Below are 138,657 nucleotides of genomic sequence, written 5' to 3' on the forward strand. Positions count from 1 at the left end.
CTTGTGAGTCACTGTCACAAAGATGGTGTCTGGATCTCCAAGGCTGGAATAGGTATCGAGGGTGAGAATGGGAAGGGATGAAGCAATGGCCAGGGCTAGGAGGAAGAGGGCTCAGCAAATGTTCGGGTGGCTCTCATGACCAATGACCCTGCCTCCCCTATCATAGCAGAGCTCTGATTTTCGAGGATGGTCCAGATGCAGTTCTGTGAGGGAGGTCTGCTGGGGTAGAAGGGATCCATGGCCATCCAAAAGGCCATGGGAGGAGACGAAAAGTGTGGGGCTGTGGCAGCCATTCTACCACCAGGAGGTGGGTGTGGGGTTGGCAGAGCCACTCACGGAGGTGGCAGCTCCATCACTGAGCCTCCAGACTAACAACCCCTGGGAATCCTATGTGGGAGCTCTTGTGACAGAAATTAAATCAGTAGGTTCTGTCACAGCGATGTCCACAGCACTTTCACTGACAGCAGAGCGAGTCTTGCAGAGGGGCTGGCGGCGGGAGGAGCGCAGGAATACGCATTGCCCTGTGGAGGCGGCCAGCTTCTAACCGTCTCACGCCTAGTCACTACAGTTTACAGACTGGGAGAGTCAAGCCCAGAGGCTGAAGGCACCTGTGGAAGTCACACGGCCAGAAAGTGACAACTCGGTATGAGCCAGGCCGTCTGTTTCTCTGTGCTGAGTCCCATACTGTATTTTCGGAGGTCAAGAGGAGAGGGTCTTAAGCTGAAGTGACGGTCCCGCTGTCCGAAGCCGCTTCACTGAGGGTGAAACAATGCAGCCAAGTGCCGGTCACCTGCGCTGTGGCAGAAGGGACCGAGGACGGTGTGGCCAAAGTAGGACTGTCCTGGGCGGAGAGCGAGGAGGGGGAGCCCACAGCTCCTGGGGGCAGTGACAGTGCGAGGAAGGGCGGGGTGCAGTGTTGGATGTTTCTGCGGGGATTCTGGGTCCAGTGGGAAAGCTGGAGGACGGACGGCTGTGGAGCACCGAGGAGGGGCCTTGAAAGGAGCAGGGAGGTCTCCTTGACGCAAGTGAGGAGACGGAGAACTGGGGGCACCCGGCAGCCCAGGTTTCCTGCCGCGCTCCCACGTCCTCTAGGGCCATGAGACCCTGGCTCCGAGGCGGCGGGCGGGTTTGGAACCCAGCGCGGCGGGACCGTGGGGTTGCCGGTGGTGTTGGGCCCCATGGAGGCTGCGGTCCCGGAGTTTCGGGTGGGCGGCTAGGCTGGGCTTCTGCAGGCGTGCTGAGCCGCCACGGTAGGGCCCCAGAGGGGACGAGGAACAAGGCCCGGCGGAACGAGGCGTGGGGGGGCCACCAGAGGCTAGGCCGGGAGGCACCGCCGCGCTCTGGGGGCCGCCAGGGTCGGGGCGCCCTCCGGGCGGCTGCCAGGCCCAGGGGTTGGCGGGGAGGCGGTCATCCGACCCTTCCCCGCAGGTCGCCCTGACCGCGCGAGCGGTGGGCCCCGGCGGGACAGGAGGACGCGGGCGTTGGGGGTGGGGAAGGCACAGGGCGCCCTCCCCGCAGCGCCGCCGGCCCCCGCGCGCCGAGGCAGAGCCGCAGCAGTCGAGGATTAGCGCGCTCTCGGCCGGCGCTGCGGGATTAACCCGCGTGGACTGGGCGCCCGGCCCGGGGATTACTGCGCGCTCCCCCCCTCGACGTATATATTTCAGCGGCGGCGGCGGCGGCGGCGGCGGCGGCCGGGCCGGGCAGGGCATGGCGGCAGCGGCGGGGGCCCCCGGGCGGCCCTGCCCCTTCTCCATCGAGCACATCCTCTCCAGCCTGCCCGAGCGGAGCCTCCCGGCCCGGGCCGCCTGCCCACCGCAGCCCGCCGGTGGCCAGAGCCCCACCGAACCAGAGGAGCCCGGGGCGCCAGAGGCTGCGCCCTGCGCCTGCTGTTGCTGCTGCAGCCCCCGCGCGGGGCCCTGCGGGTCCCCAGAGGCGGCAGCCGGGCTGAGTGAGTAGGCGCGGGGCGGGGCGCGGGGCGGGGCGCGGGGCCCGGCTGGGGAGCCCGGGACGCAGCGCGGTGGGTGCCGAGCTTGGCCCCAGCCCCGCGCCTCACCGCGCCCTCGCTCCACAGACGCTCGTCTGGCGTGGCCGCTGAGGCTGGGACCCGCGGTGCCCTTGTCCCTGGGTGCGCCAGCTGGAGGTTCCCGGGCGCTCCCGGGCCCGGTCGGCCCGGGTTCGCAGCGGCGCACGCGGCGCCACCGCACCATCTTCAGCGAGGAGCAGTTGCAGGCGCTCGAGGCGCTCTTCGTGCAGAACCAGTATCCTGACGTGAGCACGCGCGAGCGCCTGGCCGGCCGCATCCGCCTTCGCGAGGAGCGCGTGGAGGTGGGTGCCCCGCCCAGCCTCTCCCCAGAGCGCGCGGGCCGCGGCTACACTGCACTGGGTCCTGGCGGGCGGGCGCCCTTTGCAAAAATGGCCTCGGCCCAAGCCCTACCCTGGCGCGCCGGAGGTCCCTGGAAGGTGCTGGGCGTCCAAGGGGACGAGGAGCGGGTGAGGGCGGGCAGGTGTCGCGGGAAAGGGACGGGAGGGCTACTTTTGTTTTACACTTTATCCTGATGACGAAAGAGGCGCGCCTTCACGTCCCGAATTTGGGATATTCAGAAGGGCCCTGAACCCAAGAAGGGGCGTCCTGTTCGCCGCCAGCTGGAGGCTGGGGCGGGTACGAAGGGGGTTCCCAACTCGCGTTCAGACCCACCGAGTCTGTCCGCAGCGAATAAGAGCAGGTGGCGCGCAGCCGCTGCCGGTTGCCGGCTCTGCAGCGCCGTCCGCCCACGCCCCTGTCGCGAAGCTCCCTTGTCGGTCCCTGTGGGAGCCTCGGGAGCCGGTGGGACGCGGGAACTGGGCTGGGGCTGAACATTCTCCCCATTCCCAGGTCTGGTTCAAGAACCGCCGCGCCAAATGGCGACACCAGAAGCGCGCGTCGGCTTCCGCGAGGCTCCTGCCCGGCGTCAAGAAGTCCTCCAAGGGGAGCTGCTGATGACTCTAGGAGCTGCCCCTGGGCTCGGCCACCCTTTTTGGGGTCTTTGGAGTTGGCCCTGGGAGAAGACAGATCTACCCGAAAAGGAACTGGGAGAGTATACCCGTCTGCTCCGCCCGTCTCCACAGCCCTTGCTTCCTGCAGCTTGTACCCTAAAGACAGCTGTACCCTAAACACTCCTCGCTGGGAAGGAAGGACCCCAGCCCAGGGCCCCTGGTGCATGGTGTTCCACGGTAGTGGGAGTGGGGAGTCCCTTGGGGGGTGGGCTGGGGCATAGAGCAGCTTCCTCACCCCCTCATCACCCCAAGAGACACTAACTCCACCCCAGGAGGGGAACCACTCCGTATCAACACTGGACCCAGAATCCTCCGCAGCGGAGCCTCTCTCCGCACCCTGGGACATGCTGGCCTCCCTCTTCTCAATGTGAACATTGACCCAACTTGACCTGGCCTGCCCTCCCGCAGCGGGAAGCGGGGTGGGGTTCGTGTCTGTACAGTCCTGGGGTTGCAGGCTTCCCAGGCCCTGGGCTGACTCTTGGTATCTGGACCTGTAGGATAAGAAGGTCGCAGGAGCGATTCCAGGAGCCCCTCCCCAGTCCCTTCACCTTCACCTTCACCTTCGAGCCTTGCGCTGATACTGAGAAACAAGCAACTTCAGATACCACAGAAGCCGCCCAGAGTCTCAAGTCCACCTTGGCTCCACCCTCACAACCAACAAGGAGCTGTCCCTTCTTCCTTCCTTCGCAGCGAGGGGAGTTTAGGGTACAGCTGTCTTTGAGAGGAGCACAGCTTTGCGAGGCCTCAGTCTCTGCACCAGGGTGCTCCCCAGTAGAGGAGACTGCTCCATGGATGGTGGCCTTGGGCCCCTGAGGTCCAGCCCTGGTCTCTGGGCTACTGTGAACCTGCCCATGGGTGGGGGTCCCCTGCTTCCTCCTGGGGTTTTCATGCTGTGGGGTCGGCCTCCCTCACAGCAATCTCTGCCATCCTAGGGTAGGGCAAAAGGAGATTGGATTGGGGAGACCCCACCCCTGCTGCCTAGGAAGATGCCTGCCCTCCCCTTCTTTGTCCTGGCCCATGGCAAAAGGCACCCTGCGAAGAAGCCTTCGATTCTCCAAGTAGGCCCTACAGTGGGTCCAAAGCATCTCACATCCCCTTCAGCTGGCTTGAGCACCTCGCTCTGTCACCTTACAGGCCGTGCAGGAAATGGGGCAGTTCTCCCTGCAGGAAACGAAATCCATCTCTAAAAGCAGGACTGCAGAAGCCAGGGCTGCAGCTCCTCGGACACCCCAAGGCTGGCCAGCTTGGATAACACCAATCAAGCATGGTGTCCCCAGTCAGAACTGCCCTGACACTGCTGGGTGTCCCTAGCATTCCCGCCTCCACCCCTAGCATGCACACTGCTGGTTGTCACAAAACCCTTCTCCCTGAACCCTGGTCTTGCCCTCGGGGACTGAACAGACGACCTGTGGACATGCCCGTGTCCCGGTCAGCTCCCTTGCAGGTGGGGACACTCCCATCTGGCGGGTTCCAGGCCCCTCGCACTCCTTGGTTGAATGGCCATCTGTCATTGTGTCGGGAGCCCTGATCAGAGCTTGTGGAGCGCCACCTTCCAGGGCTCAGTGGCTGTGTTGCTCTCCTGAATTTGCTCCTTGAGCTCTAGCTGCTCCTTGGCAGGCTGACCCCCCTCCAGCAGGCTGTTAACATAGGCATCCTTCAGGCTCACACCCAGGCGCTCACTTCTCATCTTCACCCTCTCCCCGGTTTATCTTTTACCCTCGGACTCCAGTTCCCATCTTTCTGCCACATTTACATCTCAAGCTCAGGCCCTTCCCCTGAGCCAGGTATTTATCTCCAGCTGTCTGCTTGAAGCCCACAGACTCCTTAAGGTCACCTTGTCCACAGTGAGCTCTTCTGTGCAAACCAGGCACATGAGCCAAAGAGCCAGCAGTCACTGGACCCCTCCTTCTCCTGATCATCCACTATACCCAGGCTGACAGGAAGTCAATTTTACTGTTTATCAATAAATTCCAGAATCTCTTCAGCTCTAACTGTACCAGTCTGATGTAAGCCACCGTCACCTCTCACCTTGACCACTGCCAACTGTTTCCAGTCTTGTCCACCTGCACCCACACTGGCTCTGCTTTTTTGTTGGTTGGTTGGTTTGAGACAAGGTCTCGCTCCGTCACCCAAGCTGGAGTGCAGTGGTGCAATCACGGCTCACTACAGCCTCCAGCTCCTGGGCTCAAGTGATCCTCCCGCATCAGCCTTTTGAGTAGCTAGGACCACAGGTGGGCACCACCACACCTGGCTAACTTGAAAAATATTTTGTAGAGATGAGGTCTTGCCATGTTGACCAGGCGGGCCTCAAACTTCTGGCCTCAAATGATCCGCCAGCCTAGGTCTCCCAAAGTGCTAGGATTATAGGCATGAGCCACTGTTCCTGGCCTGTCCCTTCAATTCAGAATAAAGACAAACCACCTCACCATACCCCACGAGGCCCCGTGCAGCCTGGCCCTGCCTCTCTGGCATCATCTCACACCTCACTGCACTCTGCATTTCCAAAGGACTTCTTGGGAACTTGCCTTGCTCCCTCCCACCACTAGGCCTTTGCACATGCTCTTTCCACCTGACCACTGCCTGTTTGTTCATCTTTTGAATCTGCAATCACTTTCTGCCTGGGGAAACTTCTCTGACCTCCCAAACTAGGTCAAGATTCCCCGAGTACAAACTCTTTTCTTGCAAGGACACAGCTGCAATTTTACACCTGTTTGTGTGATGATCTAACAAGTGTCTCTGTCTCCCCCATTGCCCTGTCACTTGTACCAGCAGTGCAGCAGCACGCTGCACTTCAGTGAATGAAGGTATGCTTGTATGTTGCAAAAGCAAAATTGTATTAAATTGTTCCAGGGCAGAATTTATTTGTCTGACATAATTCACATCTTCCGTTTGGGGAGAAATTCCTTAAATTTTCTGGTCCACTTGAATGTTAATTTTTTTTTTTTTTTTTTTTTTTGGACAGAGTTTCACTGTCACCCAGGCTGGAGTGCAGTGGCACAATCTCTGCTCACTGCAGTTTCCGCTTCCTGGGTTCGAGTGATTCTCCTGCCTCAGCCTCCCAAGTAGCTGGGACTACAGGCACCCACCACCACGCCCAGCTAATGTGTGTGTGTGTGTGTGTGTGTGTGTATACATATTTTTTTTTAGTAGAGTTGGAGTTTCACCATGTTGGCCAGGCTGGTCTCAAACTCCTGACTTCAAGTGATCCACCTGCCTGTGCTTCCCAAAGTGCTGAGGTTACAGGCATGAGCCACTGTGCCTGGCCTTGAATGAGAATTATCCCTCTTCTGGGAAGCCCACTATGGCATTTGGGGGCCCAATAATCTCTTTTATTTTTATTTTTATTTTTTGACAGAGTTTCACTCTTGTTGCCCTGGCTGGAGTGCAGTGGCGTGAACTCAGCTCACTGCAACCTCCGCCTACTGGGTTCAAGTGATTCTCCAGCCTCAGCCTCCCGAGTAGCTGGGACTACAGGCACCCGCCTCCACCACCATGCCCAGCTAATTTTTTGTGTGTGTGCGTGTTATTTTTTTATTTTTTATTTTTTTTTGAGACGGCGTCTTGCTCTGTCCCCCGGGCTGGAGTGCAGTGGCACGATCTCGGCTCACTGCCATCTCTGCTCCCGGGTTCACGCCATTCTCCTGCCTCAGGATTCAAGTGCCTCCTGGGTTCAAGCAATTCTCCTGCCTCAGCCTTCCGAGTAGCTGGGACTAGGCGCCAGCCACCATGCCCGGCTTATTTTTTTTTGTATTTTTAGTAGAGACAGGTTAGCCAGGATGGTCTCCATCTCCTGACCTCGTGATCCACCCGCCTCGGCCTCCCAAAGCGCTGGGATTACAGGCGGTGAGCCACTGCGCCCGGCCTTTTGTGTGTTTTTAGTAGAGATCGGGTTTCATCTTGTTGGCCAGGCTGGTCTCGAACTCCTGACCTCAGGTGATCCGCCCCTCTTGGCCTCTCAAAGTGCTGGGATTCAGAATAATCTTTAGACATTTCTTAATTGATCCACTGTCTTGTTCTTTCTTTTATCTTTTGTTAGATAGCTATAAAAAAAGATTGTTTTGGCCGGGCGCGGTGGCTCACGCCTGTGATCCAGAGACCAGCCTGACCAACATGGAGAAAACCTGTCTCTACTAAAAATGCAAAATTAACTGGGCGTGGTGGCCCATGCCTGTAATCCCAGCTTCTCGGGAGGCTGAGGCAGGAGAATCCCTTGAACCCGGGAAATCCGGTGAGCCGAGATCGCACCATTGCACTCCAGCCTGGGCAACAAGAGCGAAACTCCATCTCAAAAAAAAAAAAAAAAAAAAAAAAAAAAAAATTGTTTTAAGGCCCTTTTTTTGCATAAAGCTTGAAACTCCTATATAAGCACATTTCCTCGTGTGTATTTTTGTTGAATAATCTCGAAGCATACATAGTTCTTGCTTGTGGGAAATTAGAATTCTAAGGCCTTTGGGCACCGTAAAGCTAGAATTTTTCGCGTGAAGAACACGCCCCATAGCACCCGCCCCCCGCCACCTCCACAGCACCACCTCGTGTTCACAGCATTGACAAGCATGAATAGCGCGGGGCAGGACAAAGACTACAACTCCCATAATATCTAGCATTTATAGTGACGTCAGTACGGGGCGCGGGCTGGCTTTCTAGAGCCACAGCTTTTCCATTGGCCAACTATTGGAGGCGCCTGCGCAAATGATGCAATCCCGCCCCCTCCACCCTGTGACGCGCCTGGGGTTCCCGAGGTTTTTCCTGGGATAGCGATGGAGACTCCGGGCGCATCAGCTTCGTCCTTGTTGCTCCCCGCCGCGTCCAGGCCCCCGAGGAAGCGCGAGGCGGGAGAGGCTGGGGCTGCGACGAGCAAGCAGCGGGTCCTGGACGAGGAAGAGTATATTGAGGTGCGACCTCGGTGCGGACGCCGGCGACTTCTGGGCCCCTCCCCTGCTTCACGCTCCCCTCGGGTTCCCTTTCTCGGGTCTTGACGCTCCGTCTCCTCTTGGAAGTGGAGGAGCCGGAGTCCCTGCCCTTGGGGTGTGGACGGTCCCACGAGTCAAGTAAACAGGGCAGAGGAAGACGTCTGTGGTGGAAGAGGCTGTAGCAGTGTTGTCAGGGAAAAGAGGGAGCGGTTCTCTTTCTGTGGGACGGGGGTCAGGGAAATAAGATTTTCTGTTAAAGTGTAAGAGTTTGACACACTGGAAGGATGGTGGCAAAGAGGGCTTTCTAAAGAGCGGTGGCATCAAGTATGAATGCTGGGGTTCCAGGAAAAAGCCTGCAGTTGTAACAGCATCTCGAGTGAGTGGACCTCCGTCGCCCCACCACAAGCTCACAGAAGGAGCTGAAACGGGGATTGGCGGAAGTCAGTTTGGTTTTAGACCTGTGTAATTCGGGACACCTTTTGGGATATGTAGATGAGTGGCTTTAACGGACGGTTGGGTGCCCAAATTCGCAGCTCGGGAGCAAGGTCTGGCTGGAGGTGCAGACTTGGGAATCTCAGCCGGTGCTAGTGACTGGCTGAAGTTACTCAGCAAAAAGGTTTGTTTTTATTTTATTTTTTGAGGCGGAGTCTCGCTCCTGCCTCAGCCTGCCGAGTAGCTGGGACTACAGGTGCCCGCCACCACGCCTGGCTAATTTTTGTATTTTTAGTAGCGGCAGGGTTTCACCATGTTGGCCAGGCTGATCTCGAACTGCTGACCTCAGATGATCCTCCCGCCTTAGCCTCTCAAAGTGCTTGGATTACAGGCGTGAGCCACCATGCCCCGCCAGGAAAAAGGTTTAGATTGGAAATAGAAAGTCATGTGTGGAATGAAAGTGATAATACCCACGTTGGTCTGGCTGGTGGGCAGCCAGCAATGGAGAATGAGAATGACCAGTTAGCAAGGGCGAGAGAGAAGAGTTTCACGGACATCAGAAGAGTGTTTAGTGATGTTAGAGGTTGCAGCATGGCAACCATATGGGATGCTCAACCTGGCTAGAAAGTGCCCTCAAGCTCCCTCAAGCCAGGCCCAATCACTGGGGAAGCAGAATTTGAAGGAGTGGACTCTAAGGCAGGAACGCCCAGACCGCAACTCAAACTTTCTTTTTTTTTTGAGACAGTCTTGCTCTGTCACCCAGGCTGGAGTGCAGAGGCATGATCTCGACTCACTGCAACCTCCACCTCTCGGGTTTAAGCGATTCTCCTGCCTCAGCCTCCCAAGTAGCTGGGACTACAGGTGGCTGCCACCATGCCTGGCTAATTTTTTGTATTTTTAGTAGAGATGGGGTTTCATCATGTTGGCCAGGCTGGTCTGGAACTCCTGACCTCGTGATCCACCTGCCTTGGCCTCCTGAAGTGTTGGAATTACAGGCATGAGCCACTGTGCCCAGCCTCTGACCTTCATTCTGATCTCTCCTTGCAGGGCCTCCAGACAGTCATCCAAAGGGATTTCTTTCCTGATGTGGAGAAGCTCCAGGCACAGAAGGAGTACCTGGAAGCCGAGGAGAATGGAGACTTGGAACGGATGCGCCAGATTGCCATCAAATTTGGCTCTGCCTTGGGCAAGATGTCCCGGGAGCCCCCGCCACCCTGTATGAGGACCCTGTGGGTGGTGGAGAGGGGAAAGCCTGCTGAACTGTTGCTTCAGGCTATTCTAATTCTCATCCCCCTCTCTTCCCTTAGACGTGACTCCAGCCACGTTTGAAACCCCTGAGGTGCACGCGGGCACTGGAGTGGTGGGCAATAAGCCCAGGCCCCGCGGCCGAGGCCCGGAGGATGGTGAGTGAGGATGCCCTCTTTCAGTCACCTGGTCAGGATTGCCTGGGAATCTTAGCCTGTGAGGCCCTGAGGGGGTGCTCCAGAGGGCTGCAGGTCACATCTTGTTCCTGAGGGGTCTTGCCTAAATAGCAGCCTGTGAAGTCAAAGGACGTTGGTCTAACTGTTAAACGTTTGGGTCCAGCTCCCACACGTGACTCGCCTCTGTGAAATGGGACTCTCACTAGCTCTCACTGGCTTTTCGGCTGTGTTCCAGCCCTGCCCTGTGGGCTTCATGGATGTTGGAAGGCCCCTTTTGTCACTATCCTGAAGACGCCTCAGGGCCTCTCCATTTGTTTCCTTCATATTGGTTGCTTCCCAGATAACTGCATGGCTCGCTGCTTTTCTTCCTATAGATCTCTGTATAGATGTTACCTGTTCAGAGAAACCTTTCTTGACCTGCCACTGTAAAGTCACAACACCACTGGTGCTCTGTGGCTTCCAGCCTGGCTTTGGTTTTTCATCACAAGACATTTCATTTTATTTTATTTTATTTTATTTTACTTTATTTTTTATTTTTTGACACAGAGTCTCACTCTGTCACCCAGGCTGGAGTGCAATGGTGTGATCCCAGCTCACCGCAACCTCCACCTCCTGGATTCAAGCAATTCTCCCTGCCTTAGCGTCCCAAATAGCCGGGATTACAGGCTCCTGCCACCACACCTGGCTAATTTTCGTATTTTCTAGTAGAGACGGGATTTTGCCATATTGGCCCTGCTGGTCTTGAACACCTGCCCTCAGGTGATCTGCCTGCCTTGGCCCCCCCGGAGTGCTGGGATTACAGGTTTATACCTTAACATACAAGGCTTACGCCACCGCGTCTGGCCGAGACATAACATTTTAAAGGGATTACTATTTATGGTCTCTTTCCCTAATTGGCATCGCTTGCATAAGAGCAGAAGCGTTATTTTGCTTTCATCTGTATGCTGTGTTGGGAACAGCACACGTGGTATTGTGGGCCTTGCACAGGTACACGTGGAACAGATGAAAGTTGTCATCTTCAGCATGTTTGCTGGGACACACAGGTCTATATGGTAACATCGTGATTTGATGGGGGAGTCCGTTTAGGAAAGGGCACTCCGAGTCCTGTTGAATGTAAGTGTTCTGCACGCCATGGGACTTCCGCATGGTCAGGCCCTCTTTTAATCAGTAGTAGAACGTCAGTGCACGTATGGACGAATGAGACGCTCTTTCCTATCAGTTTCTAGACTCCAGTGTGCTGGAACAGCACAGATGTGTTGTATGTTTGCACAAACATGATATTTTTTGCTTTACAATTCAGCTTTTTCGGCCATTAACACAGTCCTTGTTGTCCTTGAAACTTGATTATCTGTTGAAATGTAGCTTGTGCATCACAGGACAATTTGTAGATTTTTTTCTTCCTTTTTTTCCCTATAGAGATGAGGTTTCATTATGTTGCCCAGGCTGGTCTTGAACTCCTGAGCTCAAGTGATCCTCCCACCTCAGCCTCCCAAAGTGCTAGGATTACAAGTGTGAGCCATCATACGTAGCCAATTTGCAGATTTTCAATACCTATACACCTACATGCCAGTAAATACAGGAATCCTTTTCAGAACCTAAGTGGTAGGAGTCATCATCGCATTTACAGGTGAGGAAGCTGAGGCTCAGAAAGGGAGTCACTTCTGCAGGTCTCAGCGATGGTCAGGGTTTCACTTCTTATCTCTCTGAGATGAATGGGGTTTCACTTCTTATCTCTCTGACCCCTGTCCTCATCCCTTGGGTCTTGAACTTGTAGCCACTGTGCCTTGTGCATAGCCTCGCGTGTAGCAGGTGGTCAGGACTGTCACTAGACTTGAAGGCAAAGCTCTCCAGGTGGCCCCACTGAAGTTTGCACCACCACACGCAGCACCAGGGCACCACCTCAGTGGGGGTACCACTTTCCATGGTGGCAGGCTTGGTGTCGAGGTGTTTGGGGTTGTGGCTTAGCACCTGTGAGGCCCCATCCAGAGGACCGGGTCATATGGGGTCCCTGGAATTGGGGCTGGCTCTCAGGTCAGGATGATTAGGCGATGACCACCCACCTGTAGTACAGGTAGTGGGAAGAGAAGAGTGGTTAAATTAGTAAGGAAATCCTAGGAAGTGAGGGAGAGCCCCTGAGGATTTGGAGGTACATCCCACAGGGCTGGCACCACTTTGGTGGGGGAGGAGCCTGCCTGTGATCACGAGCTCTTACTCTAACACCTGTGTTGCTCCCTCCAGTCTGAATCAGACTATGTAATTCCCTTGGCATCCAGCACATGGGCGGAGCTAGCCCTGCATCTGTAGAGCACCACCTGAAGGCTCTCTGGGCAGTCAGAGTGGGTGGATTCTGCCCCCATGGGGAGTCGTTGGCAGTGTAGGCTCTCATGGGCAGAAGCCAGGACCAGGGGAGAGGATTCCAGCACTGCATGTTGGGGGCTGTGATTCCTGGGCCTGGGTGTCGTCCTCTTTCCTGACTGCAAAGGGTGCTGTGTTCCTCCTCCCGCAACCCCTAAGCAGGAGAGGCTGGAGAGGAGGAGGAGAAGGAGCCACTGCCCAGCCTAGATGTCTTCCTGAGCCGCTACACGAGTGAGGACAATGCCTCCTTCCAGGAGATCATGGAGGTGGCCAAGGAGAGGAGCCGGGCACGCCACGCTTGGCTCTACCAGGCTGAGGAGGAGTTTGAGAAGGTGTCTTTGGGGTCTTGGGTGTCACATAGGCGTAGGCACTCTCTGTGGTGGTTGGGGGAGCCCCAGGGCCGTGGGTACAATGCCCAGGGGCATCTCTGACCATCAGTTTTCCCCATGTGATTGCAGAGGCAGAAAGATAATCTTGAACTCCCGTCAGCAGAGCACCAGGCCATCGAGAGCAGCCAGGCCGGTGTGGAGACCTGGAAGTACAAGGCCAAGAATTCCCTCATGTACTATCCAGAGGGTAAGCAGCGGGCCTGGCAGCCAGATGGGGAGGTGTTGGGTAGAGCTGCGTGTGTCTGGCTCTATGTTTGGAGCAGGCTTCCAGGTGTGTATGTCCGTGCCCCCTTGCAGTTTGGGCCTCCGAGGGGTACTGGTCTGTCTCAGAGTGGACAGGTCTGTGTGAGGTCAGCAGTGAGTGAGGCCCTCTCCAGCAGCACCAGGGCCTGCGTTCTGCTCAGTGCTTCTGTTCATCTGGGAGTGACTTGGCCGAGAAGCGAGCTCCTCATGCTCCTTAGGCTGCTGCCTTTCTGACACCTGCTGCTACCTTTGCTTCGTCTGCCAGGTGTCCCTGATGAGGAGCAGCTGTTTAAGAAGCCCCGGCAGGTGGTGCATAAGAACACGCGCTTCCTTAGGGATCCCTTCAGCCAAGCCCTGAGCAGGTGCCAGCTCCAGCAGGCAGCCGCCCTCAATGCCCAGGTGAGTGGCGGGTCAGCAGGGTCACATGCGCCAGGCGGGGCAGGGCTGCCTGGGGGTAGGCACGATCTCTCCCATGTCCTTGAGCTTGGCGGAGCTCAGTGAGTGGAACCATCTGCGGCCCTGTGTGGCAGGGTCCTGAGTCTTTCCTCAGCCCCAGTGGGCTTCCATTGAACACTGCCTTGGTCACACACGTTCTGTAGGTCCAGATCTGTGCCAGCTCCCTTGATGGCAGGGGCATGAGAGAAAAGGGGCTGCTGGGAGCGAGTCCAGGCTGGCCGCTGCATGCGCACACGCCAGGCAGGGAAGCCAGCGAGTAGCAGAGGGAGCCCAGGCCCCGGGGGTGGCTGGGGTAAGACAGGGCCTGGGTTGGCAGAGAGCAGAGGCTGTCTGAGTCTGGGGGCAAGATGAGTGGACACTCTCTGACAGTGACTGTGGCAGTCACACGGTTGAAGTGGGGAAGGCAGGAAGAGACTAGAGTGTAAGTCCTGTCTGTCGTCAGCATTGCCCCCTGCAGGGGCCTGGCATCAGCATCCTCTGGAGTCGCTGGGATAGGCGCAGCTGGAGCTGAGCCCTGGCACCTCCCTGGATGGGAGGAGGGGCTTCCCTCGCTCAGGTGCCCACTTTGACAGGCCCTCAAAGTCTTTGGGGTGGTTGGGGCAGGGGCCCTCCCTCTCTTTCTCCAAGAAGGCCGCCAACCTCAGAGCCCCAGCCTTGCCTTGAGGAGAGGAAGTGTTTCCAGCATGTTCCTATGTGTTTGCCCACTAGCCCGCTGTCGAGCGTGGGCTGCAGTCCCCCTGATGCCAGCCTCTCTGCTTGTTCCAGCACAAACAGGGCAAGGTGGGCCCTGATGGCAAGGAGCTGATCCCCCAGGAGTCCCCTCGAGTGGGTGGATTTGGATTTGTTGCCACTCCTTCTCCTGCCCCTGGTGAGAAAAGTGCCCACTGGCAAGTGGCCTACTGCTGGGACTCCCTGGGAGAGGTGGGCTTCTCAGTCGGCCCTGGCCACTCTCGGCCTCCACCTGGCCTGCCCCACACGTTGTGTAACTCAGGGACCTGGTCTCCTGTCTGTACAAGGCCTTAGAGGCCAGGAGTCCAGGCTGCTTGGGCCCATGGGCGGGCTGGACTCTCAGGCAGACCTGACCCGAGACGTCCTGGGGTGATGTGTTCTGTCCTGGTCCTTGCTGTGATGTCAGCAGGTGGGGGCGTGTGCACAGTGCTTATGAGTCTAAGTCTACCTAGCACTGCAGGGAGGGAGGCTCGGCACCTCAGGGGGCAGGTGACACTCAGGTGGTCCCGTGGCATGCATGGGTGCCCCTCCTGCACTCTGGCCTCTGTGCTTTTGGGTGCTGGTGCTGTGTCACAGGCCAGGGCATGTGAAGGCACCACAGGTTTGTCCGGGGTTCTAGGAGGTTTGGGAGCCCTGGAAGGCCTGAGTGTCTCCTCCCGCATGGCTGGGGGAGACCTCCCAGAGGCTCGTAGGCTAAGCACATGGCTGTAGGGCCTTGAGCCTGCCTCGGGCCTGCTAGGAGCTTGGCATTTCCCTTTCGGAGGATGGAGGTGCCAGGGTTCCAGAGTCCTGGGGAAGGAGAAAGGGCTAGCTGCCTATATTCATGTTAGCTGGGATGCACATTGGGTGAACAGGCTGTGACTGGAGGGGAGGGTGGTGGGGAGTCCTCTGGCCTGAGACGGTTTTGGGCTCTTTATTTGCAGGTGTGAATGAGTCCCCAATGATGACCTGGGGGGAGGTTGAGAACACACCGTTGAGAGTTGAAGGGTCGGAAACCCCCTACGTGGACAGGACACCGGGCCCAGCTTTCAAGGTGGGTCGTGGTGATGGGGGAACCGTGTGTGACCGGGGTGGACACCTCTAGAGCCCTGAGTGCCTGTGGCTCAGGACTGAGCACTGGAATCGGCCCCCAGCTGCTGACAGGCAGAGTGCTGGCTTTTCTGAATGCCAGGGCACCGAAGGCAGGTGTGGGTGGGTGGACCTGTCACAGAGGGATTTGGGGGTGTGAGGGCTGAGACACCAAGGCAGGGAGTGGCTTGGGCCCTGTGGATCCTGGAGGCCGGGTGCTGTTCACGAGTGAGGGAGGATAGTCACAGACACGTCAGGAGCTCTGCAGGCCTGAGGACCACGGGACGCGGCTGTGTGCTTGCAGAGGAAGGCCCCTGGTTACAGAACATGACTGGGGCACGCTGGATGACACGGCTCAAGCCTGGTGTTGTAGGAGTGGTCGGGGTGGAGTGTGTGAGAGCCGGCACAAACCAGGGGAGGCTCTTCGTGGGCTGGGTCAGGTGCAACAGGCCTCCCCGTACCACTGCGGGGCTTTCCCCAGAGTACTTAGTAGAGGTAACCCATGTCCAGACAAAACATGGGGAGAGGTTTTGGTTACTTTGGTTCTGAATTGTCTGGGATGCAAGGATAACTAAGGCAGGCATGCGAGAGGGATAATGAAGAGGATGCTATGCTGTCAAATGTGAGAGCATAAGGCAAGGGCTGAGGTGCTTCCAAGGTGCGCCTGCCACTGCTTCCCGAGTCTCCAGGCCAACGGAAATTGTGAAATCATGAGTCAGAATTTAGGGCTCGATAAAGATGGCAACTCAAATTGCACTGAATAGCAGAGTATTTAGAAATGAAGGAAGCTGGGTCCTTAGGATGTGTAGCAGCATACATTCTGGAAAGGTGAAAAGGTTACATGTAAAAACAATAACCATAAAACAACTAGAAGAAAATAGTGGCGAGTATTTAGTTTGATTTTTTTTTTTTTTTTTTTTTTTTTTTTTTTGAGACGGAGTCTCGCTCTGCCGCCCAGGCTGGAGTGCAGTGGCCGGATCTCAGCTCACTGCAAGCTCCGCCTCCCGGGTTCACGCCATTCTCCTGCCTCAGCCTCCCGAGCAGCTGGGACTACAGGCGCCCGCCACCTCGCCCGGCTAGTTTTTTTGTATTTTTAAAGTAGAGACGGGGTTTCACCGTGTCAGCCAGGATGGTCTCGATCTCCTGACCTCGTGATCCGCCCGTCTTAGCCTCCCAAAGTGCTGGGATTACAGGCTTGAGCCACCGCGCCCGGCCTAGTTTGATTTTTTTTTTTTTTTTTTTTTTTTGAGATGGAGTCTCGCTCTGTTGCCCAGGCTGGAGTGTGGTGGCGCGATCTCGGCTCACTGCAACGTCCACCTCCTGGGTTCAAGTGATTCTCCTGCCTCAGCCTCCCGAGTAACTGGGACTACAGGCATGCGTCATCATGCCCGGCTTATTTTTGTATTTTTAGTAGAGATGGGGTTTCACTATGTTGGCCAGACTGGTCTCGAACTCTTGACCTTGTGATCCACCCACCTCAGCCTCCCAAAGTGCTGGGATTACAGGTGTGAGCCACCGTGCCTCGCCTTTATTTATTTATTTATTTATTTTAAACAGATAGGGTTTCACTGTGTTGTCCAGGCTGGAGAACAGTGGTGCAATCATAGCTCCTTGTAACATTGAGCTCCTGGGCTCAAGTGACCCTCCAGCCTCAGTCTCCTGAGTAGCTGGGACTAACAGCACACACCACCACACCCAGCTAATTTTGTGTATGTGTGTGTGTGTAGAAAAGAGGTCTCGTCATGTTGCTCAGACTGGTCTCCAACACCTGAGCTCAAGTGATCCTCCTGCCTTGGCCTCCCAAAGTGCTGGGGTTCCAGGTATGAGCCACCACTCCCAGCCTGCAGTCTAATCTTAAGTTAGGGAGGACTCTCTAAACAAAAGCAAAGGAGGAAATCACAAATGAAAATAACAAATACAGCAGAAAATGTTATAAGTGAAACAAGGGCAAATAACTGAAAACACATATGCACGGTGTAGCGCAGTTGACTTGACACAGGGTCTTGGCGAGGGTCTTCTGAGTGACAGCAGCAGAAAAGGAAAATGAGCCCCTTGAGAGTAAAATAGGCCACAGACACGTGGGGAAGCGCCCAAAATACAGAGTGCCGATAAGACAGAGATGTTCACGCCGATAATCAGGGAAACGTTAAAACAGACCTCTTGTTCTGAGAGGTTGTCAGAGGTCATGGCTTTGGGAGGAACAGGAAGACAGGTGAGGAGTGCTGGGCCCTGGGCAGGTCAGGCGGGGTTGGGGGCTTTCCAGGGGCTTTTAGTGGGAGGTGATGGTGGGTTGTGGGGGTTTTGTAGGCAACAAAGAGAGGCTGGCAGCCACCACAGTGGCTTTCTGTGTGAGGGGCTGCCTGGCATGTGGCAGGCCTGGCACAGCTACCTACACGCCTGCTACCTTGTAGATCCTGGAGCCGGGCCGCAGGGAGCGGCTGGGGCTGAAGATGGCCAACGAGGCTGCCGCCAAGAACCGGGCCAAGAAGCAGGAAGCCTTGCGGAGAGTGACGGAGAATCTGGCCAGGTGAGGGGCCGCCTGGCTGGTGGGGAAGTGTGAGGGTAGCTCTGGCCTGCTCCTGCTTGGCCCCTGCCCTGACGGTGTGGAGGCATGGCCCATGCGGCAGAGTCCAGGGCAGGTCTGTGGGGTTCTGCAGTGGGTACTGTGGCAGCTCCTCTATCCAGAGCACGGCCACACATGGACAGGATGAGAGGCCCCCTCCATCTTCTCTTTCCTCCACGTCCTCTTTGGCCCGTCCCTAAGAGGCATCTTTAGGCATGTGGTCCTGCTGGGAGCTTTCATCAGCCCTGTGGAGACGGCCATCGTTCCCCTTGGAGAGGGGTGGGGACTCCAACTCTCAGAGGCCTGGGGGTCCACCCCAGCCCCCACAGCCAAGGGCAGTGCTACTGTTTGACCTCAGATTTTTTTTTTTTTTTTTGAGACGGAGTCTCGCTCTGTCTCCCAGGCTGGAGTGCAGTGGCCGGATCTCGGCTCACTGCAAGCTCCGCCTCCCGGGTTTACGCCATTCTCCTGCCTCAGCCTCCCGAGTAGCTGGGACTACAGGCGCCCGCCACCTCGCCCGGCTAGTTTTTTTTTTGTATTTTTTTAGTAGAGACGGGGTTTCACCGCTTTAGCCAGGATGGTCTCGATCTCCTGACCTCGTGATCCGCCCGTCTCGGCCTCCCAAAGTGCTGGGATTACAGGCTTGAGCCACCGCGCCCGGCCTTGACCTCAGGTTTGACCTGAGTGCTGCTGTTTGACCTCAGGGATCCCCCGTATTTGCCGCCATGCCGGCAGTGCCGTCCTCCTCAGCTCAGAGTGACTGTGTCTCTGTCCAGGCTCTTCCTGGGAGCCGAGGGAGGCCCTGCTGCCGGCAGCTCTCAGCCCACCTAACCCTGCCTCTCTCGTCCATCCCTTCACCCCAGCCTCACTCCCAAAGGCCTGAACCCAGCCATGTCCCCAGCCCTACAGCGCCTCGTGAGCAGGACGGCCAGCAAGTACACAGACCGAGCCCTGCGGGCCAGCTACACACCATCCCCAGCACGCTCCACCCACCTCAAGACCCCGGCCAGTGGGCTACAGACCCCCACAAGCACACCAGCGCCTGGCTCTGCCACACGCACCCCTCTCACGCAGGACCCGGCCTCCATCACGGACAACCTGCTGCAGCTCCCTGCCCGGCGCAAAGCCTCGGACTTCTTTTAGAGCTAGGCCTGGGCTGGGCCCATAGACGCTTCATGGAGCCTGCAGGGCAGCTGTACACCCAGCAGAGGACTCCAGCCTTCTCGGGGCCCAGGCCTGGGCCAAAGCTGTTTACTACGCCAGGAGCCACTGGAGAAAGGGGCTGTGCTGGGGCCAGGCTGGCACAGGACGCACAGGCCCACGCCACATCCCAGGGCCTTGCCAAGCTGTTTGCTGTTTAATTGGCCCCTTGAAGTGTCATTAAAGAACACCTGGTACAGTCTGGGGGTTGCCTCTCCATCCTGCTCCCCACACAAGCCCTAGCCTTGCCCTGGGGCCTACATCGTGTCTCAGGACAGCAGGGCTTGAAGTGAGGGGCCCCCCAGGTGAGGAAGCTGCAGGTGGGGTGGCTGTGGGGGCACCGGATGACTCTGGCATCGCTTTCTGCAGCACCCGGAACCTGTGTTCTGAGCTGAGCTCACATCCTCCTGTGCTTTCTGCTCCTCTGGGGGGATGTGAAGGAGAAATGGAGCCCTTGGAAGTTGTACTCTCAGGTTCACCTGCAGTTCTGGGCCCAGGTCTGCAGCCTCCACTCTGGGCTTGCCTGCTGTGAGGTGCACTGGTTATAGGACTGTGTAGGGGCTGCATATCAGGTGATCTCAGCCGTCACCTTCTCCCAGCCCTGGCTTCCAGCTCATGGGGTGGGACTGTCCCGCTCACCTCTCTGCCGTAGGCACTGCCCATCTTATGCTGCTGGCCCTGGCCTCACCTTGTCTCTCCCACCAACAGGAGCTCCCAGATAACAGTAATGTGGGCCCCAGGCTCCATGCAGACCTGGCAGGTCCTCTGTGCACTGCGGGCACACTTGCCCATTGGCCAAGGATATGGGTGTCTGACCCTTAGGAGTCTGGTGGCCTGACGGTCCTGTGCCTGCTTTCTGCAGAGGTAGAGGGGCCCAGGTGGGCCCAAGACCAAGATCTGGCCCCCAGACCTCAAGTGGAGGGCACAGATTGTGCATTCAGGGTGGGGGTCTCACTGCTCAGGGACACACCTGGCCTCTGCTCACACTGGGATCCTTCTTGCTTTGAGTGTACATGTACCCAGCCTGTGCTAGGCGATCTTCTCTGGTCCTCTCACGCCTTTCCTAAGTGCTGAAGTTCTCTGGAGGCTGGTGCAGGGCCTGATCTCTGCCACCTACCTGGGGCCACTGCTAACCTGTGTTCCTCGATAGTGAGTTCCTGCAAGTTCCTGGGGTGGCTGAGCTCCAGATGTGCCCTGGGACCTGCAGGTGGATGTAGGGTTGCTGGACAGGTAGGATGGGACTCTTAATGGGTGGGGGATGTGGGGCCTTTGGTGCTTTATCCCATAGGAAAGGGTGCATGTTGTCCTAAGGGAGTCCCCAGGAAGTGGGGAGGGAGGGGGAGGAGCACTGTCTAGGTGCTGACCACCTCGAGCACTTGGCCAGCAAGTGGGCCGCATGCTTTGGGAGCAATGGGTGACACAGCAGGAAGCACAAAAGACAGGCCAGTGCACCATCACCAAGGGCTGCTGAGCAGCTTGCAGAGCCACTGGGTGGGGAGGGCACACTGGGAGGTCTCAGCTGGGGCTGCCCCTGGAGGACTGGGCAGGGAACTTGAGGGCTGAGGACAGAAATCTCAAATGACTCCGGGAAATAGAGGAAGAGGAGGATGCTGAGCGAGGGGCTCTGAGGGAGTGGGGGTAGGTTAGAGTGGGCTGAACTGCAGGAGGCCAGGGGGAGTCGTGGACCCCTGGAGCTGGCCAGCCCCAGGGCATTGAGGAGGAGGCCAGGTCAGAGGGAGACAGTGTGGGCCTGGCAGGTGGACCCTGGCAGAGGCCCTCTCGTCCCCCACAAGGCCAGGCCACACCACGAGTCTGCCTGTACCTGAGCACCTGTCCTGTGCTCCTAGGCCGGAGACCACTGTGTGTCAGGTGGGGCGGTTGGCTGAGTCCCAGAGAAAAACACTCCTCACTGGGCACTCTTGATGCTTGTACACACCCTGTGGTTTATTTGGTGGTCAGTAAAGAACGTCTTTGCTACTAAGTGGAAGAAAGCTAATGGAACGTAATCAAAATAGTGGTTTAATTGACGAATTTTACTTGCACCTGTGCCTTCTTCAGATCCTACCTGCCTACTTAGTTAATGTGAAGGCCGACTTCGCCATGCCCCCCCATCACGACCCCCACCACACACGACGGGGTCATCATCATGCTAGGTGCTTGCTTTCCCCACCTCAGCTCCGGAGACGTGATGGTCTTTGGCCCTGGAGGTCTCGGCCAGCCTGTCCTCCACCTTGTCCTCGTTCTCGGGCACCACCAGCAGCCGGTGCTGGGTTTTGGCTCCAAGCTTGTGGTCGGGTCGGTGGTCGGGCCGGTGGTCAGGCCTCAAGCCTGGCTTGGTGTCCAGTTTGCACTCGGCGCGGTACTTGCCCTCCCCCTCCCTCTTGAAGGAGGCAGAAGACATGGCTTTGGGCTTGGGGGGCTGCAGCCACGAGTGGCTGAGGATCTCATCAATGTGGAGCCGCTGGCTGACGTCAGGCTGCAGCATGCGGTAGATGAGGTCCTTGCACTCACAGGTCAGGTTCTTGGAGCGTGGGAAGTCCACACGGTGCTCCTTCTGGATACGCAGCATCTTCCTGATGTCGGAGTCGTCGTAGGGCATGGAGCCGCAGACCATGATGTAGAGGATCACACCCAGGCTCCAGATGTCGTACACCTTGGGCTGGTAGGGGATGCCCTGCAGCACCTCGGGGGCTGCATATGCCGCTGACCCGCAGAAGGTCTTGCTGAGGATGATGCGCCCATTGCTGTCCCGCAGGCAGCGCTTGGAGAAGCCGAAGTCAGACAGCTTGATGTTGAAGTCCTTGTCGAGGAGAAGGTTCTCGCACTTGAGGTCCCGGTGGACAACGTCCAGGTCGTGGCAGTACTTGACGGCCAAGGAGAGCTGTCGGAACATCTTGCGCGCCACGTCCTCGTGCAGGGCTCCCCGGCACTTGATGAACTCGAGGAGGTCGCCCTGGACGCCAAGCTCCATGATGATGTAGATGCGCCCGTCAGAGGTCTCAAAGATCTCGTAGGTCTTGATGATGGAGCCGTGGTTGACAGTTGCCAGGATGTCCATCTCCCGAGGAAGGAATCTCTCCACAAAGTCAGTGGGTGTTTTTTTGCGGTCGATGATCTTGACAGCCACATTGAACTTGAGGCGCTCAGAGTAGGCAGATTTGACTTTTGCGTAGGAACCCTTGCCAAGATTGATGCCTACGATGTAACCCTTCTTCCTTAGGACTGTGGCATCGTCCATGGTGCCAGGAGCGACTGGCGCCGCTGCCGTCTACATCCCCCCGTCACGTGGGCCAGCGGGCATTGTCCTCATTTACACTACCGGGAGGTGTCTGGCTGGGCTGGGCTGGGCTTCAACTCAGGGGTGGAACACTCAGCATTGTCTCTGGGTGACTTCAGCGAATGAACTCATAAAGCCAAGGAGTGGGGGCGGGGACTGGGCTGAGGGGGAACAGGGTTCCTGGAACCATGGAAGCCAGGCTGGTCTGGCAGGAGCGCCCGCTCCCCACCCGCTGGAAGGAAGCCTGTCCCCAGACAGGACTGTGGTAACCCTGCTGCTGCTGCTTGCATTGGTTTCCCTGTCTGTCACACAAGTCAGGCCGGAGGGGAGGCGGCCCACGTCCAGCCTGTTTCCATCACCTGGCTGTGGGGACCGACCCTGCGTTGGTCTTTGTCTCACTAGGGTGGGTTTCCTGCAGCTTCTTTGGGCTATGAAAAAAAGCCCCCCTTGGGCTGTGTCCTTGGTGTGGCAGGACAGTTCTCCCTGACAGTCACCCAGACAGGCCTGCATAGCACCCCGGTTACACAGACAGATTTCCACAGCACTGCCTTAACATTGAGCACATAGTTAAATCTAGGGAAATTAGTGCCCAAACATCGAAGCTAGAAATGAAACATACAGCCCAGTCTTGCATGGGCTTCTCTCTTGCTGGAGCCAGCCAAAATAATAGGAACGGTTTTACATTCCTAGTGCCAGGACCCATCTCGGGTCGACAAAATCTGAAGACAAGTCAAGGTAACAGGCAGCTGTTTGAATAGATTCATTGAATAGTCTAAGGCAGCTCTCTGGACCAAGCTGTAAAGGAGATAAAATCGAAATAATCACACCCGTACCACAGTAGACAGGCCTTGAAGACAGTGGGCCCCTTTTGATCAGACTTAGCAAGCTTTTTTTTTTTTTTGCCTCTGACCTACTTGAAACAAAATCAGTTACCAGTAGACTTAGGTGATTGCTAGCACGTAGACATATAACCCCAACCTATATAAACACTAAGAAAATCGTAACACTTGGAGTTGGTCTGGTGGAATTATCTCCAGCCTTCTCCCTGTATGCAGTTACAGTAATAAATTCCCTTCTTTCCTAGTTTGTCTGCTGCTTGTTATTGGGCCTCAAGAAAATGCAGCTGGACCTGGCTTGGTTCTGGGAACAGTGGTACCTGGGAGGGACTGCCCTGGACCAGTCCGGCTGGCAGTGGTGCCAAGCCTGGTAGACGAAAGCGGCCCTGTGTTTGGGAGCGGAGGCGGCAGGCCCCTCAGGGTAGAGAGCCGGGCAGGTGAGTCGCTGCTGCTCCAGCGAGCAAGGGCCTGTGTATGGGTGGGTCAGGGCTGCAGTACATGCCAACTGGGTGTCCAGGGTCCAGGGCAGGTGCCTGCAGGTCTGAGGGGTGGGGCAGGGCCTCCCTTGGGTAGAGGCGGCAGGAAGGCACCTGGGCAGCAGAGAGCTTGGGAGAAGAGAGGGCTTTTTCTGAGAGTGGCTGGGAAGGAGGAGGGAAGTGAAGGAGTCGGGGCTTTTTCTGTAAGTGGCAGGCCGCCGCCGCAGGTGCAGGACAGGAGAAGGGCCGTCCCAGTTGTGTTTTAAGATGGTCAGTGGCAGAGAGAGAGACAGAGTAGAACTGGCTTTGCGATGAAGGTGGGGGCCAGTGCCTTCGACCAAGTGAGAGGAGGCTGGGCCAGGGTGGGCCTCGGGATCAGCAGGAGACAGAAGGTCAGGTCTGTCTTGTTTGCTAGTCTGTCAGTGGATGGGCCCTGGTGCTGGGGAATCCTGGAGCTGATAGCACCCAGGCCATGCACTGGGAAGAGCAGGCACCTGGGTGAGGAGGGAGTTCTGAGTCATGTCAGTTTGGGCCTTTGTGTGGAGTGAGCAGCAGTCGCCTGTTGGAACCCTGACACTGAGTATCATTTGCATCTTGGGCTGCCTTTTGCACCTGGAAACAGTGTGAACATCCTGTGTCAGGGCTGGCGTGTGGATTTGTGCTTTCGGAAATGTGGCATCCCGTACATGTCTCCTCAGGTGCTTTGGACGGATGTTCATTTGTCATCCATCACAGGCATCCTGGGTCCACAGGGAGTGGCTGGGACAGACGAGCTGTGTGCTCAGCGTTCAGGGGAGAGGGAGGAAGGCCTGCTCCCAGGTGGGGTTTAGTCCTGGAAGGTTTCAAAGAGGAAGTGATGTTGGAGCTGGGGTGCTGGGAATCAACAGACTCCATGGGGTTGACAAGAGGGGCAGGACATGTCAGGCAGATGTGACATCTTGGCCCTGACATGGCTGTGTGAACCCACTCTGTCTGGAGTACACAGGGAGCACCCTGTGTCTGGAGGTCACTAGGGAAGATTGGAGAAACAGGGCAGCCAAAGTCAGGATGCCAAGCTGAGAGGCTCAGATGAGCAGGATGGGCCGATGTGCCCACAGTGACTGCCTTCCAGCAGTGACAGCCTCCCAGAGTCCCACCCGAAGCTCTTTGTAGCATCGGTGGTTAATAGCTTTAGTTTGATGCTTTCCTTTCTCCTGGGAGTCTCTATGGCTGAAATGACCAGCACTTCACTCCTTTTTTTGTCCTAGAAGGGGCTGGCTATGAAAATTTGCAGGCCAGGACCCAGGAGCATGAGAATTCCCACTTACCACCCCCTGACCCTTTCCCTTGCTCCCCTAAATGCCCTATCTGGGGCATTTCTCTGCATATCTGCTTGCCCTGCCCTTGCCCTTGCCCTTGCCCTTTCCTTTCCTTTCCCCTTTCCTTTCCCTTCCCTTTCCCTTTTCCTTTCCCTTTTCCTTTCCCTTCCCTTTCCCTTCCCTTCCCTTTCCTTTCCTTTCCTTTCTTTTCAATGGAGTCTTGCTTTGGCACGATCTCAGCTCACTGCAACCTTCACCTCCAGGGTTCAAGCAATTTTCATGCCTCAGCCTCTCCAGCAGCTGGAATTACAAGCACGCACCATGATGCCCAGCTAATTTTTGTATTTTTTAGTAGAGATGGGGTTTCACTCTATTGCCCAGGTTGGTCTCGAACTCCTGGCCTCAAGGGATCTGCCTGTCTCAGCCTCCCAAAGTGCTGAGATTACAGGCATGAGCTACCGTGCCCTGGCCAGATATCTGCCTTCTTGCTAGACTCTACCAATGCCTTCTCCCTCTTTTTGTGCATTCTACTTCACCCCCCGAGTGCCTCTCTGGTCCTTGGGGGACATGCCAGAAGAGGCAGGTGTCAACATTGCAGAGGCAGAGCTGCCCAGGCATGGAGTGGGCTGCTTCATCCAGGAAGTACACACAGGGCCGGGACTCCTGGTGTGTTTGACGGAGAGGGTTGGATTGGATCTGGGGACCTCCAGCGTTGCTCCTAGGGATGCAGTCCTGTGAGCCAGGTACCTGCACACTCTGAGAAATCCACTTCCCTCTGAACCTTCCTTTCCTTTATAAAGTAGATACCTGTTTACCCATTTGTCCCCCAGGCACTGAGGGTCTGCCCTGGGTGCTGAGGTACACTGATGAGCTAGACCACCCATGCCTTCCTGGAGCCCAGAGGCGAGGGAGGCTCAATCACGCCAAGTGTGTATGCACGATGGTGGCTGTGCCACGCCTCAGAACCATGGTGCTGTGAGGACAGGGAACTGGGGATTGGACTTTGGGAAGCTGGGGAAGGCTGAGGTCTGAGGAACGAGCCAGGTGGAGGGGGATGAGGATGGCTATTACATGTGATGGTTTGAAGGGATGTGGCTTGGCAGGAACATGGACAGGCCATGGAGGGCCTTGTTGAGGTCCTGGTCCTAGCACCTCCGAGGGTCCTTGAAGGGGTCTGAGCCAGGGCTGAGCCACCTATGGGAGTCGCCCGGCATGGCGAGGCCACCTGTGGAGGGGTCACCTGGGCCTCCTGCCCTGGGCAGTGTGATCTCAGACACTCTCTCTGAGCTGTTCCCAGCTGTAAAGCGCAGAGCAGGAACTCCTCCCGCAGCCCCTCCCACCCGGGCTCACCTGGCTGAGCTACAGTGAAGCTCCCAGACCTGCTTGCTGGCCACTCCCCTGAGGACCAGCGCAGGTCTGTGGGGATAATTGGGGAGGAGGGCCCAAGAGCCATTCCTCAGGATGTCCCACCCGGGACCCCATCCCGGCACTCTGGGCTTCCTCTCCACCATGAGTTTCTTGGTGGGAAGAACAGGGTGGCCCCTCGAGGCCTGTTGGCAGAGTACAGAGTGGCAGGCTGCTGAGAACCCCTAGAAGGCTTTATGGAGGCCTCAGCCCCTCAGCTGAGCCTGGAGAGCTGGACAGAGTCTGCAGGGGCAAGTTCCCTGTATGATTATGGGCCATGTGTGTGATGGGGGCACAGTGGTGAGGCCTGGTGCCCAGAGGCCAGGGGAGGATGCATTGGGCCACAGGAGGACCCCAGAGGCCAGGGCAGGTTTCTCCCCGCTGGGCAGTGGGAGCCAGGCTGGGTGGGGGATGGCTCTGGACACTGTTGGAGGTGGTGGGAGGGTTGGGGTGGAGGCCTGAAATTAAACCACGTGGAAGGGGGCTTTGGGAGCATGAGGAGGCAGGTGGACTTGAGGAGTGCAAGGAGGGCCGGTCCAGGCTCTCACTGGACCCTACTTCTCCAAGGGGACTGAGGTTGGGGTCTTCCTGAGGTAGAGAAGTGACCATAGGTAGACTGTGGACAGTGATCATGGATGCTGCTGGCAGTGGAGCTCCTCTGCTCTGACATTCTCTGTGTCCAGCACCTGCTTCAGGCCCCGCCCCGGGGGAGTGGGAGTCGCACGACTGTCCTAGCCTTGGGTTTGACTTTGGCCCCATCCACTTAGAGGCCATGGGAAAGGTGATTCTGAAAGCGCTTGTCCTTTGTGTGTGTGTCAAGCCTTAGGCCCACATAAGGTTGTCCACAGTGGGGCGAGGAGAAAGGGGCCATGGGGAGGTAGCCCTGCCTAAGATATGCACAGGCCATGCAGCACACTTAGCCAGTGGTGCCAACTTTAGGCTCATGACCCCTGTGGGGCTCCGATGGTCAGCATTCCCTGTCCTCAGGCCAGGCATGCATTGTGGTTGCCTGGCCTATCCTACTTGCCAGTGTCAACTTCTAATGCTGGCAGGGGTGTCATCCCTGGGGACAGGCTGGGATGGGGATAAGATGTGGTCAAGAGCACACACGACTGTGGGACATGCTTGGGCTGGAGTGTGGTTGGGCCATCCAGCAGAGCCTCCTACTTCTCCTGGGCTGGAGAGTGACCACAGGGTGGGGTGACCCCGGCACTGTTGAAAGCTGGGTGCTGGCTGGACACGGGGCCTGTGGTGGACAGAGCACAATGAACGAGTTGCCCAGCAGGGTAGGGAGCTCAGGAGTGGCTGAGAGGCTGGCCACCTGTCCTCTGCAGCCTCCTGCAACCCCCACTGGCAGCCTTGTGGGGCTGCAGAGGGCAGGTCTGCCCAGACCCTCAGTCCCAACTGTACACAGAGCCTGCGCTCCTCTGCAGGGGTGCCTCGGCACACTTCTTGGTCCTGTCCTCTCCCTGTCCTTTCCTGACCCCAGCACCGCACTCGGGGGCGTCCCTTCTGAGGCAGCAGCTTCCTCATTCACCTCTCAGCTCTGGCCCCTGCCCCTCCAGGTCTCTCCCAGCCCCAGCCCCAGCACGGGCTTGAGGTCATGGTCTGGGCTGGGCACGCTGGGATGTGTTTTCCCAAGTGAAGAAGGAATCATAGCACAATCTGAGTGGGAAACCCGTGGAGGGGAGCCCAGGACTAGTCAGCTGAGGCAAAGACATTCACTTTGGCATCTGCATTAATATAGTGATTTATTGCTCCTTTAGCAATGTGGTTATGAAGTTCAAGGGGAGAGAGAAGAAACTGATGAAAACAGCGGCTCATCCGGGACTGTCTTCCTTCTCTGGTTTGTGCCTTGACTTCTTCAGAGCTTGGGCCTGAAGGTGTGAGCTCCATCTCATTCACTGCTGGCATACTGGGCCACAAATGCTCACTGGATGCGAATCTCTGGAGGCCTTTGGGGGGGCCCTTCCTCTTTCTCCCTGGTTGACGGCTTGCTGGGGAAGCCTAGGACGTCCGACTGCCTGGACATTTGCATTGCCAACCCCTCAGGTTTTGTCTCAGGTTGTCTCTTGGGCTGTGCCTCTTCCCCAGACTCCAGCTTGGTGGCAGACCTCTTGGCAGAGCCAGGTTCAGGGGTCCACAAGAGTTCAGTTCCCCGGGAGCTTTCCCCCTCCTTGTTGATGACCATAGAGGGCAGTCCTTGTGCCTTGGGCTGCACCCAGCATTGGCTGAGAATGTCATGGATGTGGAGCTGTTGGCTGATGTTGGGCTGCAGCATGCACTAGATGAGGTCCTTGCACTCGTCTGTCAGGTTCTTGGAGTGTGGGAAGTCCACATGGTGCGCCTTCTGGGTACACAGCATCTTCCTGATGTTGGAGTCGTCCTAGGGCATGGAGCTGCAGACCATGATGTAGAGGATCATGCCCAGGCTCCAGATGTCATACACCTTGGGCCAGTAGGGGATGCCCTGCTGCACCTCAGGGGCTGCATATGCCACCGACCCACAGAAGGTCTTGCTTAATCTCTGTTGGCCATTGTCATCCCGCAGGCAGAGCTTGGAGAACCTGAAGTAGAACAGCTTGATGTTGAAATCCTTGTGGAGGAGCAGGTTCTAACACTTGAGGTTCTGGTGCACGATGTCCAGGTCGTGGCAGTACTTAATGGCCAAGGAGAGTTGGTGGAACATCTTGCACGCCATGTCCTCGGGCAGGGCTCCCTGGCACTCGATGAACTAGTTTTTTTTCTCAACCCTGGCTGGGCTCCCAGGGCAGACCTGGGGCTGGGGGCCAAAGGTGGGGCCTGGATGCCACCCTGAGCACTGGTGGCTGCTCTGAGGACAGTATAAGCAGCAGGGGCAGCACTGGACAGTGGCTATTGTTTCTTCTGGCAGTGGAGCCCTGCTGCTGTGCCAGGCTCTGCGTCCGGCACCTGTTCCAGGCTACGCCCTAGGGGAGTAGGGGTCACACGACTATCCTAGCCTTGGATTTGACTTTGGCCTCATCCACCTAGAGGGAGTGAACACCCCTTCCTCACAGAGCCAAGTGGAACCCTGGATCCCTCAGGGATGACTTGGTAGTGCAGGCTGGATGTCACTCAGGTTGGGTTGGGTTCCTACCTGCCATGGCCCTTCCCCCTTTTCTCTGCTCCTTCACCTTCTTCCGTAACCCTGACTGACCACTGCCAGGCCTTTGTGCGTTCTGGGCGCTCCTTCTTCCGGACAGCCTCCTTCTCCTTCCTGCTGGGGACACCCCAACTACTGTCTCCTGGAAACCAAAAATAAAATTCTAAGCTCCCTAGCCATCTGAATGGACCCCTCCTCTCCACCAAGGGCATTCCAAACTTAACCTGAAAAACTAGTTCAGGCTGTGATAGGAAGTGGGAGTCAGGCCTCATTATCCCTCCTCCCTTCAGGTTTCAGGCACAGCTAAGCAATGGTAACATCGACACAGAGACTTGAAGACTGACAACAGACTCTATGGCAGTAAGATACCAGCATGACAGCAGGCCCGGAAAGAAACAAGTATTTTACTGTAAAACAGATTTCTTTCACATATTTTGAAGTCACTCTGCAAAGCTGTTTCTTGTGGGGAAAATCTACATTCTGTAGAGAATCCCCATCCCTTTCAAGGTCTTTTCTCCTGAGAGAATTAACTAGAGTCTGGCACCTTTTATTTTTCCTTTTTTAATTTTTTTTTTTTTTTTTGAGACAGAGTCTTGCTCTGTTGCCCAGGCTGGAGTGCAGTGGCATGATCTTGGCTCACCGCAACCTCTGCCTCCCTGGTTCAAGTGATTCTCCTGCTATCAGCCTCCTGAGTAGCTGGGATTACAGGCGTGCGCCACCATGCCTGGATAACTTTTGTAGTTTTGGTAGAGACGTGGTTTCACCATGTTGGCCAGGCTGATCTTGAACTCCTGACTTCAAGTGATCTGCCCACCTTGGCATCTCAAAGTGCTGGGGTTACAGGCGTGAGTCACTGTGCCCAGGAGTCTGGCACTTTTTTTTTTTTTTTTTTTTTTTTGAGATGGAGCCTTGCTCTGTCGCCCAGGCTGGAGTGCAGTGGCACAATCTCAGCTCACTGCAACCTCTGTTTCCTGGGTTTACGCCATTCTCCTGCCTCAGCCTCCCGAGTAGCTGGGACTACAGGCGCCCGCCACCACGCCCGGCTAATTTTTTGCATTTTTAATAGAGACGGGGTTTCACGGTGTTAGCCAGGATGGTCTCGATCTCCTGACCTCATGATCCGCCCACCTCGGCCTCCCAAAGTGCTGGGATTACAAGTGTAAGCCACTGCGCCCGGCCGAGTCTAGCACTTTTTAATAAGAAACATTAACAGTTTCTTCTCTGTGAAGCCTGATACCTGGAAGCTTCATCTGTCTAAGAAGCTTGGTCTCCACAATCCCTTAATCCAGACAGTCCCTTTTATTGATTCCACGTCTTTAGATAAACTCTTTGAACCAGCTGCCAATCCGCATGACCTGGAAGCCCCCTCCACCCCCACTTTCAAGTTGTCCCGCCTTTTCCGACGGAACCACTGTATACCTTACATGACTGATGTCTTGTCTCCCTAAAATGTATAAAACCAAGCTGTAGCCCTACCCCCGTGGACACTTGCAGGATCTCCTGGGGCTGTGTCCCAGGCTATTGGTCACATATTGGCTCAGAAGAAATGTCTTCAAATATTTTACAGAGCTGGACTCTTTTTGCCAACACTGCCCTCCAAGGTTCACCCTGTTGGTGATGACAGGTGAGAGGTGGCACTTGGAGCACTGCTCGCAGGGGCGCTGAGCCTCCTCTTTGCCTAGCTTTCCTTCCTGCACATGTGGCCTTCCCTTCGCCATTGTGCAGGGAGGTCCTCCAGGGAGCCGGCTTCGCTGCAGTCTCCAGGATCTGGCCTTCCCAGTATCTCTTTGCCTGACACTCCCTTAGGCCATTCCTGTTCCTTACAGGGTGACCCTCTTTCCCCACCCTTAGAACCGGCAGGCCCTCCCTCCTCCACAGCGGTTCGGCCTTAAAAAGACCCCTTTGGGGCGCACTTTTGGGCTGCTCACGGGACCTGAGCTTGCAGGTGTTAAGACCCTTGGAGTCTCAGCCAGGTTCCCGCTTCGTCCTCTCCGCTCCCCACCCGCGCGACCCCACGGCGCCCAGCCCCATGCCCCGCGCCTTTCGATGTCTGTCCTTGTGGTCCCCCGCCCGCCGCCCCTACCCCGCGTCCAGAGACCCTACTCCCTTCCGAGGCCGCGTCGCTCAGGCCCCAGCCCCGGCTCTGCCTCTCTGCTTAACCAATGGCACGCCTCACTCCGTATGGTCCCGCCCTTCCCTTAGAGCCCGCCCCTCAGTCACCGCCCTTAGGTCCCCGCCCACCGCCGTCGTGACCTTAGGCCTCACCCCCTTCGGGGGGAAGTTCTGTGGCTCTGGCCCCGCCCCCTGCCTTGGCGTTCATTGGCCCGCGCCGGCGTCGAGGGCGGGAGGCGGGGCGGCGCAGCGCGGAGCCGAGCAGGACGGCAGCCATCTTGCGCGGAGCTGGAGTCGGAGCCTGAGGCTGCCGCCGAGAGTGCGCGCCAGCCCGCGGCCCAGCCGAAGCTCTTTCCCGCCGCCTCTCCGCGCCTCGCCCAGGTCCAGCCCCGCCTGACCCTCCTCTTGGCACGGTCCCCTGACCCTCAGTCCGGCTCGGTCCGGCCTCCCAGCGGGGTCACGCAGCCGCCCCGGGGACGATGAACGGAGGATAAATGGTGCCCAAGGCAGACAGCGGCGTCTTCCTACTGCTCTTCCTGCTCGTGCTCACTGTCACCGAGCCGCTGCGGCCAGGTGCGCCGCGCGATGGGGGCGGTGTGGGGGCGGGGCGGCGAGCGGGGCCGGGGTCGCCCCAGGACCTCCTTTCACCCGCGGCGCCCTTCTGCAGGGGCCGCGCCTGGGGCAGGGGCGGGCGGGGCCTGGCTCGCGGGCCGCCTGGCACTCTCTGCGGACGCCTGCTGGAGCTTACCTGGGCTCGCGGCGCCTCGGACTTCGTGCAGCTGTGCTGTCCGGGATGTTGCCTCTGGGCCCTTCCTGGGAGCGGCGGCGGCCAGGAGCTACGCCACGGGCGCGCCCTCCCGCCAGCCCAGCGTCGGAGTCGGGCTGGGGACAGCGGCTCTCGGGGGCACCTGGTTTCGCAGAAGTCCTCCCAGCAGTGGCCTAGTGCCAGCCTCTCAGTCCTGGAAACTCCTCGCCTGGACATTGGTGGCTGTGGCAGACTGTCATTCAGTGAGACGTTGCACTGAAGAAGTCCTCAGCTCACACCCGGTCCAGAGGAGGCACCAGGAGTCAGCCTAGCGTTGTGTGGCCGGCGCCAGCGTCCCGCGAGCGGAGACCTCGCCACTGTGCGGGGCCCTTAGGCGTGCTGCGTGTATGTGATGAATGAGTCCAGGCTTTGGAACTCCCCTAGGAGCTAGTGTGTTCTTAAGTCTGTGGTGGGGAATCAGAACCCGGGCAACCTCCTAGGAGACCCTTTTCTACCTATTTCAGTGTACCTCTCCTTCCCTTGAACTGCCCCAGAAAATCAAACCCCCTAAATACAGGACCGATGTATCCATCAGGCACAGGAATTCTGATATCACTGGCCCACGGTACTTGTAGTGGCCTGTGAATGTTATTTTATTTCATTTTTTAAGTCAGCAGGAAAAAACAACTTCTGGTCAAAGGAAATGTTTTCTTATGTATATTAATACAGTTTTCTTTATGCCAATACAGTGAAAAAGCATGACTCTTAATATTTCTTAGTGGAGGAAAGGTCCCATGAAGGCAGAAGTGCCAGGGCCGTCTTCTCTGATGACCTGGGTGTGGGAGCACGGGGTGTGTGGCCCTCTCCTCTGTCCTAGCCAGGCTCCCAGCCCAGATACACCGCACCTCTTGGCTCTGCGCTTGTGTCATCTGTATGGAATGTCTGCCTCCTCCCTGGGGCCTACCTGGTGGCCAAGGCCCTGACCCATGCCCAACCTGGACAGATTCAGTGATGCTTCTCTGGTCTCCCCATGCAGAGCTAGTTGCTCACTGCTTTTGGCTGCTCTCTGGGCAGCGGGATGACTGGTAGTGGGGTGGCCTTGGTAAGAACAGAAGCCAGGGCCGGGCGCGGTGGCTCACGCCTGTAATCCCAGCACTTTGGGAGGCCGAGGCGGGTGGATCACGAGGTCAGGGGATCGAGACCATCCTGGCTAACCCGTTGAAACCCCGTCTCTACTAAAAATACAAAAAATTAACCGGGCGTGGTGGCAGGCACCTATAGTCCCAGGTGCTGGGGAGGCTGAGGCAGGAGAATGGCGTGAACCCGGGAGGTAAAGCAGGGGGGCGTCACAGGAGACCTCACACTGAGACTGAGGTCTCAGTAGGGCATGGGTGGGGTAGCTCTGGTAGAGGGAACAAACATTCTTTTCGATTCCATGACACTCCAGATGAGAACATTGCAGCTACCCCTGGAGGCGTCTTGAGTTGCCGTGCAGAACCTGGGAGCTGCAGTTGGCTCCCTGGCTTTGGCTGGGCAGTGAGGGCAGGCCTCTGGGCCTGATGTGTTCCTTGTATGCCTGCGTGTGCCTCTTCACACATTCACCCTATGTCCTTCCTGAGAGAGTGCTGCAAGGATCTGCCTAGCTGGTGCTTTCAAGAGGCTGGGGCTTCTCTGGTCTTAGTCGGTGTTCTTTCTGTGGGGATCCCGGCCTTAAAAGCATACTTGGGTATGAGGAAGGTACCAGTCAAAGCCCACTTCTCAGGAGTGTGTTTTCTGACTCCTGCCTGGTGGGTTCCCTGAAGATGAGGCCAAGCCACTTGGGTCTCCTCTCTGGTACAGGGCAGGGTGGAAGGCCTTTCATGGAGTTGCAGGGCAGCAAGTGCTTGCTGTACTTGACCTTTCACCAATTTTTTTTTTTTTTTTTTTTTTTTTTTTGAGACAGAGTCCTGCTCTGCTGCCCAGGCTGGAGTGCAGTAGCGTGATCTTGGCCCACTGCAACCTCCACCTCCTTGGTTCAAGCGATTCTCCTGCGTCAGCCTCCCGATTAGCTGGGATTATAGGCACACACCTCCACGCCCAGCTAATTTTTGTATTTTTAGTAGAGATGGGGTTTTGCCATGTTGGCCAGGCTGGTCTGGAACTTCTGACCTCTGGTGATCCACCCACCTTGGCCTCCCAAAGTGCTGGAATTACAGGTCTGAGGTACCATGCCCAGCAATTTTCTTTTAAATGCACATTTGAACTTGATTTAAGATGTGTCATGTGCCGGACACTGTTCTAAGCACTAATATGTATTAACTCTCAAGAGGTCCCTGCTGGATGCTATTTTTAGTCTCATTTAAAGATGGGGAAGCTGAAATCCAGAGTGCTTGTGAAGCTAAGTGGCTGAGATGAGATTTCATTGTAGGAGTCTGGCCTTCCCCCCATTGTGCACCCCGACTGGGGCTTGTGCACTCCAACTGTGTCTCCAGCCCAGCCACAGGAGTACCTCACATTATGCTCTGAACAGCTTCCTTAACCCCAGGTGGAGCCACAGGGGACCTATCTGTCCCCTGATAGGTCCTGGGGTCCTCTAGGTGAGGGTGCAGAATCTTTTTCCATGTGGATACTCCAGTCTGAGGGACAGAACCACCCACTCCCCCAAATCCCTTCTGTGTTTGGCCATGTGACCACTGATGATGTGTGTTATGATCACTGGGGGTGTGATGAGGAAGAAGGGTTGGAGACTACTGCTAAGGTAACTGACAGCGAGACGGTGGGGGATTTGGGGAACACTGATAATGTCTCATTGGCCCTTTCTCCATCTGTATAGAGAAGGCAGCATTGATTGCTGATTCTAAAACTGTTTTTCTTTCTAGCTTGAATTGTGAAACAAAATTGTATCACAAGCCACAGCTCTATCCAGGTTGAACCTACCATACATAGCTGAGAAAAAATTGCCTTCTGAGTACTGGTGCACCCTGGTCCCTTCCTGCTGGTTGCTGGGCCTGTACAGGGCTTGTGCTCAGCCAGGCCCCTTGGTGAGGTATAGGATGAGAAGATCGTCTTCCTTCTATTGCTGGTACAGCTAGCTGGGAGAGGCAAATGACTTGTCTAAGGTCACACAGCTGGTGAGCAGCAGAGCGAGGGTTCAGACCCAGGTGGAGCTGGCTGCTAGCTTAGGGTTCTTGCCCTTTTGCTTTCAGTAGGCAGCTGTGCTGAGCTGATAAAATCTCAGGGAGCTGTGAAGTGAACACTGCACCTTGGCTCTGGAGTCCAGAGTTGTTTTTTTTGAGACGGAGTTTCTGTCTGTCACCCAGGCTAGAGTGCAGTTGCGGGATCTCAGCTCACTGTAACCTCCGCCTCCTGGGTTCCAGTAATTCTCCTGTGTCAGCCTCCAGAGTAACATTACGGCGTACGCCACCATGCCGGGCTAACTTTGTATTTTTAGTAGAAACGGGGTTTCGCCATGTTGGCCATGTAGGCTTTCCTCAAATTCCTGGGCTCAAGTGATCCACCTGCTTTGGCCTCCCAAAGTTACGGGATTGCAGGTGTGAACCACCTCACCCGGGCTGGAGTCCAGAGTTTTCTATCGTGTGAAGTAGCACAGGGGTTTGGTGAATAGGGAGAGAGTGCATATTTTCATCACAAGGAAAAGTGACCGAGGCTCAGAAGTAGCTGGAGAGGTGAGCTTGCACCTGGCCTTGCCAAAACCTCCTGAGTTTGGAGTGCTTTCCTCTATAGCCTGGTACTGTGACACTTTGTAGAGTTTGTCCACTGGTAGATTTGGCTTTTGGGTTAACAGGTTCATTTTTTTTAGTTGGAAAGTGGTGTAATATACTTTCTAGCTTTACTAGCTAATGAATTTTCCTTTCTTTTCTTGACAAAAAGAAACCTTTTACTTGGAAATAATTTCAAACTCACAGAAAATTTGCAAGAATAAAATGAGTGCAGAGAACACCTGCATATTCTTTGCTGAGGCTTCCCTACTGTTGGCGTTTTACCTTATTTGCCTTATCCCCCGTCCTCTGTGTGTATGTGCATATCGTGCATTCACACACGTTGCTTTTTTGTGAACCATTTGAGAGTAAGTTGCATGCGCCATGGCCCTTTATCCTTGTACATGTTAGCCATTGCAGAGAGTAGAGGCTGCTCCCACTTAGCCCCTCCCCATTGTTCTCCCTAACACCTGCTATGTGCCAAGCCCTGTGTCACGTGGGAAGGTCTCGTGGGTGCACGAAGCCCTGTGGTTAAAGCCCAGGTTGGCTCAGGTGGCAAGCTGGCATCACTGCATGTCAGGGTTATTATTTTAGTTGGCGGTTCTAGATTCGGGAATGAAGATTGCTGTTGTGGAACATTTGTGCTCTGTTAGGCTCTGTTAAGCTAGCTTATGGGCACTTTTCCCACCCCTTCCTTCCCAGAGACTTCCCAGAGTGCTGAGTGATTATATCCTCTTAGCAGCGGTGGCCGGTAATTTGTTTGTGCAAGTGTCCTTCTAGCAGTGACGGCAGGTAATCTTGTTATGCACGGATCCTCTTAGCAGTAATGGGAGGTGATTGATCCACGTGTGTCCTCTTAGCAGTGAGGGCAGGTGATCTAGCTGTGCACGTGTCCTCTTAGCCATGGTGGGAGGTGATCTGGTTGTGCAGGTGTCCTCTTAGCAGTGATGGGAGGTGATCTCAGTGATGGGAGGTGATCTTATTATGCATGTTTTCTCTTAGCAGTAGTGGCAGGTGATCCGGTCGTGTGCATGTCCTCTCAGCAATGATGACAGGTGATCTAGTAGTGCATGCATCCTCTCAACACTGATGGCAGGTGATCTGGTTGTTGACTCTCCCCTGCTGGACCTGAGCCTTTGATGGGCAGGGAGTTCCTCTGCTTCTCTTGGTTGTTGGCATAAGGAAGGACCCGACTGGCATTTAGTAGTTTCTTGACTCTTAAGTGGAATGCATCAGTGACAACATTAAGGACCCCGTAGAAAGCTCATGACTGATTAGATGTCTTTTCTTTGGTGTGCTGCTAGATTTTCCCTTATCACATGTGCTGTTATGTTTGGGTGCTGAGGGTTTGGTGACCGTCCTGTTTCCTTTCTTTCCCTGCCAGTCTGCAGAGTGGGCTCGGTAATCCAGAGAGACCAGTTTTGGGCCAACAGTTCATTGAGCAGCGTGATGCATGGGCTTGGGTATGGTTATGATGTGAAAACTGTGTACCAACTGTATTTGTGTTTCTGGCATGATTTACCAGTTGTCCTGGGAGCTTTAGTCAAAGCCATTCCATCTCATCCTGCCATTTCAAGCTGTGTGTCCTGTCAGTGTGGACATGGTGGGCTTGGCAGGGTAAGTCTAGGTTGAAGGGTGAATGGCCTGTGGACCCAGATGTCCTGGACCTTCTGGGCATCCACTTGGGAGGTGGGGAAGCTCAGGTCTGGTTTGACCTCAGATGAGCTGTCTGTAAAAGTAGCAGCTGGGATTAGATCAAGCCTTCTCCTCCCGGTCCATGGCAGCAGTTGGGTATGGTGGCTTAAGAGCATGGGCTCTAGAGCCACACTGCCTAGGCTCAGTCTGCTCTGCTGCTCACTCTGTGACTTCTGCTTCAGTCTCCTCATTTGGAACATGGACATCATAACAGAACTTCATGGAGACGTTGTGAGGATTAAAATGGGTAAGCATAAAATTCTAAAAAGTGTCTGATGTAAAGCAAACTCTTCATCAGGCAAAATGTTAGTATTAATCACAGATAGACTTCAGGAACCCTGAACTGAAATGTGAAATGTGAGGTTGTGTGTGCACAGGGCGTATTGGTCGGGAGAGGGCTCCCTCAGGAGGTGGCAGAGTGCAGTGGCTCTGAGGAGTGTCTGCGCACAGAGAGTGCGCTTTGCTGTTCTGATGGGATCAGAGGGACTGCGTATGACTCTCTGAGAGCCCCTGAAACAGCCATGGTGCTTTGGACAGGGCGAGGATTGTTCATACACGTTTTGCTCTTCGTCACATTCATGCTGTGTCACCTGGGCCTGGTCAGGCACAGAGTAGGCACTCAGAAATCAGTTATTGAACAAATGCACAAATGCCTATTTATATTTTGACATAAAGAGCAACAGCTACTTTAGCCAGCAGGCCTTGCAGCTGCCTCTGGTGGGGGTGGCGAGGAGGATGAGAGCCTTGTGGCAGTCCTGCAAAAACGCCTTGGGAGGATGGGATGGGGGGTAGGGGACATGGCTGTGGAGCCAGCTGGCCTGGGCCCCACCCTGGTGGGAGCTTGCTCCTGTGATGGGAGCTGAGCTGAGAGGTGAGAGCAAGTGCGGCTTCTCATTAATGTGGATCCTCACTGAAGCTCACCAGCTGCCCAGCCTGGGGTGGAGGGTGGAGGGTTGAGGGGCCCCCCAGAGGGAGGGACCCCAGCAAGCCAGTGCAGAGGGAGCACTGCCTCTCTGATGGACTTGCTGGCACCTGGCTTTGAGAACTGGACTGCCCTGTGTGAGGATGTGGCCGGACCTTCCCTGGGTCGTTTGCACAATGCAGGGCTTGTTTCTGGTCAAGAGCTGGCTGGGTGCATGGGCTGTACATGCTTGCCTCTTGGCCTTCTCCCCTCCTCTGCCTGGGGTAGCTGTTGCTTCAGTCACTCTGGGCTGGTCATTGTTCTCAGTGCCCTTGTCCCCTACAGGTCCCTCCCTGTAGCCTGACTTCTGGCTGACCTCTGGCAAAATGGCAGACAGCTATCAGTTTGGTTAGCTTGTCTTCCTTGGTTAGTCTGTCATCCTTCAGCTGTTGGCTGCTACCTGTTAGACAGGACAGTACTGAGGACAGTACTCTGGTGAGTATGCTGGACTGAGGGTCCCCCAGGTAGACCCTGCCCTCTTCCTTGCCTGGGAAGTCTCATTTTCTGGGAAACCTTCCTTAGGAGTTCATAGTTGTGGAGACGATTGTTTTTGGCTGGCCAGGGCACTGGATGAGGGGCAGGAGTCACAGCAGAGGGACCCAGAAGGTCAGCACAGGGGTGGTCAGCAGGAGACTGACCATAGGACCTGGCCGGGTGCTCCACTGAAACTAGGTCTGCTGATGCAGAGGTCTCTCCGGTGCCCCTGGCTGCTGCTTAGGGCCTCCAGGTAGATTAGTTTACCTACAGAGCTCTGTCTGTGGTCTTAGAATAAGAGGACCCGGAAGAGCTAGAGGCTTGTTGGGGCCCATGGCAGGCCTTTGCTGCAGCTCTTGGAGGTTTCTTGGCCACTCCTGACAGTAGGAGCAGCTCTTAGGATTTCCCCATCTACCCTATTTGTGAAGGATGCCTGCTAGACCAGCATGGTAAGCCATGGGGCATGGAGAGAGCCCAAGGGTGTAGAAGATCTTGTCTGCACAATCTAGAAAAAATAAAGTTGATATTTTTTCACATTTGGTAACATTCATACATGGAATATTTTACATAAATGGAATTATGTTTTTTATTTAATTTTTTTCATTTGTTTTCAGATCTTTGTAGATCAGTACATATATAACCTCATTCTTTTTTTTTTTTTTTTTTTTGTAACAAAAGATGGAGAGGAGAGGTGGGAATGGGTTGGGGCAGGATTGTCTAACTCATTCTTTTTTTTTTCCAGACGGAATCTTGCTCTTGTTGCCCAGGCTGGAGTGCAGTGGCGTGATCTCAGCTCACTGCAACCTTCACTTCCTGGGTTCAAGTGATTATCCTGCCTCGGCCTCCCAAGTAGCTGGGATGACAGGCATCTGCCGCCATGCCTGGCTAATTTTTGTATTTTAAGTAGAGATGGGATTTCGCCACGTTGGCCAGGCTGGTCTCAAACTCCTGACCTCAGGTGATCTGCCTACCATGGCCTCCCAAAGTGCTGGGATTACAGGTGTGAGTCACCACACCCAACCAACATGGATATTTTTAAAAGACTACAGGCCAGTGCTTATAGAATATATTCCTCACGTGAGGTTTATCAGGTTGTTTCCTTGTGGTAAGATTGAGTCTGCTCAATTTTGGGAGGAGCAACACTGCAGGACATTCAGTCCTCAGTGCATCCCATCAGGAGGTGCCTGCTGCTAGCTTGTCCCAGGAATGGTGATGTTCACTTTGACCACTTGGTCAAGTGCTATCTGCAGGGTTTCTCTGCTGTAAAGGTGCTTTTTCCCCATTGTGATTGGCCAAGGACTCTGTGGGAGGTAGATAGCTTTGTCAGGTGGTTTTAAGCACCAATTCCTGCCTGAATAGGTTACCATTATGATTGTTGCTAAATGGTGATTTTATCTTATTCTTTCTACTTTTATTGGTATTCTATAAAATAGAACCTTCTCCTGCAGAATTCCTTTTTATTTACTCTCCGTATGGACTCATGGAGTCTTCTTTTTATTTAGTGTGTTATAACCTGTTGTTGTCATAGTTCACATTGGGGCTCATATTATAATTGAGTTGGCAAGTGGAACTCAACTCAACCAACCCTTCACCTGGTCCTTTCAGGATGGGAATGTTGCCTTCTGACATGTGTTCATCAATTGGAACATTCCTTATTGCCAGGCTCATCTTGCACCTTACCTGCCCCAGACTGGAATGGGGCATTTTTCCACAGAGTGCTGGTTCCTTTTGGTGGGAGATGGTATTTAGAAAGCAGGATTTTGGTGGTAGGTGTGTTTATTGCTAGCTACTAGAGCATGCTGCAACTCCATCTTTTCAGTCTAGCCCAAGAGGTATGTCTCTATGTGCATGTGTGTGTGCGTGCATGTGTCTGTGCCTGTGTAAGTTCATACTGGTTTTTTTTTTTTTTTTTTTTTGAGATGGAGTCTCACTCTGTTGCCAGGCTGGAGTGCAGTGGCGTGATCTTGGCTCACTGCAACCTCCGCCTCCCAGGTTCAAGCAGTTCTCCCCGCTCAGCCTCCCTAGTAGCTGGAACTACACGCATGTGCTACCACGCCCAGCTAATTTTTGTATTTTTAGTAGAGATGGGGTTTCACCATGTTGGCCAGGATGGTCTCGATCTCTTGACCTCATGATCTGCCTGCCTCGGCCTCCCAAAGTGCTGGGATTACAGGTATGAGCCACTGTGCCTGGCCCATACTGTTTCTTTAGTTCCAATCCAGCATTACAGGGTCTTGCTTTCTCTGTTTCAAGTTTGTTTCTCTTTTTTTCTACAGTGAAAACCCTGGCTCCCAACAGCATCAGTAGGTTTACTCATTTGCTTAGTCTTACACTGCACACAGAATCGTTTCAGAAGTGCTGCATTCACACCACTAGTAACAGCAGACCTACTAAGTAGAGTTTAATTTTTTTTTTTTTAACTCTTTGTGTTTTCAGACTGATGGTGTATACTCAAGAGTCTTGGGTTCAAAAGCCACTTGGATTAATTCTCTTACACAATTAGGTTCAAAACTGTGTTGTGGCAGGGCAGGGTGGTTCACACCTGAAATTTCCAGCACTTTGGGAGGTTGAGGTGGGTGGATTGCTTGAACTTAGAAGTTCAAAACCAGCCTGGGCAATATGGCATCTCTGCAGAAAATAGAAAAATTAGCTGGGTATGGTGGCGCACGCCTGTACTCCTAGCTACTTGGAGGGGACTGAGGTGGGAGGATCATTTGAGCCCAGTGAGCAGAAGTTGCAGTGAGCCGAGATCATGCCTCTGCACTCCAGCCTAGACAACAGAGCAAGACCTGCCTCAAAAACCAAAACCAAAACCAAAACCAAAAAAACCTGTTTTGGTTTGAAACTGTGTTTATTAAATAATATTGAGAGTGGTATTTACTGTAACCTCAGTATTATAACAAGCCCCTCTTTCATTACACTAATTGGTAAGGAAGCATCTCAATTGTGAACAGGTTTTATTATTTTCCTAGGTAAATTTTTTTCTTTTTTTTTTTTTTTTTTGAGATGGAGTCTCGCTGTGTCACCTGGGCTGGAGTGCAGTGGTATGACCTTGGCTCACTGTAACCTCTGCCCCCTGGGTTCAAGCGATTCTCCTGCCCCAGCCTCCCCGGTAGGTGGGACTACAGGTGCAAGCCACCATGCCCGGCTAATTATTGTATTTTTAGTGGAGATGGGGTTTTGCCATCATGGCCAGGCTGGTCTTGAACTCCTGACCTCAGGTGATCCACCTGCCTCAGCCTCTGAAAGTGCTGGGATAACAGGCATGAGCCATCATGCTTGGCCAATAATTGGATATTTTTAAAATAATTATTTTTCATTTCTGAGAGTCCTGAGCCTTGGTTGACGTACTTTTGTCGAAACTCTTGGCAAATCACTTTTTCAGTTTCAGTTTCTTCCTGGAGACCAAAAAAAAAAAAAAAAAAAAAAGTGGGGGTTTAGATGTTCAAGGGCTATTTGGGCCCAAGTGCTGACATTGTGAGCTTGTTGGTGTAATAGGGTCTCAGTTCCCCCAGCCATCACCCTTTGTGTTTCCTGTCCGTCTGATCGCTTGGGTTTGTGCTCTGATAGTCTTTGGGCATGCAGTGGTATGGGGGAGCTGTCTGAAACAGGGCCTGAGGTTGGCCTGGGAGTTTGGGTGTAGTTGTGCACACCCTTTACCTGACAGACTCATTGTGGAGGGGTGATGAGTGGGGCAGGTGGTAGGTCCATTTTGGAGATTAGGATGCTGAGGCCCGGAGAGGTTAATTAGCTTGCCTGGTGGCATCACTTAGCTTTTAAGTAGAAGCAAGAACAGGAAACTCAGGACTGCTGTCCTGAGCCCCGTGCTTTGCCTCCTGCACCATGATTCCAAAAGCAGATGAAAGAGCTGTATGGCAGAGGGAGCTAAGTGGAGCGCCACCACCTGGGGCCTCCTGCCTAAGAACCGGGCACCTTTTCACCGGGTTGAGCATCGCTAGTGTTTACAGTTCTGACTGCACCAGCATCTTGTGTGGACAGTGGTGCTGTGATGTCTCTTTGGGCTTGGGTGATCAATTCAGGCCAGCTGGTGACCACCCTCTGTGATCTTACCATACAGTAATTGCATTCAAAGCGATCTGTACGTTTCCAGAAGCTTGGGAGGCTTATTAGAGAGTCACCTTCTTTTGTATGGATGGACTTTGTGGATTTTCAACCATCTGGTTGTATTACTTCTTAAGAAACACTCATGAAAGTAAAAGATGAGGGGCCGGGCGCGGTGGCTCAAGCCTGTAATCCCAGCACTTTGGGAGGCCGAGACGGGCGGATCACGAGGTCAGGAGATCGAGACCATCCTGGCTAACACGGTGAAACCCCGTCTCTACTAAAAATACAAAAAAAAAAAAAAACTAGCCGGGCGAGGTGGCGGGCGCCTGTAGTCCCAGCTACTCGGGAGGCTGAGGCAGGAGAATGGCATAAACCCGGGAGGCGGAGCTTGCAGTGAGCTGAGATCCGGCCACTGCACTCCAGCCCGGGCTACAGAGCAAGACTCCGTCTCAAAAAAAAAAAAAAAAAAAAAAAAAAAAAAAAAAAAAAGAAAGTAAAAGATGAGGAAAAGGTATTTTAAAGGGAAAAAGTTTCGTATAACTGAATATAAAACAGATATTACTTAACAGAAAAAATAGATCTAAAATGCTTAGAACCAACAAAAAATTTAATGAAATTCTAGCTTAATGCTGTTGCATATTTCTGCTTTATAATTGCAGCATGAGATGTGATGATGCCTTTTTATAGGAAGTAGGTACTCATATTAACCTCATTTTACAGATGAAGAAACAGAGCTCGGGAGACTAAGTGACTTAGCTAAGTCACACAGCTTTTAGAGTCATGGAGTGGGTATTTGAAACCTGGGCTGCATAGAGCTCATGCTGTGGTATTGCACAGCTTCAAGAGAAGTCTTCGGCTCGTTTTCCATCGACTCTTTGTCTTTCTCCTTCCTCCTTTGCTTTCTTTCTTTTTTTTTTTTCAAATTTAATTTTATTTTGCTTTAAGTTCCGGGATACATGTGCAGAACGTGCTGGTTTGTTACATAGGTATACATGTGCTATGGTGGTTTGCTGCACCTATCATCTAGGTTTTAAGCCCCACATGCATTAGGTATTTGTCGTAAGGCTCTCCTCCCACCTTTTCAATGTGAACCTCCCCACCCTGCTTTTCTTGTCTTCTTCCCATTGCTTCAGCAGGCTACAGGTGCCGCAGCCCTGACTCCTCAGTGCCCACCCCTGCTGTGTCCACGCAAATGCCCCCAGAAAGCTGACACTTCCCCGCAGCCTGTTCCTGCAGTCCCTGCCTTGGTTCTTAGCTGATGCTGTCATCATTATCAGCCCCACCCCATCCCCGTTTCTGAGCATCAGGCACCCTGATCAGCACTTGGCACACAATAGCTCCATTAACCTTACCTGTAACCCCACTTTTTGGATAGAGTTTTTGGTGTGTTAAATCTTGTGCTCAATTTAGGTTTTGAAATAAGCGCAGGAAATGAAGCTTTCAGACTGCACATGTTTCTTTGAACGTTCTTTAAAGACCCGGTATGATAGGACATGTGCTTTTTGTGAGTGTAACTCCCTGTGGTGATCACACTAAAGTTTGGACCCACTCTGCTAGACAAGGGAGGAACTGGGCAGAGCTACCTGCCCATGCTGGGCTGTAGGCTCATTCTCCTTTTAGATGCCTCAGATTTCTAGTCTTGCTTTCTTGCAGGAGTTACTTCGTTCAGTTGTAGTATTATCCTTAGGACTTTAAAATCCCTCCATATTTTATGTGTGCTTTTCAGGGTTAGGTGACCCCACTGCTACCCCAGTTTTTTTTTTAAATAAAATATAGTAAAATATACCACCATGACCACTCAATTCAGTGTTCAGTTCATTCAGTGTTCAGTTCGGTAGTGTCAGAGTATGTACCTTGTTATGCAACAAATCTCTAGAATGTTTTCATCTTGCAAAACTGAAACTCCGTACCCATTGAGTAACTACCCTCCCTTGTATCTCTCTCTCCAGCCTGGCAACCACCGTCCTACTTCCTGTTTCTAAGAGTTTGACTACTTTAGATACTCCATATGAGTAGAATCATGCAGCATTTGTCTTCTTATGTTTGGCTTATTTCACCTCAAGGTTCATCCATGTTGTAGCATGTGTCGGAGCTTCTTTTTGAGACTGAGTAGTGTTCCACCGTGTGTGTGTACTGCATGTTGCTTATTCAATGTGCACTTGGATTGCTTCCACCTCTTAGTTACTGTCAGTAGCTCTGCTGTGAGCATGGGTATATGAATATCTCTTTGAGACCTTGCCTTCAATTAATTTGGGGTATATATCCAGAAGTGGAATTGCTGGATCATGTGGTAATTCTATTTTTAATTTTTTAAGGAAACTCCATGCTGTCTTCCATAGTGACTGTTCCATTTTACACTCCTACCAATGATGTGCAAGAGTTCTGATTTCTTCACATCTTTGCCAACACTTGTGGGTTGTTTTGTTTTGTTTTTTTTGACAGTGGCTATCCTAATGGGTGAGGTGATAGCCTATTGTGGTTTTGGCTTACATTTCCCTGATGATTAAGGAAGTTTTTTTTTTTTTTTTTTTTTTTTTTCCTTTTGAGACAGTTTCGCTCTGTCACCCGGGTTGGGGTGCAGTGATATAATCGTAACTCCCTGAGGCCTTGACCTCCTGGGCTCAAGTGATCCTCCTGCCTCAGCCTCCCATGTAGTTGGCACTACAAATGCGTACCACCACAGCCAGCTAATTTTTTGTTTTTTGGTTTTTTTGGTAGAGTTGAGATCTCGCTTTGTTGCTCAGGCTGGTCTTGAGCTCCTGGGCTCAAGCAATCCTCCCACCTCTGCCTCCCAAAGTATGAGGTTCATTTTCTGATATGTGGAGTCCAGTTGTCTAGTACCATTTGTTGAAAGGTTATACTTTCTCCATTGAATTGTCTTTGTACCTTTGTCAAAATCCATTGACTACATTTGTGTGGGTCTGTTTCTGATATCTGTATTCTGTTCTGTTCTGTTGGTCTGTGCATCTTTTTTTTTTTTTTTTTTTCCAGATAAAGTCTCTGTTGCCCAGGCTGGAGTGCGGTGGTGGGATCACAGCTCACTGCAGCCTTGTCCTCCCTGGCTGAAGTGATTCTCCCACCTCACCCTCACTGAGTAGCTGGGACCACAGGTGTGCATCATCATATGTGGCTAATATTTTTAATTTTAATTTTTGTAGAGACTGGATCCCTATGTTGCCCAAGCTGGTCTCCACCTCCTGGGCTCAAGTGATCCTCCCGTCTCAGCTTTCCAAAGTGTTGGGATTACAAGTGTGAGCTACTGTGCTCAGTGTGGTCTGTGTATCTTTACTAAGCTTTTGATCAAAGACTTTTTTAATTTTGAAGAAGTCTGATTTATCAATTTTTCTTGTTATGGTCATGCTTTCTGTGTTTGTCTAATAAATCTTTGCCTACCCCAAGGTTACAAAGATCTTCTCCTCCCCTAGTAGAATATGAGCTTCGTGGGGCGGAGGCACCTTTTGTTTCTCATCTTGCTCTTCTCATTTGTGTCCTGCACAGCACCTGGCCCCTAGGAAGTACACGGCAGTGTTCATGGAAGGAGCAAATGAGTTGTCTTAAGGATTCATAATAATGTATTCTAAGCACTTGATATACTGCCTGGCACATGCAAAATGAGCATTCAGGAATCTGATTTGGCTACAGCTGTTCTTTCTCTTAGAGAAATTGGCTGTGCTATCCTGTAGCTACGATCAAAATGTGGTGTGAATGTTGGATGAAACTGCTGGCTGATGTTTACATCAGATGCGAGATAACTCTCACTCCAGTTCTGTCCCACCTTCCTGCCCTGGTCTTACTTCCAAGTATGTAGCCCCTCCTGCCCGAACCCCCATGAAATAAAGACTGATTGTAGGTTGCTGTTCTTTTCTTGAAAGTGGCACTCATGGAATAGATATGCTTGGCAGACTTGCCTTTCTCCTCTTTCATCTTATATGATCACTTCCTTTTTCTTAGGACCTTCCCTTCTTTTCAAGGATAACTTATTTTAAACAGGGCCTTCTTCCCCAAACATCTGCCTGAGGAGAAGCCACAGGGCAGAGCAGCTGAGCCAGTGGTTTGGTTGGACGGCATCTACAGATAGATGGTAGCAGGTGATGGTCCCTTCATCTCCTGGAGGTAGAAAATGCTTGTTATTTATGAGAAGTAAATGCTGAAGCATAGGCCTTGTCCCTTTGTTCTTGTGTGGTGTTCCCCAGTGTCAGTGTTGTGACCCCTCGGGCTGTGGGAGAAAGTGGCTGGCACTCCGCTAGTGCTTGGCAACCCTACTCCCTCTCCACTGTCACAGGAGAGCTGACCACCTGCCTCCAGTGATGGTGATGGGGAGTCAGGAGCTCCAAGGTCCAGAGAAGGAGTGACTGAGGGTGGAGCCTTCACTTAGAGATTCCACTTGGCCCAGGGGCTGTATGGAAATGGGTTTGGTGGTTATGTGTTTGGGGAGCTACTGCCATTTAGGGAGCCATATCAAAGAAGTTGTGGGCATATTTCAAAACTACAGCAAGAGTGTTTGCAGGTTTAAAATATTTCATTCTAGTAACTGGCCACTGGTAGGGAAAAAAAGTACAACATGTTGGTACATCCTTGGCTTTGTGCCAAACTGGTGGTGGGGCTCTGGTATCCCTGGGCTTTGTGTAGCAAGCCCCCAGAGGCTCCACTGGCTACTGTCTCAGTGAAGGAAATGGCTCAGAACTGGAAAGTTTGGACCTGGTCCTCTGAGGAGTCAGAACGCAGAGCCCCTGCCAGGGGCTCTGCTGGCTTCAGGGATGGGGATTTGGGTGAAAGAGCCCACAACCTGGCCTCTGATGCCCATTCTGCTGCTGCCAACTTGATGTGGGACACTGAGCAGGTGGGTCAGCCCCTCTGAGAAGCGAGCTGACTGGACTAGATGGGAGTTTCAATACACAGAACAGCTCCAGGCCCTCCTTCACATTTTGCTAATGAAACTTCCAATCCTATCATTTTCCACGAGCCATGCATGTCTTGCTCCCCTTTGAACTCTGGGCCCTCGTGGATGAGGAGCCGGCTGGTCCCTGAGCTCCTTGTGGCTTGAAGTTCAGATGCTGGCATTCTTTGTGCTACAGCTTGGTGGCTGCCAGTGCAGAGGATACCCAGGCCTCCAGGTAGCAGCAGTCTTCACTGCGCCTCGCTGCTGCGACGCAGTGGCAGGTCAAACTGCACAGAGCCCCCAGCCATGGTTCCTGCCTCCCGTCCTCTCTTTGCCCCTATGGGTCCCTCTCAGAGCATTTCAGAGGACCTCCCAGGATTGTTCCTAGGGGTGGCGTATGTGAAAGTTCAGCAGCTGAGCATTGTTGGAGTGATTTTCTCCTTTGGCCTCATGACCTCCGTGGAAGTCAGGAGGGATAGGCAGGGCAGGATGATCACCTCCATGCTTTACAGATGGAGGAAGCAGCCTGGCAAGGCTGAGTGGGATTGCACGGGCCAGGAGCTGAAGCCTGCTGTTTGTCTTGCGACAGATCTCTGGGGCCTCTTTCCAAGCCAATCTCCCTGCGTGGTTCCAGGAAGCCACAGAGGCGGGGAGGTTGCTGCTGGCCTGCTGGTGCTATGGGGCAGTGGCAGTGACAGGGAAGGAGCTAGATGGGCTGCAGGGGAGAGCTGCAGGGACTGATGAGCCAGGACCCCCAAGAACCTGGGTGTGGGGCTTTGAGGGAAGGCTAGAGGTGGCCCTTGGACCCCATAAAAGGGCAGATGGCATTTAAGCACTGTAGAGAAGGCAGGGAGTTTGTGATATGATCACAGTTGGTTCTGGAATGGTCTGTGCAATGTTTGGAATGCCAGGTCCTGCCTTTCCTCACTTCCTAGCTCTGCCCTCCCAGGTCTGCTCTCTGTGTTGATGCAGATTGGTATTCTGATGATCTGCTCCATCGCCAGCTGTGTCGCTTTCTGGAGTTACAGCACATCCCGTGAAGCTGTCTGGTCCTAAAGTCCCTTAGGGGCCCTGGAGTACAGTGTGTCTTCCAGAGCACACGTCGCTCCCTTCCCCCGTGGGCAGCACTTGTTCAGGATGGATGCTTGCCGGAGGCTTGCCCTATGGCCCCTGGTGGCTCAGATGTTGGCCATCTCTGAGGCCCCATTCAAGGCCCTTATTATTCACTCTCTTGTCTCAGGACAGAGGTGACCGCTCCATTTAGAAGGTCACTGAGCAATATGCCCTCTGTTTTGTCTTTTAGTTATTTTGCTATCAACAGTGCTCTCTGTCCTCTTTCTATTTTTTTATTTTTTTGAGATGGAATCTCTCTCTGTCACCCAGACTGGTGTGCGGTGGCACAATCTTGGCTCACTGCAACCTCTGCCTTCTAGGTTCAAGCAATTTTTCCCACCTCAGCCTCCCAAGTAGCTGAGACTACAGGTGTGCACCACCACGCCTGTCTAATTTTTGTATTTTTAGTAGAGATGGGGTTTCCCATACTGTCCAGGCTGGTCTTGAACTCCTGACCTCCGGTGATTCACCCGCCTTAGCCCGCCAAAGTGCTGGGATTACAGGCGTGAGGCACCGCGCCCGGCCCTCTGTCCCTTCTTGAGGGCATCTGGAGAAGAGATGGCTGGCCCAGGGCAGAACCCAGCATCCACAGCTCTGGTCTCCTAGAGCTGCATGGTCACCTGTTACAATAGCCCAGCCAGCCCTTGACTTTCAAACCCTCTCCCCTCTGCTGCTGCTGCTTTGAAGTGTGGTGCTGGACAAATCTTCCTTTCCTAGTAGCAACTCGTATGGAGGGTGAAATGACCTGTGGGAAAGCCCCACTGGGAAGCAGCTGCCAGCTCTTTCCAAGGCAGAATGTGCAGTGAGGCTTTCCTGCCCAGGTGTGAGCAGGCCTGCCAGGGATGCTGGAACCTTCTGGGCACTCCAGCAGGGCATGGTTGTCCCCTGCCCCAGGTGTGGGAGCCTGTGTCTGATGGGTCTCAGACTGCTCTGGTGGAGACCTATCCTAGTGGGCTGTGAGTAGTGCAAGATGGGCTGGAATTTCTCTTGCATTTCTTTGCTGGGAGTGTTTTGATTTTCTTAGTGATGTAGCTGTGGACATGTGTACTTCTGCTGGTACTCTGTCTCCCTCTTGTTCTTTGTGGGCACATGTTGAGGAGAAATCAATTCTAAACAATTTATGCAGCATACTAAATTTCACACAGTAATTTGAGACAGCTCAGTTTACATAATTTAAAACAAGGCTAAGACTTGCTGACAAAGAAGAAATTGAATCTAGAGAAAGAATCTGTATTGCAGAGACACGTGGGTTTCTGCAGGGCATGAATCCACTAATTCCCAAGCTTTGCATAACCCAAAGCAGTAGCTCTCTAAGTGTGCCCAGGGGTCTCTGGGGGGGTTCCCTGACCCTTTTAGGGGCTCCGTGAGGTCAAAACTGTTTTCATAATAATACCAAGGTGTCATTTGCCTCTTTCTCTCATTCTCACAAGCATAAAGTAGCATTTCCAGAGACTGTTTGATGTGTGATGACATCATTGCTCTGACAGCTAATGGGATGTATGCTTGGGATTCTCTTTCTTGCTCGCTCGCTCTCTGTCTCTTTTTTAAGAACGGTGCCTCACTCTGGTGCCCAGGCGTGACTGCAGTGGCCAGGTCGCAGCTCACTGTAACCTTGAACTCCTGGGTTCAAGAGATCCTCTCGCCTCAGCCTCCTGAGTAGGTATTACTACAGACAGACACCACCACAACTGGCTAATTTTTATTTTATTTTATTTTATTTGTAGAGTCAGGGTCTGGTTATGTTGCCCACGCTGGTCTTGAAATCTTGGACTCAGGTGATCCTCCTACTTGGCTTCTCAAAGTGCGGGGATTATAGGCATGAGCCACCACACCTGGCCTCTGTTTTAAAAAAAAAAAAAATTTTATTGTGGTAAGATACACATACAATTTACCACTTTTTAAGTACACAATTCAGTGGCTTTAAGAACATTCAGAATGTTGTGCAGCCAGCACCACTACCCATTTCCAGAACTTTTTTTTAATCCCAAACAGTAACTTGATACTTTTTAAACAGTAACTCCCCAGTTCCCCTGCCCACAGCCTTTGGCAATTTCTGTCTGTATAGATATGCCCATTCTAGACATTTCGTACTAATGGAATCATGCAATATGTTGTCCTTTGTGTCTGGCTTCTTTCTCTTAGCATTATGTTTTCGTAGTTCATCCATGTTATAGCATGTGTCAGTATTTCATTTCTTTTTTAAATTGCGGTAAAATATATATAACAAAATTTACCATTTTATCTTTTTTTTTTTTTTTTTTTCCAGAGACAGGGTCTCACTGTGTTGCCAAGGCTAGAGTGCAGTGGTGCAATCAAATCATAACTCACCGCAGCCCTGACCTCCTGGGTTCGAGCGATCCTTCCATCTCAGCCTCCTGAGTAGCTAGGACCATAGGTGCATGCCACTATGTCTGGCAGATTTTTCTATTTTTTTGTGGAGATGAAGTCTCACTATGTTGTCCAGAGTGGTCTCAAACTCCTGGCTTCAAGCAATCTTTCTGTCTTAGCCTCCCAAAGTTCTGGGATTACAGGAATGAGCCACCATGCCCAGCCCCATTTTAACCATTTTTAAGTATACAGTTATTTCAGTGGCGCTAAGAACATTCAGAATGTTATGCAACGAGCACCATTACCCACTTCCAGAACTTTTTTGTTGTTCCAAACAGAAACTCTATACCCATTAGACAATACTCCCTATTTTTCTCACCCCTAGTCCCTGGCAACTGCCATTCTACTTTCCATCCTTACAAAATTGACTACTCGGCCGGGCGCGGTGGCTCAAACCTGTAATCCCAGCACTTTGGGAGGCTGAGACGGGCGGATCACGAGGTCAGGAGATCAAGACCATCCTAGCTAACACGGTGAAACCCCGTCTCTACTAAAAAATACCAAAAACTAGCCGGGCGAGGTGGCGGGCGCCTGTAGTCCCAGCTACTCAGGAGACTGAGGCAGGAGAATGGCGTAAACCCAGGAGGCGGAGCTTGCAGTGAGCTGAGATCCGGCCACTGCACTCCAGCCTGGGCGACAGAGCCAGACTCCGTCTCAAAAAAAAAAAAAAAAAAGAAATTGACTACTCTAGGTACCTCTTATGAGTGAAATCATATATTATTTGCCTTTTTTGTGTCTGTCTTCTTTCACTTAGCATAATGTTGTCCAGGTTCATTCATGTTGTAGCATGTGTCAGAATTTTCTTCCTTTTTATGGCTGATGGATGATCACATTCACTTTTGTGTTTTATTTTTTGTCTCACTCTTTCACCCAGGCTGGAGTGTAGTGATGCGATCTCGGCTCACTGCAACTTCTGCTTCCCAGGTTCAAACAATTCTTGTGCCTCAGCCTCCCGAGTAGCTGGGATTACAGGTGTGTGCCACCATGCCTGGCTAATGTTTGTATTTCTAGTAGAGATGAGGTTTCACTATGTTGGCTAGGCTGACCTTGAGCTCCTGGCCTCAAGTAATCCACTTGCCTCGGCCTCCCAAAGTTCTAGGATTACAGACAAGTGTGGTGAGCCACCGTGCTTGGCCCACATTCACTTTTTGTTTTTTTTTTTTTTTAAAAACAGAGTTTTGCTCTTGTTGCCCAGGCTGGAGTGCAGTGGCACAACCTCGGCTCACTGCAACCTCCACCTCCCTGGTTCAAGTGATTCTCATGCCTCAGCCTCCCAAGTAGTTGGGACTACAGGTATGTGTCACTACACCTGGCTAATTTTTGTATTTTTGGTAGAGACAGAGTTTCACCATGTTGGCCAGGGTGGTCTTGAACTCTTGACCTCAGGTGATCCGCCCAACTCAGCCTCCCAAAGTGCTGGGATGACAGGTGTGAGCCACCGTGCCGGGCCCCACATTCACTTTTGAAGCGACACAGTACACCATTACTTGGTTGCCCATGGGGTACTACATGCCTGCTTTTTTTATGGCAGAATAATACTCTTTTGTATGGATATACCGCATTTATTTATCCTCTCATCTGTTCTGGCCACTTGGGTTGTCTCTGCCTCTTGGCTGGTGTGAATAATGCTGTTGGGAACAGTGGTGTGCCAGCATCTGTTTGAGTCTGCTTTTAATTCTCTTGAGTACATGCTTATGAGTGGAATCATGAGCATTTGATAATTCTAATAAAAGGTTAAAACCTTTGAGCAGGGGCTTGGGATTCTTGTATTTAAAAAAATTCTCAAGTGTTTTTTTTGAGACAGGGTTTCGCTCAGACGCCCAGGCTGGAGTATACAGTGGCGCAATCTTGGCTCACTGCAACCTCCATCCACCTCCCAGGTTCAAGTGATTCTCCCACTTCAGCCTCTGGAGTAGCTGGGACTGCAGGAGCGTGCCACCATGCCCGGCTGAGTTTTATATTTTTTGGTAGATACAGGGTTTCATCATGTTGGCCAGGCTGGTCTTGAACTCCTGACCTCAAATGTTCTGACCACCTTGGCCTCCCAAAGTGCTGGGATTGCAGACGTGAGCCACTGTGTCTGGCCAAATTTCTCAGTTTTAATTTCTGATACAGTAAATATTGACAGATATAACCCACATAAATAAAAGCTCTTTGGGGTCTTCAATAATTTTAAGTGTATTAAGGTATCTTAGAATGAAGAAGTCTAGGAACTGCTGATGTGGCAGGTTTTTGTTTTTGTTTTTAAAAACGGAGTCTCGCTCTGTTGCCCAGGCTGGAGTGCAGTGGCACAATCTTGGCTCACTGCAACCTCTGCCTCCCGGGTTCAAGCGATTCTCCTGCCTCAGCCTCCTGAGTAGCTGGGACTACAAGCACAGGCTACCACGCCCCGGCTAATTTTTTTGTATTTTTAGTAGAGACAGGGTTTCACCATGTCAGCCAGGATGGGGCCGTTCTTATTTTGGTACTGCGGCTGGCATGTTGTGGGCATGGATCGTTTCATAAAGTGTCAACAATCCATTGGCTAAGAGGAGCTGGCCTGCCTCTGCCATGCTACAGCAAGGTGACAGTCATCACCAGAAGGCCTGGGACAGGACCTCATAAAGCCATTAGTGGAAAGGGGTGACCTTTTTTTTTTTTTTTTTTTTGACACAGAGTCTTGCTCTGTTGCACAGGCTGGAGTGCAGTAACGTGATCTTGGCTCACTGCAACCTCGCCTCCCCGGTTCAAGCGATTCTTGTGTCTCAGCCTTCTGAGTAGCTGGGATTACAGATGTGTGCCGCCACACCCAGCTAATGTTTGTACTTTAGTAGGAACAGGGTTTTGCCTTGTCCAGGCTGGTCTCGAACTCCTAACTCCTAACCTTAAGTGATCCTCCTACCTTGGCCTCCTAAAGTGCTGGGATTATAGGCATGAGCCACTATACCTAGCCAAGGGTGAATTTTTTTTTTTTTAAGATGGAATCTTGCTCTGTCACCCAGGCTGGAGTGCAGTGGTGCAATCTCGGCTCACTGCAACCTCCGCCTCCTGGGTTTAAGAAATTCTCTGCCTCAGCCTCCAGAGTAGCTGGGATTACAGGCGTGTGCCATCACGCCCAGCTAATTTTTTTGTATTTTTAGTAGAGTCGAAGTTTCACCATCTTGGCCAGGCTGTTCTTGAACTCCTGACCTCGTGATCCACCTGCCTCAGCCTCCCAAAGTGCTGGGCTTACAGGTGTGAGCCACCACGCCCGGCCAAGGGTGACTGTTTTTAAGCAACTCTATATGTCGCGGAAATTGCACTTAATGCTTTACAGAGAGACTGTGGAGGATATTGAGAAACGACAGGCAGTTATTTGTTGGTGGTGGTGTTTTGTTTTTTTGAGACAGGCTGGAGTGCAGTGGAGCTATCATGGCTCACTGCAGTCTTGGCTTCTCAGGCTGAGGTGATTCTCCCGCCTCAGCCTCCTGAGTAGCTGGGACTACAGGCCTGCACACCACCATACCTGGCTTATGTTTTGTATTTTTAGTAGAGCTGGGATTTCACCATGTTGCCCACGCTGGTCTCGAACTCCTGGGCTCAAGTGATCCACCTGCCTTGGCCTCCCAAAGTGTTGGGGTAACAGGCATGAGTCACCATGCATAGCCGTGGAAACGCAGTGTTGACGTCCAGCTAAAGCAATGCCAGTTTGACCTGTCGGAGTTACCATCTGGCATGCTGTGCTGGATGCAAGCTCTGTCATGTCCTGGAGTTGACTTGCTTTGTTCATTACCACAGCCCTGTCACCTGGAGAACTGCCTGGCACAGAGTACGTGCCAATGTTAATGAGTGATCCACATCTTCAGTTGCTTCCAGAATAGACCTGGCTTGACAGGTGGATCAAGAAGGGAGAAAACCTTCCCTATTGGAGAACTTTTGACACTTTGTTGTCTGCTAGCAGAATATGGGAAGATTTTGAGCTGTGCAGTTTATCAGGCATTTAGTGAATGCCTTCATGTGTGGGATGTTGGTGATATGGAGTATGGGGCAGCAATAAAGATGTGTCTCTTGGCCAGACACAGTGGCTCATGCCTGTAATCCCAAAACTTTGAGAGTGTGAAGTGAGAGGATTGCTTGAGCTCAGGAGTTCGAGACCAGCCTGGGCAACATAGCAAGACCTTGTCTTTACTAAAAAAAAAAAAAAAAAAATTAGCTTGGTATGGCGGTATGTGCCTGTAGTCCCAGCTACTCGGGAGTCTGGGGCAAGAGGATCACTGGAGCCCAGGATGTCTGTGCTGCAGTGATCTGTGATCATGCCACTGCACTCCAGCCTGGGTGACAGAGTGAGACCCTGTCTCAAAAAAACAAAACATTTACATGTATGTAAAATGTCCTTATCTGTATACTCCAGAACAGGGTTTGGCAAACTACACCTGCAACTGGCCCCCTTTTTTTTTTTGTTTTTTGCTAATGCTTTATTGGACATGGCTATGCCCAAGCATTCCCATATTATCTGCGGCTCCTTTAGCTCCACAGCAGCAGGGTTGAGCAGCTGTGGCGAGAGAGGGTGACCTGCGATGCTGGAAATACTTATCTGGCCCTTGAGGGAAAAGTGTGCTGACCCTACTCAAGGTGTGAAGAAAAGAACAGAGAAGAGCTGCTTGGGAAAACAGGGCTAGGCCAAGGAGGCAGACTAAGGGGAGTTTAGGGAGGGGTTCCTGGTGTGTCTTGAGACCTGGGGAGAGGGGGTACCATGGACTAAGACCCAGCAGTGGGGAGCCCAGCTGTGTTCAGGATGTAGTAAGACAGTCATTCTGCTGATAGCTCTTTTGATTTTTCCTCTTTTGATAACTATTTTTTAAAAGTATTTGGAGAAAGAAAAGAACAGAAAGTTGGTATGGGGGCTATTTTAGCCAGAGCCGTCTGGTTGTAAGGAGTAGCTGTAGGAGGAACTTTTCCCTGAGCCCAGGGAGGAAGCACAGCCATCCTTGGGGTCATGGGACTGTGAAGGGTGTTGTCCCCTTTCTCAGCCCTTCTGGTCTTACCCCTTTCCTCTTTCTGCCTCAGGGTGCACAGAACTTCAAGTGACTGTCTCAGTCTGGCTAGCGTGGACTTTCCCACTCCCATCACCTTACAGACTCTTCTCGTTGGCCCAGCCTGGGGCAGGGCAGGTGGCACTCATGAAGTGGCCAAATGGGCACTTCTCAAAGAGGAAGGCTGTTTGGGCCTTAGGAGCCTTTCCCAGACATGCATAGATTAGAGAGTGGAGAGAAGAAGTATTCTTTGAGTGTGTTTGAGTTATGGACACTAAGTGTGGTCTGCTATGCTCTGGGAACACAGGAGTGAATAGTGCAGACATGACCTGTGCCCTCAGGAAACTACTTGTTGCCCAGGCTAGAGTGCAGTGGTGCAATCTCAGCTTACTGCAACCTCCACCTCCTGGATTCAAGCAGTTCTCTGCCTCAGCCTCCAGAGTAGCTGGGATTACAGGCACCCGCACCACACCTGGCTAATTTTTGTGTTTTTAGTAGAGATGGGGTTTCACCATCTTGGCCTGGCTGGTCTTGAACTCCTGACCTCATGATCCACCTGCTTCAGCTTCCCAAAGTGCTGGGATTACAGGCGTGAGCCACTGCACCTGCCTGCTTCACTTACATATCAATATATGTATATATAGGTTTACTGTATACCAATATATAGGAAGCCAGGAGTGACAAGTACTACTTAGAAGCGGCCAAGGCAAGGCAAGGCAAGGTGGCTGTGGTGCGTAGAGGAAGGGGCCTTGTTTGCCAGAGAAGACTTGGCTGACACCAGGACATTTGCTTTTGGAGGAGATATGGGTATGGAGAAAGAAAACCCACAGGGTTGTTACTTATTACTTCTTACTCAACTATTTCAAAAATAATTTAAGGTAGTGCATTGAAGTTTTTCTAGGCCTAGGGTATGATGTGTTAGGGCGTAGATTTGGAGTAAATTCATGTGAGCTATGAATTTACTTTGAACAAAACCATAGTTTTTTGTTTTGTTTTTTTTTTTTTAACGGAATGGACACTGTTAAAATGTTCTGCTGGGCGGAGTAGCTCAGGCCTGTCGTCTAAGGTGGGAGAGTCATTTGACTTTGAGGCACCGTGATTGTGCCTGTGAATAGCCACCACTGTACTCTGGCCTGGGCAGCATAGTGAGAGTCCATCTCTAAAAAATAAAAAAGAGGCCGGGCGCGGTGGCTCAAGCCTGTAATCCCAGCACTTTGGGAGGCCGAGACGGGCGGATCACAAGGTCAGGAGATCGAGACCATCCTGGCTAACACGGTGAAACCCCGTCTCTACTAAAAAATACAAAAAACTAGCCGGGCGAGGTGGCGGGCGCCTGTAGTCCCAGCTACTCGGGAGGCTGAGGCAGGAGAATGGCGTAAACCCGGGAGGCGGAGCTTGCAGTGAGCCGAGATCGCGCCACTGCACTCCAGCCTGGGTGACAGAGCCAGACTCTGTCTCAAAAAAAAAAATAAAAAAATAAAAAATAAAAAAGAATGTTCTGTTGCTAAATTTCTATTCAGTTAATGAACTCTTTCTCAATATAGTTTGGGAAATTAGAGGGTTTTTTTTTTCTTTCTTCTGCATTAGTCTTTAAAAAATTTTGTTTTAAACTTTGTGGCACAGTAGTTACATGTATGGGGTATATATAATATTTTGATACAATCATACAATGTGTAATGATCAAATTATGGTCATTGGGGTATCTGTCACCTCAAGCATTTATCACTTTTCTTGTGTTAGGAACATTCTGATTCTACTCTTTTTATTTTGAAGTATGGAATAAACTATTATTAACTATAGTCATACTAGACCTTATTCCTTATTTAGCTATGTTTTTGTACCTATTAACCAAGCTCTCTTTCTCACCTCTGCCTTTCCCAGCCTCTGGTAACCACCATTCCACTCTAGCTCCATGAGTTTAACTTTTTTTCAGCTCCCACACATGAATGAGAACGTGAAGTTTGTCTTTCTGTGCCTGGCTTATTTCACTTAACATAATGTCCTCCAGTTCCATTCATGTTCCATTTTTATCGCAAAATAGTAAGAAATTAGAAATTTTTACCATAAAACTGAAGACCTAGAATATGTTGAGGAAGAATGGAGGGTTCCAGATTCTTGATCTAATGGTTAGTTGTGGCTGAGGGAGACAGACCTGGCCTAAAGGCCAGAAGAGCTTGTGCCAATTGCTGATTCACTCATCAGATAGTTCTTCAGTACCAGTCATGGGGCAAGCCCTGGGTTTATAATTACGAAAAGGACCTAACTCCTGTATGGATGGCGGAGGTGAGATCTGGTAGGCCAAGGCTGTCTTTTCTAGAGGAGCAAGCATGTTAGATGGGCCATGATTCAATTTAGTTCTTCAGTTCCAGGCATATCTAGTCCTAGAACACAGGGTGCCTGGATTTTTAGCCTTGGGGTCAGTATCTTTTGACCTCAAGATTGTTTCCTGTTTATTTAAACAGAAATCTGTTTCATGATAGTTACTATTTTTTTTAAACAGCCTTATTGAGGTATAATTGACTTATAATAAATTATACATAAAGTGTAAAATTTGAGTGTTTTTTTTTTCTTCTTTGAGACGGAGTCTTGCTTTGTCGCCCAGGCTGAAGGGCAGTGGCGCGATGTCAGCTCACTGCAAGCTCCACCTCCATCTCGGCTCAATGCAAGCTCCATCTCGGTTGCTGGCATTCTCCTGCCTCAGCCTCCTGAGTAGCTGGGACTAAGGCGCCCACCACCACGCCCAGCTAATTGTTTGTATTTTTAGTAGAGATGGGTTTCACCATGTCAGCGAGGATGGTCTCGATCTCCTGACTTCGGGATTTGCCTGTCTCGGCCTCCCAAAGTGTTGGGATTACAGGCGTGAGCCACTGTGCCTGACCAAGTTTTTTGTTTTTTGAGACAGAGTTTTGCTCTTGTTGCCTAGGCTGGAGAGCAACGGCATGATTTCGACTCACTGCAACCTCCGCCTCCCAGGTTCAAGCGATTCTCCTGCCTCAGCCTCCCAAATAGCTGGGATTGCAGGCATGCACCACCATGCCTGGCTAATTTTGTATTTTTAGTAGAGATGGGGTTTTTCCATGTTGGTCAGGCTGGTCTCGAACTCCTGACCTCAGGTGATCCACCTGCCTCAGCCTCCCGAAGTGCTGGGATTACAGGCATGAGCCTCTGCGCCCGGCCAAATTTGAGTTTTCATGTATGTATAAACCTGTGAAACCGTCACCACAGTCAAGGTAATGAACACAGCATATTGTCACCCCAAATGTTTTCTCGTGCTCCTTTGTAATCCCTCCCACCCCTGTCCCTTTCTGTCATGACAGCTGCAAGTGCATTTTTTAGATTTTTATATAAATATTGTCATACAATAGGTATTCTTTTGAGTACATGCTGGCTTCTTCACTCAACATAATTATTTTGAGATTCATCCGTGCTGCGCAATGTGTTAATAGCTTATTCCTTTTTATTGCTGAGTAGTAGTCCATTGTATGGCTGTACACGACTTACCGATTTGCTTCTTGATAGACACTGTTTGTTTCCAGCTTTTGGATGTTACAAATAAAAGTACTATGAACAAGTCTTTGTATGGACATTTGCTTTCATTTCTCTTGGTTAAATACTTAGGAATGGAATGGTCAGGTTATATGGTAGGTATATATTCAGTTTTTAAAGAAACTGTCAACTTGTTTTGCAAAAAAGTTGTACCATTTTACATTTTCACTGGGAGAGTTCCAGTTGCTTCACACACTTGCCACCACTTGGTATGGTCATTCTTTTTCATTTTAACCATTTTAGTAAGTGGTTTCTCTTCATGGTTTTTTTTTTTTTTTTTTTTTTTTTTGAGACGGAGTCTCGTTCTGTCACCCAGACTGGAGTGTAGTGGTGCAATCTTGGCTCACTGCAACCTCTATCTCCTGGGTTCAAGCAATTCTGCCTCAGCTTCCTGAATAACTGGGATTACAGGCGCCTGCCACCACACCCATGTAATTTTTGTATTTTTAGTAGAGACGGGGTTTCATCTTGTTGACCAGGCTGGTCTCGAACTCTTGACCTCACGTGATCCACCCACCTCAGCCCCCCAAAGTGTTGGGATTACAGGCGTGGGCTGCTGTGCCCCACCTCTTCATGCTTTAATTTGCATTTCCTTAATGACTACAGATGTTGAGCATCTTTTCATGTGCTTGCTAGCCGTCTGTACGTCTTGTTTGGTTAAGTGACCATTAAGATATTTTGCCTATTTTATTTATTTTTTTCTGGAGTTGGGGGTGTCTTGCTGTTGCCTAAGCTGGAGGGCAGCATTGCAATCCTATTTCAGCACAGCCTCCAGCTCTTAGGCTTAGGCAATCCTCTTGCCTCACTTAGGCTTAAGCAATCCTCTTGCCTCAGCCTCCTGAGTAGCTGGGATTACAGGCATGTGTCACCAAGCCCAGCTAATTTTTTTTTTTTTTTTTTAATAACGTAGAGATGAGGTCTTGTTATGTTGGTTTTGAACTCCTGGGCTCAAGTGTTGCTCCCACCTTTGCCTCCTAAAGTGCAGGGATTACAGGTATAAGCCACCGCACTTGGCCCATGCCCATTTGAAAAATTGGGTGGTTTTCTTACTGAAATTTGAGAATGCTTTATATATTCTGGATACAAGCAAGCCCTTTATCAGATCCGTGATTTGCAAATGTTTTCTCTCTGTGTGTGGTTTGTCTTTGCATTATCTTAACATGTCTTTTGAAAAACAAAAGTTCTTGGAAAAAAAACAAAAGTTCTCAATTTTGATGAAGTCCAATTTGTCAGCTTTTTCTTTTATAGATTGTATTTGTGGTAGATATATTAAAGGTATTTGCCTAAACCAAGGGTGCGAAGATTTTCTTCTTGTATTTTCTTCTCTGAGTTTTATAGTTTTAGGCTTCACCTGTAGGCCTATGATCTATTTTGATTTTTTTTTTTGGTGGAGTTTCACTCTTGTTGCCCAGGCTGGAGTGCAATGGCACTGTCTTGGCTTACCACAACCTCCGCCTCCTGGGTTCAAGCAATTCTTCTGCCTCAGCCTCCCTAGTAGCTGGGATTACAGACGTGCACCACCACGCCCGGCTAATTTTGTATTTTTAGTAGAGACAGGGTTTCACCATGTTGGTCAGACTGGTCTTGAGCTCCCGACCTTAGGTGACCCACCCACGTCAGGCCCACCCGAAAGTGCTGGGATTACAGGCGTGAGCCACCTCACCTGGCTATTCTGAATTTTTTATGCCGTGCGGGGAATGGATCAAAGTAGTTGTTCTTTGTTCCTCTTTCTTCCTCCTCCTCCTTCTCTTCTTTCTTCCTCCTCTTCCTCCTCCTTTTTTAAACTTCATTTTGTAGATGAACTCCTTCCTTCTTCCTTTCTTTCCTCCTCCTGCTCTTCATTTTTCTTCCTAGTTTTCCAAGTACCATTCTGTTGAAAGGACTGTTCTTTCTCCAGGGAACTGCCTTTGCACTTTGTCATAAATTAGTTGGTCACATATGTGTGGATTTGTTTCTGCACTCTGTTCTATTCTCTTGATCTTGATGTCTGTTTTTATGCTTGTGTCACACTGTCTTGATTATTGTTCCTTTGTAGAGGCCTCCAAGTTTGTTCTTTCAGTTCAAAGTTGTTTGGAGTATTCTAAGTCTTTTGTCTTTCTGTATGAATTTTAGAGTCACTCAGTTTCTACAAAAAGTCCTGCTGAAATATTGATTGGGGTTAAATTGAATCTGTAGGTCAATTTGCGTAGAATTGATATTAATCGTTTTGAATCTACTAGTCCATGAACACTGTATGTCTCCCTAAAGGTTTAGGTCTTTAAAAAATGTTTTTTTCTCAGCAATGTTGAAAAATTTTCAGTGTGCAGGACTTCACATCTTTTGTTAGATTTATACCTAAGTATTTCTTGTTTTTGATACTATTGCTAATGGTAATTTTTAAATATCTGAACTTATGGTAGAGTTTGTATAGAATTGACATCGATTCTTCCTTAAATATTTGGAGGAATTTTCCATTGAAACTATTTGTGCCTGGAGTTTCCTTTGAAGATTTTTAACTAAAAATTCAATTCCTTTTAGGGCTGTTCAGATTGTTTATTTATCTTAGAGTGAACTTTGCATTTCATCTTTCAAATAATTTGTGTATTTCATCCAAATTGTCAGATTTATTGACATAAAGTTGTTCATACTATTACCTTATTATTCACCCCTCCTCTGTTAGCCTTTTTAATTTCTCTGGAATCCATAGTGATGACACCTCTCTTCTGATAGTAGTTTTTTTTGAGACGAAGTCTTGTTCTGTCGCCCAGGCTGCAGTGCAGTTGTGTAATCTTGGCTCACTGTAACCTCCACCTCCCAGGTTCAAGCGATTCTCCTGCCTTAGCCTCCTGAGTAGCTGGGACCACAGGCATGCGCCACCACACCTGGCTGATTTTTGTATTTTTAGTAGACGGGGTTTCGCCATGTTGGACAGGCTGGTCTCGAACTCCTGACCTCACATGATTTGCCCACCTCAACCTCCCAAAGTGTTTGGATTACAGGCATGAGCCACCACGCTTGGCCTGGTATTTTGTATTCTTTATTTTTTTTGCTGATCAGACTGTCTAGAGGTTTATTAATATTACTGATCTCATAAAAACAACTTTTGTTTTTCTTCATTATTTTTCTGTTTTCAATTTCAGTAATATCTACTCTCATCTTTATTATTTCTTACTGCTAGGTTTCATTTGCTCTTCTTTTGTGATTTCTTTTCTTTTCTTTTTTTTTTCCAGGTTCAAGTGATTCTCCTGCCTCGGCCTCCCAAGTTGCTGGGATTACAGGTGTGCATCGCCACACCCAGCTAATTTTTGTATTTTAGTATTCACCATGTTGGCCTGGCTGGTCTCGAACTCCTGACCATTCACCATGTTGGCCAGGCTGGTCTCGAACTCCTGACCTCAAGTGATCCACCTGCCTCAGCCTCCCAAGATGCTGGGATTACAGGCATGAGCCACCATGCCCAGCCCTTGCTGGTTTTCTATCTGCTTGTTCTATCTAGAGGGTTATTAAAATCTCTGACTTTAATTGTGGATTAGTCTATTAGCAGTTACAGTAGTTTTTGTTTCATGAATTTTGAAGTTTCTTTCGTACATTTTTTTTTTTTTTTTTTGGAGACGGAGTCTCTCTCTGCCGCCCAGGCTGGAGTACAGTGGCCGGATCTCAGCTCACTGCAAGCTCCGCCTTCCGGGTTCACGCCATTCTCCTGCCTCAGCCTCCTGAGTAGCTGGGACTACAGGCGCCCGCCACCTAGCCCGGCTGGTTTTTTTTTGTATTTTTAGTAGAGACGGGGTTTCACCGTGTTAACCAGGATGGTCTCGATCTCCTGACCTTGTGATCTGCCCGTCTTGGCCTCCCAAAGTGCTGGGATTACAGGCTTGAGCCACTGCGCCTGGCCTTGTAAATTTTAATAGATACATAAACATTTAGGATTATGTCCTTTTGAATCAATTCCTTATCATTATTAAATGACCTTCTTTATTCCTGGTAGTATTTGCACTGAAGTCTACTTTGTGTGATATTAATACACTCCAGCTATCCTTTTTTTGAGACAGGGTCTCATTCCCGTTGCCCAGGCTATAGTGCAGTGGCACAATTATAGCTTACTGCAGCCTCAACTCTCCCGGTTCAGGTGATCCTCCCACCTCAGCCTCTCGAGTAGCTGGGGCTACAGGTGTTTGTCCCAATACCCAGCTAATTTTTTGTATTTTTGGAGAGATGGCGTTTCGCCATGTTGCTCAGGCTGGTCTCGAACTCCTAGGCTCAAGTGATCTCTCTGCATCAGCCTCCCAAAATGCGGGGATTATGGGGATTACAGGAGTGAGCCACTGTACCCGCCCTTCCAGCTATCCTTTGATTAGTGTTATGGTGTATCATTTTTTATTGTTTTATTTTCTCTTATATATGCCTATATAAAGTGAGTTTCTTTTAGGTAATATGTAGTTGTTTCTTGCTTTTTTCCCTATGTACACATTCTGCCTTTCAGTTGGAGTGTTTAGATCATTCCGTATGCTTATTGATTAGGCAAGTTTAATTAAAATCTACTATATTACCATTTGTTTTCATTTGTACCATCTGTCTCCTTTTTTTTTTTCTTCTTTTGGATTATTTTTTGTTCTCTTCTATGTTGGCTTGCTTGCTACAACTCTTGCGTTATTTTGTTGGGGTTCATCATTAACTTATCACAGAGTACCTTCAAGTGATGGACCACTTTACCTGTAGTATGAGAGCCTTAAAACAGTGTGCTTCTGTTTCTCTCTTCCCAGCTTTGGTGCTATTATTGTCAACATTTTTCTTCTGTGTATGTTATAAACCCCACAATGTAGTATCTGTGTTTTTGCTTTAAATGATTGTAGGCCAACAGGTTTTTCTTTCAGAACTTTAACATGTTACCTTACTGTCTTCTAGGCTGTGTTGTTTCTAATAAGAAATCTGCTGTCATCTTGATCTTTGTGTTTCTGTGCATGTCTTCTTTTTCTGCCTGCTTTTAAGATTTTATCACTGATTTGGCCGGGCGCGGTGGCTCACGCCTGTAATCCCAGCACTTTGGGAGGCCGAGGAGGGCGGATCACGAGGTCAGGAGATCGAGACCATCCTGGCTAACACGGTGAAACCCCGTCTCTACTAAAAATACAAAAAATTAGCCGGGCCTGGTGGTGGGCGCCTGTAGTCCCAGCTACTGGGAGGCTGAGGCAGGAGAATGGCGTGAACCCGGGAGGCGGAGCTTGCAGTGAGCCGAGATCGCGCCACCGCACTCCAGCCTGGGCGACAAAGTGAGACTCCATCTCAAAAAAAAAAAAAAAAAAAGATTTTATCACTGATTTTAAGCAATTCAATTCCAATGTGACTTGGAGTTGTATTCTTTGTATTTCTGATGCTTGCAGTTCATTGAGCTACTTGGATTTGTGGGTTTATAGTTTTCATCCATCCGGGAAACTTTCCCCATTGTTTCTTCAGATGTTTTGTGTGTTCCCCCATGTATTACGGTGTGTGAGGTTGTTCCACAGCTTACTGATGATTTGCACTTTTTTTTCTGGTATTTTTTCATTCTGTGTTTTAGTTCAGAATGTTTCTTTTTTTTTTTTTTTGAGACAGAGTCTCGCTCTGTCGCCCAGGCTGGAGTGCAGTGGCGCGATCCTGGCTCACTGCAAGTTCCACCGCCTCCCGGGTTCAAGCCATTCTCCTGCCTCAGCCTCCCTAGAAGCTGGGACTACAGGCGCCCGCCACCACACCCGGCTAATTTTTTTGTATTTTTAGTAGAGACGGGGTTTCACCGTGTTCGCCAGGATGGTCTTGATCTCCTGACCTCGTGATCCGCCCACCTCGGCGTCCCAAAGTGCTGGGATTACAGGCTTGAGCCACCGCGCCCGGCCTTAGTTCAGAATGTTTTGATTGTTATGTCTTCACGTCACTAATCTTTGCTACCACAAAATCTAACCTGTTAATGTTCTGCAGTGTATTTTTCATCTTAAGTGTTACAGTTTTTATCTCTAGGTAATAGGTTCGTAAAGGGCCAGGCATTCAATGTTTTCAGCTTTGCAGGCCATATAGTCTCTCCTGCAGCTGCTCAGCTCTGCTGCTGTAGCTTGAAAGCAGCCATAGACAATACATATTTGTGGCTGTGTTCTGATAAAACTTGATTTTAAAAACAGACGGGGGCCGGGCACAGCGGTACGTGCCTGTAATCCTGGCACTTTGGGAGGCCGAAGCAGGCAGATCACTTGAGGGCAGGAGTTCAAGACCAGCCTGGCCAACATTGCAAAACCCCGTCTCTACTAAAAATATAAAAATTAGCTAGGCATGGTGGCACATGCTTGTAGTTCCAGCTACTCAGGAGGCTGAGGGACGAGAATTGCTTGAATCCGGAAGGTGAAGGTTGCAGTGAGCTGAGATCGCACCACTGGCACGCCAGCCTGGGTGACAGAGTGAGACTGTGTCTCAAAAATAAATAAATAAATACATTCATAAAATAAACAAATGGGAAGAGATTGATCTGGCCCGTGGGCTGTGGTTTGCTGACCTACTGCCACTTCCTCAATGGCCTCTCATCCTTTGGTTCCACAGAGCTGCGGTGCAACCCTGGGCAGTTTGCCTGTCGCAGCGGCACCATCCAGTGTATCCCCCTCCCCTGGCAGTGTGACGGCTGGGCAACTTGCGAGGATGAGAGTGACGAAGCCAACTGTCCAGGTGAGTATGTTGCGTAGGCCGGGTACACACCACCTTGTCTCTTTGTTGTAGCTGGGTGACTGTGCCTCTTGTGAGGGGTGGAGGTGTGTGCTGTCTTAACATATTGGAAAGTTAGTTTGAGCCGACCCCTTCCTCTCTCTCTCTCTTTCTATCTTTTTAAAAAATAGGTGCCCAACCTAGGCAGATCCCAGAACTTACAAGATGGCAGGACTGTGGGGAGGCCTGTGAGATGCCCAGGAGGCCACACTTAAGGAGGCGCTGCACTCCCTGGACTTGCATGGTCTTGAGTGTGAACCCCTCCTGAGGGGTGGCACCCTGGCTGCCTCTGACCTTATCCCCATCCTGGCTCTGGATGTGGCTGCCTCTTGATCCCGAGTGTGCTCTTTTAGACTGACCTTGGCACGCCCTCCCCTCCTGCTCACTTATTCACCTGGAACTTTGCACTTGTGGGTTCTCTCCTGGCCATATGTAGCCTCCTAAAGATGTATGTAAAGGCCACAAAAAGGCTAAATCAGAGAACCAGGTTCTTTAGCCCCAGCACCCTCAAGGAATACAGGGTACCCCATGAGTAACAATGTTCACTGGATCCGTTGTTCTCAACTTGTGTTGGGTGGGAGGTGTAGTGAGTATTTATGCATGTGTGTGTGAATGTGTGAGACATACATATACATGTATCCACGAATTTGTTTTTAAGAGTAGGTGGTGCTGATAAAGCCACTAAGGGGAAAGTGTGTCTTACACCAGCTTGAGAATCACAGGCCTAAATGCTTTGGTCAGGCATGCAAACTCCTTCACAAACTGCTTTGCCAGCCTGATTTATCACTACTTCCCCTTCAGTGGCTCAGCTGGGCTGTTGTTTCCTGTACCCACCCCCATTAATAATCTGCTAGATGCGTGCTTCCTTTATGTTTTCCTGGAATTCCCTTGTTCTGTTTCTGCATAGACAAGCCCTGCTGTCCTTCAGGCTGTAGCTCAGATGCTACCACAGTGGGAGAATGTCTGTGGTCCCTCCTTTTATAGATTGGCTTCTTCCAGTCCCCCACTCGTCCCTCTCTCACAGCATCAGAACCATTGGTAATTCTCACCATGCCTGGTGCCCAGGCTTGATTCTTCCATCCAGACTATGAGCTCCCAGAGGGCAGAGACCTTTCTCCTTCCTTAGTGGGACTTGGCCTAGGACATGAACGGTGTGCCATAATTCCTGTAGGCTTAGTACTGAAGGAAAACCAATTCATTCCAACCAGGGTATTAGGTAGGGCATTAGGTGACATTTGAACTTGAAGGAGAATCACTTGAACCCGGGAGGTGGAGGTTGCAGTGAGCTGAGATCATGCCACTGCACTCCAGCCTGGGCGACAGAGTGAGATTCTGTTCAAAAAAAAAAAAAAAAAAAAAAAAAAAGAACAAAGAAATCAATCTGCTTGGGCGCGGTGGCTCAAGCCTGTAATCCCAGCACTTTGGGAGGCCGAGGCGGGCGGATCACGAGGTCAGGAGATCGAGACCATCCTGGCTAACATGGTGAAACCCCGTCTCTACTAAAAATACAAAAAATCAGCCAGGTGTGGTAGCGGGCGCCTGTAGTCCCAGCTACTCGGGAGGCTGAGGCAGGAGAATGGCATGAGCCCAGGAGGCGGAGCTTGCAGTAGGCCGAGATGGTGCCACTGCACTCCAGCCTGGGTGACAGAGCAAAGACTCCGTCTCAAAAAAAAAAAAAAAAAGAAAAGAATGCTGTTTAGAGGGGGCCTCTCCTGATCATCCCTTCATCAGATTATGCATGTCTCCAGTGGAGGTGTTTGCCTTTCCAATTGGGGGTTTGGATGGTGTTGGCCCGTCAGGAGCCTCTGGGACAGCCCTTTGACTGGGAGCCTCTCTGGTGGGTCTTTAGGGTCAAAACCCAGAGAAAGTGGATTCCCAGTGGGCTTCCCAGTGCTTGGGCTCCTTTGGCTGCTGGGTTCCCTGGTTGGTCAGCCTGGGGACGACCATGTGGTTATGAGTGGGAGCCTCCCCTTGTCTGACTCATAGAGTGAGACCTTATATCCAGCCTCTTGGAGAATTCCTGAAGAGAGAACCAGATGATTCTTGATTCACTTTCAAATGGAAGCAGAGCTTATTTGCTGTTCTCCAAGTGCCATTTGGCTTTGCTTTTGTGGTTGTTTGTAATAACTGTCCTGGTACGCACACTGAACATAATAGTATCCACTCTCATAGTTGCCGCCTTGTTCATTTTTCCACACTCTGAAGACTTGTTGAAGGCAAGGTTTGATTTCCCTTTTTGACCACATAGCCTGGCATGGAGGAGGCATCAGCTTTGCACTTGAGTATTGGCTTGAAGTTACATTGGTTGCTATATGTTTTCCCTAGACAGAAAAATAAAATCTCTCATAGAAGCCGAGAGTTATGAGTGGTGGCCTGCACCAGGACTGAGCAGTGAAGGCATGACAATGAGGACCCGTGTGTGCAAGCCCGTTGAGACCCGGTAGGGCCTAGGAGTGTTCCAGGTGGGCTGAGGAGGCCACTGCCCTGGCAAGGCTCACTCTGTTTCCCCTTGACTCATGGTCCTATGATTGTCCTTGTATAGTGCTGTGTCACAGTCTGGAGGGTGAGCAGATTGATTTTTTTTTTTTTTTTTTGAGACGGAGTCTCACTCTGTCGCCTAGGCTGGAGTACAGTGTTGCGATCTTGGCTTACTACAAGCTCCGCCTCCCGGGTTCATGCCATTCTCCTGCCTCAGCCTCCCGAGTAGCTGGGATTACAGGCACCTGCTATCACACTTGGCTTTTTTTTTTTTTGTATTTTTAGTAGAGATGGGGTTTCGCCGTGCTAGCCAGGATGGTCTCGATCTCCTGACCTCGTGATCCGCCCGCCTTGGCCTCCCAAAGTGCTGGGATTACAGGCATGAGTCACTGTGCCCGGCCAAGCAGATTGATTTCTAATTGTTCTTAAAGTTGAGATTCTGAGCAAATTAAGTCATTAAAATGTACAAAGAAAATGTAATACATATTTTCTTCCCTGAATTAATAACTGCTAACATCTTGTGATTTTTTTTCTAGTTTATTTTAAAAGAAATTTTAAAAAAATCATGGATATAGAGTCAGGTCTTCATTGACACTCTCCCTTCCCCCAACCTCCTCCCCCTGCAAAAAAAGGAAACTCTATGTTGGTGGGGGGAGTAGAGAGTTAGCTAATAACCACATTTGCTCAAAAGCTGTGACCTTCCTTTGTATGAGGAGAGTTTTAGTAACCCTTTGGGAAGCCCTGGCCATGCTCAGTCAGGTTGCTTTTGAGCGCAGACTTCAGGACTTCTGGAGTTACCATGTGAGGTTACTTCATTGCCCTGCTAAAAGCCTACTAAAAAGGAATATAAAAAATGTAAAACCAAAGGGGATGAAAAAAGGGGAGAGATGTAACAGTAGATCAGTAATTTCTGCATGTTTTTGAAAAGAGGGAAATGGCATGTTAGGTACAACCTGGGCATTCAGTACCTTCCTGCTCCCTTCTGGGCTTGTCCCTGGGTTTCAGAGGCTGGAATACTGGAGCAGTAGCACTCAACCCTCTGGCGGCAGGCTTCTGTGTGTCATTTGCTCTATCACATGTGTCTTGGGAAATGTGGCAAGTGGAAGGGAGGTGGAACCTTTCTTCCTCAGGCCATAGTGTATGTGGGGGGATGTGCCTGGGCTTAGATTTTGTGGTGACTTTTTGCAGTGGCTTCTGCCTTCCCCCACTGGCCAGCTGTCTCAGGGCTGCAGAGCAGCTGCATTATTGGCAGCAGATTTTTGCAGTTTCCTAACCTATAGATGGCAGTGGTAGCTGCCTGACTCTTGACGATGACTGTAGGAATTAGATGGAAGAGTTAGCCCACTTTACTTTTGCTCACACTATATAGCTTTGCCAGTTGTTTTGAAAGCACCTATTTTCTATATTAAACCCTTTGAGTTTGAAATGCCTTAGCATGGTTTCTGTTTTCCCAATAGAACCGTCTTTGATATAAACGATTAACAAAAGATGTGTAAAATTTTTGAGGGAGAAAAATTTGCAATTTTATTAAGAGACATTAAAGAAGACAAATAATCCCAGAACTTTGGGAGGCCAAAGCGGATGGATCACGAGGTCAGGAGATTGAGACCATCCTGGCTAACACGGTGAAACCCCGTCTCTACTAAAAATACAAAAAATTAGCCTGGCGTGGCGGCAGGCGCCTGTAGTCCCAGCTACTTGGGAGGCTGAGGCAGGAGAATGGTGTGAACCCGGGAGGTGGAGCTTGCAGTGAGCCGAGATCGCACCACTGCACTTCCGCCTGGGCGGCTCAGCGAGACTCCGTCTCAAAAAAATAAATAAATAAATAAATAGAGGCAGAATGTTCTTGCCTAGGAAGACTGAATATTTTCAAAACTCATATTGTTCTGTGGATTCAGTGCCTCTTTAAACCTCCTTGAGTTTTTTTGTTTGTTTGTTTGTTTGTTTTTTGAGACGGAGTCTCGCTCTGTCGCCCGGGCTGGAGTGCAGTGGCCGGATCTCAGCTCACTGCAAGCTCCGCCTCCGGGGTTTACGCCATTCTCCTGCCTCAGCCTCCCGAGTAGCTGGGACTACAGGCGCCCGCCATCTCACCCGGCTAGTTTTTTGTATTTTTTAGTAGAGACGGGGTTTCACTGTGATCGCCAGGATGGTCTCGATCTCCTGACCTCGTGATCCACCCATCTCGGCCTCCCAAAGTGCTGGGATTACAGGCTTGAGCCACCGCGCCCGGCCAAAACCTCCTTGAGTTTTATGTGAAATGTGATAAGTTGATTCTAAAATGTTGAGGAGAATTAAGTCCTAGTATTGAGAGGTCATTGTGAAGAAGAATAAGGAGGGAGCACTTGCCTTGCCCATATCAAGACTTACTTCAGAATTGGCTCAGGGAAATCCAAATTGGCCAGTGAGACAGAAGCTGTCAGAAACAGACCTAAGAAGTTTGAATTCCAGAGGTGGAATTCCATATCGCTGTGCAAAGGACAGACCCTTCAAACATAGTGCTGTGACAGTCGGAGAAGGATGCAGTTGGATCCCTAACTCACAACATACGGGAAATTCAGTTTTGGGTAAATTATAGGAGACTATCTTTAAGACCTTGATAGGGAAGTATGCCTTTTTCTTTTTTCTTTTTTTTTTTTTTTTTTTTTGAGACAAGATCTGGCTCTGTCACCCAGGCTGGAGTGCAGTGACACGTTCTTGGATCACTGCAACCTCTGCCTCCTGGGCTCAAGCCATCCTCCTACCTCAGTCTCTCGAGTAGCTAGGACTACAAGCCTGCACCACTATGCCTGGCTAATTTTTGCATTTTTCGTAGAATCAGGGTTTTGCCATGTTGCTCAGGCTGGGCTCTAACTCATGAGTTTAAGCAGTCTGCCTCCTTCAGCCTCCCAAAGTGCTCGGATTACAGGGGCATGAGCCACTGCACCCAGCCACCTTTTTCTTTTCTTTTTTCTTTCTTTCTTTTTTTTATTTTCTGGAGATGGAATTTCGCTCTGTTGCCCAGGCTAGAGTGTAGTAGCGCGATCTCAGCTCACTGCATCCTCCACCCCCTGGGTTCAAGTGATTCTCCTGCCTCAGCCTCCCGAGTAACTGGGATTACAGGCATGCCACCACGCTCGTCTAATTTTTGTATTTTTAGTAGAAACAGGGTTTTGCCATGTTGGCCGGACTGGGCTCGAACCCCTGATCTCAGGTGATCTGCCTGCCTTGGCTTCCCACAGTGTTGGGATTACAGGTGCGTGAGCCACCACACCCAGCCTCTGGCCACGTTTTTCCTAATCGCAGAAAATGTTCACTCTAAAATAAAAATGACCGAATTTGCTAGATTAAAATTAAGGTCTCTTGTTTATTGCAAGACATCAATAGGCCATGTGCTTATGCCAGGAATCCCAGCACTTTGGGAGGCCGAGGTGGGCAGATTGCCAGAGCCCAAGAGTTCCAGACTAGCCAGGGCAACTTGGTGAAATCCTGTCTCTATGAAATAAAAAGAAAAAATTTAGCCAGCTGTGGTGGTACACACTTGTAGTCCCAGCTCCTCAATAGGCTGAGGTGGAAAGAAACACCTGAGTCCCCAAGGTCAAGGCTGCAGTGAGCCGAGATTACACCACTGGACATCAGAGTGAGACCCTGTCTCTAAAAAAAAAAAAAACAAAACAAAACCCAAAACAAACAAAAAACACCAGTAAAGACTGTGAAAAGACAAGCCGGAGTAGGGAGAAGATATTTGCAACACTTACAGCCTGTAAAGGATAAGGATTCTAATTCAGTGTATATAAAGAACTCCTATAAAGCATTTCATAGATGGTGATTCAACATGGAAAAAGACATTTAACCTTGTTAGTATTCTAAGACTACATGCAGTGAGATATACCACTTTACAGATGCTTAGACTTTCAAAAATTAAGATGTTGGAGAGGATGTGGATAGTGTGGAAATTTTATGTGCTTCTTTACACCCACTCTAGAATAGAGACATTATCTTGCAAAGCTGAACATTCTTATTTTCTGTGATTCAGGATTTCTATTTAGGGAAACTCTGGAAAAATTCTTGCAGAATTGTTTGTACAGTTTTTCTAGAGTGAGTGTAAAGGAGCAGATAAAATTCCAAGCTATCCACATCCTCTCCAACACTTGGTTTTGTCAGATATCTTAATTTTTGCCGTTGATACAGGTCTTGGAAATAACCCTCATGTCTGTGCTCACATGATGGAATGTTATACACCAGCAACAGTAAGTAGGTGTTAGGTTTATGCAGCAACATGGATGAATCTTGAAAACAGAACGTCATCTAAAAGCAAGTTGCTAAAAACGGCATATGGCACAATGTAGAGAAGCAAAACAGATCATTTTATTACTTATAGATACATACACATGTGGTAAACTAAAAGAAAAAAAGTGCAATGATACACAAAATTCTCGTTGCTGGTGGGGACACAGAGGGGAAGACTGGGAGAAGCAAAATGGAAGTTCATCTACAGATGACGCTCGGGTTCCTGAGTCAGGTGTGGGGAGGTCGCTCACAGCTATGCTTTCTTATTAGGCTTATGAATCTTACATATGTGCTACATACATTCTTTGAAATGTTTCACATATTATACAGCTTTTTTTCTTTCCAAAGAACAGCCAACAGGAGAGTTACAACTGACTTGGCATAGCAGAGCAGCTGCAACCATGGGCCTGCTTGAGTGAGAACAACAAGAAATGAGCAGTTTGCCCAGCAGCCCCCCAGAAAGACTCAGTTCTTGAAGGCTCTGAGTGCCAAGGGTGGCAGGCATCAGGCATGGGCATGGGAATGGGATAGGGATTGGTGGAATTCTCTCTTGGCACCCGCATTCCCTTCTTCACTTTCCATCACTGGGTGACTCCTGCTGCTACCAAAAGATGTGGGGTTTCATTTCTTTTTTTTTTTTGAGATAGAGTCTTGCTCTGTTGCCCAAATGGAGTGCAGTGGTGAAACCACAGCTGACTGCAACCTCGAACTCCTGGACTCAAGTGATCCTCCCACCTCAGCCTCCTGAGTAGCTGACACTACAGGTGTGCACCACCATGCCCAGCTAATTTTTAAATTTTTTGTAGAGACGAGGTCTCGCCCTGTTGCCGAGGCTGGTCTTGAACTCCGGGGCTCTAGCAATCCTGCCCTCAGCCTCCCAAAATACTGGGATTACAGGCATGAGCCACTGTGCCCTGCAGGAGTTGATTTTCTAGACCAACACTGTCCAGTGTAGTAGCCATGAGTCACATGTGGCTGTTTTGAAGGAAGATGTGCAGCAGGTGTAAAATACACACCAAATAGGAAAGACCTAGTACAAAAAAAGAATGTAAAACATCCCATGAATACTTCTTTATATTGATTCCATGTTGCAATAATAGTATTTTGAATATATTGGGTTAAATAATTAAAATTAATTTCATGTTTGTTTCTACTTGTTGACATGTGGTTTGCATTGTGTTTCTGTTAGATAGCACTAATAGAAAAGTCTGTAAAATAAGTGACACCAGGTACAACAGAGGGGAGTCGTGGAGGTTGAAAATAGAGGAATTAAGAGAAATTCTCGATAGTGACAAGTAGGACGCTCAGGCCTATCTTCTGCCCTGCCCCCCAGATGTCAGCAGCCAGGTGTTTTCCCAGACAGGAGATTGGAGGAGTCTTTCCTGGAGACACTGGCACTTCACCGAAGAGGTAGAAAAGGTGTCAACATAATGGAAGATTTCCAAGTGAAAGACTAGCTCTCCCACCGTGGTCCCTGACAAGCGTCTGGCCCACTAGTGCTCACAGAGCCTCTGGCTAGCTGGGTCACCTTCCTCTTATGATGAAAGACAACCAGTGCTGACCAGATCTAGAAGAAAACATCCACTATGGATATTCACCAGACTCTGAACAAAGCACCCCACCTGAAGGGCCAGAGCAAAGTGGCCTGAGGCAGTCAACTCTGCTGTATGTCATATCGTGGTTAAATGTGGGGGCTTGGAACCAGGGACTAGGGCTGCTCCCCTGCTTTTACCACTTAGTGGTTGTGATCCTTTGGGCAAATTACATCCATAAAATGGAGAAAATAATAGTGCCCATCACTTGGGGTTGTTGTGAGGATTAAATTACATGCTGCATGTAAAGGAGTTAGACAAGAACGTAGCACACAGTAATCCCTCAATTAGCAGTTATTTTATTGATGTAATAAAACTTTAAAAAATTTTTTCTGACATTGGTAAAATGGCAGTCTAGGAAGCTCCAGGCTCTCGTTCCACCATAGAAACGTTAATAAGCAACTAGGGACTAGACGAAATCACTTTATAGAAGCTCTGGAAAACAGTCCGAGGTCTATACCAGCTAAGAAAATGCCTAATAAAGAAAAAGCCACATTCAAAATACAGATTGAGTATTCCTTAACTGAAATGGTTGGGACCAGTGTTTTGGATTTTGTTTTTTTTTCTGATTTTGGAATATTTGCATTATACTTACCAGTTGAACACCCCCAATACGAAATGCTCCAATGAGCATTTCCTTTGAGTACAACGTTGGCACTCAGAAGTTTTGGATTTTGGGCTGGGCTCATACCTATCATCTCAGTGCTTTGGGAGTTCAAGGTGGGAGGATTCCTTGATGTGAGGATTATAAGAGAATACTGCTAAGAACTATACATGAACAAATTGCTTAACCTAAATGAAGTGGACACATTCCTGGAAACATACAACCTGCCAAGACTGAATCATGAAGAAATAGAAAATCTGAATAGGACTATAATTAATAAAGAGATTGAATCAGTAATCAAAAACCTCTGAACAAAGAAAAGTCCTGAACCACATGGCTTCACTGCTGAATTCTCCAGACATTTAAAGAATTAGCACCAGTCCTTCTCAAGTGAATTCATTCTGTGACTCTAACATGCCCTGATACCAAAGCCAGACAATAATACTACTAGAAAATTACAGACCAGTATCCTTTGTGAATATTGATACAAAATCCCCAACAAAATACTAGCAAAACTAAGTTTCACAGTCTTTCAAAAGGCTGGGACCAAGTGTAATGCAAGGATGTCTCAGCAAACTAAAATCAATCAGTGGTCAAAGACTGAAGGCTTTTTCTCTAAGATCAGAGACAAGACAAGGATGTCTGCTTTCACCACTTTTATTCACCATAGTATTGGGAGTTAATTGCCCACAGTAATTAATCAAGAAGAGAAAGCTATCAAAATTGGAAAGGGAAAAGTCAAGTTATCCCTGTTTGTATGTGCGATGACGTGATTTTATATGTAAAAACCTTAAAGATTTCACAGAAACATTGTTAGAACTAATAAATGAATGCAGCAAAATTGCAGGACACAAAGTCAAAACACAAAATCAGTTGTATTTATATTTATGTACACTAAGCAATCCGAAGAGGAAATTAAAAAAATAATTCCATTTACAGTAATAGTACAAAGAATAAAATACAGATATACCTCACCTTATAACAGATTTGTCTTAAACCTATTGTAAAGTTGAAAAATGTTTTAGTCAAACTATCATAAGTTGGGGGTCTGTCTGTACTTAAGAATATACTTGGCCGGGCATGGTGGCTCACGCCTGTAATCTCAGCACTTTGGGAGGCCGAGGCGGGTGGATCACCTGAGGTCTGGAGTTCGAGACAAGCCTGGCTAACACAGTGAAAGCTCGTCTCTACTGAAAATACAAAAAATTAGCCGGGTGCGGTGGCGGGCGCCTGTAGTCCCAGCTACTCGGGAGGCTGAGGCAGGAGAATGGTGTGAACCCAGGAGGCGGAGCTTGCAGTGAGCTGAGATCGTGCCACCGCACTCCAGTCTGGGCGACAAAGCGAGAGTCTGTCTCAAAAACAAAAGAAAAAAAATGAATATACTTAAGTACAGATGAAAAACCTAAACACTGACAACTGCAAAATGTTAAAAGAAATTAAAGAAGACACTGGGCGCGGTGGCTCACACCTGTAATCCCAGCATTTTGGGAGGCCAAGTTGGGTGGATCACTTGAGGTCAGGAGTTTGGGACCAGCCTGGCCAACATGGCAAAAACTCATCTTGGCTAAAAATACAAAAATTAGCTGGGTGTGGTGAGGTGCCCCTGTAGTCCCAGCTACTCGGGAGGCTGAGGCAGGAGAATTGCTCAAACCCAGAAGGTGAAGATTGTAGTAAGCTGAGATCGCACCACTGCATTCCATCCTGGGTGACAGAGTGAGACACTGTCTCAAAAAAAAAAAAAAAAAAAAAAAGACAAAAATAAATGGAGAGACGTTCCATGCTCATGGACTGCAAGATGTAAGATGTGACTATTACCTAAAGCAGTCTACAGATTCAATCCCTATTAAAATGCCAACAAGTTTTTTTTTTTTTTTGCTGAAATAGAAAAATTTATCCTAACGTTCATAGAATCTCAGCAGACTCCAAAGAGCCAGAACAGTCTTGAAGAAGAATAAATGTGAAAACCTCATAATTCCTGACTTTAAACCTTTAACTACAAAACTGCGGTAATCAAAACATTGTAGTACTGGTATAAAGACAGACATATAGACCAATGGAATAGAATACAGAGCCTTAGAAATGAGTCCTTGCATACAGTGGTCAAATTATTTTTCACAAGGATGCCAGTACCATTCAGGGAGGAAAAAAGTGTCTTTTCAGAGTGAATGGTGCTAGGAAAACTGGACATACACATCAAAAGAATAAAGTTAGACCCTTAGCTAATGATACACAAAACTTAACCCAAAATGGATCAGACTTAAGACCTTAAACCATAAAATTCCTAGAAAAACAGAATAAAGTCTTCATGACATTGAATTTGGCAATGATTTCTTACATAAGACACTAAAATCACAGGCAACAAAAGAAACAATAGATAAATTAGGCTACATCAAGATTTAAAACTTCTATTAATTAAAAGAAACATTCAACAGAGTGAAAAGGCAGCCTACAAAATGGAAAACATTTGAAACTCATATCTGGTAAGGGTTAATATTTAAAATACAAAAAGAACTCCCACAGCTCAATAATAATAAACATCCTGGTTAAAAAATGTGCAAAGGACTTGAGTAGACATTTCTCCAAAGAAGTTAAACAAATGACTGATAAGCACATGAAAACATGCCCAACATCACTAATAATTAGAGCAATGCAAATCCAAACAGAGTAAAACATCTCACAGCCATTAGATGTCTGCTGTCGAACAGAAAATGACAAGTGTTGATGAGGATTTAGAGAAAGTGGAATCCCTCTGCAGTGTTGTTAGGAATGAGAACTGGTGCAGCTACTAAAACAGTGTGACAATGCCACCCAAATTAAAAGTAGAATTACCCGGCCGGGTGTGGTGGCTCACGCTTGTAATCCCAACACTTTGGGAGGCCAAGGTGGGCAAATCAGGATGTCAGGAGATCGAGACCATCCTGGCTAACACGGTGAAACCCCGTCTCTACTAAAAATACAAAAATTAGCCAGGTGTCATGGCGCACACCTGTAATCTCAACTACTGGGGAGTCTGAGGCAGGAGAATTACTTGAACCCGGGAGACAAAGGTTGCAGTGAGCTGAGATCACACCACTGCACTCCAGCCTGGGCGACAGAGCGAGACTGTGTCTCAAAAAATAAAATAAAATAAAATAAAAGTAGAATTACCATACGACTTAGCAGTTTGACTCAAAAGAATTGGAAGCAGGAACTTGAAGAGAGATTTATACGCCCGAGTTCATAGCAGCATTACCCATAGTAGCCAAAAGGTGCAAGTAACTCAAGTGTCCATCCACAGATGAATGGATCAACAAAAAGATAGTCTGTCCATCCAGTGGAAGGAATATATGGTTTACCTTAAAAAGGAAGGAATTCTGACACATGCTACAGCATGGATGGACTTTGAGGACATTATGCTTAGTGAAATAAGCCAGTCACAAAATAACAAATACTGTATGTTTCTATTTAGATGTGCTGTCAAGATATTCAAATGCAAATATACAGGAAGTAGAATTGTGGTTGCCAGGGGCTGGGAGGAGAGAAAAATCGGGAGGTAATGTTTAACGGATACAATGTTTGGTAAGATGAAAAGAAGTTCTGGAGATGGATGGTGGTGATGGTTATGGAACTAATGTGAAGGTACTTAATAATGACACTTAACTGTATACTCTTTTTTCTTTTCTTTTTTTTTTTTTTTTTGAGAGGGAGTCTCGCTCTGTCGCCCATGCTGGAGTACAGTGGCGCGATCTCAGCTCACTGCAAGCTCCACCTCCCAGGTTCACATCATTTTCCTGCCTCAGCCTCCCGAGTAGCTGGGACTATAGGCGCCCACCACCGTGCCCAGCTAATTTTTTGTATTTTTAGTAGAGATGGGGTTTCACCACGTTACCCAGGATAGTCTTGATCTCCTGACCTCATGATCTGCCTGCCTTGGCCTCCCAAAGTGCTGGGATTATAGGCGTGAGCCACCACATCCAGCCCAACTGTGCACTCTTAAGTGGTTAAAAATGAGTTCAGAAAATCCAATATCTGATTAATACAAATTCCTTGAAAGAAAATAGAGGAGATGGAGTAGGAGGGAATTAGCAAAGAAGTTATGTAAGAAAATCTCCCAGAAATGAAAGATTGCAGCCTTGGACTGGAAGGGCCTAGCACAATAATTTAAAAGAGGCATGTACAAATTACCTCCTTGTGCAGTTGCGGAACATTGGTAATGCAGAGGACATCAAACCCTCTAGCGGGAAACCTGGGTCATAATAAAAGGATCAGGAATCAGAGCAGTAGACCCCTCAGTGGCAGCTCTGATGTGAAAAAAAGGTGGGGCGGGGCCACCCAGATCCAAAGAGGAACTGATTTTGATTGTCTGCTTCCAATTTTTAGTTTTATCTTTATTCAAGTTACTTATGCATACAATTTGAATATTCAAATAGTTCTGTAAATCTTTTTTTTTTAATGGCAAACCCAATGAACCCCTCTAATTTTCAAGGCAAACATTGTTTTAGCTGTTGCATTTGGTATTTATCTGCGTCTTTAAATTCCATGGTTTTAGGCCTTCTCTGCTGATTCTTCCCTAAGCCTGGTGGCTCAGTCTGGGCCCTGTGCTCTGTGAGGTCTTGCCTGCTTTCAGTGCTGCTCCTAGCTGGGCCATGCAGGAGCACTCCATTTTCTTTTTATTGGCACAACATTTTGTTTTCACTTTTTTTTTTTTGGTCTCACTCTGTGGCCCAGGCTGGAGTGCAGTGGTGTGATCTCAGTGCGCTGCAACCTCTGCCTCCCGGGTTCAAGCAATTCTTCTGCCTCAGCCTCCCGAGTAGTTGGGACTACAGGCGCCTGCCACCACGCCCAGCTAATTTTTGTATTTTTAGTAGAGACGGGGTTTCACCGTGTTGGCCAGGATGGTCTTGATCTCTTGACCTTGTGATCTGCCCACCTCAGGCCTCTGAAAGTGCTGGGATTATAGGCGTGAGCCACTGCGCCTGGCCTAATTCAAGATTTATTCAAGGATTACATAAGTATTTTATTGCCGTATTGCTTTGTTCTTTAATCTAGAAGTATTCCCAGCCCTCTTTTGTAGGGAGCGTCGGATGTCTTTCATGACATTGCCATATTTGAAGAGTCCAGGTCAGTTGTTCTGTAGAATGGCCTTCCATTTGGACTTGTCTCTTTCTTCATGATTAGCTTCAGGTGAGACTTTACTTTTTAGTTAGCAATACTATGTAAGTCATCAATTATCAAATCACGAGGCCCAAGGTCATTTTGTCTGATTATTGGTGATGTTATTTTTTTTTTATTTTTTTTTTTTTTTTTTTTTTTTAATCACTGTTGTGAATATTTCTTTCCCTTTTTGTGACGAAAAGTAATTTGTGAATAAATAGTCTGTGGAGTGGTATTCCAGGTATTCTGAGCCACCGCGCCCCCTGATTCTGTTTCCTTTTTGTGTAATTTGTGAATAAAAGTCTTCCAGGTTCTCCATTCTGTGTGAACTTTCAGTGTGTTCCTGTGCTGGGGAAGCAGCAGCCTGGCACGCCAGTGGTGCTGGAGGCAGAAGGGGCACATATGCTCCGAGCTGCACAGGTCATGGGGCCTAGAGTCAGAACAGATGTGGCTCTGGGTGCTGCAGTGACCCCTGCACCACGTCCCCAGCTGGGCTGTGAGGTGGGGCTGCTAGGGCCCTGTGGCCCTGGTGGAAGTGGAGGAGGCCCCTCAGCACACCAAAGGCTGGCCCTCCACAGGAAGAGGGACATTCTCTACTGTCAGAGGCAGTCCTGAGAGGTCTGTAAGGGTTCTGTCCTGTGCTGTGCTCATTCCCCAGCCTGGCCCCCAGACTCTCCCCCAGGACACTGTCCGCCATCAGCATCATCTTGACAGCCAAGCTCTTCCCCTTCTTGCTGGCAAAGGCCTGTGTCTGTGCTGGCATTTTTCCATGGTGGGCCCAGAATGGGCATTGAATAATTATGGGGGTGAGGGGATGAATGTGAGCATTTATATATAAAGACACATGATGGAGAAAAGAAACGGCTCACAATCGCCACCTGAACCCAGAGGAGCCTGCTCAACAGAGTATTATCCTTTATCACCATTTGTCTTTCTGGTTATGTGTCTGAAATATTTCACCTGGTCTCCCACCCCAGGGGACAGATGGCTTCACTCAGTCAACATGTAACAACCTGGTCTTTGGCATCCATGTGACCTGGCAGCACTCTCCCTCTGTTACCTTTTCTTTCTCTTCCCTTTCCTCTGCCCTCAATTCATCTTGTCTTTCTGTGAGCAGTTTTACCAGGTACTGTGTTTGGCTTGGGGAAGAGGCCACGATACAAAGTGGAGCCACAGGTCTTACCCATTTAAGCAGAGGGAGATGTTGAATTTAAGTTCAGTGACATTCTCCAGCGACACCCAGGCCTGGCCTCAGGTTTGTCCCAGATGTGTCTGCCTTTGCCCCTTGCCAAAGCTGCTCCATCTGCCAGGAAGCCCCTCGGTTCTTTCTCAGCTTCCAGTCTCAGGTCCAGCTCCTCAGACGCTCAGGTGGCTCTTCCCTTCTCCACTGCGTGCTGATGCCCCATCCCAGTGGCTGCATCCCTGCGAGCCCTGCCCTGCATCGGAGCTACCAGCGAGTCTGTGGGTCGGGTCTCCTGCCCAGAGTGTCGGGTGCTGCAGGTAGCATGGCTCAGGACATGGGACCAGCCCTGAAGAGCTGATGGTCCCCCAGTACTGCGTGTTTACAGCATCAAGCCTGTCATGGTGCCAGGTACTGTCCCACACTGAGGTCCTTAGGTTGTATTTTGGAGTGGTAAAATACCCCAAAGGCACCTCTACCAAAAAACACAAGCCTTGAAGATGCTTCTCCCTTTGAGGTCTTCACTTTGTGTTGAAGGTATCTTGGACACAGGTAGCGTATTTTGTATTTTAGTGATTCCCAGTCGAATAACAACCCATCCCCATCACATGCCTGACAGGAGCTATGGAACTATGCTTATCAAGTACTGAGTGAGTATCCAGAGTCTCAGAAATAGGACTACATACAGACTTATGTACAAGGTGTTCAAGGCAGCCTTTTGTAGAATAATGAAAAAAATGCAAACAGCTTAACCTTAAACCATAGAGATTATGGGAACGAAAGAAATCCATTCATGGAATACTATGCAGCCATCAAAAGTCATGTTCCTAAACCCATTTAAAAATATAGAAAGCTGTTTATAATCTTAAGCTTACAAAGCAAGTCGTGAAATGGAGTGTCTGATGTGATCCCAGTATTCTTAAAGATTTGTGTAGAAAAGAGACTGGGTGAGGGGGCAGATGCTCACATAGTTAAGTATGGCCTTTGTTGTTTATTGTCTTTTCAAACTTTTGTATATTTCAAGCATTTCACATTGAATGTTTGTTACTTTATCGTGAGAAAAAAAAGCATGTAGATTTTTTATTAAATAAAAACCACTGCAAAGTCTATGACACCAGCAGAACCAACCTGCTGGAGAGGGGTTTGTCAGGTGAGGCTGACCGCCGGCTCAGGGTCAGGGAAGGAGGCTTTGCAGGAGGCCTCCTAACCCTCCCTGTGACCTCCTTTGGGGAGCTGAGGCCCCACTCAGCCATCTGCAGTCAGAGCGCACTTGCTGGCAGGCGTCTGTCTGTGTGCAGCCTTGCAGACCAAGTTTGTTGCCCATCTGACCTGACCTTGTACCCAATGCCCTTCATGATGCATCAAGGTACACCTGTACAGACAGAGTGGGAGGTGGGTGGGCCCATGAGGGCCCTCTTCCCTGTACCATGACCTTGTGTAAGTCACTTCCCTTCTCTGAGTCTGCCCCTCACCTTGTGAGACAGGAGGAGTGTGGTTCTCCTTTTTCACAAGGGGGTTGGAGGACAAAAGAGAGCGTATGTGGATGGAAGGACTGGTGTGCAAATTACTATTAGATCATGCTGCATGAAACTATAGTTATTTCCCCATCTTCAGCTGCCTGTTCACACCTTCTAACCATGCACTGAGACCTGCTGCACACCAGGGCCTGTGCCAAGCACCAAAGAGCCAGACAGGAACATACTGAGGTCCTGGCCTGGAGGCTTTCACAGCCTTGGGGGACCAGCAGGCAGGGGGACAGACAGGCAGCTCAGGCCCCAGGACAAGGGCTGCAGAGGAAGGTTGCACATGTGGGTCTCTGTACTGGGAGAGAAGGCCCTCGAGGAAGGGGCAGGGGCAGCCTGGGCTCTGGAGAGAACTTCGTGGGCCATCCCCACAGGACTGGAGCTGCTGAAGGATTTTAATTTATGCAGGACCCTTTGCTGTGCTAGCAATGACATGTTAGAAAATGCAATGAAGAGGGCCTCCATTTCACAATAGTAACTTAAAAAACAAAAACTACCAGGGCATAATTTTAATAAGAAGCACAGGGGACCCATTTGATGCGAGCAGCAGCGTTTCATAGGGCTCTAAAGAAAGCCTGCATTGCTGGACTCTGTGCTACAGGCCCTCCCTCCAGCCTTGCAGCCCTGAGTAGTCTGAACCGTGCTGGCCAGGGAGGCTGCGACTGCACAGACAGGACTCACAGCACACATCTCCTTTCGCTTTCAGAAGTGACGGGGGAGGCGCGTCCTCACCATGGGAAGGAGGCTGTGGATCCGCGGCAGGGGCGGACCAGAGGAGGCGACCCTACGCACTTCCACGCAGTGAATGTGGCACAGCCCGTTCGCTTCAGCAGTAAGTTGCAGACCTGCCCTGACTGGGACACTGGGGAGTGCAAGCCTGACACGACCCCTGCCTCTCCAGTGCTACTGTGCTGCCTGAGGGGTTTCTCAAAACAGCCCTTGGAGGCCAGTGGGGGGAATGAATGACCCACCAGCAGTTGCCCAGCTTTGGAGTGGTGGTATGTGACTCAAGGCCCTGGGAAATCAGCCGGCTCTGAAACCAGGCTGCTTGTTCTCACAAAGTGACTGCCTTTCAGGGCCAGAAGGCACTGGCCCTTGGAAATTCCAAAGTTGTAGTATTCCCTTTTATAAATGGGGAAACCAGCTCTGAGTTTAGGTACAGCTGATAGAATGGGAAGGCTTGACTCCTGATTGATTGATTGGTTGATTGATTGATTGATTGATTGATTGATTTTGAGACAGAGTCTCGCTTTTGTCACCCAGGCTTGAGTGCAGTGGCTCAATCTCAGCTTACTGAAACCTCTGCCTTCCAGGTTAAGTGATTCTCCTGTCTCAGCCTCCCGAGTAGCTGGGATTACAGGCACGTGCCACCATGCCTGGGTAATTTTTGTATTTTTAGTAGAGACCGGGTTTCACCATGTTGACCAGGCTGGTCTTGAACTCCTGACCTGAGATGATCCACCCACCCCAGCTTCCCAAAGAGCTGGGATTACAGGCATGAGCCACACTGTTCCCGGCCATTTTAAGAAAAATTTTTAAGATGATTAGTTATTTAATAAATTACCTATGACATTGAAATTTTAAAGGGGCGTAAGATCATCAAGGAAGGTTGAGGGGAGGAAAAGCCACCGCTGAAATGGCCCTGAACAGACCCACTCAGGCGTGAGGTGCCCAGGTACGCTGAGCAGCAGCTGTGGGCCAGGCAGGACTGACACTGGCTGGGCCTGCTGCCCTGCCTTGGGCCTGTCTGCTAGTGTTACTCCGCAGCCCCCAGACTCTCAGCACTGGGGAGCACCTCAGAGGTGACCAGGTAGGCTTCTGGCAGAACCCCTACCAACCCTGGGTGCCCAGAGTGGGGCCAGGTGTTTCCAGGTGGTCATGCATATCCGTGCAGCTGAAGCAGGGCTGAACAAAAGTCCTGGTGATGCACATTGTCCCCAGCCTATGCCCACAGCCCGAAGGTTCCACCACAGTGGAAGTGTGGTGCACAGGCTTGGTGTGTGAGGACACTGAGACTGAGAGGATGCCTGTAGGGAAGGGGCAGTTCACAGTGCAGCCCCAGGGGGTCCTGATGCTTGGCTCCCTATTCTTCCTTCCCCTTGCCTGTCTGTTCAGTGTTGAACAGGCAGCACTTCTGCCTAGGTAGTAAGCAACTCCTCCAAGTTCCGAACATAAAGAAGATGAGTCAGTGCACAGGAGCACTTCCTCCCTCCATGCCCCAGCCAGCTGGCTCTCTTCCTGGGAGGTCTCCTTCCCTCCATGCTCCAACCAGCTTCCCTCCCTACAGGACTTCCTCTCACCTTGCATGAAATAGGGGCCTGGCCTCTGCCTGCCTCGGCGTCCTCACCTTTCCATGGAGACGATGCAGAGCCACCTGTGGGGAATGTGGTCAGGCTACACGCTTTGGTGTGGCACCCAGGAAACACGCAATGAATGCGCAGCACACCTTCTCGAGAGCTGATGCCGTGGGGTTTTTTATTGTTTTGTTTTGTTTTGTTTTGTTTTGTTTTTTGTTTTTGAGACAGGGTCTCACTCTGTCACCCAGGCTGGAGTGCAGTGGCACACTTTTGGCTCACTGCAGGCAGCCTCTGCCTTTTGAGCTCAAGTGGTCCTCCAACCTCAGCCTCCCGAGTAGCTGGGACTACAGGTGTGCCCTACCACACCTGGCTAATTTTTTGTATTTTTGTAGATAGGGGGTTTCCCTGTTGCCCAGGCTGGTCTCAAACTCCTGAGCTCAAGCAATCTGCCCACATCGGCCTCCCAAAGTGCTGGAATTACAGGCATGAGCCACTGTGCCCAGCCCTCTGATTCCTTGTCTGCACCTAAATAGCTTCCCTGCACACTCAGGTGTACCCTTCACGGTGAGCAGATCATGCTGTCCAGCTGTGGCCATGCCTAGGGGCCAGGGCTGCCCCTCCTTTTCTGTAATCTATGTGCCTTTGTGAAGACGTCACACACACACATGCTTACATAATAAATACATGACGATATGTCTCTAGAAGTTTTACTAGTGCCAGAAGACATAGATGCACTTTAAAAATGGCATTTTTAATTTTACAGCTGGCTTTGCTAACAATTGTTACTTTTCTCCAGTATACTAACATGAGGTACCCAACATTTGAAGGTTAAAGATTCTGTAAAACAGATCACTGATGTTACCTAGGGTGAGCTGTAAATTACCAGGCATTCCCATGTGTAGGTGTAGGAGTCGGAAGTGATGGGTGGGGGAAGTGAGAAGACGCTGGCCAGACTCATTGGTACTCAAGTGCTGGCTGGCTCCTCAGCTTTGTCAGCTGTGGCATCGCCCACACCTTATTTTGTTTGCCTGTGGGAGGCGGGGGCGGGTTACACAGTGTCATGGCCCTCCCAGCTGTTATCCTTTGAGCTGCTGTTTTAGTGGAGGGTTGGCCAGCCCCCACTGCAAATGCTCATGTAAGTAGAAAAGGAAGAGAGGGGAGTGGGCTAACTGGCAGCGGAGGCCAGGAGAGCTGGGCATTGGAAGCAGGGCCCAAAGTGAACTGCATGGGTGTTGTGCTGTGTTGTTAACCCAGAGGATGAAATCTGCTTTACAAGACATAATTCAGCAGCCATTCTTGACTAGTGAATAAATTAAAAGATCTTACAGAAATGGGAGGAGTCACCAAATGTACTTGTATCATTGAATCTGTGTTTTAGAGAAACTTGAGCATTTCTGCAATGTGGTTTCAGAAGCAGAGCTTGTCCTCTTGAGCCTCAGTTTCCCCACTTCTCTAGGGTGATTTACAAGGTGTGCCTGTCCCTGATGGAGCACATAGAATTTGCGTTTTGGAGCTGGATCCTAACTTGGGGGACAACTCCCCTTCTGTCCTTTATGTTTCCTAGGGAAGTGCCCGACAGGGTGGCACCACTACGAAGGCACGGCCAGCTGCTACAGGGTCTACCTGAGCGGGGAGAACTACTGGGATGCCGCGCAGACCTGCCAGCGCCTGAATGGCTCTCTCGCCACCTTCTCCACTGACCAGGAGCTGCGCTTTGTCCTGGCCCAGGAATGGGACCAGCCGGAGCGGAGCTTTGGTTGGAAGGACCAGCGCAAGTGAGTCCTGGATTGGGGACCTGGGGAGCCTGGAGTCAGAGTCTGATGACTACTGAGCACATGGCCTCTGACCACTCAGTAAACTCCTCTCCTGGGGCACAGCTGGCAGACAGCAGGTTGGGAAGACCAGCTCGCCCACTGGAAGCCCAGGAGATCCATGGGTTGGAGTGTGCATTGAGATCGGTGGAGGGGCCTGGGGGCAGGGGCGGGCTGGACTCTGCTGCTACTTTGTGGGACTGTGGGGTCGCCCCTTTCATTGGTCCCCCTGTGTGTGTACAGCTGCAGTTGCTAAGGGCAGGCAGGGGACCTGGGGTTGCTGGCTTGTGTGGAGAGAGCTGCTTGGTGTGGGGCTTCTGGGCCTGGTGTGAGGGGTGTGCAGTAGGTGGAGGTTCCCCCTGAGAAAGCAAGGGGTCCTTCGCTGGGTTTTGACTCCACAGTTGTGCCCTGTGTGACTTTGGCAAATCACAAGACGGAGTTGTTTCTCCTTCTGCAGCTACAAAGGGCGGAAACTAACTCTTAGCTCACAGGTTGTTGTACTGACCCCTGAAGACAGACCTGTGAGTCCAGTGGAGAAGCAAGAGGGCATATCCCAGAGGGCAGGGCAGCCTCGTCTCTGAGGACAGCCGTGTGGTTGCACAGCACAGGCCAAGGGCTGAGTGTGCCATCCCTGGGCTCCTGCCATGCAGGGAGACCTGCTGATGGGCATCTCCAGGCTTGGGGCTGGATAGCTGAGCCAAGGGGCGCAGACTAGGCAGGAGCTTATGGCAGTCAACCAGCTCCCAGTGCAAGGTCCCTTCAGTCATAGGCCTGCGTGCTCAGGAGCAGGCTGCAGGCCTGAGGTAGGCTGGCTCTGAGCAGGAAGCCATGCAAGTGTTTTCAGCCTCCATGGTAGTAGATATTTGCAGGGGCTTATGTCTTTATTGAGATGCAGTTCACATGCCATGAAACTCACCCATGTGGAGTGCCCTGTTCTGTGGTTTTAGCATAGTCACAGAGTTGTATTCATGGGGTTTCATGTCTACCAAGAATAAGATTGTTCTTGCTTAAATTGTGAAAGCTTTATCGGTTCAGCTCATAGAAACAGTCTTGGCAAGAGTTCCCTGAGATAAAAGTTTTCCTGCCCTGTGAACTTCCTTGTTTTCAATTTTAATGCATTGTGACATGAGTGTCTCTTGTTAGAAGCTCAGTGTTTTGGAGGTCAGTATAGCTATTAAAAAACAATCCCAGCACTTTGGGAAGCTGAGGCGGGTGGATCATGAGGTCAGGAGATCGAGACCATCCTGGCCAATATGGTGAAACCCCATCTCTACTGGAAAAAAAAAAAAATACAAAAATTAGCCAGGCGTGGTGGCGGGCGCCTGTAATCCCAGCTACTTGGGAGGCTGAGGCAGGAGAATTGCTTGAACCAGGAAGTCAGAAGTTGCAGTGAGCCGAGATCGTGCCACTGCACTCCAGCCTGGCAACAGAGCAAGGTCGGTCTCAAAAAAAAAAACAAAACGAAAAACAGAAAACACAGTCATTGATGGCTGCATCCCTCCTGCCGCTGAGATCTCTGTCTCTGTGCCCTGCAGGTTGTGGGTTGGCTATCAGTATGTTATCACCGGCCGGAACCGCTCCTTGGAAGGTCGCTGGGAGGTTGCATTCAAAGGTGAGACCTTGTGGTGTGTGGGAGTGTTTGAAGCTGGGCAGAGTCACCCTGATTTGGGGCCTCCCCTCCTCCCTCTCACCCAGTGCTGCCTGGCCTGTAGGGGCGCTGTGCAGAGGACATGGAGAGGGTGAGCCCCAGTTGCAGGGAGGGCTGTGGTCATGGGGCCAGTGCAGCCTGCAGATCAGACCCTGCATTGGGCTGTGGTCATCTCTGGAACCCACTGTTGCATCTCACTTTGGCCAGCTTTCTAGATTGTCCTCTCCTCCCTTTGAAGTTAAGGACCTTGGAGTATAAAAATGAGCATGCAGAGTATGCCCCTGGCAGGCTGGAGGTGAGGACAAGCTTGCCAGGACAAAGAAGGTCAGGGGTAGAATCCAGACCTGAAGGAAGCTATCAGGCAGATAGACTTAGAGAGAGAGAGAGAGTGTGTGTGTGTGTGTGTGTGCACGCGCACGCGTGTGCGTGTGTGTGTGTGTGTGTGTAAAGATGTTACGCTGCCTGCTTGGAAATACCAAGACGATGTAAAGGAAGCATGGCTGCTGCTTCCTTTACGTTGGGGGCTCGGACTTGGCTTGCCCCTCCTGTCCCATTGCCCTGGCACTGGCGAGCTCCTCCTGGGCATACTCCAGCAGTGCCCTCTCCAGCTGCCGCCAGGGCCACACTCCCTCGCCCTGCCCCTTGTCAGGCCTGTGTGTTGGGCTGTGCTTTGTGCCTGTGGCTTGAGCTAGGATTTGGGTTCTTTTCATAAACACATCCCAGTCCTGCTGTTGATGTCTTGAGTATCTCTGACAGGGTTGAAAAGAGTCACGGCCTGGGTGGCCGGCTTCCCTGGAGAGAAGAGGGCCCCACAGAGACAGGGCCATGCCTGGCTGCTGGGACAGGGCAGGAGCAGAGGTGGGGGCTGCAGAGCCCAGCAGATTGGGTCCACACCTGCTGTCCCGCTCCTGCTCAGGACAGGTGCCACCCTGTTCTCATGACCACCAGTGCCCTCCTGAGAGTCCCAGCCACATTTGCATTCCCCGGCTTTATGAGTGCATTGTTTAGATTGCTGTTGACTAATCAATGGCGTCTGGGTTTCCAGGCCCCAGTGTCAAAGTTTGCCTTGTAGAACGTGATTCTCCTGGTAGCTTGTCCTCTTCACGCTGGTGGTTGAAGAGAGGACATGATTCTGAGTGGGATGACAGCACATTCAGAGTTGGGACTCAGGACCCCATGCTTGGTGTGAGAATGGCAAGGGTCCTGGGTGGGATTTAATGGCCAGGTGCAGCTCGGTGACTCCATTGGAGTATCAGGCAGGAGAGTGAACCTAAAATTTAGAAAAAGATTGAACATGTGTGTCGGTGCTGGCAGCCGTGGCTGGCATAGAGCTCCCTATTCATGCAGCTCAACGTGCAAGGGGCCCCACAGCATCCCGCAGCTTCGCGGGGGTGACCATGTGCCGCTGCCTTCTTGTGCCCAGTTAAATGGATTTGGGAACTCTGTTAGCAGATTTAAATAGTGGTCACAAAACAAATAGTAAAAATAAGTTTTCTGCTGCAGGATAACTGGCCCTTGACGCAGCTCAACATCATGAGTGGTTCTGGGCTTAAAGAGATTAAAGAGGCCGGGCGCGGTGGCTCAAGCCTGTAATCCCAGCACTTTGGGAGGCCGAGACGGGCGGATCACGAGGTCAGGAGATCGAGACCATCCTGGCGAACACGGTGAAACCCCGTCTCTACTAAAAAATACAAAAAACTAGCCGGGCGAGGCGGCGGGCGCCTGTAGTCCTAGCTACTCGGGAGGCTGAGGCAGGAGAATGGCGTAAACCCGGGGGGCGGAGCTTGCAGTGAGCTGAGATCCGACCACTGCACTCTAGCCCGGGCGACAGAGCCAGACTCCGTCTCAAAAAAAAAAAAAAAAAAAAAAAGAGATTAAAGAAACATAAAACCAAATGTGGCACATGAACCTTGATGGCATCCTGGGTTGGGAGGCTTATAAAAAACTCCACAGGACAATTCAAGAAATGTGAGTGGGGACTTGTGGAAGATTCATTTTCTTAGGTGCAGCAGTAGGACTGTGGTTATGTGGTTTAGGAGCCAGTATCCTGGAGTCTGCAGGAGAGGGGCTCCCAGGGTGGTAGGGCAGAGAGGAGCCAAGCAGCAGGGTATGGTCAGCGCCAAAGCAGCTTGGGTGTATGCACTCCTCTCTCCATAGTGGCATCGTTTTAAAAATTCCCGTACCAAAAGCAAGCTGCAGAGTGAAGACAGTACTGGGCATAAAACAAGCTAACAAGAGCACGTCCAGCCCAGCCCAGCCCTTCTCCTGCCCAGGGACATGGTGCAAAACAGAGGGCTCATTGGGGTCTGAGGGGTTGGCCCCCCAAAAAATACCCAAAAAACTATGGGAAGTGGATGTGAGTCTTTTGTTATTCATTCTGAACCCTTCCCTAAGAAAATACTGTACCTGAGAATATTAGCCAAGGTTGGTGGGAAGGCCTCACATTAAGATGTTGAAAAATGTTTCTTTCATCTACATGTTGTCCATCTTTTCTGTGTTGTATAATATGTTCTGGATTGGGGTGTGAGTGATACCATGGTACATAGACGCTTACTATGCCCATATGTCGGCACCCAGCACACACATTTGAAGTTGGGAGCTCGTTTCCGCGGGGCTCCTATGCGGCTTGGTGGAGCGCTCTCTTGGTGGGGCCCACACCAGCCTGTGAGCCCCATCCAGGGGCCAAGACCCTGCAGGTTTGACAGCACCAGGTCATGGTATGCCCTGGAGATAGAACTGCCGCTGCTGCTGCCAGAAGACATGGGGCCAGGATTTCTGTAACATTTGTGCAGAAAGGTTGAAAAAATACAGATCCTTGTCTAGGGAGAATCATCCACACCGCCCCACGTGCTGCTCCCAGGGCCTTCCCGTCAGCACCAGCAGTGTGGCTTCTGTCTGGTGAGTCATACTTGATATTTACCTTAAAACATAAAAGTGAAAACACCATGTGTTTAATGTGTCCACACGTGTCACTTGCTCATGTAAGATCACTTGGTGCCTGGCCCTCATTTGTCCCCCATGGTGTCTCAGCACGCACGTTGCAGGTTGGCTGAGGTCGGGAGGTGTGTAACTGAGTAGAAGCCTTCTTTTCTCTCCCAAGATCTTGTGGCCAGTCCTTCATGGTCTCCATCGTCTTCTTTCTCTGGTGCTATACACGAGGGATTGTAGGGTGCTGCCCCCTGAGGCCAGCAGTCAGGGCTGTGGTCCTGGGCCAGCCTGCGGGACCTGGCATCTAGAAACCTCAGTCAGCAGTGAGGAAGGGGCCAGGCTGGCCTAGCAGCCACTGGAAGGTGCATTGTAGAGACCCTGCCCTCTGGGTGAGGTGACCATTGGGCTAGGATGGGGTCAGCTGGGGTCGCCGCAGTTCCTGGAGGGGAGACAGCCCCTGAGTGGGGCAGCTGCCACCGTGGTGGGGCATTCGGGAGCATCTGGACAGCCCCTGGTGGGCCCTGAGTGGAGGCTCACTCTGTGGCTGCGGAGGTGGCGAGACAGGAAGGGGAGGTTCTTTGAGGGCTCAGAAAAGTGAGTGAAGGTCTCCCCACCACAGGAACAAGGGGGCCGGGGGGGCCGGGGAGGGTTCTCCAGGCTCGGGGAGCAGGGGCAGACATGGAGGTGGCAGTGGTTGCTGGTATGCGTGGGAGAAGATGTGGTGGCAGAGGTAATCAAGTGACATTCAGATGCCCTCGTGTATCAGTCTCTGGAGCAGGGTGTCCTCCGGTGGCTGGTGATGGCCCACCCCAAGGCTCCTGTCAGAGCCTTGCCCACACCTCATGTGTGGACAAATGGGGGGGCACCTGGAAACTTGCTGCTGCCCTGTCGAGGTGAGAACTGGATCTGCCGGGGTGGCAGGGGTTGAGGAGGAGTGTCTTGGAGGGAGGCTTGGGAGGAGGGCTCTTAGCGAGGAACTGCTCCCAGTCACTCTGGTAGCCAGGGCGGCTCTGCTCACAGGGCCTTTCTCCAGGATGAGGGTCCTTCAGGAAGAGCGGGATGTTTGAGGTAAGGGGGCGTCCAGGAGGAAGTGGGAGGCCCTGGAGAAAAATCTGCAGAACTCATCCCCAGTGCAGTATAGGGAAGCCTCCTGGCTCCTCTCATACCTTTGGAATACGTCCAGGATCTCATCACCTGGCACCAGTCTTGCAGCCCCCACCTGGACCTGACAATCATCCCTCACCTGATTGTGCTAGTGGCCTCTATCTGGTCTCCTGGCCCCAGCCCCACCGTTCCTCACACAGCTGCCGGGGGTCCTTTTCACCTCTGCTCCCTTGCACAGCTCTCGTTTCTCATAGAAATCACAGTTCCATCAAAGCTAGCAGTCCCTTCCCTCACTACCCTCATCACCTACCACTCCCCAGCGTCTTCTCCAGCCCCACAGGCTGCCTCATTCATGGCTGTCACTGTGACGCCCTTCCAGGGACGCTCCAAAGACGAGCACCTGCCCACTCTGCAAGGCAGCACCTCGGGTAGGCGTGCAGTCCCCGCACGACCAGCCCCCAGTCAGCACCTGGATGCAGAACCACCAGCAGCTTTCCTGGGCAGGGGCGTTGCGCAAGTACCCATGCAGCTCACTGCCAGGAGGGAGCACTGTGTGGCTTACTGGGCCTTGGCCTAGAGTCCCACATGAACCCTGTTTTGCTGGTTGCCTGACCCACTCTCCGACTTGGCTGTGCCCCAGTCCAGGCAGCTTTTGGGGGCAGATGCTGGGTCCCAGGACTCTGCCCGGAGAGGTCATTTGTGGCCTTGGTCTCGGTCTACCGTCATGTACTGTAGTTGTGGTCAGGAGCTCTGGGCTGGCAACTAGCTTCAGTACTGAAGATTTTTTGTTTGTTAAAGGTTGGAAGGAACCCATTTGGTTTTCATCCCATGGGACAAGAAGGCAAATAGTGAAGAAAACAGGGTTTAAAAGGGGAGGGGCTCTACTTAGGTGAGAGGGCATCTGTGGGAGATGAGGAGGGTGTGCAGGGGCTTGGGGGCCTGGAGAAAAGGTGGGGTGGTGCGCAGCGTGATGGTGGTGGCACCCACTGTCAGCAGTGGAGACGAGCGCTTCAGTTGGTATGGGGAGGCGACTCCATGACAGTGGGCCTCTTTCCTGCCCTGCTGTGGGTCTGATACATGCTGATGAGGCAGGCAAGATGCTAGGCCTGTGTGTCTCTGGGAAGGGGGCGCAGCTGTTGCTGTGACTACCTGCTGGCCCGGCACAGGTCTTTCAGGTCTCAGCTTCCTGAGAGCTGTCCTGCCCATGGCAGGGCACCACTTGTCCGTCCACAGGCCCACAGCATAGGCCTGCTTCCAGACTCACTGGCTCTTTTGAGGCAGAGCCCCATGTTTAGTGCTGGGTGTAAAGGGAGCTCCAAAAGAGGCAGGTGAGCATGCTGGAGGCTTATGAAGGGGTGAGCTGCACTGCTATCTTAGGAGGGGAGAGCGCCAGGTGTGCCATCATTATTCTGCTTCTTGGAAAGGTTGCTTTGTGTTTCCAGTGATCCTGGCTGGGTAAGCCTCAAGGAATCTCGGCGGCCCAGACTGGAAGGGCCGTGCCGGGGAGAGAGTGGGGCCTAGGGCTGGCTGTGCTATGCCCTGGGTGTGGCCAGAGCCCATCTGGAAGCTTGCAGAAGAGAGGCTTGGAGCTTAGCAGTCCCCAACCCTCACGCTGTCTGTGGCGAGGGTACATGGTTTCTGACTGCCTTGTGCCTGGCTTAGACAGGCAGGAGCTGAGTGGTGACAGTTTCCCTTGAGCTGAGAGAGGTCCCTGGGAACCAGTGCTTCCTAAGTGTTGCCTGCAGCCAGCTGGTGGTAGTGCTGGCCAGTGCCGATGCTGCCTGATGGTGCCTTCCTCATGGGTGCCGGGTGGACTTTGTGACTCCTCTGTTTATGACTGAGTGTTCTGTCCTAAGGGAGAACTTTCCTGCCTTTTTCCCCTGCCCATTCCCCTGTTTGCATTTTAATCCAGTGTGCTACAGTCCATTACTTTGTTATTCATGCTGTTGCTCTAACTTTAAATGCTGCCCACTAACCCTGATCCAGCACCCTCTTTTGGTGCTCAGGCTGGCACTTACTGCTACCCAGGGTTTGTGGCCTGTGTGCTTGCAGCCCCCACAGAGTGGCTCCTGCCAGGCCCAGCACCTGGGGTGACTCCCAGGAGGTTGGGGAGTCCCGAATGAACACCTGGCCACAGTGACCACCAGCACTTGGCGGCCCAGGCCCTGTGGTTGATGATCCTGTCTGACGCCATGGTCCCCTTGAGGACTACACAACTTGTCCTCTGACATGATGTTGTCCAGCCCCACCTTTTATCTCCCCAACAGGCTCTTCAGAGGTGTTCCTGCCCCCAGACCCCATCTTTGCTTCGGCCATGTCTGAGAACGACAACGTGTTCTGTGCCCAGCTTCAGTGCTTCCATTTCCCCACCCTGCGGCACCACGACCTCCACAGCTGGCACGCCGAGAGCTGCTACGAGAAGTCTTCATTTCTGTGTAAAAGAAGTAAGCCCCCTTGAGCTGGCGTTCTTGGGGATGTCTGGGCCCTTGTGTCACTTTGTTGGACCCTGAGTTCAAGGTTTCTGAGGCAGAACCTGATTTGCCGTGTTGGGGTGGGCGCCCCTCACCAGCCAAGGTTTCTGGGGCAGAACCTGATTGCTGTGTTGCGGTGGGCGCCCCTCACCAGCTCACACCTTGTTCTTGGGGCCTGTCTGCAGCTCTGTGACCAGGGCAGCTGGTCAGCATCTTAGAGCCCACTATTCTCTTTCCCAGGAAAGAGACAGTCCTCCCCGTCCTCCCTGCTGCAGTGTTGTTAAGAGAGTAGATGGGAATGAGGACCCAAGGACTTGGCATCTCTGGAGCATCTGAGTCCATCGGTCACCTCCCCACCCCCGCTTCTGCCATCCTTCTCTCTGCTTCTGAGTTTACCTTGCCAGTCTATGGTGTGTTTATTTTATTTTATTTTATTTTATTTTATTTTATTTTATTTTAGCCAGCTAACTCTATTGCTTTTGGGGGGCAGGGGCCTCAGGAGCTCTTGGTGGGACAGGTCCCCTTCCTCTTCATCACAGGCTTCTGGCTTCGCAGGGTGGCGCTGGCCCTGGGATGGCAGCTGTGTGCAGGTTGAAGAGAGGCTTTGTTCTTGTGGATCATGTGTCTGATGTTGCCGAGCATGGTGCAGGTGTTCTTGTTGACATTGGTCCTTTTTTTTTTTTTTTTTTTTTTTGAGACAGTGTCTCACTCTATTGCCCAGGCTGGAGTGCAGTGGCATGATCTCGGCTTACTGCAAGCTCTGCCTTCCCAGGTTGAAGCAATTCTCCTGCCTCAGCTTCTCCAGTAGCTGGGACTACAGGCACCTGCCACCACACTGGGCTAATTTTTTGTATTTTTAGTAGAGACGGGGTTTCACTGTGTCAGCCAGGATGGTCTCGATCTCCTGACCTCGTGATCCACCCGCCTCGGCCTCCCAAAGTGCTGGGATCACAGGCGTGAGCCACCACGCCCGGCCAGTATTTCAATTTTACTACATTTACTTTATCATTCACTTCTCTGCATATTTTTTCTGAATCACTTGGGAGTAAACTGAAGATACTGTGGACCTTAAGCCTTTTTTACTTCAGTGTATATTTCCTAAGAAAAAGGACACTCTTTTATGTACCCATACTGTGTGGATCAAAATCAGGACACTTAACATGGATACAGTACCATACAATAATCCACAATCCATCATTCCAGTTTTATCAGTTGTTCCAATAATATCCTTTATAACTTTTTTTTTCCTGGTCCAGAATCATGCATTACATCTAGTCATCATGTCTCCTGGATTCTTTTAGTCCTTCAGTTTGAGTAATTTCTGTTGACCTGTCCTCAGGTTTACTAATTCTTTCCTTGGCTGTGTCAAGTCTGCTTATGAGCCCGTTGAAGGTATTCTTCATCTGTTTCATTGATTTTGTCTGTTTTTTTATTTCTAGATTTTCCATTTGATTCTTACAGTTTCCGTCTCTCATCTGAATTTCTCATCTAACTTTGTATATTGTCCAGCTTTTCCATTAGAGCCTTTAACAAATTAATCACAGTTATTTTAAATTCCCTGTGGGAAAGTTCCTTCATTTGTGTCATATTTGAATCTGGTTTTTTGAATGTTCTGTCTCTGGAGCATGGTACTTTTTTCTAGGCTTTTCATTGGAAGTCTGACATCTTGTGTGGGACAATAGAGACTGAGTTCAATAGTTTTGTGCTTGCAATGGCTATGCCTTTACTTCCACTGGGCCTTTCTTGTGGGAGGGTCTTTAGTACGGTGAAGGGCATTGATCTGGGTGAGAGTTGGGCTGGGCTTGGGGTTTGTTGGCACTGTAGTTGCTCTGAGTGCACCTCAGGCTTTCGTATTCAGCAGGATTGTTGTTCTGGGTGGAGGCTGGTTTGCCAGAGGGTTTTTCTTCATGTCTCCGCCACCCTCCACTTTAGGTTATCCCTTTGGGCCACATCTCTAGAGAGTCTGTCTTTTGCAGCCCGCCTAGCAGTAGTCCACTGTGTGACTCAAAGCTGGTTAGCATGCTGATAGTAGGGTCTGATGTTCTAACTGCATCTCAGCCTTAGACAGGCCCAGTGCCCTGAGTATCCAGGGTTGACCCTTCACAACTGCTTCTGACCCTCCTGCAGCTGGAGTTGGGTCCAGCACAGTGGCTTTTCACCAGGGCCCTAAAGACTCCAGGTATGCTCTGATTAGAGGCAGGCTGACTAGAAGCAGGGCAGTGGAGGTGATTGGTTTGGGGAACATATTTGGCTTTCCCTGGTGGGTTTTGAGTTGGAAGTATGGACTCAAAATAGAGAAGCTGGTGGCCATTTTCCAGATCCTGACTGCCCTAGACTGGTTGCCACAGAAGTGGTAGGTCAGAGGCCTTTGCTCATTTGTGGTCTGGCCTTTGTCAGGTATTGTCGTGAGGCAGAAATGTTCTATAAATGGAATCATATAGTCAGCAACCTTTTGGAGTTGACTTTTTTCACTCATAATTCCCTGGAGAGTCATCCACATTGTCATTTTTATTAACAATTTATTCCTTTTTTTTTTTTTTGGCGACAGGGTCTCTGTTACCCTATAGTACAGTAGTGTGATCACTGCTCACTGCAGCCTCAACCTCCCGGGCTCAGGTGAACCTCCCGCCTCAGCTTCCCAAGTAGCTGGGACCACAGGTTCATGCTGCTGTGCCCAACTTATTTTTGTATTTTTTTTTTGTAGAGGTGGGATTTCGCTATGTTGCCCAAGCTGGTCTCAAACTATAGGCCTCAAGTGTTGAAGGACATCTGGGCTGATTCCAGTCTTTGGCTATTACAGTGAAAGCTGCCATGAACATCTGCATACAGGTTTTTGTGCAAACATGTTTTCTTTCTTCCTTTGTGTGTGTGTGTGTGTGTGTGTGTGTGTGTAACAGAGTCTTACTCTGTTGCCCAGGCTGGAGTGCAGTGGCACAGTCTTGGCTCACTGTAGCTTCCGCCTCTTGGGTTCAAGCGATTCTCATGTCTCAGCCTCCCGAGTAGCTGGAATTATAGGCATGTGCCACTATGCCCAGCTAATTTTTGTCTTTTTAGTGGAGACGGGTTTCACCATGTTGGCCAGGCTGGTCTTGAACTCCCAACCTCAGATGATCCACCCGCATCGGCCTCCTAAAGTGCTGGGATTACAGGCATGAGCCACCGCACCTGGCTGCAAATGTGTTTTCAGTCCTCTGTGATAGATGCCCAGGATTACAGCTGCTTGGCTGTAGTGTAGTTGCATATTTAGTTTTTAAAGAAACAAGCAAATTGTTTTCCAGAGTGGCTGTACTGTTTTATAGTCCCACTAGCAATGTAGGAGTGATTTCATTTCTCCATGTCTTCCCCAGCACTTACCGTTTTCACTATTTTTCATCTTAGCCCTTCTGTTAGGTATGCAGATATCTATGTAGACATGTAGCTTCTTGTGGTTTTAATTTGCATTTCCCTGAGGCTAATGGTGTTAAAACCTTTTCATGTTTCATATGCTTATTTGCCGTCTGTATATTGTTTGTTGTTCATGTTATTTTTCCATTTTCTCTTTGCATTGTTTGTTCGTTTTGGTTTGAGAAAGGATCTTGCTCTGTCACCCAGGCTCAAATGCAGTGGTGCAATCATAGTTCACTGTAACCTCCAGCTCCTGGGCTCAAGCAGTCCTCTCACTTCAGTCTCCTGAGTAGCTGCAACTGTAGGTGTGCACCGTCATGCCTGGCTAAGTTTTTTATTTTCTATGGAGATACGGTCTCACTACGTTGTCTAGGTTGGCCTCAAATTCAACTCCTAGGCTCAAGTGATCCTCTTGTATTGAGATTACAGGTGTGAACTAATGATCTGTTTTGTTCTTGTTTTTTTTAAACTGTTGATTTTCGAGGTTCTTTATGTATTCTAGATACCAGTCCTTTGTCGGATATGAAATCCGACTAGAAATATTTTTTCTAGTCTGTAGCTTGCCTTCATCCTCTTCAAATGAGATTTCAGGAAAGAAAGTTTTGTTTGTTTTTCCCTGGCAGTATAAGTTTACCCAAAGAAAAAAAGTTCTTAATTTTAATGAAGTCCTGGTTATTCGTCTCTCCTTTTATGGATTGTTCTTTTTTTTTTTTTTTTTTTTTTTTTTTTTGAGACAGAGTTTCACTCTGTTGCCCAGGCTAGAGTGAAGTGGTACAATCTTGGCTCACTGCAACCTCCACCTCCTGGGTTCAAGTGATTCTTGTGCCTCAGCTTCCCAAGTAGCTGCGATTACCAACACGAGCCAGCACCACGCCTGGCTAATTTTTGCATTTTTAGTAGAGACAGGGTTTCACAATGTTGGCCAGGCTGGGTGCAAACTCCTGACCCCAGGTGATCCACCTACCTCTGCCTCCCAAAGTGCTGGGATTACAGGTGCGAGCCACTGAGCCCAGCCTCCTCTTATGGATTATTCTTTTGGTTTCAAGTCCAGGTACTCTTTGCCTAGCCTTACATTTCTTCTGTGTTTTTCCCTAAAATTTTAATCATTTTCCATTTTACATTTAAGTCTAGGATGTATTTTGAATGAGTTTTTTATTAAGGTGTGAGACTTAGGTCAAGGTTCTTTAGTCCAGTATAGCTTTGCTCCCACATACCACCTTTGTGCCATTCTTAGCAAATCTTAAGTGTGTTACATTTTGGTATGTTATAGACCCAACACTACATTCCATACATATTATTTTATACAATTGCTTTTTAAATCAGCTAAGAGAATAAAGGAGGAAAACTATGCATATAGGCTGTAATTTATAATCACATGATTGCCTTTACTGTTGCTCTTCAGTTTCTTGTTAGTATTCAAATTACTATCTGGGGATTGCATACTTTTAGCCTGCAAAACTGCCTTTCGTGTTTTATACAAGGTGAGTCTGCAAACAACTTCTCACTTGTTGTTTGGGAAAGTTTATTTTACTTTTATTTTTCAGAAGATATCTTTGCTGGATTTGGATCTCAGTTGATGGTTTTCTGTGAGCAGTTATCCCACTGCCCCAGCCTGTGTTATTTCTGCTGAAAAGTCAGTTGTTTGTCTTTTTGGGATTCCCTTATAAGTAACAAATCATGTCCCATTCGCTGCTCTTCATATTTTTGCCTTGTCTTTCACTTTCAGCATTTTCACTCTGATGTGTCAGTTTGTGGCTCCTTTGCGTTTATCCTATGTGGAATTTGTTGAGCTTCCTGAATGTGTAGGTTATTGTTTTTCAGTGAATTTGAGTAGTTTGCAACTGTTAGTTCTTCGAGTATTTGTTTTGCCTCTTTCTCTCTCTCCTCTCCCTCCTCTGCATTTGTTACTCCTGTTTCACATATGTTGGTGTGCTTAATGGTGTTTCACATTTCTCTGGGAGCTCTGTTCATTTCTCTTCATTCTTTTTTCTCTGTTTTAGCCAGGGAATTGTATGTGAGTATCTTGCCCTGGGAGTTCCTGACCACATGGGTGACCTAGATTTGATCCCAATCCTTTTTTTTTTTTTTTTTTTGAGACGGAGTCTCACGCTGTCGCCCAGGCTGGAGTGCAGTGGCACAGTCTCTGCTCACTGCAACCTACACCTCCTGGGTTCAAGAGATTCTCATGCCTCAGCCTCCTGAGTAGCCAAGGTTACAGGCGCATGCCACCACGCTTGGCTAATTTTTGTATCTTTAGTGGAGACAGGGTTTTGCCAGGCTGGTCTCGAACTCCTGACCTCAGGCGATCCGCCTGCCTCGGCCTCCCAAAGTTCTGGGATTACAGGTGTGAGCCACTGCGCCTGGCTGACTGCAATCTTAAGTGAGGCATAGACCTGTGGTTGTGAAATTTCGGAAGAGTCTTTTTCTAGACATCCTTACCCCATTTGGAGACTGTAACAAGCTACCTTCTCATGTCTCTTTGCCTTTCACTGAGGGTAGCTCTCTTGGAGGCTCCTTCGTCCCTTTTCTCTTCCTCCAGGCATTCGCAATGTCTGCCTACCAGTTGAAGACTCTGGGTTTTTAGCCATGGCCATTCCTCTTACTCTTGTCCCAGGTCAGCTCTGTGCAGAGTGTGCCTCAGGTCCAGTGGACTGTCTTCCCAAGCAGAACTGGCAGCTTCCTTAGACACATTCTGATTTTGAAATGGTTAATACTCATAGCAGCTGCATCTTAGAATTGAGAAAATCTCGTAAGTAATCTACTTTGGCAACCTCAAGGCAAACACTTCTGTCGTGACCCTGGAGTCTGGCACTCTGCTCCATCCTGGCTCTCTGGCCTCCATTTGCCCTGGCTGGATGTGCTTTGTCCTAACAGTGTGTTGTAGTGACTGCTCTTGGACAGCTACTCCCTGTGCCATGTGCCAGATCCATGACATTCCAGTCCTAGGAAGACTCTCAGCACAATCTGGCCAAGTCTTCAGTTGCCTTGTTGGTTCCCCAGGCCCGGGAGGGAAGGTCAGCTCATGTCAAGTGGTGCAGCGGTGATGGCAGCATTTGCTCACAGAGCTGTCTCAGAGGCTTTGATGCCACTGCTCTAGTGGGCATGTCTCACATGACCCCTCCAGCTGCCTCATTCCCATTCTAAGGTAGCAGGTAGCATTCACAGGCCCATATGGGGAGGCTACCTTTTTTGGCAGTGTATACATCTGTACACAATGTATGCTCATTGCAGGTCAAACATGTGTTGACATCAAGGACAACGTGGTGGATGAAGGGTTCTACTTCACCCCTAAGGGGGACGACCCATGCCTGAGCTGCACCTGCCATGGAGGGGAGCCTGAGATGTGCGTGGCTGCTCTCTGTGAGAGGCCCCAGGGCTGCCAGCAGTACCGCAAGGACCCCAAAGAGTGCTGCAAGTTCATGTGTCTGGACCCAGGTGAGACTCTTGATAGTAGGTCCCAAGTCAGCCTCCCTATTTGGGGCTGGAAGCTAGGCGTCCCTTTGCTTCCTCAGTGGTGAGGACTCAGGGCAGTTTACAGAGCATGGCGCAGCAGCAGTGGCAGCGTTTGTCACGGAGATGTCTCAAAGACTTTGATGCCACCACTCTAGTGGGCGTGTCTGACACGACCCCTCCAGCTGCCTCCTTCCCATTCTGGGGTGACAGGCAGCAGTCACAAATGAACTTGAACTTGAGTGTGGCTGTTTGTTCACAAATCACCACTGACAGCTTGAAACCTATCTTCAAATCTCTGCCTCTAGGGTTTAAGCCATTCTTCTGCCTCAGCCTCCTCAGTAGCTGGGATTACACGCGTGTGCCACTATGCCCGACTAGTTTTTGTATTTTTACTAGAGATGGGGTTTCGCCATGTCGTCCAGGCCAGGTCTTGAACTCCTGACCTCAAGTGATCCACCCACCTCAGCTTCCCAAGGTGCTGGGATTACAGGCATGAGCCACCGCACCCAGCCTAGACTTCTAATTTATGTCCACATTGGAACTCTTCCTGTTCTCTAGTATGATACGGAGGGTAGTGACAGTTGTCATTGCTTACGGTCATCCATTTTTACCTTAGAATCTTCAAGAAAAAGATGAAGTATTATTCTGAGTTTCGAGATCAGACTCCTCACCACCAGGCGGTAGACAGTACAGGGAATCTGATCTCGGGGTGATCCTCTTCCTTCCACTTGCGAAAAGAGAGGGGCAGATGGGTCGCTGCTCTCTGAGATGTTAACACCCCTCACACTCCAGGGGCATGCTTTGTCATTCTGCACACCATTGTAGCTGTAGCTCTGTGTGAATTCAGATCTCAAGAGAAATGTAAATCAAAAGTATGAGTTTCTTTCTTTCTTGGGTGCCACAGTAAGAATGAAATGATGGGGACTTATTGAAGTCCCTGGACTTGTGGACCCTGTAGAAGAGCAGCTTTGGCAGGGTGTGATGGCCATCTCCGTCTCCAGGGTCCCTGTAGAGGAGAGGCTGCAGCTAGAGGCTGGGCCACAACAGTGAAAGCTTCCCCTGAGTGGAATGTTGTCAGTGTCCCTCCACACCAGGAGGCTGCTGGGTGGGAGGACAGAGCCGGCCTCCAGAGGCCGTGTCTGAGGCTGGGTGAAAGTGGGCACTCTGGCATGCACCATTAGACATGTGCAGTTGACTGTGGTGAGCACAAGGCTACATTTGCAGCCAGGCCCACCAGAGGACCTAGAACTAGAGGGTGATGCTTGGACCCCATTCTACAGGGCAGTTTCTCCTCGTATCAGGTGCATGTCTGTTTAAGGCCATGAGAAGCACCAGTTGAGTGCTTACCAAGTTCCCTGTGCCTAGCCACATAACTTTAAACCTCCAACTTAGTGACGGGCTACAAGAGTCAAACTGTTCACAAGCCATGCTACCTGGACTCCTGGTTCCATTTCTCAGGAGTCTACCAGTGCTGCCTTGCCACTATGTCCAAGCTTTGTAAGAATGCCCAGATGTGTACAAGGATGACCCATTTGTGGACATGTATGGCCTAAAGAGCCTGCCCAGCCCCAGGGACTTCTTAGCAGAGCAGGGCCCTTAGTGCATCTGGGTGGGCCCAGAGCAGCCGCAGCCCTCTCTCCTGCACGGCCAGAGCAACTTAGCTGGGCCCTGCTCTGCCCACCCTGTGGCCATGCTTCCATGGGCTCCTGACTTTCCTAGGGGCCTTCTCCTGGGAAGTGCTCATACTACATTAAGAACCGAGACACTATCACCAAAACTGGAGACTCTGGGAATAGGATGTCATGTGTTAAGCATCAGAATGTCCCCTTCAACAAGCTGAGAGTGTCTACTTTTGCCACCCTGAAATCATTGTGCTCGAGGTCAAAGCCAGTGCCAGAAGGCAAGAAGAAACGAAAAACCGTCCAGGCCAGAGGGGAAGAAATGAAACCATCTCCTTTTACAGATGACTTGGCTGCATAGAAAATCCTAGGGAATCTACAGGAAAGTTACGAGAACTAATAAGTGTGTTTAAGCAAGGTCTCCAGATAGAAGGTCAACTTAACAAAAATTCATTATATTTATATAATCTACCTGTAACAGTTGAAAATTGAAATTTTTGAGAAAAGTACCATTAATAATAGCACCAAAAAACATGAAATACCCAATTATAAATAATATAAAATATGTGCACATTCTGTTTGCTGCAAACTGTAAAACCGTAATGAAAAAAAATCAAGGCTGGCTCAAGCCTGTAATCCCAGCACTTTGGGAGGCCGAGGCGGGTGGATCACGAGGTCAGGAGATCGAGACCATCCTGGCTAACACGGTGAAACCCCGTCTCTACTAAAAATACAAAAAACTAGCCGGGCGTGGTGGCGGGCGCCTGTAGTCTCAGCTACTCGGGAGGCTGAGACGGGAGAATGGCATGAACCCGGGAGGCGGAGCTTGCAGTGAGCCGAGATCACGCCACTGCACTCCAGCCTGGGAGACACAGCGAGACTCCGTCTCAAAAAAAAAAAAAAAGAAAAATGAAAAAAAAAATCAAAGGCTTAAATAAAAGGGAAGACACCATGTTCATGGATCAGGTGTCTCAATATCATTAGGAGGTTAACTCTTCCCAAATTATAGATTCATTATAATCCCAACCAAAATTCTAGCAGACATTTTTGTAGGTATTGAAAAGCTAATTCTAAAAGTTAGGTGGGGCCAGGCACGGTGTCTTGCACTTGTAATCCCAGCACTTTGGGAGGCTGGGGAGGGTGGATCACTTGAGGTCAGGAGTTTGTGACCAGTCTGGCCAACATGGTGAAGCCTCATCTCTACAAAAAATACAAAAATTAGTTGGGCATGGTGGCTCATGCCTATATACCAGCTATTCAGGAGGCTGAGGCAGGAGAGTCACTTCAACCTGGGAGGTAGAGGTTACAGTGAGCCGAGATCATGCCACTGTACTCCAGCCTGGGTGACAGAGCGAGACTCCATCTTAAAAAATAAAAATAAAATAAATAAAAGTTAGGTGGGCTGGGTTCAGTGGCTCATGCCTGTAATTGTAGCACTTTGGGAGTCTGAGGCAGGAGGATTGCTTGAGGCCAGGAGTTCAAGACCAACCTGGCCAACATAGCAAGACCCCGTCTCTTAAATAATAAAAAGATGGATAAAAGTTGGTAGAAAAGCAAAATAACTAGAATAGCCAAAGTAGTTTTTACAAAGAACAAAGTTGGAGGATCCATGCTACCTAATTTATGAATGTGGTACTGATGAAGGAATAGACACATGGATCAGTGGAACAGAACAGTCCAGAAATAGTTCCACACTACATATAATCAAGTGATCTCTCTCCTTTTTTTTTTGTTTGTTTGTTTGTTTGTTTGTTTAAGACTAGTCAAGTGCAGTAGTGAGAACGGGAAAAGAGTAGAACAAGGAGTTTGATCTGTTAACTGACTGTGAACAGTCAATTGAGATAACTCACTACCTTCAGACCAGCCTCATCTTTGACAAAGGTGCAAGGATGGTTCAGTGGAGAAAGGAGAGTCTTTCAATGACTAGTGCTGGGACAGCAGGACATCTATATGCCAAAAATACGAACTTGCACTATCCCTCCTTCTGTATGTAAAATTTACTCAAAATAGTCATAGACACAACTGTAAAACCTTGAACTATAAAACTTCTATAGGAGAAAACATAGGAGAGAAATCTGTGACCATGGGTTATGCAACATTTTTAGCATGATCCTTAAAAAAAACACAAATTCGACTTCATCAAAATTGAAAACTACTGTTCTTTGGAAGACACTGTTAAGGAAATGAAAAGATAAGCCCCTGACTGAATCAAAACAAATATTTGCAAAACACACACCAAAGGTCTATATTCAGAATACACCAAAACTCAATAAGAAAACAAAACAACCCTATTGAAAAATGGCTTTAGAAGAAGATTTACTTTATTACACTTCACAAAAGAAGATACAGGATGGCAGTCAGGCACCTGAAACGATGCTCAGTATTGGCCGTTAGGGAAGCAAACTAAATCCACATGGGGTACCACTCGTGCTCGAAAGGCTGAAATAATGAAACTGACAGCACCAAGTGCTGGCCAAGATGCAGAGCAGCTGAAACTCATGCTGCCCTCTGCCCTTGCTTGCTCTGCTGCTGTTGGGCAGCCCTGATATGATGAGGTTCCCAGAGGCATGTTGAGGTGTTTGGCTGGTGCAGCTGCCAGGCACAGAGCCCACATTGGGTTCCTGGTCTCAGCTTCTGATCCCTGCTGACCTGCTCCCCTTGCCGTCTCTGATGGAGATTTTGAAACTGTTAGAAGGTAACCAAGCTCAGTGAAACAGTGAGCTCCTTGTCATTGGAGTTCTTCATGCACAGGCTGGATCCTCTCTCTGGGAGCTACAGGATAGCTCAGAGACAAAAGACAACCCCAGCCGCGCAGCCCAGAGCTCCATGGAGGGAGCAGCCCTATCAAGGGGCCTCTGGGGTCCCTGGGCTGGCCTCTGGCTTCTGGGGCAGGCTCTGTTCTTTGTGCTTAACTACAAGTGGCTTGGTTCTGAGAGATGATTATTTCTGGTCCCCACCTTGAGGGACAATTGGGACCTTGACCATGTCCTTGGGTTTATTTTAGAACTGATTTAAGAGTTAGTCATTGCAAAGGGGCTGCTTCCTTAGGAGCTCCCCTGGTATCTCTGAACTGGCCTCCAATGAACAGGCACATTGCCAGTCCCTGGGCCACTGGGCTTTCGCCCACTGATGAGAGTGCCCTTGAGACTGGAAGAGGGTCAGAAGCATCAGAAAAAGCAGCTAATTGGTGAGAGGATGTATCCTTCTCACATGTTCACTTCATGTGTTGTCAGCAACAACTGCAGCTTTTAGAGATGCTTCCTGGCCCCGTGGGAGGAGGGCAGGAGCTGGCGCTGCTATCTCTGTGGGCATGGAGTGTCCTGGGCTAGCAGGAATGACTTGAGGGCTCTGGGAGCCCAGCCACTCACATGGGGGTTGTGAAGTGTCTCCTTGGGGCAGGCAGTGGGAGTCCTGCCTGCTGAGATTGTTGCAGAGGTGGGAGTGGCCATTCCTAGCTTAGCAGGCTCCCTGCTGTTGCGGGGGTCCTTCTCCTTCCAGGAGCTGATGGGTCACTCCTCGTTCTGAAGTCTCCCTGGCCTTCACTCTTGGTCTGTGGAGGCAGCTACTTCTGGGACCACTTCCTGGTTCCACTATTCTGTGACTTCTGTGAGTTGCCATTTTACATAGGTCAGGAGTGCGTGGAAGTGCCAGCATGTTATAGATGCATGGCTGGCACAAATTCTCCCTTCATGCCTGCTGCCACTCACATCATCTCTGCCTCCCCATGGGCAGCTCATAGCGAGCTCCTAGGCCAGTGTGCACTGCACCAGGGCAGGGTGTCTCACTCTTGGCGCTGTTGACATTTGGACCAGATATTGTGTAATGGGGGCTGTCCTGGAGAATGTTGAGCAGGACCCCTGGCCTCCACCTACTGAATACTAGTAGCATCCCAGCCAAGTGGTGGCCACGAAAAGCATGAAAGGGTCCAAGAAGAGCAGAGGAAGGTGCAGCAGCTTAGACCCGGTGCTCCTTGGTGTCTAGCCTGGCTGGGACTCGGCTTCATGGCCCCTCCTGCCCACTCACCCAGCAAAGAGGTGGAGTCGGGTCCACCCAGCCTTCCTACACCTACGCCTGGTGCGTGTGTACCCAGTGTGTGGGTGTGGCTGAGCCAGGAGAGCATCTCAGCGGGGAGCCTGTGGGACCCAGTGCTGTGTCCAGGTGTCATCTGCACGTGTGTGCTGGAGCTGGGTGCATCAGGGGATGCACATTTTCTCTGCCATTGCTTGTTAAGGATTGAAGTGACAGGCTTCACTCCCAACCACAGCAGAGGCTCATTTTGTGAAACGATACCTGAGTTGACCGTGCGGCTGCCCACAGGGACTCACTGTTCCCCTACACAGTCCATCAGGGAGTTGTGGCAATCTGAATCCCAAGTGTACCTTGTACTGTCGCTTCTCCCAGTCTGTTGCTACCCGGTCCAGGCCTCTGTCATTCCCTTCTCTGCCGCAGCAGGTCCTCCTCCTGGCTTCCTGACGCTCTATGCTACTCTCTTGCAGCCTGTCCTCCCCACGGCAGCCACCCGAGCCATGCTCCACAGGGACGCCACCCCCACTCCAAACTGCCAGCAGCTGTCATGAGACCCCTGCCTACCTGGCCAACCCTGGCCTCCCACCAGGACAAGGCTGTCCCTCACCTCCCCCTGGCTCATCTTGTTGGGCAACTGAGCACCTTCCTTCCAAGAGCCCAGGCCTCAGACAAAAGGAAAGCTGCTGTTGGACGGATATGGGTGGTGGCCTGTGCACAGCCCTGGCCCCTGGGAAAGGATGTGCACCTCTGCAGGAGGGCCACTCCCCAGCCGCACCTGGGGCATGCAGTGCGTGAGCACAGCCTGCTAGGAGTGCTGGTCCTAGGACAGGAAACCCCACTTTGCTCCAGTGATAGTCAGATGGGCGTTAGCACACAGCAGCCCCGGGGGCCATGGTGAGATGCTCCTCCTGACCTGAGATTCGCTCTTCTGCTTCTGTGCTGTCACCATGTTCTTGATTTTGAGTGGCCTTATTTCACAAGTATCCTGAAGACGGTTGAGTGCAGGGAGACACTGCGTGCCTTGTCCACACAGCCCACCTGGGCAGGAGGACGACAGCATCCCCAGCCCAGCACGAAGGTGGTCCCCCTTCTCAGATCGGCCATTTCCTTCCCTCCCGTTCAGATGGCAACAGCCTGTTCGACTCCATGGCCAGCGGGATGCGCCTGGTTGTCAGCTGCATCTCCTCCTTCCTCATCCTGTCCCTGCTGCTCTTCATGGTCCACCGGCTGCGCCAGCGGCGCCGGGAGCGCATCGAGTCCCTGATTGGAGCAAACTGTGAGTGCCCTCTGAGGGCCACAGCCCTGCTCCCCATCCCCACCCCAGGTCACCCCTGTCTCTGTGAGCTCCCCAGCCCTGGACAGAGAGGGCAGAGGCAGGTGGAGGGCCCCCTGGTCAGATTTGAATGCCGCATGTTGTGGGGTCTGTGTCCTCACCTGTGGGCCAGGAAAGTTCTTGCCAAGACCCTCCTTACTCCTCCCAAACCACAGGGTGGGCAGAACTCGGAGGCCTCTTAGGATCAGAGGCCTGGATCACCCCCTTGCTGGAGGGTTGTGGGCAGCCAGAGGCTGGGTCTGGCAGAAGTGTCAGCCCAGAGGGACAGATTGGTGTGGTGAGGGTGGGACGTGCCATGGAGCACACCGGGGGTCTCATGGGGATGCCGAATGTGGCTGAGGGGTAGGCAGTGGGGCCAGGTGTGTGCACTCAGGTACGGCAGGCCCAGCCTGAGGGTGGGGCGCTCAGGAGCCAGGCAGCCTGCCGCCAGTGACTTGTCTCTGTTCCCGTTCCACACTTTTGATGGCCCAGTGCACCACTTCAACCTCGGCCGCAGGATCCCTGGCTTTGATTATGGCCCAGACGGGTTCGGCACAGGTCTCACGCCGCTGCATCTTTCTGATGACGGAGAGGGTGGGACTTTCCACTTCCACGACCCTCCACCTCCCTACACGGCATACAAGTACCCGGACATCGGCCAGCCCGACGACCCCCCGCCGCCCTACGAGGCCTCCATCCACCCGGACAGTGTGTTCTATGACCCTGCAGGTGCCTGACTCCCCAGGGAGAGGGAACACCTTGTCAAGTAACCTGGCACATGGGGCCAGGCCCAGCACTCCTGCCCAGCTGCAGAGGCCTGGGGCCTCACTTCTTTCTGGTTTTGTCTTTGGTTTTTCCTTTAAGGCTCCTCCTGGGGCTGCCCGTGCAGAAGGGATCCTGATCTCCCTGCCTGGCCGCCCCTGGCGATCTGTGCAGAGAGCTCTAAGGAGGCCTGAGACCCCTCCCTCCCTCCCTTCTGTGAGCACCTGTCAACTGGGCAGCCCTCAGGGCCCTCAGCCCAGCTCTAGAGACCTGGAGAGCCAGGCACTGGCAGTTGTGAGGACAGGGCTGGCCCAGACCCAGGAGCAAGTCACTTGTCTGGAAAGACACGTGAGCTAGAGACACCATGGTGACAGACCCTTATGTCAGGAGGCAGCTCTGTGAGGTGGGAGGAAAGCGCGGCTTCCGTGCCACTGGCCCATAGTTGGAGTCTGCCACCCATCTGATAGTGGCACCATTCCTCAAGGCTGTGTAGCTAAGGAGAGGCAGGCTCCCGACCCCTGGCCTGTCCCTGTCTCTGGTGAGCAGTGCAGGTGTTCCTTCCCCTCTCCCTGTGCATTAGGCCCCCTAACACACACAAACCTGTAGTGTACTTGGCAGGCACTGCCACCCCAAGGCGGCTGTCTCCTTGCATGCCCGCACATCTCAGCAGAATGGGCATTGTGAGGCTGGTGCTGCTGTGCCAAAAGGTCTGAGTCCTATTTGTTTGTTTGGTCAGCTGTCACAGCTCTTGCATGATCTGGGGATGCGGAAAAGACTTGGATTTGACCCCTGCCCTCAGGACACAAGATTGTCACAGTCTTTCAGGGTAGGACTAGCTTCCTGCAAGGGATGCCAGTGGGTGGCAGCAGATCCCAGATACCTCAGTGGGCCAGGTTGCAGAGCAGGGTGGGGGCTGTGAGGGGCTGACCAGGGGGGAGATGCGTCACCGGGGCCTTGTGCTGTCAGCTTTCAGACAGCACGGCCTGTGGTAATGACAAGCAGGCAGCCCAGGCACAGTGGCTCACACCTGTAATCCAGCACTCTGGGAGGCTGAGGCGGGAGGAGGGGTCTCACTATGTTGCCCAGGTTGGTTTGAGAGCAGCCTGTGAGACCTCCATCTCCACAAAAAATTCAAAACTAGCCATGCATGTGGGCACACCTGTAGTGCCAGTTACTGGGCAGGCTGAGACTGGAGGATCACCTGAGCCCAGGAATTCTAAGCTGTCATGAGCCATGGTCATGTCACTGCACACCAGCGTGCAGTCTTTTAAGATCCTGTCTCTTAAAAAAAAAAAAAAAGCAAATAATAAAGATCGGGCAAAACAAAGCGAGTGGACTCCTTACCACACAGCCTACCTTGAATCAGAGCTTCCTGCAGACACCTGTGTGGTTTCCAGGCCGCTCCCTGCAGCCCTGTTGCCCACACGACGGTTGTCACATTCCAGCTGCAGTCTTGAATGTTGTTCCACCCACCTGGGACCAGTGCCTCCCTGATGACAAATACCCCTGACTTCCCGCTGAGCCGGGTCTTCACCCGTACTGAGTCTCAGACAGTTTCCCTTTGGGCCCCTCTGTTCTAGTGACTGCTGGTCAGTGTGTCTCCCCGACCTGACACCGATGGTGGGACAGGCGCGTGTCTGCCATTTGAGATGTGTCCTGCACCTTGCATATACCAGGTTCCCAGCCACAGGGAGCAGTAGGTACAACAGGGGTCATGTGGGGCAGGCTCTTCCTTCAAAATCTGAGGCACGGGGAGCCACCCAGGTGTTGCTCCACCCAGCTTCACAGGGGTGTTCAGGCAGGAGGAGTGTCTCCTGGTTCTGCCCAGCTCCCCTGCATCCTCTGTGCCAGGCCTATGTCTGTCTCTGACACCCTTCTGTCTCTCCCTGCAGACGATGATGCTTTTGAGCCCGCGGAGGTCAGCCTGCCAGCCCCTGGGGATGGTGGGAGTGAAGGTGCATTACCCCGGCGCCTGGAGCAGCCTCTGCCCACTGTGGGCGCCTCTCTGGCAGACCTGGAAGACTCTGCCGACAGCAGCAGCTCCCTGCTCGTGCCCCCTGACCCTGCCCAGAGTGGGAGCATCCCAGCTGCAGAGGCACTGCCAGGGGGCGGCCGCCACAGTCGCAGCTCCCTCAATACTGTGGTGTAGACGGCCCGGCCTGTACCCCAACGGTCTGGGAGCACCTGTCTGTTGTCGAAAACACCGGTCCCTGGGGAGACTTGAAAGGCCCCTGTCCCAGCCTGGACGCCGCGCACTGCCGCACATCACAGGTGGGCATGCGTGTGTACATAGAGACCACAGCCCGCCTCCTGCCAAAAGACGTGGTGGCCTGCACGGAGCTTCCTTGAGGGCTTCAGAAACATGCTTAGCTTTGGATCACTGTCTTCGCCTTTATAAATGGCAGAAGAGTGACAAAATTCGTTCAGACCACACATTTTAGAGGCAGGGAATGAAGAAGGTACTGTGGGCCATGGCCACACCCAACGCGTCTGTGGTGGGCCTGCTCACTGCAGTGTGCTGTCCAGAGACCTGCTGACCCAGTCGGGGATGGGCACAGCGGGGGCTGCCACGGTGCCCCTTGCTGGCCGCCCTCAGGAAGGGCCTCTGGACTGTCGGTGTGGTGTAGGCAGTGGGTCTGCTTCAGGGAGGCAGCCTCTTGAGTTTGCCACAGTGGCTGCACTGAAGACGGCCCCACAAGCCCGGTTGTGAATATCAGGGTGGCCCTGCCCCTGGCTGGCAGCTCCCTTGGGACTCTGGAACCTGAAGCCCTGAGAAGGAGAGCTTGGAAGGAGGTTGAGCTCTTCTCTGTGTCTTTCCATCTGGGCACTCTGCAGCCCAGCTCTGCGGCAGGAGGCCTGACCCCACCCCGTCAATCCCTCCCAGCATTGCTGTGCATGGCTGCCTCAGGAAGAAGCTCTGGACTGGGGCTGTGCTCTGCGGGCTCTGGAGACTGAGCTGCCTCCTGTCTCTCCACTCTGGAGCCCTGGGCTCTTGCCTCCTGTTGAATTGCCCCTGGGCCTGCCCCCGACCCTGTTTGTGCCATAAAGGGTTGCTTCATTGCAGGAGGGGTGGCTGAAACCACCATCCTAGGCTGCATCTTTCTCCTTCAAGTCCACTCTACATCACCGCCACTGCTGCAGCTCAGTGCCCAGCGGCCGCATGCACACCTCCGGGCCCCTCCTCCGCAGCGCAGGGGCTGGGGGCCCTGCCTGGGACCCTTCTGCCTGAAGGACCCTGTTGCCTGCTCCTGGGCAGTGGTCTTGTTGCCTGATACAGGGCCTTTAACATTTTTGAGGTTTGGAGATTAAGCGGGTTCTGTGCGATTTTTAGCACATCCATCTTTTCTACGTTGAATGTCTGGATCTTTCCTTTATATGTTTGTCTCTGTGTGTGTATGTGGCCAAGCGTTTGCAGGTGAGGGTGGTACATGGAACTTTGCAGGTCAGTGGGGGCCCACTCTTCTAGGGTCATCGACATCCTGGGCTGTGCTGCGGCAGGGCTGTCTCACTCAGTCTTTCCAGACCTGCGGGGGCAGCACTTGGGAGGCCTGGCTGAAGCATGCAGTTCTGTGGTGCTGCTCGGGGACGGACTCCATGCACAGTCCACTTGACACATTCTCACACTGTGGCTGGAGACCCATTTTTTCCATCCCGTGTGGAATGAGAATCTTGAGTTACCCATGGACAGACTTGACCTTTGTGCCAGAGCTGTGAGTGAGTTTTGTCACTGAATTGCCTGTCCCTGAGCTTGGCCTGCTGGAGCATGATGCTAGAGGCTGTGTGCGGGCAGGTTTGCGCTCCTCTTGGAGAAGGGCTGCTACTTCTTGAGAAGGAAGTCCTGGCCACAAGAGTCCCCCGCTGGCTGCAGAAGACAAAGCAGGAAGCACGTCATGTATCCCACATGCACTGGGGCATGGCAGCCAGGTTCCAGAGCAGCAGGCATGTGCATTATGGGTGCCAGGTGGCCAGTGAGGGCCCGAGGACCACACAGCAGAGTCCCCCACGGGCCTGATCCTGAGAGCTTAGAGGGTTCCTGCTTGGCCTCAGAACTGTGTGCAGGACAGGGTGGCTGGCACGAGATGTGTGGGACTGGGACGCTTCCTTTGGGGACCAGAGGAACATTAGGGCCAGTCAGACGTGTAGGGGGCAGCGAGGCAATGGGGTAAAGTGGACCATGCAGGCTGCAGAGGGTGGGCCTTGGGCTGGCCAGGGGTTACTGGGTGGCCCCTTCCCCATGCGCCTCCACAAGCACTCAGACCACTGGCACGTCAGGCCAGTCAGAAGGTCCACATAGCAGAGCTGCCTGGAACACCTGTGGCTCCAGGAGGCCCTTGGGGGCATCAGGAGAGCTGGACTCGCTCATCTATCCTTGCACCGCCATCCAGAATGCCCCCGTTGCAAGGCCTGCTGCAGCCCCCAGTCTGACCAGCAAGTCCCGGGGCTACCCTTGCCGAACCTTGTGCTCCAGGGGTCCTCCTACCCCAGGACCACCTTGCCACAGTTTCTCGGAGACCAGGTGTCCTCTGACCTGCCATGTGGAGGTGGGATTTGATACTGTACATTGTCTTGATGCCTGTTTTTTTTTTTATGTTTTCTTTCATTAAGGGTTTTTAGTTTCTGGTTGGGTTGACACTAACTTTTCTTAAGATGCTGTGAGAACCATTTCATCCAAATGCCAAATAAACTTGTGTTCTGGAAGAAGCATGGTCAGTCCTTGGTGTGACCCCCACAGCTGCCACAGGCTAAGGTGGAAGAGACTGGGTACCCACCTTTCAGCAGAATGCTCCTAGGGTTTGCAGCCCTTGCAGGCGTCCAGCAAACCCCCTGAGGACCAGGCAGAGCTGAGCCTGGAGCCCCCAGGTAGGGTGTGCAGGGAGAGCAGCAGCCCTGAGCTGCCTACAGCTATCCTGCAGCACCCAGCCTCGCTCGAGGCATTGGCTGCTGCCTTGGCAGGTGTTGCTGACTTGCACAGGATCCACATAGAGGCTGCTTGACACCATCTGGGAGCCAGCATGGGACGGGGTGTCGGCAGGGCTTGGAACCGGGCCGTCAGCCCCATCTGCTCTAAGCTCCCCTCATCATCCAGGTGGCTGGAAACAGCCCCTCCCTCCAGTCCAAGCCACCTAGTGTTACAAAGTAGCCTAGGTCTTCTGCAGCCTCTTCACACATGTCCAGCAGTGCCATCTCTCGGTGTCAGAGGGTAGGGGGCCCAGGAAGTGTGATTGCATGCCCTGCTCTGGGGGCATTCCAGGTGTGTATACTTGCGGGAAGTCCGGCGGCCGGACGTGAGAGGGATCAGGGTTAGGAAAGGAGCTGGTAAGTCCCTTGGCAGGGATGGGAGCCTCAAGGATGCGGCCCCTCATTTTTTATCCCATCTTCTGGGGCAGGAGTGGAGTGGTGGTGTTGAGTCCTGGGCACACAGGTTGCTGTCAGCACCCTGGACAGAGCCCCGAGCCCTGCATCTGGGTAAGGGCCGTCTTCCCATCCCCAGTGTGGGTAGGGCCCTGCCCTCTGGCGATTGGAGAGAGGCGTGGGGTGTAAAGAATTCCCCTCCTCTGACCTCCTGTCTTGGCCTGGATCCACAGGGGGGTGCTGGGTAGGAGGCAGGCTGTGGTCTTGGGATGGGGTGGCAGTTCCAGGCCCACAGTGGGGCAAGAGACGTCCTACACCTTCCTCCTATCCTTGCCCCGAAAGTCATGGGTGCTGGGGTCCAAGGTGCCCTCACTATTTGACCTTTCTTGCTGGTGGCTTTGGTGTGTCATTTGGGTCCCCAGCCTCTATTTCCTGGACTGTAAGTGGGGATAATAATAGGTCACCCCTCTCCTGCAGGATTAACCTCAGCGATTGTTGCTGCACTCAGTGCAGCCCTGGGACCAGAGCGCACCTGGGTGAGTTTGGAGAGCTTGCTGTCTTCTTGGTGGCCCTGCCTGGGGACTGCCTCCTCCCACCCTCTCCTCAATAGCCATGCCCCTAGCCCACCTAGCTAATGAATACATACATAGCAGCCAGGCCAGCAGCCTGGCCACTTTCTAGTCTTCCCTAGCTGCGGCTGCCACTGAGCCACATGCGCCCCTGGCATTGTGCTCGCCTTCCTTGTGGTGCAGCTGGTGTGGCGCAGACTCTGAGAGTGGGCACCAGGACTCTGCCTGTCTGGTTTCCAATCTACCCTCTCTTGCCACGCTCCACCACCCCTTAGGTCTTGCCACTGGGGGTGGGGAGGGACTGGGGGCAGAAGATACTGGGGTAGGGGTGACAGGAGAGAGGGTTCTTCACTGGCCTCCCCTGGCCTACTTCATTCTTGGACTCCAGCTGATGGCATGGGGCTTAGAGAGGGCCCAGACGACTGGCCTCTCAGCTCAGCCCCCTGCCCACTGTCTCCATAGGCACCTGCTGCTACGACTCCCAGGACCCCAAGTGTGGTGAGGACAGAGTGTCATGTGAGGCTGTGTGAGATCAGTCTGTGTCCTGGGACCACCAGAGCATGTGCCTGTGGTGCAAGAGTGGCCAAGAGACAGTCTGCACCCTGCACTCTGTGGTTTTTGCAGGTTTCTGTCTATAGTCCTCTGCCCCAGTGACTGGGCATCAGTGCAAGTGTGTGACTGTCCCCCTGTGCGTGAGTCTGGGCCTGCTGTGACCGTCGGTCCTGAGTCAGTCAAGGCTGGTGTGCCACTGTGGCCAGCCCAAGCGTGTGCAGGTGATAGAGGTCCCAGTGTGGGTGTGCAGCTGTGTGCCGGAGACCCTTCCACCTTCATCTCACCATGGGGCAGTCAATCCTAGATGGCTAGGTCAGATGCAGGGTACAAGAGAAGGGGGGCGCTGTGACCTGTTCAGGTGTGGGGCAAGCAGGGAGCTGGGTTTCCTGAGGCTGGGCTATCCTCTGGGTGTATGGGGGCCACCCTCTGCTGCACCCCCAGGCTGCCTCCCTGACCCCCCCACCCCAAAGACCCCAGTCCTTGTTCTCACAGGCCTCACCCACTGGAAGAAGCTGGCCCCAGCCTGTGGGGGCCCAGGCCAGTCCCCCATCGACACTGACCTTCACAGGGTCCAGCGGAACTCTACCCTCGAGACCTTCATCTTCCAAGGCTATGACTCAGCACCTTGAGGGCCTTGGACCCTGGAGAATGACAGCCACACAGGTCAGCACCCTGCGGTCAGGATCCCTCCTAGGCAGGGGCAAGAGCCCCACACAGGGCATGAGAGCTCCTGCGTGTACATAGGGACCAGGACCCCCTACACACGGGAGCTGAGACACCCTACAGGGCCAGAAACCCTCCACAGGGGCTAGTTCCACAGGGAAGGAGCATCCTCACACAGCAGTCCAGATGCGCCCTCTGTGTAGGCGCCAGGCCCCACCCTACAAACCACAGCCAGCCGTGGCCCCTGAGGACCAGGAGTCAGGGTCTCTGGCAGGGCCAGGATCCCTGACCACACACAGCTGGGCTCAGCCCCACCCCAGGAAGGCTGCCCTCTGCCCTCTTCCTTGCCATGCTGGGTGTAGGCGGGGAGGGTTTCCCCTGCAGTCTGTGGAGCTCTGCTCTGCTGACCAGCAGGAGCCCTGGACACCATGGGTCCCATTCAGTGGAAGCAATGGGGCCCCACTGGGAAGCAGCCTGGCCTGAGGAAGGGCTTCTGCCCATACCCTGCGTCCTAATGGCACAAGGTGGGCAGGTGGTGAGGTAGAGAGGGTGTCATGTGCCTCCTCCCCGTCATTGCTACTCTGAATGGACGCTGATCCTCAGAACCACCTGGAGATTTGGGGGGCTGGGCTGCTGTCGCCTGCCTACCGCACACTGTAGCTGCACTTCAACTGAAGGGGGGCTGGAGCTGAGCAGACTGGGAGCACGGCCAGGACAGGCAGAGCCAGGCTATGGAGGTAGACTCGGGCACGAGGTGGGGTGGCCGGAGTGCTCCCACGGAGGTGAGAGAGAGCAAGGTGGGGGCACCTGGGTGTCTCGCCCCATACCGCTCACGTATAACTTCCGCCCACAGCAGCCTCTTAAGGGGCACGCCGTATTGGCCTCCTCCAGAGCCTCGGTCCCAGCGACAGGCCCCTGCTCTTCCCCCACCCTAGCAGGTGTGCACTGGGCTCTGATGGGCCTGGGGCTCAGCTTGTGCTTCTGTCAACCGTGGGCGACCCTCCATGTGAAATGAACAATGAAATAATGCACAAAGTGACCTTAACCTAATGTGGCGTAGTCGGGGGGATGTGTGTGGCCTGGCGCGGTCCCCTACTGCAAGAGGAGCATTTCCTGCCCTAATCCCACTGAGGCCTCAGTGTGCCTGTCTGTTCTGTGGGAGCCCTCTGAGTGACCCTCTCCTACCTCAGCAGAACCCGGGATTCTCCAGGTTCCTCTCAGAGGGGGAAGGGCCCCCACCCTTATCCTACACATTGTGTCTGACTCCCCTGGTCAGATGGAAGGAGAAAATCTAGCAGTCAGAAATTCCACAGTTAGGCCAAGATTACATTATTTTATTTAAAAAATAAGCTGGGTGACCAACCCAGGGACACTGTGCTCGGCTAAATGATGACTCCAGCTACATTTCCCAAGGCCAAGAGATGAGAAGCTGCTGGCTCCAGGCTCCGCTGCAGGCTGCCCTGGCTGAGTGGGTGCTGGGCACCACAGAGGGCTGCCTGGTGTTCCGAAGCCATGGCCCAGTGCTTCCCTGGGAGTTCTGCTGTGGAGTCTGCATGGAGGGTGAGTCTGGAGAGATGTTCGTGTCCAGGTGGCTGCCTGTGGTCTGGCTAAGGGGTGAGTATTCTTGGTGTCACCGCCCAAAGTAAAGCTGGGTCCACGGGACACGGACTGGGTGAGGCTCTGTGTCCAGGTGATGCTGTCCAGTGAGAAGGGTCGCAGTCAGAGTGAGGGTGATCGGAGGCCGCTGTCCAGTTGGTGCCGTGTGGAATGTGATTACATACTGGTTGACACCGTCCTGAGGGACATCACCAGCCGCGTGTCTCAGCTGTCCTGTGTCCCTGGGATCTGTGCCCTTGTATGTGGGTGACACTATTCCAGTGCGTGGAGACCCTGCCTCCTCATGAGACCTTGAAAGAAACAGAACCTGCAGTCACCCCCAAGGAAGGGGAGTCTCAGCTGTTCCCTGACCCAGCCCTGACCCAGACCCAAGGCCCAAAGGCCCCACTCTAAGGTCCAAAGGGGCTCCACCCTGTTCTCTAACCGGACTCAGTCTCTGGCAAGGACCCAGGCTGCCATCCGCACTCCCCAGATGCACGTGGCCCACCCTCCGCCCGTCCCGCGCCCACCCCCTCCCTCCAGTACCAGAGCCCTAGCCGGCGGCACCCGGGCACCCTTCTGGCTCAGAGCCACGCTCCACGAGGGGGACCGATCTGTTCACTTGCCCCGTCCTGGGGGTACCAGAGTAGCCAGCGCGACGCCTTCCGCACCTCGCCTAGGCCGCCCTTGTGCGGCCGTCCTCAGTCCCTGCCACCTTGCGGGACCCCAGGAGGCACCGGCATCTTCTTGTGGTTCTTCCCGGCCGGGGTTCGGTGCGCTCCACCGTCTGCTGGGCCGTCCGGGGCGTCGTCTGCGGTCCTGGAGGCGGCGACCAGGGCGCTCATGGCGCCGAGCGTCCGCAGCAGGGTCGGGTTGCGGGGCGCGGCACGGAGGACCGCGCGGGGCTCGCGGCTGGCAGAGGGGGACGACGGCGGCGGCGGCGGCAGCAGCGCGCGCAGGGCGTCCAGCTCCGCTCGAAGCTCGGCGCGCAGCGCCTCAATCCCGGCGCCCAGCTCCGCGCGCACAGCCGCCAAGCCCTCCTGCAGCCGCCGCTCGCTCACCTCCAGGACCCCCGCCGGGTAGGTGGCCCCGCCACGCGGCTCCCCGCACACCGAGCACACTGAGTCGCGGCTGTGCGCCCCGGTCCTCTCGCCCACGCCCGCCGTCCCGGCCCCCGCACGCTCCACCAGCTTCAGCAGCCGCGGCACCTCGGACCGCGAAGCTGCCTGGGCCCGGAGCTGGCCGCGCAGGCGAGCCAGCCGGCCCGGGGCTCGGGCGTCTTCCCGGCCGGGCCCATTGGATTGTGGCCCCGGGTCCCGCCGGCGGCCGGCGCCGCGCCGCAGCACCTCGCTGGCTCCGTACGCACTTTGCGCCTGGGCCCCAGGCTCCGCCATCCGCACTGCTGCCTCCACAGCCGCCAGCGCCCGGGATGGCCGGAAGCCTCAGGCTGCAGCCTAGCGACCGCTGGGGCCCAGGCGACGCACCGTGGAGGGGGCCCTCGGGATGGCTGTGGGAACGACCAAAGCCCTGGGGGATCCGGCCTGGGGCGCGGTGAACCCCGGCAGGGCAGGGTCCTGGGCAGCCGGGTTCCCAGGGGACCCTGCCGGAACGACGGCGTTGTGGGCAGGTTCTCACCAAGGGCATAGCCCAGTTTCTGGGCAGAGGTGACATGGAGCATCGCCAGCCGAAGCCCAGGCACCACCCGCTACACACAAATCAGGAACTGAGCTCACATTTTCCGCTGGAAGCTATGGAGACAGTTCTCCATCATAGTCAAGGGAAGACCAGGAGTGGTCATGGACCCCACAGCCCTTTTCAGTGGCTCAGGGCGACCTCCTTCCATGTAGTCCAGGCCATTATCTCCTCACCCTGTCCGCTAGTCCACACAGCTGGAAGAATCCATCCAGGTGGCATCTCCAGCCCCAAGCTGCTGGCCCTTCCATGCGAGCTCTTCAGGGTCTCCCTTACTCTCCAAGGCGGCCCGCCTAGGGCCTCTGGAAATCCCTGGCCATCTCAAGCTGGGTTTTTTGTTTCGTTTTGTTTTTATAAACAGGATTTTGCTGTGTTGCCCAGGCTGGGGTGCAGTGGTGCAATCAATCATAGCTCACTGCAGCCTCCACCTCCTGGGCCCAAGTGATGCTCCCACCTCAGTCTCCTGAGTAGATGGGACTATAAGTGTGCACCAGCATGTCCGGCTAATTTAAAATTATTATTATTATTATTATTATTATTATTATATTTTGTAGAGATAGGGTCTTACTGTGTTTCCCAGGTTGGTCTTGAACTCCTGGCCTCAAGTGATCCTCCTGTCTTGGCCTCCCAAAGTGCTGGGATTATAGGCGTGAGCCACCATGTCCAAGCCTGTCTGTGCCTTTAACCTCCTCTAATCCAACAGTCTTCTTCATCCTTCTGGGTGAAGTTCCTCTTTGCATAGTTCCTCTGCCCCCCCCCCACCACCCCCCTCCCCACCATTTTCCTGGTGGCTCTCACTTTTCCCACTTGGGTAGGGAAAAGTTCCTTGACCACCCCATCCCACACCGGGGACCTCGAGCCCCTTCTCCACAGCACCCTTCACAGTTCTATTTAAATGACTCTTCTCCTTCCTCCCACAGTGGGGTCTCTGAGCCCAGGGCTGCGTCATCTCTCCTGGGCTGAGTGTGGCACTAAGCATGCTGAGTGCTAGCCTGCACAGAGGCCAGACCTGGGTGGGTCCCAGGACACAGCTGTCAGTGGCTGTCTTGCCATGGAATGAGTGGATGAATTAGTGGGGCTGGGATCCTCTCCCCTTTTACAGTAGGAGGCTGGGGGAGAGGAGCTGGCCAGCCTGTCCACCTCTGCAGCCTGGCATCTGAGGCCCTCATGGCATCTCTGCTGGCCTGCCTTCCCCTGCAGCCCTTCCACCCTTTGCGGGACCCTCGCCACTGCACCCCATTCCTTCTCACCCCAGTGCCTTTGCATAAGCAGTGCTGCCTGTGGCCACCACAGGGCCCTAGGTATGGGCAGAGGGTAGTATCTCCCACACAGCATGTTGTTCTCCCTGTACCCCCAGGGGCTAGTTAGCACTCTGGGTGCCCTGAACCCTGGGGCCTCCCTCAGCAAATTGTGGAGGCTGGCCTGGCACGAATCCAGGCTGATCTGGGAAGGGACATAGCAAAACAGTCCCTGGAGAATGTGTCCCCAGGTCCACCGGGGTCTGGCCCCTGCAGGTCAGTGCATGTGTGCGTGTATGGGTGGGGGGATTGAGGGGATCACTAATGCTGTCCTTAAGCAGCTGCTGAGGAGAAGCTAGGTCCCTCTAGCCATGTTCATTCACGCAGTCACTCCCTGCAGCCCGTCTCTCTGGAAGGTACAGGAGGAGGTGAGAATTGGGTATTCCGTCAACCCCTCAGACTCCCCCATTCCTGCTGAGTCACCTGTGCCCTGGGACCTCCAGCAGCTGGCTCTACTGATCCCTAGAGCCTCATTAGCCATTCTCTCCCTCCCCCACGTCATTAAAACACTGCCAGCAAAAGAGCCCTGGGTTCTTTCCCCAGCCCTGCTGCAGACCCAGGGGCTCTGCCCTCTCTGAGCCAAGTCTTCACCTGTGAAATGAAGAGATCTCTGAGGTCCCCAGGAGGGATGACAGGGAGGCCTGGATGGTGGAGAAGGTGCAGGAGAGAGTCCAGATTTGCTGGAAGAGCTGTTAGTTTTGTGATCTCCACCTGGAGGTTTATGGACAGGCTGAAAAGAGAAGCTGAGCCTTTGCAATGAGTCCAGATCAGGGTTTGTTCCTGCAGGGGCTCCAGATGTGGGGGCAGGGGCTCCAGATGTGGGGGCTGGCACTTGTGACAGGGGGTCCCAAAGCCATAGGCATAGAGAAGATAGGTTGGCAGGAGCAAGGGCAGAATGGGAGCGGGGTCCTGGGGACCCTGTTGGGCCCTGAGGAGGACTGCGGAGGTGTCGGTGAGGGGTGGACATGCAGGCGTGTCAGCAAGACCCTGAGTCCCTGAGCTCAAGTGCAGCGGTGGCCGTGAAGCAGGTTGTGGGGACCCTGGCTTGAGCTTCATTGGTAGCAGGGCTGGGGTGGAAACCGGGGACTGGCGGAGAGGAGATGGAGTGGGGGCTGGCCAAAGCAGTGTGTCCCTCAGGGAGCGTGGCAGAGCGGCAGAGCGGGACGTGCACACAAGTCTGCTCTCCATTTCCTCTAGGAAGTTCCTCAAATTCAGCCAGCCACAGCTGCCCCGGCACCGAGGAGCTGACTGCGGCTCCAGTGCAGGGCCTGCTCCTTCCGCTCCTGTTCCCTTCAGTGTGCCCTGGGCCAGGGGCCAGGAATGGTGGGGGTGAGGAGGCTGGCTGTGCCTGTGGGAAGCCACCAGCTCCGGGGGCTGTCCCTGGGCCCAGGCTGTAGCTCTGTGCATTCAGGCATGCAAGCTGGGTGGGTGACTAGCCACCTTGCCCCTTAGTAATGCATTCACAGTGGAGGGGGCGGTCAGAGGAAACCCCAGGGCTCCTCTGCTTAGCTGGGCCAGGGGTCTCGATGGGGCAGTCTCTCCGTGTGACTCAATTGTCATCACCTCTGTGCTCTATGGCTATTAAATAAAACTTCGCGGCCGGGCACAGTGGCTCAAGCCTGTAATCCCAGCACTCTGGGAGGCCGAGATGGGCGGATCACGAGGGTCAGGAGATCGAGACCATCCTGGCTAACACGGTGAAACCCCATCTCTACTAAAAAAAAATACAAAAAACTAGCCGGGCGAGGTGGCGGGCGCCTGTAGTCCCAGCTACTCGGGAGGCTGAGGCAGGAGAATGGCGTGAACCCGGGAGGCAGAGCTTGCAGTGAGCTGAGATCCGGCCACTGCACTCCAGCCTGGGCGACACAGCCAGACTCCATCTCAAAAAAAAAAAAAAAAACTTGGCAGCCACCTTGGCTGGAGGTTTTATGTCCCAGAGCCCAAGGGCAGTTGGGAGCCAGGGGAACGCTCAGACGGCAGGGCCAGGCAAGCTCTGTGTGTGGGAGGGAGCTATGGGGGCCTCTGAGGGCTGCTGCAGGGACCCAGCAGGGCCGGGGTGGAGGCAGAGGGTGTGACTGTGGCTTCACCGTCATCAGAGTGGAGGTAGAGATGCGGGCAGAGTCCTTGAAGCTGGCTCAGGGGTCTGTGTGGGGACAGGGCACACCCAGCAGGGGCCTGAGGGTAAGCTAGGGAGGCAGCAGGGTCTTGGAGCTGTCTCCCAAAGGTGGTGGGGAGCCCCAGGAAGGGCAGGGAACAGGAGCAGCCAGCAGGTACAGCTGATCTGCCCTGAGGTCCTGGACACACTGGTCGGGACAGGAAGGCTCATCTTGGAGCTGGTCCTGGAGGAGGGGCCATGTGGGTCACGGCCCCTGGCCCTCTGCTCAGACCACAGAGCACAGGACACCTGTCCGTCCTTTGCTGTGACTGTGCTGCTTGCTCTGGTAGCAGCTGCTGCTGGGCCTTTGGAGGAGGAGGGAGGTTGGCCTGGCTGGGGCCCAGCCCCTGCGTCCGGGCTCTTAGAAGGGAAGGTGATGGTCCTTTTAGGCCCCAGGAGTGCAGGCTGCGTAGTGGGGCCTCAGTACACGTAAACTGGCAGGTCTGGCTTGGGCTTTGCTCAGGACACTGGCTACTGGGTTCTGGGTTCAGAGGCCTCATGAAAACACCTAGCCTCAGTTTCCTCATCTGTCAGGACCAGCGGCTGGCTGGGAGGTGTGTGTGACCATTGGTATCAGCCGGCTTAGTCTACTCCAGGAGACCTTGCCTCCCAGACCCCTGAGCTGACCTCTTCTTTGAGAGCTCAGAGAGGACAATGACTTGCTCCAGGTCTTACTGCAGGGTCTGGGGCTTCCTGTGGGGACTCAGGCACACCTTGTCCCTGAATACCCGTGCCCTGCCCACTGGACCCTGGAACTGTGCCCCGGCCTCCTGTGGCACTGGCTAGCCAGATCTCTGGGAACCGCCCCAGGGCAGGTGGCTCAGCAGGAGGCCAACTCATTAGCCAGCCATGGCCTTGCCTGATGTGGGTAATGAGCTTATGACCTGGTAATGACCTTGTTTGTCTGTTCCTGGCATCAGCAGCCTCAGCTCTTCTTGCAAAGAATGTCTGGACTGGGGTGGGTCTGACCAGTCTGTGCCGCAGGCCCCAGCATCCCAGTCTGCCCTGCATGGGGTGTTGGGCCTGCCAGTATCTACCTGTGTGTGCCCTGAGGGCCCAGACTCAGCCCCCAGTGGGAAAACTCAGAGCTCCTGACAGAGCCCTCCCAATTGCACAACCTGGGCAGGTAATCCCTGACCCACTCTGGGCCTCACTCTCACCACAGCTGATGACAAAGATTCTCTGCTTGGTCAAACTTTATTTAGGCTCCTGAGCCTTCTCCTGGGCACATCTGAGCACTTCCTTATAAACTCCAGTTTTAGCAAGAATCCTGCAAAGTCAGTTTAGCGAGAAGCCCTCATCCTTGACATCTGATCGGATTCCCCCTCTGTCCCGAAGGTGCGGTCTGACCATCCTGGCCGGCCTTCAGCAAGAATCCTGTTAGGGGAGTTTAGCCAGAATCCCTGCCGGCTGACGTTTCCTCCTAGTCACTGTCCATGCACCGCCCCCACCCTGCTCCTGGACTGTCAGATCCCACTTGCCCTTGCGGTCTTTGAGGCTGAGCCTTTGAGACGAGCAGAATCTCATCTCCGTGGTCCCTTATACCTAGTGAGATAGTCCTGAATAGTCTTCCCTACAGAGCTTTAGCAATTGTCTTCTTTTTTTTTTTTTTTTTGAGATGGAGTCTCACTCTGTCGCCCAGGCTAGAGTGCAGTGGCACCATCTTGGCTCACTGCAGTCTCCGACTCCCTGGTTCAAGCAATCCTCCTGCCTCAGCCTCCCAAGCAGCTGGGATTATAGGCACCCACCACCACGCCCAGCTAGTGTCATTTTTCATTGAATTTTTTTTTTTTTTAACAATGGGGACAAAAGAGGGTCTGCAAGCAGGGCTGCTGCTGGGCACCGTGGGAGGGCTGCCTGGCGGGACAGGCCCCCGCATGCAGGGGCCCTTGGGGGCTCCCCTTCCCCTGCCAGCTGGGCTGGGGTCTCTGTGTCTGGATTGTCCTCCCCACCACTTGGGGATGGACCTCCACTGTTATCCTAGGGAAGGGGCCGGGGAGGGGAGTCTGCATGCTGAGTGGGCCTGCCCGAGGCCTCTGCTATCCCAATGTAGCCTCAGTATTTAGACCTGCCCCCAGTGACCTGCTCCCTCTTGCCCATCATTCCAGGAACTTCCTGCTCCATGCCCGCGCACATCCTGTCCTGAGGCCAGCTTCCCCTGCTCAGCCGCAGGATGCAGCCACCCACCCTCCCAGGAGGCCCTTCCCTGCCCCTGTGGCTTCCTGCTGGCACTCACTGCACTGGGTAGTTCCTCCTGGTGTGTGGGGCCCCAGTCTCTGTCTCCTGTTGGATTTGATTTCTACCAGAGCAGGGACCTCCCTGAGTCTTCACGGCCCAGAAAAGTGCCCAGCATGCTCCTGCACACCATAAATACCTGTCCACGATCACTGAGCGAAGACATCTCATTAAAGATGACATTAAAGAACAGGGCATAGGGCTGGGCATTCAGTAGGCACGCAGTACATGATGGCTTTGTTATTTCCAGTCTGGGGTTGTGTTCGTGCCTCACTTTCCCACCTGGCCTGACAGGAGGGTCTCAGCTGCTGGGCTGGCTGTGTCTCTGTGCCCCTTGCCTGGAAATGCCTGAGGAGGGGCAGGGTCCTCATCCCAGCTCCATCCCAGGGGTTCCCAACCCTCTGACCTTGAGGAGCTTTGGGAGGCAAAGGCTGCAGCCACCCTGCAGCACTGCAAACACAGGCTGGGGCAGGACGATGGGGACAGAGGGTGTGCACATGGGGCGGGGGGAGGGAGAGGGTGTGCACATGAGGTGGGAGGGAGGAGAGGGTGTGAGCATGAGGTGGGAGGGAGGAGAGGGTGTGTACATGTGGTGGGGGGATGGAGAGCGTGTGCACATGAGGTGGGGAGGGAGAGGGTGTGCACATGGGGGGAGGGAGAGGGTGTGCACATGGGGTGGGGGGCGCCAGGCTGTGGCCCCACCTGGGCCCTTACCACTCCCGCCCACCCCATGGAACCCCCTCTGAGCCCTTATGCCTCAGCAAGTGGGGGTGAGGGGCTTAAGTGTAGGTCTCTACCCAAGCTTTGCACCAAGTCATGTCAGTCACTGGTATACATCCTTGGAACTGACACCCTCATCAAGGTCTTTCCTCTACATCTTCCTGTCTCAAAATGAGTACGCCTGCTGGTGGTTAATTATTCTCTTATGTTATATGTTTACTGGGAGTGTGTGATAACACATGAAATAGTATGTAACATCTATGTCAGCCAAAAGCATGAGGACTGCCTGTCTACCCAACCAGTATTTATCCCCGAATCAGCGCAGTGCTTCACTCCCTTCTCTCCAGATGGGCCTGATTTGTATGTTTCTCTTGCTTTTTATAGATGTTTTCCTAGGTATATGGTATCTTGGAACAGTATGGTTTGTTGTCTGTAAGTGTTATAAATAAAAATGGTAGGCTGTATTTTTAAAAAATTCTTCTAGATCAATATGCTTAAGTAAAAAATGGTATTCTGTGTACAGGCTGGGCTCAGTGGCTCACGCCTGTAATGCCAACAATTTGGGAGGCTGAAGTAGGCCGATTACTTGCGGCCAGGAGTTGGAGACCAGCCTGGCCAACATGGTGAAACCCTGTGTCTACTAAAAATACAAAAATTAGCCAGGTGTGGTGGTGCGCACCTGTAATCCCAGCTACTCAGGAGGCAGGGGCAGGAGAATCACTTGAACCCAGGAGACGGAGCTTGCAGTGAGCTGAGATCGAACCACTGCACTCCAGCCTGGGCGACAGAGCAAGACTCTCTCAAAAGAAAAAAAGATATTCTGTGTATGGCTTGTCAAGTTACACACACACACACACACACACACACACACACACACACACCCCTTGCTGAATTTTTTATTTAATTTGCATTAAATCTGTAGAACAATTTGGGGAGAATCGACAACTTTATAATATTGAATCTTCCAATCCACAGAGTAGATTATATATTATCTCTCTTATTTAGAATTTTTAAAATGTCTTTCAATCAAGTTTTATAATTTTTTTTTTTTTGAGACGGAGTCTGGCTCTATTGCCCAGGCTGGGGTGCAGTGGCCGGATCTCAGCTCACTGCAAGCTCCGCCTCCCGGGTTCACGCCATTCTCTGCCTCAGCCTCCCGAATAGCTGGGACTACAGGCGCCCGCCACCTTGCCCGGCTAGTTTTTTTGTATTTTTTAGTAGAGACGGGGTTTCACCGTGTTAGCCAGGATGGTCTCGATCTCCTGACCCTCGTGATCCGCCCGTCTCGGCCTCCCAAAGTGCTGGGATTACAGGCTTGAGCCACCGCGCCCGGTCAAGTTTTATAATTTTTCAATACAGGTCTTGCATAGTTTTTGTTAGATTCTTCAGTTACCTTTGTTCCTCTTGTTATTGCAAATGGTAAATGTAATGGTCTGGGACTGGCCATTTAATCCCAACATTACTTGTAAGCTTCATCCAGTCTGTTGTGCAGCTGTAGTTGATTCAGTCTGACCACTGTATAAGAAGATTCCAACTAATGTATTCATTCTCCTGTTAATGGACATTTGAATCAGTCTGGATTTTTTGTTGTTGTTGTATTACGGTGTTTCTATGGACATTTTTGCACCTGCCTCTTGGGGCTCCTATGCAAGAGTCCCTCAAAAGAACTGGCCGGGTGCAGTGGCTCACGCCTGTAATCCCAGCACTTTGGGAGGCCGAGATGGGCGGATCACAAGGTCAAGAGATCGAGACCATCCTGGCTAACACGGTGAAACCCCGTCTCTACTAAAAATACAAAAATTTTGTATTTTTTGTATTTTTTGTAGTCCCAGCTACACAGGAGGCTGAGACAGGAGAATGGCATGAACCCGGGAGGCGGAGCTTGCAGTGAGTGGAGATTGCGCCACTGCACTGTAGCCTGGGCAACAAGAGCAAAACTCTGTCTCAAAAAAAAAAAAAAAAAAGGAAATACCCAAAGTGTGTTTTTCTCCCTAAGAACCAGTAATTGCTTTTCCTGATTTCTGTGTTGTTTTTGAGACTCTATTTTATTTAGTTCTCCTCTGATCTTTATTATTTTTTTCATGGGCTGATTTTGGTTTTGCTTTGTTCTTGCTTTTCTAGATCTTTAAGGTGCATCATCAGTTTATTAATGTGTCATCTTTCTACTTTTTGGATGTAGGCATTTACTGCTACACACTTCCCTCACAGCACTGATTTTGCTGAATCCAAAAGCTTTTGGTATATGGTGTTTCCATTTTCATTTGTTTGAAAACATTTTCGGATTTTCATTTTAATTTTTTCATTGAACCAGTGGTCATTCAGGAGGGTGGGGTTTAATTTTCATATATGTGTATAGGTTCTGTAGTTTGCCTTGATATCCATTTCTAGTTTTATTCCTCTGTTGTCTGATAATCGGAATGCTATGATTGTGATTTCTTAAAATTTGTAGGGACAGCTTTTGTGGACTAACAAAGGATCTGTTTTGAAGAATGTTTCATGTGCTGATGAAAAAAAGTATATTAATTTATCTAAAAATAGCACACCGATCCTCAAATAACATATATTTTGCAAAATTACAATAGTCTTCAAAACAAACAAAAAAACCAAAAAGAGACCGAGTGGCTTCGTGTGACATTTTTGCAAAAGAGAGGACACTTGAGTCCTCCCGTCTCCTTCTGCATTCCTACTATCTCATAATCTTGTTAGGTTGAAATACACAAAGAATACCCGGCCTCCCTCAAATAGGTCTGTGTAAAAGAAGGAGTTTGGTTTTGGTTTCTCTTGGTCAATTGCACAGAGATGAAAGCACTGGGTCCTGTGGAAAGTATGTCCCTCCCAGCCTGCCCTGGCCATCACCCCAGCTGCCACTCCAGCAGGATCTGGGTGTCCCAGGCACTTCTGTTCTGAGCAACTCTCCACTCCAGATTCCTAGGAGAAGGGCAGGAGGACACTCAGATGTGAATCCCAAAGCTGTCACCTCCTGTGCCAGCTGCTGGGCCGGGAATCCAGCTTCCCTGCAGTGACCTATTTGCTGGGCCAGAACCAGGCCTTGGACAAAGTCCGGATAGCTCTTGGGGCTCCGGGCCAGGGAGAGAAGGGGACACTACAATGCCTGGACCATACAGTCCTCCAGCCTAGCAGCCTCAAGCCTCAGCAGGAGAGCAGGAATCTTCAGCCATCCACAGGAGGATCTGCAGCCATTGTGCACGCCTGTTCTTCCCACGCGCCTCTCACCAGTACCTATTGTGTGCACCACCCACCCCCACCAAGGCGTTGCCAGCAGATGCCTTGTGTGCATCCCTGGCCACGCCAGTCCCTTAAGGTCTCCCTTCCTACGAAGATCTGTGATTCGCACCGTCTTTGCACGCGTACCCACTTGCTCAGGTTGGAAAGATGCATTGCTGGTCAACAGGGGAAACTGCTCATGTAGCCTTTGGCTGAGTTGGCAGCTAAGGCAGATGCTCAGAGCCCAGCTCTCGAGAGTTGAAGCATCCCACTGTTCCCCATTGCTCCCAGGAGTGGTTACCTGGGCACTCTCTGCCTGTCACCCCTCTCCTGTCCTGGGGGCCGAGGACCTGCCAGTAGGGCTCAGTTGCCTGGAGCCCGCTCACCCCATCCCCCAGTTCACTTTGCGTGTGGGATCTCCCTGTTGCCACTGGCCCTGGACAGAGTGAAAGGCCATCCTACAAGTACCCAGACACTTGGCATCAGTGGTGTGTCAAAACAACTCCAAGGGTTTTCCGTGATCCTTCAATTTGAATGCACAGGTACCACAGCAAGCCAGCGCTGTGTGCTCCCAATTCCAGGGTGTCCTGCAGCTCAGCCAGTGCACTGAGCACAAGGACTCTCTGTGGGGTCCAGGAGCAGGGAGTCACCCCTTTGGGGCCCACAACACCCGGCTGTGCTCCAGACTCATGTCCAGAGAAGATCATGTTGAAGGCCCTCAAGGAGAAGGGGGCAGGGATGCCTGAGCAGGACAAGGACCCCAGGGTCCAAGAGAGTCATGATCAGAGAAGGGTTCCCGAGAGCACCGGGGATGCATGGTCTGCATTTAGGCCCCTGCGGGACGATGGAGGCCTCTCTCCCTTCGTGCCCAGGCCTGGACCTCTGCAGAGAGACCTCCATGCCCAGATGTCAGAAGTCTGGGATAGGCCGGGCGCGGTGGCTCAAGCCTGTAATCCCAGCACTTTGGGAGGCCGAGACGGGTGGATCACGAGGTCAGGAGATCGAGACCATCCTGGTTAACACGGTGAAACCCCGTCTCTACTAAAAAATTCAAAAAACTAGCCGGGCGAGGTGGCGGGCGCCTGTAGTCCCAGTTACTCGGGAGGCTGAGGCAGGAGAATGGCGTGAACCCGGGAGGCGGAGCTTGCAGTGAGCTGAGATCTGGTCACTGCACTCCAGCCTGGGCAACAGAGCGAGACTCCGTCTCAAAAAAAAAAAAAGAAGTCTGGGATATACCCAGAGATCTCAGTCCTCCTGGATGAGCTCATGCCCCAAACGAAATGCCATCTTGAGCTCCTACAGCTCCCCAGAAGGCTTCCCGTCACTAAAGAGGAGGAGAGGGCCAGCCTCATCCCACTGTTGGCTGCCCCTCAAGTCCTCAAAGACGGTGAGTGAGGACCGGCCTCAGGCTGTCTCTTGGGGTCTCGCCCAGTGTGAAAAGGTAGCAGATGCAGCACCAGGGCAGACACTTGCCCCCAGGAATGGCTCCCTGACATCCCAGGCCTCTAGGCCCCATAGACACAAGTTTCCCCTGCTGCCGCTCAGGCAAGGGGAGCCTCTGATGCTGCCACCTGCCTTACAGCTGGGGTCCGGGTCACTGTTGAAGACCTGGACCTCGAGAAGGAGGTGGCACTCCGGTGCAACAGTGCACTGTGGGATGAGGCTAAGGCCCTCTGGGACTGCAGACCCTCACGGCCTTCCCACACTTTGTCCTCACTTGCAACAGGGACTTCTTGTCTGCCTGTTGTACATAAAGCACCCAGCCTGGATGTACAGCAGGAGAGACACAAGTCCCAAGACTTTGTGGCTGTCTTTCTGGGCTCTCTTATCTGTGCCATTGATCTATGTGTCTAGTTTTATGCTAGGACCGTGCTGTTTTGGTTAGCACGCACTTGTCAAAAATTTTGTCATTCTAATTTGCAGTGAAATGGGATGCCTTTAGTTTTGTTGTTTTTGGTGAGGATGACTTTGGTTCTTTGAGCTCTTTTTTGGTTTCATATGAGTTTTATGATTTTCCAGTTCTGTGAGTGATGATGTTGGTATTTTGGTAGAGGTTGTATTGAATCTCTAGACTGCTTTGGGCAGTGTGGTCATTTTAGTGCTATGAATTCCTTCTGTGGGCATGAAATGATTGTCCATTTCTTTCTCTCCTCTTAAACATTTTCATCAGTGTTTTCTAGTTTTCCTTGTAGAAATCTTTCACCTCCTTGGTAAAACTTTTTCTGCGGCGTATCGTTTTCATTTTGTTGCTGTTGTACATGGGATTGCCTTCTTAATTTCTTTCCCAACTGGACCATTATTGGTGTATAAAATGCTGCTGATTTTTGTATGTTGATTTTGTATCCTGCAAATGAGTGTATTAATTTATTTATCAAGTCTAGAGTTTTCTGGTGGAGACTTTACGTGTTTCTAAATCCAAGATCACATCTTCATCAGACAAGGATAATTTGATGTCCTCTTTTCCAATGTGGGTGGCTTTTATTTTTCTCTCCTGCGTGATTGTGTGATTTCAAATAAAAGTGGTGAGAACGGGCATCCTCCTCTTGTTACTGTTTACACAGGAAATGCTTTTAACTTTTCCCCATCCTGTAGTAGGTTAGCTATGGCTTTGTCATATACAGCTTTTATTATTTCTAGGTTTTTGTTTTGTTTTGTTTTGTTTTTTTTAATAGACGGATTCTGGCTCATGTCACCCAGGCTGTAGTGCAATGGTGCAACCTTGGCTCACAGCAACCTCCACCTCCCAGGTTCAAGCGATTCTCCTGCCTCAGCCTCCCGAGTAGCTGGGAGGCGCTTGCCACCCCGCCCGGCTAATTTTTGTACTTTTGGTAGAGATGGGGTTTCACCATGTTGGTCACGCTGGTCTCGAACTCCTGACCTCAGGTGATCCACCCACCCCAGCCTCCCAAAGTGCTGGGATTACACGCGTGAGCCACTGGGCCTGGCCATTTTCAGGTATGTTTCTTCTATGCCTAGTTTGTTCCTTTTTTCAAGACATGGTGTCACTCTGTTTTTCATGCTGGAGTGCAGTGACACCATCATAGCTGTAGCTTTGAACTCATGGGCTTAAGCCACTTCAGCCTTTCGAGTAGCTGGGACTACAGGTACATGTCACCAGAGCTGGCTAATTTTTATTTTAATTTTTTTGTAGAGATCTATGTTCCTCAGGTTGGTCTTGAACTGCTGACCTCAAGTGATTCTCCCAGCTCAGCCTCCCAAAAGCACTGGGTGGACAAGCATGAGCCACCGCCTGACCCAGAGTCACATTTTAACATCACATCCTCACCGCTGGGCTCAAGTTTTGGCAGTGACTCAAAACCCTAAGGGAGAGTTTCTGGTCAGGCCCCGCCCAGTCTGTGCATAGGAGGGGAATGGAGAAATGGCCTGTGGATGATTCTTTTGGAGAACTGGCCAGACAAGCGCTAAGATGCCGTTTCCTGGAAGACAGGGTCATGTGATGTCCAGTCCAGCTGCCAGGTCCAGGGCCCTCGGCACCATCTAGTTTGGGAGCTCGCCCAGAAGCAACCTCGGTTGCCCAAAGCAGCTGGTCTCCCTTCCGATCTGGTCCCATTTGAGAGATGCAACTGGGCTGTCTTCCAGGAAACCATTTCTGTGCATGCCTGTCTTTGTCCCCGCACTGGCTGGCCTCTCTGTACCGTGAGAACTTGGGTTATGCAAGGCTCTGCCAGTCAGCTGAGCATCACGAAGCAGCTCTCTTCTGTTCCAGTGAGGCCGACAGGCTCCAACACCCCTGCCCCGGGTCTGACCGTTCTCCCCCTCACCCAGAAGTGACCCCCAACCCGATCCTGCTTCCTGTCTTCTGACAGCTGCTCTGGGGAAGGGCATTTGGGCCTCAAGGGCTGAGCGTGTCATTTTCTGTTTTCTGTTTTTCTTTCCAGAGCTGTTTGGGACAGCCCATGCGTCAGTCCGTGTACTGCTTCTTTGGAAGGCAACTGGGGCTAAAAGTTCTTGTGAGATTTGTGGATGAAATCTGCCTTCATTACATGGATAGAACCAGCACGCTTCCACTGCACAACTCTGCAACCTTACTACATTTATTTATTTTTATTTTTTATTTTATTTAATTTTTTTGAGATGGAGTCTCACTCTGTCGCCCAGGCTGAAGTGCAGTGGCTCAATCTCAGCTCACTGCACCCTCCACCTCCTGGTTCAAGCAATTCTCCTGTCTCAGCCTCCAGAGTAGCTGGGACTAGGCACATGCCACAATGCCCAGTTAATTTTTGTATATTTAGTAGAGACAGGGTTTCGTCATAGTAGTCAGGCTGGTCTCGAACTCCTGACTTTGGGTGATCCACCCGCCTCAGCCTCGCAAAGTGCTGGGATTACCGGCAAAGTTTATTTATTTAGAGACAGGGTCTTGCTCTGTCGCCCAGGCTGGAGTGCAGTGGTGCCATCTCAACTCACTGCAGCCTATGCCTCCGGGGTTCAGACGATTCTCATGCCTCAGCCTCTCGAGTAACTGGGACCAGAGCCGCACGCCACTACACAGGGCTAATTTTTTCTTTCTTTCTTTTTTTTTTTTTTTGTAGAGACAAGGTTTCACCATGTTGGCCAGGCTGGTCTTGAACTCCTGACCTCAGGTGATCTGCCTGCCTTGTCCTCTCAAAGTACTAGGCTTACAGCTCTGAACCACCGTGCCCAGCCTCTCAGTACATTTAAATGATGCGATAGCTCGTGCCTGTAATCCCAGCACTTTGGGAGGCCGAGGCAGGCAGATCACCTGAGGTCAGAAGTTCGACACCAGCCTAGCCAACGTGGTGTTTTGGTTGTTTTTTTTTCCAAATGGGGGGACAGGGGACCTGAATCTGTCCCATAAGACTCCAATGCCATATACAATAAATAGAGACAATAAAGGGTGTTGGGCAAAAACATAATGGGGATATTGTGATATAAAAATCCAGATTCTCAGAAACTCTATAGGTCATTTGACCAGCTTCCACAAAAATTAAACTGCAAGAATCAGGTTAAACCTATAGATTTAAAAAAGATTTAAGAGACGCATCAGCCAATTATATATGGATTTATGTGAGTCCTGATCCAAACATAAAAATAGACAGTAAACAAAACAGAAATATTTATAAGATTGTTGGAAATTTAAATACTCATTGAATAAGGTATGATTTAAGGAATGATTATCAATTATTTTAAGGACTGATAATGGTATTATGATTATATTTTTAAAAGAATCTTTCTCGGCCGGGCACGGTGGCTCAAGCCTGTAATCCCAGCACTTTGGGAGGCCGAGGCGGGCGGATCACGAGGTCAGGAGATCGAGACCATCCTGGCTAACACGGTGAAACCCCGTCTCTACTAAAAATACAAAAAACTAGCCGGGCGCGGTGGCGGGCGCCTGTAGTCCCAGCTACTCGGGAGGCTGAGGCAGGAGAATGGCGTAAACCCGGGAGGCGGAGCTTGCAGTGAGCTGAGATCCGGCCACTGCGCTCCAGCCTGGGTGACAGAGCAAGACTCCGTCTCAAAAAAAAAAAAAAAAAAAAGAGAATCCTCTTTCCAAGATAATAAAATATTTATGGATGAAATGATATGATGTCTGGAATCTGCTTCAGAATAATAAGAGGGGAGGGTGGGTATCAGGGAGTTACAACTGGCTGTGAGTTGATAATGGTGATGAGTGTGATGAGCGTATTGGGCTGAAATATCAATCCATCTACTTTTGTATGTCGAAAATTTCCTGTAATGAGATGGAACACTGTAAACACCAATGCATCCTGCCTATTCCAACAAAAACGCAGTTGAAGTCTCAGACTGAGTGTCACCCATACCTGTGCTAATCTTGGATTTGTTCTCCACGGTGGTCACAGCAGGGGCAGATGCTGAAGATGCCACAGATGGGCAGGTGCTTTTCTTTCCTTTAACACCATTAGTCACTGTTACCCCTCTGGCCATTCCAGCTAAAAGGTCATCACTGCTCTTGGTCTAGAAGCAACAGAAAATAAAAGCAAATTTACTAGATGAAGCAAGATTAGATATTTTGAGACTCAACAATGCTCCTGACTATTTTTTTTTTTTTGAGACGGAGTCTCGCTGTGTTGTCCAGGCTGGAGTGCAGTGGCGTGATCTCAGCTCACTGCAAGCTCCGTCTCCCAGATTCATGCCATTCTCCTGCCTCAGCCTCCTGAGTAGCTGGGATTACAGGCGCCCGCCACCACGCCTGGATAATTTTTTGTATTTTTAGTAGAGACAGGGTTTCACCGTGTTAGCCAGGATGGTCTCGATCTCCTGACCTCGTGATCTGCCTGCCTCGGCCTCCCAAAGTGCTGGGATTATAGGCATGAGCCACCACGCCCGGCCAGCTCTTGATTTTTTTTTTTTTGCCAGTTATACATTTATAGAAAGATAATCCCCTGGCTTTAAATAGGTATATACATACAAATATGAACAAACTTAAAAAAAATACAAACCCTTGGATCACATGGGGGCTTCTGGGAACCCCCGTATCCTTCCCCCTCACCCAAGGGCAGTGGGCATGAATCTACTTTTTTAAAATGATTGGGCAACGCGAAGAGAGGAGCGGCAACATGGCGGCTTCGGGAGCTGGTGACCCTCTGGATGCTAAGCGTGGAGAGGCCCCTTTCGCTCAGCGTGTCGACCCGACGCGGGAGAAGCTGACACCCGAGCAACTGTATTCCATGCGGCGGGCGCAGCTTGCCCAGTGGCAGAGGGTCCTACCGCAGCGGCAGACCTGGAACATCGTGACCGGCCTAGGCATCGGGGCCCTGGTGTTAGCTATTTATGGTTACACCTTCTACTCGATTTCCCAGGAGCGTTTCCTAGATGAGCTAGAAGACGAGGCCAAAGCTGCCCGAGCCCGAGCTCTGGCAAGGGCATCAGGATCCTAATCTGGATGGGTATTGATCATGTCCAACCTGCTGGAGCCCCTTCACATGGTGGATGATGCCCCATGACCCTGTAGAAATTGAATCCTGCTCACAACATTGTTGGCCTTCTTACTAACCTTGGGCCATGATTGATCCCAAGAAACCAGGGACTTAAGCATTTGGCTACTGTCAAAAGAACAGAACTTTGCCCACTGCACACTTGCTGTGTACAGTGACTGAGCCCTTTCTTGTAGTTTGTTTCCTTGAGAGATGTGCGTGCGACCGTGGCTTTTCCCAATGTTTCTGACTTTGTGGTTTACCCCGTTCACCTTCCAGGGATGCGATTATTATGAGGTTAGGCATGGCAGCTCTGTACAGTGTTTGAGCCTAAAGTGGTATAGATAGGGTCAAATTGAGATAATAAACTGAGTCATTCTCCTGGGGAAAAAAAAAAAAAAGATTAATTTTGGCCATCCTTGCAGAAAAGAGCCTAAAATTGGGTGATTTACCCACAAAGTGAAAGTCGAGGGAAAATTCCGTTTCCATTCTCTGAACTCTGAACTCATACCGCATAGGTAACCTCCTATCATCAGGGCTGAATGCTTTCTTGTTCTGTCTTTTAAATGTTGTATCAGGGTAAAGGAGAGGGCTCCCTCCTGAGATGGGTCAAGAAAGAAGATAGACTTGTGGCTTTAAAAGGGTGGGAAAAAGTCTCATCTGCCCTCAAAAGCAAATGGCAAGACCAAGGCATAGAGACCCCAGGGAAATACCCAGTTCCCACACCTAAAGGGATATACTGTCCAGCCCAGGTCCAGGCCCTGGGTTCTTTACTCTAGCTACCCCCTATTTCTTCGGTGTTTTCAAAAGACAAGATTCAGGTCCGGCGCGGTGGCTCATGCCTGTAATCCAGCACTTTGGGAGGCCAGGACGGGTGGATCGCCTGAGCTCAGGAGTTCGAGACCAGCCTGGGCAACATGGTGAAACCCCGTCTCTACTAAAAATCCAAAAAAGAATTCGTTGAGCCAGGTGTGGTGGTGCGTGCCTGTAATCCCAGCTACTCAGGAGGCCGAGATGGGAGAATTGCTTGAACCCAGGAGACAGAGGTTGCAGTAAACCAAGATCACACCACTGCACCCCAGCTGGGCAACACAGCGAGACTCTGTCTCAAAAAAAAAAAAAAAAAAAAAAGATTCAGTTCCTAGGTGTTGGGGGAGGAGGGAGAAATCAAACTCCATCCTGCGCTGTACACAGTCCTTTCCACTCCCTGACATTGTTTTGAGGAAAGAGAAGGGGCCTTCAACGTTGGAAGGGCCTCCTCACTTTCGTCCGCCGCTTCGGTTTCGTTTCTCCCTTGGGTACTGTGCGGTTGGGCTTAGAGGCTGCAGTGGCTCCGGGGGCAGGCTGAGGAGCTGCAAAGAAGTTCCCACTGGGCGTCTGCGCTGGGTGTACTTGGAAGATCCGACTCAAGAAATCCTGAAGATCAGCAGAAGGGGCGTCCGGGGTGGCTCTCTGCCGCCCTCTGGTGCCTGGAATCCGAGAACCAAATGAGAGATGTGAGGGGACTCTGCGGGTCTG

General features: G+C 51.6%; 7 protein-coding genes and 1 pseudogene across 10 annotated transcripts in view; 4 read left to right on the forward strand and 4 right to left on the reverse strand.

Moving 5' to 3' along the window:
* The first annotated feature begins 1,698 nt into the window (after nt 1-1,698).
* On the forward strand, nt 1,699-5,014 carry GSC2 (goosecoid homeobox 2). The gene is made up of 3 exons (XM_050746344.1): nt 1,699-1,948; nt 2,072-2,325; nt 2,873-5,014. The coding sequence occupies exons 1-3, from the start codon at nt 1,708-1,710 to the stop codon at nt 2,975-2,977; spliced, it is 600 nt and encodes a 199-aa protein (XP_050602301.1). The 5' UTR covers nt 1,699-1,707; the 3' UTR covers nt 2,978-5,014.
* Nucleotides 5,015-7,705: 2,691 nt separating this feature from the next.
* On the forward strand, nt 7,706-19,001 carry ESS2 (ess-2 splicing factor homolog). The gene is made up of 10 exons (XM_050746197.1): nt 7,706-7,925; nt 9,423-9,591; nt 9,683-9,778; nt 12,314-12,483; nt 12,610-12,727; nt 13,049-13,182; nt 14,005-14,107; nt 14,892-15,001; nt 17,448-17,563; nt 18,463-19,001. The coding sequence occupies exons 1-10, from the start codon at nt 7,791-7,793 to the stop codon at nt 18,740-18,742; spliced, it is 1,431 nt and encodes a 476-aa protein (XP_050602154.1). The 5' UTR covers nt 7,706-7,790; the 3' UTR covers nt 18,743-19,001.
* A 1,800-nt stretch (nt 19,002-20,801) lies between these two features.
* TSSK2 (testis specific serine kinase 2) lies at nt 20,802-23,154 on the reverse strand. The gene has a single exon (XM_050746239.1). It carries the CDS (start codon nt 22,035-22,037, stop codon nt 20,949-20,951), a length of 1,089 nt encoding a protein of 362 aa, XP_050602196.1. The 5' UTR covers nt 22,038-23,154; the 3' UTR covers nt 20,802-20,948.
* Nucleotides 23,155-27,404: 4,250 nt separating this feature from the next.
* Nucleotides 27,405-30,932, reverse strand: LOC126964079 (testis-specific serine/threonine-protein kinase 1-like; annotated as a pseudogene). Its single transcript, XR_007729308.1, has 3 exons — nt 30,822-30,932; nt 28,913-29,038; nt 27,405-28,824 (listed from the first exon to the last, which is right to left on the reverse strand). The product of XR_007729308.1 is annotated as a testis-specific serine/threonine-protein kinase 1-like (transcript).
* Nucleotides 30,933-31,501: 569 nt separating this feature from the next.
* DGCR2 (DiGeorge syndrome critical region gene 2) lies at nt 31,502-114,866 on the forward strand. Of its 3 annotated transcripts, none has more exons than XM_050746154.1 (10): nt 31,502-31,899; nt 66,419-66,541; nt 84,060-84,185; nt 87,206-87,425; nt 88,997-89,073; nt 95,409-95,585; nt 102,228-102,431; nt 109,218-109,370; nt 109,899-110,135; nt 112,061-112,979. In XM_050746154.1, the coding sequence occupies exons 1-10, from the start codon at nt 31,821-31,823 to the stop codon at nt 112,315-112,317; spliced, it is 1,653 nt and encodes a 550-aa protein (XP_050602111.1). In that variant the 5' UTR covers nt 31,502-31,820; the 3' UTR covers nt 112,318-112,979. The 3 variants fall into 3 exon arrangements, with proteins under 3 accessions (XP_050602111.1, XP_050602112.1, XP_050602113.1); XM_050746155.1 differs by having other exon boundaries at nt 31,560-31,899; nt 87,215-87,425; nt 112,061-114,866; XM_050746156.1 differs by lacking the exon at nt 112,061-112,979 and adding an exon at nt 111,749-111,865 and having other exon boundaries at nt 31,560-31,899.
* Nucleotides 114,867-118,612: 3,746 nt separating this feature from the next.
* On the reverse strand, nt 118,613-120,301 carry FAM246C (family with sequence similarity 246 member C). The gene is made up of 2 exons (XM_050746312.1): nt 119,572-120,301; nt 118,613-119,211 (listed from the first exon to the last, which is right to left on the reverse strand). The coding sequence occupies exon 1, from the start codon at nt 120,292-120,294 to the stop codon at nt 119,602-119,604; it is 693 nt and encodes a 230-aa protein (XP_050602269.1). The 5' UTR covers nt 120,295-120,301; the 3' UTR covers nt 118,613-119,211; nt 119,572-119,601.
* A 16,428-nt stretch (nt 120,302-136,729) lies between these two features.
* Nucleotides 136,730-137,524, forward strand: LOC126929767 (cytochrome c oxidase assembly factor 3 homolog, mitochondrial-like). Its single transcript, XM_050746430.1, has one exon. It carries the CDS (start codon nt 136,750-136,752, stop codon nt 137,101-137,103), a length of 354 nt encoding a protein of 117 aa, XP_050602387.1. The 5' UTR covers nt 136,730-136,749; the 3' UTR covers nt 137,104-137,524.
* An 854-nt stretch (nt 137,525-138,378) lies between these two features.
* The window catches only part of LOC126929610 (dnaJ homolog subfamily C member 14-like), a 2,783-nt gene continuing 2,504 nt past the window's right edge, over nt 138,379-138,657 (reverse strand). Inside the window, 1 exon segment of the mRNA XM_050746088.1 lies at nt 138,379-138,657. This exon segment is cut by the window's right edge and continues 11 nt beyond it. Coding sequence (XP_050602045.1) covers nt 138,379-138,657 — 279 coding nt within the window.

This window comes from Macaca thibetana, chromosome 10 (assembly GCF_024542745.1).
Source record: "Macaca thibetana thibetana isolate TM-01 chromosome 10, ASM2454274v1, whole genome shotgun sequence".
Classification (NCBI taxonomy): domain Eukaryota; kingdom Metazoa; phylum Chordata; class Mammalia; order Primates; family Cercopithecidae; genus Macaca; species Macaca thibetana.

Coding starts and splice junctions, on each gene's coding strand:
- GSC2 (XM_050746344.1), top strand. CDS start 1,708: ATGGCGGCAGCGGCGGGGGCCCCCGGGCGGCCCTGCCCCTTCTCCATC. Junction 1,949..2,071: donor AGAGGCGGCAGCCGGGCTGA/GTGAGTAGGCGC, acceptor CTCGCTCCACAG/ACGCTCGTCTGGCGTGGCCG. Junction 2,326..2,872: donor TTCGCGAGGAGCGCGTGGAG/GTGGGTGCCCCG, acceptor CCCCATTCCCAG/GTCTGGTTCAAGAACCGCCG.
- ESS2 (XM_050746197.1), top strand. CDS start 7,791: ATGGAGACTCCGGGCGCATCAGCTTCGTCCTTGTTGCTCCCCGCCGCG. Junction 9,592..9,682: donor CCGGGAGCCCCCGCCACCCT/GTATGAGGACCC, acceptor CTCTTCCCTTAG/ACGTGACTCCAGCCACGTTT. Junction 17,564..18,462: donor GTGACGGAGAATCTGGCCAG/GTGAGGGGCCGC, acceptor CCTTCACCCCAG/CCTCACTCCCAAAGGCCTGA.
- DGCR2 (XM_050746154.1), top strand. CDS start 31,821: ATGGTGCCCAAGGCAGACAGCGGCGTCTTCCTACTGCTCTTCCTGCTC. Junction 66,542..84,059: donor TGACGAAGCCAACTGTCCAG/GTGAGTATGTTG, acceptor TTTCGCTTTCAG/AAGTGACGGGGGAGGCGCGT. Junction 102,432..109,217: donor GTTCATGTGTCTGGACCCAG/GTGAGACTCTTG, acceptor CCTCCCGTTCAG/ATGGCAACAGCCTGTTCGAC.
- TSSK2 (XM_050746239.1), bottom strand. CDS start 22,037: ATGGACGATGCCACAGTCCTAAGGAAGAAGGGTTACATCGTAGGCATC.
- LOC126929767 (XM_050746430.1), top strand. CDS start 136,750: ATGATTGGGCAACGCGAAGAGAGGAGCGGCAACATGGCGGCTTCGGGA.
- FAM246C (XM_050746312.1), bottom strand. CDS start 120,294: ATGGCGGAGCCTGGGGCCCAGGCGCAAAGTGCGTACGGAGCCAGCGAG.